This window comes from Podarcis erhardii (genome assembly GCF_964252035.2).
Source record: "Podarcis erhardii genome assembly, chromosome: 7".
Classification (NCBI taxonomy): Eukaryota; Metazoa; Chordata; class Lepidosauria; order Squamata; family Lacertidae; genus Podarcis; species Podarcis erhardii.
In genome coordinates, this window is record NC_138511.1 from 90,011,235 (window position 1) to 90,133,130 (window position 121,896).

General features: G+C 48.3%; 3 protein-coding genes and 1 pseudogene across 10 annotated transcripts; 1 reads left to right on the top strand and 3 right to left on the bottom strand.

Annotated features, from left to right (window-relative positions):
* Window positions 1-40,401: 40,401 nt before the first annotated feature.
* On the bottom strand, window positions 40,402-93,447 carry EML2 (EMAP like 2). 5 transcript variants are annotated; one of them, XM_081868866.1, is made up of 22 exons: window positions 93,329-93,447; window positions 84,980-85,162; window positions 81,884-82,004; window positions 80,081-80,194; window positions 73,599-73,627; window positions 72,207-72,336; window positions 71,902-72,051; window positions 71,602-71,671; window positions 70,518-70,628; window positions 68,421-68,516; window positions 66,888-67,022; window positions 63,540-63,639; window positions 62,643-62,797; window positions 59,094-59,219; window positions 54,368-54,499; window positions 52,429-52,496; window positions 51,370-51,458; window positions 48,682-48,779; window positions 45,310-45,397; window positions 44,991-45,086; window positions 43,386-43,516; window positions 40,402-41,771 (listed from the first exon to the last, which is right to left on the bottom strand). In XM_081868866.1, exons 1-22 carry the CDS (start codon window positions 93,339-93,341, stop codon window positions 41,646-41,648), a joined length of 2,361 nt encoding a protein of 786 aa, XP_081724992.1. In that variant the 5' UTR covers window positions 93,342-93,447; the 3' UTR covers window positions 40,402-41,645. The 5 variants fall into 5 exon arrangements, with proteins under 5 accessions (XP_081724992.1, XP_081724991.1, XP_081724993.1 ...); XM_081868865.1 differs by lacking the exon at window positions 93,329-93,447 and adding an exon at window positions 93,075-93,178; XM_081868867.1 differs by lacking the exon at window positions 93,329-93,447 and adding an exon at window positions 91,150-91,276.
* FBXO27 (F-box protein 27) lies at window positions 54,701-117,651 on the bottom strand. 2 transcript variants are annotated; one of them, XM_081869480.1, is made up of 7 exons: window positions 117,641-117,651; window positions 116,763-117,151; window positions 115,338-115,449; window positions 114,976-115,071; window positions 114,378-114,513; window positions 112,767-112,992; window positions 54,701-54,717 (listed from the first exon to the last, which is right to left on the bottom strand). In XM_081869480.1, exons 2-7 carry the CDS (start codon window positions 117,085-117,087, stop codon window positions 54,707-54,709), a joined length of 906 nt encoding a protein of 301 aa, XP_081725606.1. In that variant the 5' UTR covers window positions 117,088-117,151; window positions 117,641-117,651; the 3' UTR covers window positions 54,701-54,706. The 2 variants fall into 2 exon arrangements, with proteins under 2 accessions (XP_081725606.1, XP_081725605.1); XM_081869479.1 differs by lacking the exon at window positions 117,641-117,651 and having other exon boundaries at window positions 116,763-117,154.
* Window positions 98,101-104,920, bottom strand: LOC309345716 (kelch-like protein 6). Of its 2 annotated transcripts, XM_081869033.1 has the most exons (4): window positions 104,770-104,920; window positions 101,987-102,065; window positions 99,856-100,083; window positions 98,101-99,730 (listed from the first exon to the last, which is right to left on the bottom strand). In XM_081869033.1, the coding sequence occupies exons 1-4, from the start codon at window positions 104,855-104,857 to the stop codon at window positions 98,191-98,193; spliced, it is 1,935 nt and encodes a 644-aa protein (XP_081725159.1). In that variant the 5' UTR covers window positions 104,858-104,920; the 3' UTR covers window positions 98,101-98,190. The 2 variants fall into 2 exon arrangements, with proteins under 2 accessions (XP_081725159.1, XP_081725160.1); XM_081869034.1 differs by lacking the exon at window positions 101,987-102,065 and having other exon boundaries at window positions 104,770-104,901.
* LOC309347517 (mitochondrial ornithine transporter 1 pseudogene) lies at window positions 106,710-108,289 on the top strand (annotated as a pseudogene). Its single transcript has one exon. The product of its transcript is annotated as a mitochondrial ornithine transporter 1 pseudogene (transcript).
* Window positions 117,652-121,896: the final 4,245 nt, after the last annotated feature.

Here is a 121,896-nt window from a genome sequence, read left to right on the forward strand (position 1 = left end):
ATCTGTCTCGAATCTCCCAACTTTCAGCCTCATGGGTTGTACACAAGTTCAAATGAGAGCCTTGCATCATTTTAAAAATGTCACCTCTGCTTATTCGTGTAACGGATGAAAGCAGGAACAGGGACTCGGATCCAGACTGTGTTACAACAAGTGCTCTGTTCGCTAAAACCAGGCAAAGTATAAAGTAAAGGTAAAGGGACCCCTGACCATTAGGTCCAGTCGTGGCCGACTCGGGGGTTGCGGCACTCGTCTCGCGTACAGCTTCCGGGTCACGTGGCCAGCAGGACTGAGCCGCTTCTGGCGAACCAGAGCAACGCACGGAAATGCCGTTTACCTTCCCGCCGGAGTGGTACCTATTTATCTACTTGCACTCTGACGTGCTTTCGAACTGCCAGGTTGGCAGGAGCAGGGACCGAGCAACTGGAGCTCACCCCGTCGCAGGGATTCGAACCGCCGACCTTCCAGTCAGCAAGCCCTAGGCAAGCCCACAGTGTCACCCGCTTCCCCAGGCAAAGTATGTTGTTGTTTAGTCGTTTACTCGTGTCCGACTCTTCGTGACCCCCTGGACCAGAGCACGCCAGGCCCTCCTGTCTTCCACTGCCTCCTGCAGTTTGGTCAGACTCATGTTTGTAGCTTCGAGAACACTGTCCAACCATCTCGTCCTCTGTCGTCCCCTTCTCCTTGTGCCCTCCATCTTTCCCCACATCAGGGTCTTTCCCAGGGAGTCTTCTCTTCTCATGAGGTGGCCAAAGTATTGGAGCCTCAGCTTCAGGATCTGTCCTTCCAGTGAGCACTCAGGGCTGATTTCCTTCAGAATGGATATGTTTGATCAGTGGCGTAGCGTGGGTTGTCAGCACCCGGGGCAAGGCAAGTAATTTGCGCCCCCTAACCCGTGGATTTGCGCCCCCTAACCGGTGGATTTGCGCCCCCTAACCCTAACCCACAGATGTTGCGCCCGGTGCGGCCGGGCCCCCCCTTGCACCCCCCACGCTATGCCACTGCGTTTGATCTTCTTGCAGTCCATGGGACTCTCAAGAGTCTCCTCCAGCACCAGAATTCAAAAGCACCCATTCTTCAGCGATCAGCCTTCTTTATGGTCCAGCTCTCACTTCCACATTTCACTACTGGGAAAACCATAGCTTTAACTATACGGACCTTGCCAACAAAGGCAAAGTATAGATCATGCTAAAAATCTCCCCGTCCATCTCTTCTTCCCCTCTCCCTCTGCAACCACTCCTTGCATAATCCTTGCTTTCGCTAATCTTGAAATCTCAGGTAATTGCATGAGGCTGCTGCTGAGATTACTGGCCTTAAGCCACCCTACTTTTGATTCAGTTTCTTGCCCACCTGTTGACCTCCGGGTGCCCGGGACTACAATTCCCATCAGCCCCCTAGCCGATGGGAGTTGTAGTCTGAAGAGCTGGCAATTCCTGCTGACATCCTCTTGCCTCGAAAGACAATGGAGTGCGCTGTCAGAGGGATGGCGAAGTTGCCTGCCGTGAGTGTCTTCTGTTGTTTTAAATTCCACGTGACTTCCCTGCTGGCTCTGAAAAGAGACTCTCTCAGAGCAGTAAATAAATGCTCAAATAATTGCTTTAATCTGCTAATTCCTGGCTCTGGGGGAGGAGGAAGAGACAGAAGCCTTCCAGCAACTGGGATGACTGCGTGACAGACCGAAACTGAGGTTTCTCCCCTGCCTTCTTCTCCCAAGCATTATTATCTTGGCCAAGAGCTGGTGGCTGCAGGACTGGGCCATTTCGCATCTCACCTCTCCAAAACATTCTCAATAGCTAGAGTGGAATGTGCATGCATGCATATATTGCGTTTATTATTTTGGTGCATTTCTAACTCCCTCTACCCCCTGAAGGAGCTTTTATTATTATTATTATTATTATTATTATTATTATTATTATTATTACCCCACCCATCTGGCTGAGTTTCCCCAACCACTCTGGGCGGCTCCCAATCGAGTGTTAAAAACAATGCAGCATTAAATATTAAAAACTCCCCTGAACAGGGCTGCCTTCAGATGTCTTTTAAAAATAGGATAGCTGCTTATTTCCTTGACATCTGGTGTCAAGGACAGGGCAGGAGCCACTACCAAGAAAGCCCTCTGCCTGGTTCCTTGTAGCTTTGCTTCTCGCAATGAGGGAACCGCCAGAAGGCCCTTGGAGCTGGACCTCAGTGTCTGGGCTGAATGATGGGGGTGGAGATGCTCCTTCAGGAATACTGGGCTGAGACCGTTTAGGGCTTCAAGGTCAGCACCAACACTTTGAATTGTGCTCGGTAACGTCCTGGGAGCCAATGTAGGTCTTTCAAGACCGGTGTTATATGGTCTCGGCAGCCGCTCCCAGTCACCAGTCTAGCTGCCACATTCTGGATTAATTGCAGTTTCTGGGTCACCTTCAAAGGTAGCCCCACGTAGAGCGCATTGCAGTAGTCCAAGTGAGAGATAACCAGAGCATGCACCATTCTGGCCAGGCAGTCTGCGGGCAGGGAGGGCCTTATCCTGCGTACCAGATGGAGCTGGTAGAAAGCTGCCCTGGACACAGAATGGACCTGTGCCTCCATGGACAGCTGTGAGTCCAGAATGACTCCCAGGCTGCGCACCTGGTCCTTCAGGGGCAGAGTTGCCCCATTCAGGACCAGGGAGTCCCCCACACCCGCCCGAACCCTGTCCCCCAAAACAGTACTTCTGTCTTGTCAGGATTCAACCTCAATCTGTTAACCGCCATCCATCCTCCAACCGCCTCCAGACATTCACACAGGACTTTCACTGCCCTCACTGGTTCTGATTTGAAAGGGAGGTAGAGCTGGGTATCATCCGCATATTGATGGACACCCAGCCCAAACCCCCTGATGATCTCTCCCAGCGGCTTCATATAGATAATAATAATAATAATAATAATAATAATAATAATAATAATAATAATATAGGCCAGGTTGCGAGCTCAGTGCAGGAATGTTACAAGAGCTCCACGAGGACAAAGGCAACATCCCTCTTCTTGTTTGCCACTCCCTGTCAAAGCGGTATCCAAAGGTAGACTGTCTCTGAACATGGATGCTCCACTTAGCCGTTGCGGCTAATAGCTGCTGGTAGACGTTTCCTGCTCCTCTTCGTTGCCTCGTCCGCTTTCAGAGTTGGTGACCATCACAATATCTCGGTGCCTGCAAAGTGCATAAATTGATGAGCTGCATGACCAGCCCCTCTGGGAGACCTTTCCTATTATCTGAACTCTTCTCGGCGACCCCAGTTCACACCCCCGGCCCCCACTTTTTTGACCACATCACACCGGCTTTGTTTAAACTGTGCTGGCTCCCAATTTGTTTCTGGGCTCGACTCTAAGTGCTTATTCTTCTTACATATTAAGGCCTCTGTGGCTCGGAACCAGGATGGTTGAGGCCGGTCGGTTTTGCAGGGAGGGTGGCAGGGATGCAGGATGAGGCCTTTTTGGTGTCAGCACTCGGACTGCAGAACTTCCCCCTTACACCTCTGTTGTCCTTTAGGTAGGCGATTAAGGAATTTTTGCACCACCTACCTGGTCTGTGTTTTAATTTTACCCAGCAATGGTTTTCGGTTTTTTGGCTTATTGTGACTTGAATGCTCTTTCTAAGTGCATTTGTTTCTCTTTGCCAAATGCCTTCTGGGCTCTTTTTGGAGACGACAGGCAGTCTCGATGTGCTTCTGTCAAGAAATAAAGACTTATTGAGGGCTGGCTCACTGCTTGGTCGCTCCACACGTGAGAGCCAGTGTGAGCCGCTGAGAGCCAGTGCGGTGCAGTGGTTAGAGCGTCAGACTAAGACCAGGGTTCAAATCACCCCCCGGCCATGAAGCTCACTGGCTGGCCTTGGGATCCGGTCACTGCCAGTCTCAGCCTAACCTACCTCACAGGATTGTTGTGGGGTCTCCTCTCCTGGGTGCAAGCCTGGGAAGTGTGCGTGGAGATCGTGGGCTGCCCAGATGACAAGACTCTCCTCTCAGCCTCAATGATGGGGTCTTGCCGGAAGGAGGCGTATAAGGCATCAGCCAACAACAACAACAACAACAACAATAATAATAATAATAATAATTTTTATTTATATCCCGCTCTCCCCAGCCTAGACTGGGCTCAGGGTGGCTAACACCAGATATAAAACAATTGATTAAAATTTTTTTAAAAACAAGATTAAAATACAACATTAAAATGCAGCCTCATTTCAGCAGAAACTCAAAAACTTTTTTGGGGGGATGAAAACGTCAAGTCTTCACCAAGGCTAACTATCCAGACTGGTCCTACGTGGGCCAGAAAAAAGCCAGGGAAGTCCCCAAGTAGGAGTTCCATCACAGAAGGAAAAAGGGGGAAAGTAGGGATTTGTGTAGCTTTGCTCCAGAGCCTTTTCTTCTCCTGAAGATGTCCTACAAGGCAGCGGAGGTTTAGGACCAGAGCTTTCCTTCTCCAATATGGACTCCCTTCCCAGGTGGCCGAGCCCCACCTGCCCCTCACTTCCCTCTACAGCGCGGGCAGAAACTACCTTCTTGACCGTTGGAGTTGGACCCCCTCTTGGTCTCGTCTGCTCCAGCCGCCAGATCGGCTCCCCAGTCAAAGCCGTTTCCTGGGAATGTGACTGCAGTTGCTGTAGTGGAAATGCGGAAGACAATTGTATTTCGAGGAGTTAGGTGGCATGTCCCTTTCCCTTTAACATCCCCAGTTTGAGAACTGCTGGATTCTTGTGTTTCACACACCTGTCAGGAGTTTCCTGTGTTCTTCTGTGTTACAAGTGCTGGCTGGATGCCCAGCTGCAGGTAGTGGGAGACTCTCAGCCACTCTGTATTAATTCCATCTCAGGGTCCTGGGCTAATCATGGATTACATCAAGGCAAGCTATAAAAACCATAGGTGGGAGAGCTTCTACCCAGGTCAAAGGAGACCAATGGTTGGGGTCTTTCTCCTGCTGCTCCACCTGGGGCTCCGGGCAGCGGAAGGGGAGACTGGGTAGCCCCTGTCGGGTATGTTTTATGCTTTGCATGCCTGCTGTTTATTTGTTAATAAAACTGTTTTGGTTCCCCTTCCACCTTCTCATTCCTTTTGTCCTCATATCCTTGGAAAGAACAGCTGTATTTGGCAGCACAATTACCTGCCGGTAGCTCCAGGAGCCACGGGTGAGAGTTGAGTTCAGGGTGGGGGAGCCAAAGGTGGGCTCAACGTGGGGGTGGGGGAGCCAAAGGTGGGCTCAAAAGGAGCACAACGTGGCCCCCATCATAAGTACTACCCTAAGACCAGAAAAAAGAGAGGGGGAGAGAGAGAGAGAGAGAGAGAAGAGAGAGAGAGAGAGAGAGAGAGAGAGAGAGAGAGAGAGAGAGAGAAAAGGAGAGAGAAAGAGAGAGAGAGAGAGAGAGAGAGAGAGAGAGAGAAAGAAAGAAAGAAAGGGCTGAGTTGGCCACAAGAGGCAAGAGGGGCTGGAGGGTTTTGCAAACCTGCCCCAGTGGCTCGTTTTGCACATGCAAAAGCCATTTGCTTGAACCCGCAGCCGCTAAGTGCGCAATGGGCTGTGGGATCAAACAGTGGGGGCAGCCCAGAACGATCAGTGGCGCAAAGAGCCTTCCTTTTCGCTTCCGGTGATGTTTGCCCTGCAGATACAGCCTTCTTCTGCCAAGTCTGCACAGGAAGAGGCCTGGCTTCCTTTTGCAACTGAGTTCTGCATCCTCCAATCTGCTCCTCCTTCAAGGGGGCAGCCCCACCTCTGCTCGCCAGCTGCCCCTCTCGCCTCCTTCCCAAGACAAGGTGGTTTCCAAGACCCAATTCCTTCCTCCTTTCCTATCCGGCAGCTGAATCAGCCAAGCTCTTCTTAACGCTCTTATGGAACCTCCAGTGCCAGGGGCAGTCTATCCATATTCCTGCATACCAGTTGTTGGAAACTGGAGAAGGGGGGGTGGCTCTTAGGCTCGGATCCTGCAATGCTATTCTTACCTTCTAGTGGGGAAGCCTAGTGGGTGTGAGCGTTGAGCCCAGGACAGGTACCCTGTGATGGCAGAGGCAGCTGCCAGGAGCCGCAGGGTCTGGCAGAAGCCACCAAAGCCGACTCGAAGCTGGGGCCCTAATCCTGTTTGGGTGCTGTGCCTGCTGGACGCTAATATTTTAATAGCACATGAGTGTTGTTGTTCTTGTGGGTTATTTAAAGATGTTATTATGATTCAACTCCCCCATCCCCTCTTAAGCCCTTTGTGAGTCAGTGGCAAAAGGAAAAGGAAAAAAGTCAAATAAATAGGGAGAAAACAAGCAGGCCACATATCTTAGAATCCAGTACAGTGGTACCTCGGGTTACAGGCGCTTCAAGTTACAGTCTCTGCTAACCCAGAAATAGTACCTCAGGTTAAGAACTTTGCTTCAGGGTGAGAACAGAAATCGCAAAGCGGCAGCAGAAGGCCCCATTAGCTAAAGTGGTGCTTCAGGTTAAGAACAGTTTCAAGTTAAGAACGGACCTCCATAACGAATTAAGTACTTAACCCGAGGTACCACTTTATATCTGAAGGAGAATCTCCACCCCCATCGTTCTGCCCGGACACTGAGGTCCAGCTCCGAGGGCCTTCTGGCGGTTCCCTCCCTGCGAGAAGCCAAGTTACAGGGAACCAGGCAGAGGGCCTTCTTGGTGGTGGCACCCGCCCTATGGAACGCCCTCCCACCAGATGTCAAAGAGAAGAACAACTACCAGACTTTCAGAAGACATCTGAAGGCAGCCCTGTGTAGGAAAGCTTTTAATGTTTGATGTATTACGGTATTTTAATATTTTGTTGGAAGATGCCCAGAGTGGCTGGGGAAGCCCAACCAGATGGGCGGGGCATAAATAATAATAATAATAATAATAATAATAATAATAATAATAATTATTATTATTATTATTATTATTATTATTATTATCATCATCATAGGATTGCAAGGATCACCCAGCCCAACCCTCTTCTCACTTCCATTGTTTAAAATAAAAAGGTAAAGGGACCCCTGACTATTAGGTCCAGTCGTAGCAGACTCTGGGGTTGCGGCGCTCATCTCGCTTTACTGGCCGAGGAGCCGGTGTACAGTCATGTGGCCAGCAGGACTAAGTCGCTTCTGGCGAACCAGAGTAGCGCACAGAAACGCCGTTTACCTTCCCGCCGGAATGGTACCTATTTATCTACTTACACTTTGATGTGCTTCTGAACTGCTAGGTTGGCAGAAGCAGGGGCCAAGCAACGGGAGCTCACCCTGTCGCAAGGATTCGAACCGCCAACCTTCTGATCAGCAAGCCCTAGGCTCGGTGGTTTAACCCACAGCGCTACCCCCGTCCCTTCCAGCCAGATGGGCGGGGTATAAATAATAAATTATCATCATCATCATCATCATCATAAGATTGCAGGGTTGGAATAGACCACAAAGGATCGCCCAGCCCAACCCTCTTCTCACTTCCGTTGTTTAAAATATTGCAGTTTTATTACACCAATACCTACAAATTTCCTACAAATAGCTCAAGGTGGTCTATAGGGTCCCCCCCACACACATTTTACCTTCACAACAACCCTGTGGTGTAGATCAGCTTGGGAAGGGATGGCAGGCCCCAAATCAGGACAAGAGAGGCTCTCTCTGCAGGCTGGGAGAGCAGCTTTTACCCTCCACTCACCAAGAGTCGCACAGACTCCGAACAGGGGACCAGAGCGAAAGGTGGACCCAGGGGAAGCCTGCTTTTAACAGGAACAAGGGCTGATCTCCAGGAGGAACACCAGACCCCAGTACAGGATTTAATGTGAAAAGGGCCTCACAAAGTCTCTGCCCCAGAGATCTTCCTATGCTAAATCCTTATGGGGTGGTTGAACTGTTAATCTGTGGAACTCTCTCCCACAGTGATGCTAACCAACTGAGGTGGCTTTAAAAGAGGATCAGACATATTCATGGAAGAGAGGGCCGGGCAAGATCCAGAAGGCTGGCCTGATGTTTTTTTTTTTTTTTAAATAATTTTTATTAATTTTCATAAAACAAAAAAACACACAAATAAACAAACAATACATGACTTCCCCATGCCTCCCCTTCACTGCACCCCTGTTTCAAAAATTTTTAGCAATCCTTCATTCCTTTTCAAAATTTGATTTCCCTCCAAATTTTCTTAACTTGAATATTTACAGCTATAGTTCTCTGTTTCTTAACCCTTAACATTTTATCAGTCCGAGATTTTGCAACAGTTCTTAAGATATAATTTAAATTTTTTCCAGTCCTCTTCCACTGTCTCCCTCCTCTGATCACGGATTCTGCCGGTCATCTCTGCCAGTCCCATGAATTCAGTCACCTTCGTCTGCCATTCTTCCAGAGTAGGTAATTCTTGCATCTTCCAATACTTTGCCAGGAGAATTCTTGCTGCTGTGGTTGCGTACATAAAAAAGGTCTTATCTTTCTTTGGTACCAATTGGCCGACCATGCCCAAGAGAAAAGCCTCCGGTTTCTTTACAAATGTCCACTTAAGGACTTTCTTAATTTCATTATAGATCATTTCCCAGTAGGCTTTAACCTTTGGGCAGGTCCACCAAAGATGATAAAAAGTTCCTTCGCATTCGTTACATTTCCAGCATTTATTACTGGGCAAATGATATATCTTTGCAAGCTTGACTGGAGTCATGTACCATCTATAGATCATTTTCATTATGTTTTCTTTCAAGGCACTACATGCCGTAAATTTAAGGCCTGTGGTCCATAACTGTTCCCAGTCAGCAAACATAATTTCATGACCTAAATCTTGTGCCCATTTAATCATAGCTGATTTAACTGTTTCATCCTGTGTATTCCATTTCAGCAACAAGTTATACATTTTAGACAAGTTCTTAGTATTGGTCTCTAACAATTCTGTTTCCAATTTTGACCTCTCTTTCTGAAATCCTAGTTTCTTGTCCTGCTTAAAAGTCTCATTTATCTGATAGTAATGTAACTGTAGCACCCTGCTTGTGGTTAACGCTTAGCTGGAATGAAATATTCAACGCAGCAATAGAGAAATTAAAATAGTAATTTATTTGTCAGACAAATAAATAAGAGGCTCAGTGGTACGTGGTTACCAAGCTCTGGCCTGGCCTCCTGCCATTCTGGCCAGCACTTATATTCCCTTAATCCAGCCCCCTTTGCTCCTCCTGTGGCTGCCTCTGTCCAATCAGCCTGGTTGAAATTCCTATTGGCTGTTTGCTAGAACCAATCACAAAAGATACACCCACAAAAGATACACCCACTTCCTTGCCCTTATAAGGGAGACAAAGAGCTATATATATGACATATAAGTAATAATATATCTTACATGGAATCTTAATTACCAGCTCACCTCTTGCCCTTCTTGCCCTATTGCCTTCTAAAACAAATGTTTAATCTTACATTTTTATGTTCAACAGATGTCAAGGATCTTGAGTTTCACATCAACATTGAAAGATTTCCTTCATTTAATGTTTCTAAACAAAATGCCTGACAACTATATATCAAGACTGCCCGGATGGCGTCTTCTGTCTGGCAGGGGGGCTAGGCTGGTGGCTGACTTAATTTCAGGATAAATACAACTCTTACAACCATATGAAATAAGAATCTAGCATTCCTTAAATCCTTTGCATAATTACATTTAAGCCAATATATTTAAGCTAATATATTTCATACATTTATCATAGGTAGCCTCTTAAAAGAATAAAGCTTCTCAAAGTGAAAAGGAAGAAACTCAGTAAAACAGCTTTTAAAAGAAGCCTCTTCAGTTTAAGAAAGAATGGCTTTAGAAAAAGACTTCCCCAAAAATGCTCTCTTTCTTCTAGCTAAATGTTTTTCTTTCCATTTGCTCCTGGCCTTTCAACCTTAGAAAGAAGATCTGGCTCATTTTACTGGGAGGCACATTAGTATTATCTTACCCCATTCCTAATGGTGTTTTTTCAGCCTTGGGGCAGCATATGTAATTCTCCCTTTTTATGACTTTGAGAATTGTTTTTCTACTATAAATCAATGGGGCCCTCTTGTCTTAGGAGAATGGCCAAGGTTTTCTCTGCCTGGCATGAAACATTTGAAAATCCTTTTTTTAAGCTCATTTTTAAATACAAGCCTTGATTGAAATATATAGAAGCTTTGATAAAAATGCAGGCTTATGATTAGACGCCTCATTCCCCCCTTTCAAGCTCAAGGACCTTCATCCCAAGTGTCCTTGATAGCTTGACCTTCATCATATTCCTGAGGTAAAGCTCTGTATAGGGCCATGATATGAGGTAGAGTTTCATTTGAAACCATCTTGCTAATTGTACTTCTAAAACATGAAATGATACATGGCATCATACATAAAACCAATACTACTACTGTCAAGAAAAACAAGCAAGACAATAGTATCCCTTTGAGTCCTGTGACATTAGGTAACCAATTGGTGAGCCATCCCATATCCCATCCTTCCCATGTTTGTACTGGGACATGTGCTATATTCTCCATCTTTGTGGCCAACACACGGATTGCCTCACCATTATCAGAAATGTTAAAGCAACAGGCATTCCCTGTCAAGTTCAAGACTCCACATAGGCCTCCCTGCCTGGCAAGTACATAATCCATTCCCATTTTCAGCTGCAAAATGGCGGCTCTACTTTCATCCAACTGTTGTGCAATAAGTCTCAAACTCTGGGCCGTTGCATTGGTTACAAGTTCCACTACTGCTTGCAATCGAATTATTCTGTTTAGATTATAAATAGGATCCCGTGCCCCTTGTATGAGCTCACCAGGATTCCAGGAGGCAGGATCATAATAGGCTATAATGCGCTCTGGCGGCCAATCATCAGTACCGCTCCAACTTTGGGTACTTTCTCCTGCTATATGAGAAATATCAGCATTCCTTCGTGTTCGCCTGGCCGAACTAGTGGGCATAATCCACATTGGTGGTAATACCCAACCCAAGAAACAAGTCCCACTCCATTTGGAAGGGAGTTTCTTGTATGCCCATTCTCCACATATCCACCACAACCATCGGGTCTGAGGTTTTTGGTACGGGGAATACAGAAGGCGAAATACCAAAAGGGGTAGAGAGTTCACAGTGCAGTATGTTAGATTGCCTTCTTCTGTCACAGTTATGTTCCACACCACTTTCCATGCATGAATAAAAGGAGGTGCACAGGGCAAGGTATTCCGAGTTCGATAGGTAGTACCGTGTGCCCAGGTATGACTATTCTTCTTATAATCCCAAGTATAGTGACAATGAGAAGAGCCTATCATGGGAGAATCAGCTGCATCTGATGATTTATGTACACAGAATTCCCCTTGTACAGGTATAACTCGTAATGGTTTAGTTGAGTTCCATCCGGGGAAATTCTGTATTTCAGTTTGGTGTGGCATTTCGCTTACCATACCAATAGCATCTAATGGTATCGGTAATAAGGGCATACCTCCCTCTGAATCATCTGGCCCAAGAGAGCAAACAAGGCAATTGGTCCTATTTGCAACATTAGCTACCATTTCAGCTAAACCTACCCACATATTGTGGTCATGGCTGAATCCATATTTAGCCAATTTGGTCAGATTCAAGGACCCTTCCCCTTCCCAAGGGATCAGGATTAATAAAATCATGTTGATGTCTAGTATATGCATTCCTTCCACAAAAGATTACCTTATTGTGATAGCAAATAATTATTAGCCCCAATATAATTCCCCCAGTGACAGAAATGGGGAACCACCAAGACCAAAACATATATCCCGAGGATCCCCAATGAGTAATATCTCTGATAATTGTTCCACAAGGGGGGGGGCAGTCAATCAATTGTATTAGAGAATCTTTCCGTTCACAGTCGCTGGTTCAGACGCTCCTCAAGCTTCAGGCGTGCGCAGGTCAGCCAGCTTCCAGGTTGTGGCTGCAGCAGGCCGGTCGTCAAATGTTGCCCGTGACCTAGCCCGTTCCCGGTAGGGCTAGATACAGGGGTTTTTGGAGAGAGTTAGTTTTAAAGGATTAGAGGGGTCACCTTTGCACGTCCAACTGCCTTCAGACTTCTTCAAACGAGAGTGATGAATCCAGGGGGTCACCTCAGCTACCTTCACCGCTGTTGGAGTAGAGAGCAAGACGGTGTAAGGTCCACGCCACTTAGGTGCAAGTGGATCGCGTTTCCACTCTTTCACCCATACGCTATCGCCAGCCTGGAACTGATGAATCGGCTCGGCAATGCTGCACGGCGTGCGCTCGAGGGCCCACCTGTTAAGAGAAACAAAAACACGGGAGAGAGATTGCACTTGTCCCTGTGTCACATGATCTCCTATTTGTTTAAGGTCAGCTGGAATATCCTGAACAAAGGAGGGCGGTCTCCCATACAGGAGCTCAAAAGGTGACAACTTAAGTCTTTTTGTGGGTGCACACCGAACACGAAACAGTGTTATGGGTAACACATCTACCCATCCCAATCCCGTTTCCTGGGTTAATTTTGCCAATTGGGTTTTCAGAGTCCGATTCATTCTTTCAGTTTTCCCTGAACTCTGAGGCCTATATGCTGTATGCAGTCTCCATTTTACTTGTAGGACTCGACATACTTCTTGTACTACTTGATCAATGAACGCTGGCCCATTATCACTTCCAATGCATCTAGGTAATCCAAACCTTGGGATCAATTCAGTGAGGAGTCTTTTAGTTACCTCTCGTGCCTTTTCAGTTCGGGTGGGAAAAGCTTCAACCCATCCGGTAAGAGTATCTACAAACACAAGGAGATACTTGAATCCCTTAGAAGGGACCAGCTCTGTGAAGTCCACAATTAGGCTTTCCATGGGGACGTATCCCACATGCTGAATTCCAGGAGGTTGTACCGGTCCCTGCCTGGGATTGTTTTTAGCACAAAGAACACATTTCTGTGAAATGCAAGTTGCTAATTGTGATAGATTAATAATATACAACTTCCGACTGAGACTCTCTCTAGTTGCAGTACCGCCAAGGTGAGTAGATTCATGATAATTTCTTACAATTGTGCCTGCTAGATGATGAGGTACATAAATCCTATTGTCCGGCAGGATCATCCAACCGTCCCTCACAACCGCTCCTTCCTGTTCAGCCCACTTCCTCTCTTCTGGGGTATAGTGAGGTTTAACATCTTCTGGAACTACCTCTGGTATGAGGGCTGCTATAAATCCTCCCACAGGCTTTTGGGCTGCCTCTCGGGCTGCTTTGTCAGCAGCATGATTTCCTCTGGTTATTGGATCCCTTCCTCGTCCATGACCTTTGCAGTGCATTACAGCAATCTGTTCTGGAGCCCATACTGCTTCTAACAGGATTTCTACTTCAGGTCCATATTTCAAGGCCTTCCCGTGGGCTCCGATTAGACCTCTTTCTTTCCATAGAGCTCCATGTGCATGCAGGGTTAAGAAGGCATATTTTGAATCAGTATAGATGTTTGCCTTACATCCGGCTGCCAATTGCAGAGCTCTAGTTAAACCTATAAGTTCAGCCTTTTGTGCTGAGGTGCCAGCAGGCAAAGCCTCAGCTTCCACAACTTCCTCATTGGTGACCACAGCATATCCTGCTCGTCTGGCACCTTCATGCAGGTAACTGCTACCATCCGTATAATATACAACATCTGGATTTTTCAATGGCTCATCTTTCAGATCAGGTCTACTGGAATAAACTTCATCCATTACTTGGAGACAATCATGTGATTCCTCATCATCTACCTCTGGTAGGGGCAGCAAAGTCGCTGGATTGAGCATATTCACTACTCGTAGATGAATCCTGGGATTTTCACACAATAGGCCTTGGTATCTAGCCATCCTTGGGTTCGTTAGCCAATAACTACCCTTATATTCCATGAGTGTCAGAACAGCATGAGGTACATTCACATACATCGTCTGGCCAAATGTAAATTTATCAGCTTCTTTGACAAGGCTCGCAGTGGCCGCTACTGCCCTTAGGCATGGAGGCCATCCTTTTGCTACTGAGTCCAATTGTTTAGACAAATAAGCTACTGGACGGTTCCAACTTCCTAATCTCTGGGTCAGGACTGCCGCTGCAATCCCATTCTGTTCATGTACATACAGCTGAAAGGGTTTTTCCGAATTAGGCAATCCAAGGGCTGGTGCCTCCATAAGTCGTTGTTTGATAACTAAAAAGGCTTGTTTCTGCTTAGGTCCCCATACGAATGGGTCCTTTTCTGCACCTCGAGTGCTTTCATGTAAGGGCTTGGCCAGACTACTGAAATCAGGTATCCATAGTCTACAAAACCCTGCTGTTCCCAGGAATCCCCTAAGTTGTTTTCTTGTGGTAGGTTCCTTGATAAGGCAAATAGCTTCTTTCCTCTCTGGTCTCAATGCTCGTTGTTGGTGTGAGATGTCAAAGCCCAAATATTTGACCTTTTCTAAACATAACTGTGCCTTTTTCTGGGAAACTCGGTAGCCAGCTTCCCAGAGCAAGTGGAGCAGTTCCTCTGTCCCTTCTTTACAGGTATCAAAATCCTTTGCAGCTAGTATAAGATCATCCACATATTGCAGAACCACCTTTTCTCCCGGTGTTGAGGGGTAACTTGTTAGATCCCTCGCCAAGGCAGTGCCAAATAAAGTTGGGGAATTTTTGAATCCTTGGGGCAATCTTGTCCAGGTTAGCTGGCCTTTTGTTCCTGTCAAAGGGTCTTCCCACTGGAAGGCAAATATAGGTTGGCTCTGTGGTGCCAGCCGGCAACAGAAGAATGCATCTTTCAAGTCCAATACAGTAAAAAATGTTGCTTCTGGTGGGATCAAACTCAGCAAGGTATATGGGTTTGGTACATTTGGGTGCAAGGTCTCGATAGCCTGGTTTACGAGCCTCAAGTCCTGCACTGGCCTATATTCATCTGTCCCAGGTTTTCGAACAGGCAAAAGGGGTGTGTTCCATTCTGATTGGCAAGGTTTAAGCAGACCATATTTTAATAGGCGGTCCAAATGTTTCTGGATGCCCTCCGCTGCTCGCCGGGGTAAGGGATATTGCTTTACAGATACAGGGGTAGCCATAGGTTTTAGGGTTACTACAATTGGAGCTATATTCTTAGCCATTCCTGGTGGGCTATTTTCAGCCCATACTCCTGGTGGCACCTGTAGAGTTCGGAGGAGCTTGTTTAATTCTGTATCCAATGTGGGTTGGACTTGCAAGGCTGACATTAGGCGCCATGATTGTTCCTTAGGTACTGAGAGGGTAATTATTCCTGCTGCTTTTGATGGCAGTTTCATTTCTGGACCTCGAGGAGTGAAAGTGATTTGGGCCTGCAATTTGGACAGCATATCTCTGCCTAAGAGAGGTATTGGACACTCAGGTATATACAAAAACTGATGGGTTAAACGATGTCCCCCAATCTGGCATTCCAAAGGTTGGAGGAAAGACCTCTTAGCTGACTGTCCAGTGGCACTTTTAATGACTACACTTTTAGATGCCTTTTTCTGCAATAGTTCTGGGAGTACCGAGTATTCAGCCCCAGTATCAATCATAAAATCTATTAAATGGCTCCCTAATTGAATCGTGACCGTGGGCTCCTGGAAGCCTAACTTTATGGAGTCCGGTCGTTCCTAGTCTTGGGTAAAATCCTCTTCTGCCAGTCCAATGAAATTGTCTCTACTCCGTCCCTGTCCTGGTCTCTGATATCTTCCATCTCGGATCATTCCCCGTCCCCGTCCCTGGTTTCTTGGGCCGGAGCCTGGGCCTGGGCCTGGGCCTGGGCGCACTTCTTCCAACCTCAGGGGTTCAGGACACTCCCGCTTCCAATGACCCTCCTTCTTGCAATTTGCACATTGATTCCTTCCCAGTGGTGGATTCCTTCCTCGCCCTCGCCCTCCATTTAAGGGGCGGTGGTCTTGCTTCACTGCTGTGGCTAGCATTACCATCTTTTCCTTCTGCCACTTCTTCTTCTCTTGTTTCTCAGCCTCATCCCTATTCCGATAAACTCGGCGTGCAATGGCCATAATTTGGCTCATCAGCATCCCTTCCCATCCTTCTGATTTCTGAATTTTCTTACGAATGTCAGAAGCGCACTGGGCCACAAATGTAGCAGTAATCATTCTACTGTTTTCAGGGGCTTCAGGGTCAAAAGGAGTCCATATACGATAGGCTTCTTGCAGCCTCTCTAAAAAGTCTCCCGGACTCTCATTTGGTTTTTGTTCTACTTCTGAAACTTTAGACATATTAGTGGGCTTCTGGCATGCCCTGCGGATACCTTGCACAAGTGTCTGGCGGTAGGTGGTAAGTCTGGCCAGGTGAATTGCATTGTTTGGATCCCAATTAGGATCTTCCAAGGGAAAGTTATCTTGGAGATGACGGTCAATATTATAAATATTTCCCGCTCTGGCCTGCTCACGCAAATATATCTGTGCCTTTTCAATTATGTCTCTCCTTTCCTCAGTGGTGAACAGAGTATTTAGGAGCTGGCGACAATCTGTCCAAGTAGGACTATGAGTATTTACTATTGAAGTCACCAAGTCCATCATAGCCTGAGGTTTTTCTGCAAAAGATGGGGTGTGTGTTTTCCAATTCATCAGATCTGTAGTTGTGAATGGAATATATTGCAGGGTCGAAGTTCGAGGTGGCCGTGGTCCGGGTTGCCCATTAACCAGCGCAGGCTCCTCAAGTGCATCAAATACTCTTCTAAGAGGGGCTACTACGTGACCTTTCTCTTCACTTTGCTCTAGGGGCCTCAAATCATAGGGGATGGTATCTGTCGCAAGGCGTTCTTTTAGCAGCTTTATACGCCTGGCTGTATTGCTTGCTGACCGAGCAAGGTCTCCCTGTAACTTCTGTAACATTTCTCTGGGACTTGGATGTACAGGGGTTTGGGGTGGGCAATCAGTTGTTCCACTAAAGGAGACTGTAGATGGAGGTCTATTAGGAGTCACAGGTGGAATAACCACTTCTGCTTGGGCTTTATTATAGGACTCCAATGCCTCCTGAAGATATTTATCATAATCTATCAAGGAATCAAACTCTGTGACTCCACTCCCATTATTCATTCCAGTTTCTTGCCTTGGGGTTACAACTGGTGGAGTGTTTGGATTAAGCTCCCTTCGATGTGGAGCATAGGGTGGAGGTGGAAGCACCTCTTCCTCTGGCCCCTCAAAAATGGGTTTGAGTTTATTTGGCAAGATTCCTTTCCTAGCTTCGGCTTTTACAGCCAATAATTTGCATCGTTTGACTTTGCATTCCCTTATCCATGGAGGATTTTTATTTAATGTGCTCAGCCAGGAATCTATATATGGAAATTGTTCTGGGCACCCTCCAGTTTCTTTGGCGATATCAGTCCAAAGTTTGCTCACTAAATTTATATCAAAAGTTCCCTGAGATGGCCATCCAGTATTTTGTTTTGGCCATTCTAGTTCACATAACGTTCTCAAGCGCTCTGGCGTCATTTTGACTCCATATGCCCCTGAGAAGGCTTTCTTAAAATTATTTAACATACACTCAAGAGGTGTATTTTCCCCCTTTGAACCCCCAACTCCCATTGTATGGCCCTGTGAAGTATCCACTCAGTCACTCACAGACGCGCTTCGTGGGTTTCCTTGCCTAGTGAAGTCGGCCTTACTAGGAACCGAAGTACTGCCCACTCCACACTCAGGTCAGCTACAGATTGCTCTGTACTTTCTCACACATACAATGCGCTGGATACTTCACCACACTCTACCTCCCAATTTTTCCCTTTCCCTACACCAGATCACCATCTGATGTACCCAACCACCTAGCGTACTCAGTTTCCCCTTACTGAGACGCAGAAGTTTGATCAAGACTTCTCTTCCTCCCAATTAATTGGAGGGCCAAAAATCCCTTTGTGCACTTACCCTTGGTTGGTTCCCTGTTTCCCCCGGTCCGTCGCCGCCAGTGAGCAGGGTATCAGACAGACGAGTCTTCTGCGTTCCCCCTGGAAAAATTTACCAGTGCGCGCTTTGGGTAAGCAGTTGTCCTCTCTCTTGTACCCTGCCCAGTAGGGCGAAGGGGCTGCGTTCCAGCAGACCACTTATCCGAGTCACGGCACCATAAAATGTAGCACCCTGCTTGTGGTTAACGCTTAGCTGGAATGAAATATTCAACGCAGCAATAGAGAAATTAAAATAGTAATTTATTTGTCAGACAAATAAATAAGAGGCTCAGTGGTACGTGGTTACCAAGCTCTGGCCTGGCCTCCTGCCATTCTGGCCAGCACTTATATTCCCTTAATCCAGCCCCCTTTGCTCCTCCTGTGGCTGCCTCTGTCCAATCAGCCTGGTTGAAATTCCTATTGGCTGTTTGCTAGAACCAATCACAAAAGATACACCCACAAAAGATACACCCACTTCCTTGCCCTTATAAGGGAGACAAAGAGCTATATATATGACATATAAGTAATAATATATCTTACATGGAATCTTAATTACCAGCTCACCTCTTGCCCTTCTTGCCCTATTGCCTTCTAAAACAAATGTTTAATCTTACATTTTTATGTTCAACAGATGTCAAGGATCTTGAGTTTCACATCAACATTGAAAGATTTCCTTCATTTAATGTTTCTAAACAAAATGCCTGACAACTATATATCAAGACTGCCCGGATGGCGTCTTCTGTCTGGCAGGGGGGCTAGGCTGGTGGCTGACTTAATTTCAGGATAAATACAACTCTTACAACCATATGAAATAAGAATCTAGCATTCCTTAAATCCTTTGCATAATTACATTTAAGCCAATATATTTAAGCTAATATATTTCATACATTTATCATAGGTAGCCTCTTAAAAGAATAAAGCTTCTCAAAGTGAAAAGGAAGAAACTCAGTAAAACAGCTTTTAAAAGAAGCCTCTTCAGTTTAAGAAAGAATGGCTTTAGAAAAAGACTTCCCCAAAAATGCTCTCTTTCTTCTAGCTAAATGTTTTTCTTTCCATTTGCTCCTGGCCTTTCAACCTTAGAAAGAAGATCTGGCTCATTTTACTGGGAGGCACATTAGTATTATCTTACCCCATTCCTAATGGTGTTTTTTCAGCCTTGGGGCAGCATATGTAATTCTCCCTTTTTATGACTTTGAGAATTGTTTTTCTACTATAAATCAATGGGGCCCTCTTGTCTTAGGAGAATGGCCAAGGTTTTCTCTGCCTGGCATGAAACATTTGAAAATCCTTTTTTTAAGCTCATTTTTAAATACAAGCCTTGATTGAAATATATAGAAGCTTTGATAAAAATGCAGGCTTATGATTAGACGCCTCATAACCAGTCTCGAACTTTGGATTTTAATTTCTCAAAGCTCTGTAATTTAACTTTTTCACCATCATATTCTATAATTTCACTGTATTTTGGCCAATTAGAATCCATGTTAAGTTTTTTTACCACTCTAGCTTCCATTGGTGACAACCATCTGGGTGTTTTATTTTCCAACAAATCCTTATATCGAATCCAAACATTATATAAAGCTTTCCTGACAATATGATTTTTAAAGCCTTTATAGATCTTTGCCTTGTCATACCATAAATATGCATGCCAGCCAAAATTGTTATCATACCCTTCCAAGTCTAAAATATCTGTGTCTTCAAGAAGTAGCCATTGCTTCAACCAGCAAAAAGCTGCTGCTTCATAGTAAAGTCTTAAGTCCGGCAGCGCAAAACCCCCCCTATCTTTTACATCAGTTAAAATCTTAAATTTTATTCTGGGTTTTTTGCCCTGCCAGACAAATTTAGATATATCTTTCTGCCACTTCTTGAAACAATCCATCTTGTCTATAATTTGCAGTGTCTGGAACAAAAACAACAATCTCGGCAATACATTCATCTTAATAACAGCAATTCGGCCTAACAAGGATAATCTCAATCTAGACCATATGTCAAAATCTTTCTTCACTTCCAACCAGCATTTCTCATAATTGTCTTTAAACAGATTCATATTTTTAGATGTTAGATTCACCCCTAGATATTTCACCTTTTTTGTTATCTCCAAACCAGTTTCCCTTTGGAAACTATCTTTTTCCCCCATCGTTAGATTTTTTTCCAATACCTTTGTCTTTTGTTTATTTAATTTAAAACCAGCCACCTGACCAAATATTTCAATTAACTCTAAAACTCTTTTTGTACTGCCTTCTGGCTGTTGTAAAGTCAAAACTAGGTCATCTGCAAATGCTCTTAACTTATATTGTTTAGCTCCGAGGTGTATTCCTTCAACCAGCTGGTCCCTTCTAATCATATTCAACAACACCTCCAGGACCGATATAAACAATAGAGGGGATATTGGGCAACCCTGTCGTGTCCCTTTTTCTATTGGGATTTCATCCATGACTACACCATTCACAATTAATTTAGCTTTTTGCTCTGAATATATTGCACCTATACCGTTTTCAAAGTTTTGGCCTACCCCCATCCCATGGAGATTCCTCTTCATAAAACTCCAAGAGATATTGTCAAAGGCTTTCTCCGCGTCCACGAAAATTAAGACTGCTTTTCTATTTATATCAGTCTCCAGTAGTTCCAAAATATCTATAATATTCCTTACATTATCTGACATATGTCTCCCTGGGAGAAAGCCTGTTTGATCTTTATGAATCTCCTCTAACAACACTTTTTAAAATCTTTTTGCTAAAATGTCTGCAAAAATTTTATAATCCACATTTAAGAGTGATATAGGGCGGTAGTTCTTAACTTGATGTTTCTCAGTTTCTGTCTTCGGTATAAGTGAGATGAATGCTTCTTTCCACGATTCGGGAGCCTTTTTCCCCTCCAAAATTTGGTTACACACTTCTTTCAATGGTTGTGTTAGCCATTCCTTCATTGCTTTATAATATCTCGCCGTCAGTCCATCTGGCCCTGGTGATTTTCCTAATTGCATATTCTGGATGGCACCCTCAATTTCCTGGTTCGTAATTTTTTCATTTAAACTCCTTTTATTTTTTTCCGAGATCTTTGATAGTCCAAATTTTTTAATAAATTCTTCTATCTCTTGTTCATCTTTCGGCCCTTGTGCATATAATTTCTTAAAGAAACTTTGAAAACAATTACTGATTTCATTTGGTTTATTTATAAATTTTCCCTCTACTTCAAGGGACGTCACAGTGTTCAGCTTTTGTCTCTTTTTCAGTTGCCATGACAGCAATTTCCCACATTTGTCAGCTGATTCAAAAGTTTTTTGCCTCATTTGTTTTATTTTCCATTCTATTTCTTGATTCATCAGTTCCATGTATTGGGTCTGGTAGTATTTTATTTCTCTTAAAATCTCCTGGGATTTTGGTTTTGACCTCAGTTTCTTCTCTCCTTCTTTCATCTGATTCCAAATTTTTTCTTTCTTCTCATTCTGTTGTTTCCTTTTTATCGAGTTTTGTTGAATTAGAAAACCACGCATGACAGCCTTACTTGCGTCCCATATTATTCTTCTTTCCAGATCTGTTCCTAGATTTATTTCAAAGTAATCTTTCAAAGTCTTTTGGGCCTTTTTTAAGATTGCTTCATCTCTGAAAAGGGTGTCATTCATTCTCCATCTAAAAGTTCCAGCTGTTGTCAATTTCATTTCCATCTTTACTGCATTATGATCAGAGCAAGTTTTTGGGCAGATTTCTGTATTTTTAACCCTTGGTGCCAGATTGCTAGAAATCCATATTTGGTCAATCCTGGTCCATGTCATTTTTGCTTCAGAGAAGAAGGTCCCCTCTCTTTCCAGAGGGTTCCTTGTTCTCCAAATGTCAATCAGGTCCATTGTGTCAGTCAGTTCAAAAAAAGTCTTTGGTAGTCTCCCATCCTTAGAGATTACTTGTCTTTGAGCTTTATCCATGTTTGTGGAGACGACTCCATTCATATCGCCCATCATTATAATTTTATAGTCCATAAAATCCGTTAATGTCTCATGCAACTTCTTGAAAAACTCAGCCTTCCCCTCATTAGGTGCATAAATACCTACGATCAAAATTTTTTCTCCTTGCATTTGAATTTCCACTGCCAGAAATCTTCCTTGTTCATCCTTGGCCTGATGTTTTTAAGTTATCATAAAGTAATAACATTTTAGAGTTGGAAGGCTCCCCCAAAGTCATCTAGTCCAACCCCCGCAACAGTGCAGGATTCTTTTGCTCAACGTGTCGTTCGAACCCGTGACCATGAGATTCAGAGCCTCCTGCTCTGCTGGCGGTTCTTATGAACTGAAGCACACCCCAGCTGTGACATGGGAGCAAGGGGTGCAGGAAGTTTGCTGAAGCAAAGTAGATCTGGATCCGGCCCGTGTGTCCGCACAGAACCCCGGCTTGCCAGGAAGCCCCGGTGTTATGTACTGAGTTGAATAGGATTCAGAATGCAGCAGCCTGATTGGTCCTAGATCAATAGGATTCAGAATGCAGCAGTCTGATTGGTCCTAGAACAATAGGATCCAGAATGCCGCCGTCTGATTGGTCCTAAAACAATAGGATCCAGAATGCAATAGTCTGATTGGTCCTAGAACAATAGGATCCAGAATGCAGCAGTCTGATTGGTCCTAGAGCAATAGGATTCAGAATGCCGCCGTCTGATTGGTCCTAGACATAGGCGCCGACTCCATGGGGCCTGAGGGGGCCCGAGCCCCCTCAAAAATTTGTTTGGGGGGGCTCTGCCCCCCCAATAATTTAAGAAAATTATTAGTTATATTATGCTTTGTAAAATCACAAAATTATGTTGGTATTTTTTATTTTCCTTGTTTGACGAATTAAAACAAAGCCACTCCCGATCTAGAGAGGGGGTGGGGTTGCGGGCTCTCGACCCATCAACAATCTCGCGGGGCTGGTGTCAGCCCCGCGAGAAGCGGGGATTCCCCCTAGCTCATTAATATTTACCGCCCACGGCGGCAGCCAATTGGCTGCCGCAAAGGGCGGACCCTCACAGGTTCACTTAAGGTCGGGGCAGCCCGGGGCTCGCCCCTTTCGTTCCCCCAGCAGCAGCGGTTTGGAGGTCTTGAGCCCCCCCAATATTTTTTATAAGTCGGTATGGGCCCCCGCCCCCCCAATATTTTTTATAAGTCGGCGCCCCTGGTCCTAGAACAATAGGACCCAGAATGCAGCAGTCTGATTGGTCCTAGAACAATAGGATCCAGAATGCAGCAATTTGGTCATAGAACAATAGGACCCAGAATGCAGCAGTCTGATTGGTCCACAGAAGCCACCCAATCCAGCTCCAGGTGGAAGTGTATCCGTAACCTGATTGGCCTACAGGAGAATCCCGGAATTAGCCAATCACGTGGGGCCCATTGTGTAAATAATGTATATAAAGCAGACATTCTGGGGGAACTTCCATTCCTCCTCACCACTATGAGCTGAATAAAGAGCATGAAATCCACACTCGAATCGTGAGTATATTTCACCCACAGACACCGCCTTTAAGTGGCGCTGAAGAAAGGGGGAGCAGCGAGAGCATCATAAACAAGCAAGCAAAGGAAAAACCGGGCCTGAGAAATTAGAAAAGGATGAGGCTTCTGAACATGCGCAGAGTGCGCAGCCTTCCTCAGGCCCCCGAGCCATTGCTGCTCACCTTAGCTGGGGCCGGAGTCAGATGATGGGCAGTGCATTTGTGTGGGAGAAAAAAAAGGGAGCCAGATTTGGAGCTAAGGACTTCTGTTGCTTTGCTTTCTCCTTGCGGCCTCTTCTAGAAGGAAGCAACATGATATCAACACAGCCAAGTGGAACGGAGCCAGCGTGACTTAAGGACGATGCGCTCAATAAGTAAGAAGGCGGGGGGCACAAGAAGAGGGCAGGCAGGGAGCCGAAAGCTTCCTCAGATCAATTTGGCACCATTGTAGCTGAAGACAACTGGGGACTGGAGGTGGGGTGAGGGAGGCGAGGGAAAGAGGGGTCTCATCCTTTGCCAACCGAGTGCCCTGCCAATGTTTCGGACCACAACTCCTACAAATGGCTGAGCTGCCTGGGAGTTGTAGTCCAGGACAAGGGTCAGCAGGGGGTCGGTCCACTGTCCCTCAGACTTTGTGGAGGGCCGGACAATATTTTGAAAAAAATATATACGAAAAAATTCCTATGCCCCACAAATAACCCAGAGATGCATTTTAAATAAAATGACACATTCTACTCAGGTAAAAACACACTGATTCCCAGACCGTCCGCGGGCCGGATTTAGAAGGCGATTGGGCTGGATCTGGCCCCCAGGCCTTAGTTTGCCTACCCATGGTCCAGGTTGGCAGAGCCTGGAGGAGATGAGCAGCTTCTGAGAGGCCGCCGGGATGCTCAGATGTCCTGAGGCCCCCAAGGCAGGAAAAATTCAGGGGTTCTTCCACGCTTTCCGCTCAGCCATGTGGCTCATTGCAGCCTGTGGGTAGTTCCCCGGCGATGGGACTTCTTCTGGTACCCATGGGACCGCCTCTCCTGGTGTGCCCCGCAGAGGACCTTAAGGTCCACAAATGACAACATTTTGGAGGTCCCAGGTTGCAAGGTGGTTAGATTGGTCTCAACTAGGGCCAGGGCCTTTTCAGTACTGGCCCCGACTTGGTGGAACACTCTGTCACAAGAGACCAGGGCCCTGCGGGACTTGACATCTTTCCGCAGGGCCTGCAAGACAGAGCTGTTCCGCCTGGCCTTTGGTTTCGACTCAGTCTGACCCTTATGCTTCCCTCCCCTTATGGTCTTGATTTATCGGCTACTTTTACAATGAGGCTGCATTTTAAATTGTATTTTAACCTGTATTTTAAATTGGTGTTTTTTTCCCCCTATTATGTTTTTACTGTAATTTTACTGGTGTTAGCCGCCCTGAGCCTGGCTCTGGCCGGGGAGGGCAGGGTATAAATAAAATTTATTATTATTATTTTATTAAATGGACCACCTAGCCCACCATCCTGTTCTTGCACAGGCCAACCAGGTGCCCATATGGAAAACCTGCAAGCAGGATTTGAGCACAAGAGTCCTCTTCTAGAATCATAAGAGTTGGAAGAGACCCCCCAAGGTCATCTAGTCCAACCCCCTTGCAATGCAGGAATCTCAGATGAAGCATCCATGACAGATGCCCATCCAAGCTCTGCTTAAAAACCTCCAAGGAAGGAGAGTCCGCCACCTCCGAGGTTCCACTGTCAAACAGCTCTTACTGTCAGAAAGTTTTTCCATACGTTTAGTCGGAATCTCCTTTCTTGTGACTTGAAGCCATGGGTTCGAGTCCTGCCCTCCAGAGCAGCAGGAAACAAGCTTGCCCCCTCTTCCATGTGACATAGCCCACACAGCCCTATCTCCTCTCAGTCTCCTCTTTTGGTTCCTAGCATCTGGTCCTGCTCTAAGGCCCACTGCCTCTGAATGTGGAGGGTCCATTTTTAGCTGGTAGGGCCAAGTCCTAGCTGTAAAGAACAGATCAGTCTGCCTTATGCAGAGCCAGACCATTGGCCAAGTGGTGTCTACTCTCAGAGCAGCTCTGCAAGGCCTGGATCAGAGATAAGCTGTTCCCACGCCTATTACTAGAGGCCCTGTTCAATGGAGGTGTCAGGGCTGGCTGTTTGCAAAGTGCGCTGTCGTGGCGGCTGAGCTTTGGCCCCAATAAAACGGTCTGCAATGCTCTTTAAAAGCCAAGTCAGCCAGTAGCCGTAAATGATGAATCTTCTAAGTTGTTCCTTTCCCTGCCTTTTAAGCTGTGTCTTTCTCTGCCCTGGTCCTACCGCCAATTACGGCAAGGGTGGATGGCTGGAGAATCCAGATTCAGTGCCCCGGAAGAGGAGGTGATGGCTCTGGCTGTTAGCAAGGAAAGCCACGGAGGAGCAGAGAGAGATTTGGAGGCGGAAGCACAAAAAGCCGCAAAACTCTCCCACGCCTGGATCCTAGAACCAACACATGCCGTCTCAGATAAATGTATGAAGGACTGAAGGCTCCATCTCCTTTAGAGGACCCCACCTCCTGGGTTTCTACAATGGGGCCGTTGATCTGGGGCTGTCTCCCGGTTGCTGGGGCGCAGAGCAGCAACTCATCCAGAGACAGGCAACTCCCTCTGTAGTTCAGCAGAGCTTTATATTGGTTGGTTGGTTTCAGCGCTCACACAGCGTCAGTGCAGTTAACTCTTTATCCCAGGAGGCCAGGCCTATTAAACACAGCAACTCTTCCCCATAGATCCTGCCCCAATGAAGCTGTTGTGGGGGGCTGAAAGTCCCCACCTTCCCATAGCTCCCTAAGTCTCCTCTTCCACTGGGTCGCTCCCTAGCAATCTGAGACTATGCCGATGGGCCTGTCTCTACTCCACCCTCTTCATACCTCCAGTTACTGGGAGTCTAGGGGAAAGTATGGAAGTAAGAGCTGGACCATAAAGAAGGCTGATTGCTGAAGAATGGATGTGTTATGTACTGAGTTGAATAGGATCCAAACTGCAGCAGTCTGATTGGTCCTAGAACAATAGGCTCCAAAAGGCAGCAGTCTGATTGGTCCTAGAACAATAGGATTCAGAATGCAGCAGTCTGATTGGTCCTAGAACAATGCAGCAGTATGATTGGTTAGCAGGAACCACCCAATCATGCTCCAGATAGAAGTGAATCCACAACCTGATTGGCCTACAGTAGAATCCTGGAATTAGCCAATCATGTGCAGCCCATTGTGTAAATAATGTATATAAAGGAGATACTTTGAGGGGACATTTATTCATTCCTCCTCACCACTATGAGCTGAATAAAGAGCATGAAATCACTTTGCGACTCTGAGTATATTTCACTGGCGACGAAGGTGGGATCCCGCTGAGCTGACTGCCACACACAGCACCGCAGCACCGCCACCTGCCGCACCGCTGCCTCGCACCGTGTATCCAGGCTTCAGCTCCGGGACACAAGGAACTCAGAATGGCAACTGACAGCAGCTTCTCGCCATTCAACCCAGCATCTGGAGACTGGGAAGCGTACGCCTCCCGTTTCACCTTCCTCCTAGAAGCCAAAGGGGTCACCGATGAAGAAGACGCCAAGAAGAGGGCAATATTCTTCAGCGTCTGCGGAGAGGAGACATTTGAAATCGCCCGGGCTCTCCTTGCGCCTGAAGACGTCGCTACTGTTCCATACAAAACAATAATGGAACAGCTGAAGGGGCACTTTTCGCCACAGCCCTCAGTGGTGGCTCGTCGAAATGCCTTCTACGCAAAGCGGCAAGCCCCTGGGGAAACCATAACTGGGTTTGTGACCTCTCTCCGCCAAGCTGCCCGGTTCTGCAACTTCTCAGAGCTGGAGAACATGCTTCGTGACCGCCTCGTCGGTGGCCTGAAGGATGAGAAGCTGCAACGACGCCTCTACGCTAAGAAGAACCTAACGTTCCAGGTCGCTCTGGAGGAGGCCCTGGCAACGGAAGCTGCTGAGAGGTCGACGCAAGAGGCACGGCTGAGCCAGCCGTCCCAACCGAGGGTCCACCACGAAGACCTCACCAACGACTCGGGATCCGACAGGGAGGAGGTGCACCGAGTACAGCAGCGCACTCAAGCAGCCCACATACCACAGCTGCCTCGACGAGAAGGAGGGAACTGCGCAAGCTGTGGAGAAAGTCACGAGAGGAGGACCTGCCGTTTCCGCAACGCAGAGTGCAGGCAGTGCAGAAAATTGGGACACATCGCCCGGGTGTGTCGGGCTCGGCCCACCCGAAGCCAGGCATCAGATGACCAATCCAAGAGCCCCAGGTCCCGGGGCCCAACGCACCAAGGCAACTCGACGGAGCTCACAGACTTCCAGGTATACCAGTTGCCCCACCCCAACGTAGAGAAAATTTATGTAGAGGTACAGATAGAGGGGGCCCCATGCCGCATGGAGCTTGACACGGGTTCAACTCTATCCATAATCTCGGCAAGGACCTTAAGGAAACTGTGTCCTACTGGGGGTCCCAAACTCAGGCCGGCCCCATTCACCCTCCGGGACTTCCAGAAACGTAAGGTCCCCACAATGGGGGTGGGGACCTTCAGGGTGCAATACCGAGGGCGGACGCGGCAACTGGACTTGCTTGTGGTCAAGGGCCCCTACATTAGCTTACTGGGGTTGGCATGGTTTGGACCACTGGGACTAGCCATCACCGGGGTGAACCACATGAGCTTACAAGTGGACGTGGACGCCATATGCAAGGAGTTTCCGGGGGTTTTCGATGGGAAATTGGGACAGTATACGGGCCCCCCCATTGCTCTACAGCTTGACCCCGCAGTACGACCAGTCAGGCTCAAGGCCCGCCGGGTCCCATTCGCCCTGAAACCCCGTATAGACGAGGAATTGGACCGACTCGTGGAGCAAGGAGTGCTGGAGCCGGTGCCTAATGCCCCCTGGGAAACCCCAATCGTCACACCCGTCAAGCCTAATGGTTCGGTCCGCATCTGCGCAGACTACAAATGTACCATAAACAAGGCCCTCATGGCCCATGCATACCCAGTGCCAGTGGTCAGCCATGTCCTTGCCACCCTGGCTGGGTCGAAAATTTTTGGCAAGCTGGACTTGGCCCAAGCATATCAACAGCTGCCAGTAGATGAGGCCACAGCAGAGGCACAGACGATTGTGACGCACAGAGGAGCGTTCAGGGTAAAGCGGCTGCAATTCGGGGTCAGCGTGGCACCAGGCATATTCCAGAATCTAATGGACTCTCTCCTTAAAGGGATTCCTGGTGTCACCCCCTTCTTTGATGATGTGTTGATTGCCGGGCCCACACCAGAGGAGTTTGAGGACCGCCTCCGCACTGTTCTGCACCGTTTCCAGATGGCGGGTCTCAAGGTGAAGCGGGAAAAATGTCTACTAGGAGTGCCTCAAGTGGACTTTCTGGGATTTATGGTGGATGCAGAAGGGGTTCACCCGACTGGGGACAAGGTACGGGCCATTTGTGATGCCCCAGCGCCCAAGAACAAGACTGAACTTCAGGCCTTCTTGGGATTATTGAACTTTTACCATTCCTTCCTTCCCCACAAGGCGGCGGTAGCGGAGCCCCTACACAGACTCCTGGACAAGCGGGCCCCTTGGGTGTGGGGCCAGCGCCAGGAGGCCGCATTCCAGGCAGTCAAGGACTTGCTTGTCTCAAACTCGGTCTTGGCACACTTCGACGAGAGGCTGCCGGTGGTGCTAGCATGCGACGCCTCGCCCTATGGCATCGGCGCTGTCCTGGGACACCAACTCCCGGATGGAAGAGAGGTACCGGTAGCATACTTTTCCCAGACACTCAACGAAACCGAGCGGAACTACTCGCAAATCGACAAGGAGGGTCTGGCAATCGTGAAGGGAGTAAAAAAATTCCATGATTTCTTGTACGGGCGGCCCTTCACCGTGGTGACTGACCACAAGCCGTTGCTTGGCTTGTTTGCCCCCGAAAAGCAGACCCCCCAAGTGCTGTCTCCTCGCGTCCTCAGGTGGTCAATTTTCCTTGCCAGCTACCAGTATGCACTGATTCACCGCCCTGGAAAGGCGATGGGCCATGCAGACGCCCTCAGCAGGCTACCACTACCGGAAACAGGCCCCGACCCAGCACCTGCACAAGAGGTTATGAGCCTGGAGCTGCTTCCTGACCGCCCCATTCAGGCACAAGAAGTTGCACACCATTCCAAGAAAGATAGGGTCATCTCCCGGGTCCTGGACTGGGTGTGGAGGGGATGGCCCAGCCGCAGCCCCGGGCCAGAATTCGCCGGCTACACAACCCGCAAACATGAACTGTCAGCCCACAAGGGGTGCCTGTTATGGGGAAGCAGGGTCGTTGTTCCCCAGCCCCTCCGCAAAAGGGTCCTCACAGCCCTACACGAGACACACCCAGGGGTAGTAAGAATGAAGGCCCTTGCCAGGAGTTATGTGTGGTGGCCGGGGATCGACGGAGAGATAGAGGCCTGGGTCAAACACTGCCAGGCCTGCCAGGAATCCTGCCCAGATCCCCCAAGGGCCCCAGTCCAGTCCTGGGAGTCCGCCCGAGCACCATGGTCACGCCTGCATGTGGACTTCGCTGGCCCCTTTCAGGGGAAAACATTCTTCATAGTGGTGGACTCCTACACCAAATGGCTGGAAGTCGCACTGGTACCGTCCACTTCTACGTCCGCAGCCATCCGGGTACTACGCAGGCTGTTTGCAACCCACGGGCTCCCTGACACTCTCGTCTCAGACAACGGGACTGCATTTACATCAGGAGAATTTCAAACCTTCACAGTGCAGAACGCCATCCGCCACATCCGTTCGGCGCCATTCCACCCTGCCACCAATGGCCAAGCAGAACGCATGGTGCGGACCACCAAGGACACCCTTCGCCGCATGACGCAAGGGGATTGGGAGTACCGCCTTGCCACATTCCTTCTAGCACAGCACAGCACCCCCAGCTCAACGACTGGCCGGAGCCCCGCTGAACTACTAATGGGTCGGCGCCTTGCAATCAGATTGGACCGCCTTCACCCCGATAGAGCTCAGGATGAGGTAGTGGTGGGGGAAGGCAGGAACCCCCGGACCTTCGAGGCCCAGGACCCAGTGTACGCAAAGAATTTTGGGGCAGGCCCTGCATGGGTACCTGCCACAGTCACCAGGGTCACGGGCCCCGTGTCGTACGAGGTGCTAACAGATGGGGGGCAATGCTGGCGCCGCCACTGCGACCAGATACGGCGACGATTCCCGGGAGAAAACCAGGAGGAGGAGGACAGGTCAGAGGAGTCCCAAGGGAACAGTGGGGCAGTGAGGCCCATAGAGCAGCAGGGGCAAGCAGGAGAGGCAGAATCAGTAAATACAGAGAGGACCCGCGAGGCCGAAAGGACACCGGAACCAGAACCACGACTGAGCGAGCCGGTTGCGCCAGACCAAACAGCCCCATCCTTGGAACACGAGCCAGAACCTGAACCCCGGACCAGGGAACACCCCAGGCCGCAACGCACACGTAGGCCACCGGCGTACCTTGAGGACTATGAATGCGACCTTCCGGGCAGGACTGGAACTTAGAGGGGAGGGGTGTTATGTACTGAGTTGAATAGGATCCAAACTGCAGCGGTCTGATTGGTCCTAGAACAATAGGCTCCAAAAGGCAGCAGTCTGATTGGTCCTAGAACAATAGGATTCAGAATGCAGCAGTCTGATTGGTCCTAGAACAATGCAGCAGTATGATTGGTTAGCAGGAACCACCCAATCATGCTCCAGATAGAAGTGAATCCACAACCTGATTGGCCTACAGTAGAATCCTGGAATTAGCCAATCATGTGCAGCCCATTGTGTAAATAATGTATATAAAGGAGATACTTTGAGGGGACATTTATTCATTCCTCCTCACCACTATGAGCTGAATAAAGAGCATGAAATCACTTTGCGACTCTGAGTATATTTCAGGATGCTTTTGAATTATGGTGCTGAAGGAGACTCTTGAGAGTCCCATGGACTGCAAGAAGATGCAACCTCTCCATTCTTAAGGAAATCAGCCCTGAGTGCTCACTGGAAGGACGCTCTTAACCACTACACCACACTTGCTTGAAGCTGAGGCTCCAAGACTTTGGCCACCTCATGAGAAGAGAAGACTCCCTGGAAAAGACCCTGATGTTGGGAAAGATGGAGGGCGTAAGGAGAAGGGGACGGCAGAGGACGAGATGGTGGGACAGTGTTCTCGAAGCTACCAGCATGAGTTTGACCAAACTGCGGGAGGCAGTGGAAGACAGGAGTGCCTGGCGTGCTCTGGTCCAGGGGGTCACGAAGAAGCGGACACGACTAAATGACTAAACAACAACAAGGGGAAAGGGGAGCAGGAGGGGGAGACTCCCTGGCTTCTTCCGCAATCTGCCTCCACTCTGCCTCTTGGACCCTCTCCTCTCAAGCCTCCTCTCCTGCCTCTTAGTCTGGACTGCTCTCTGACACAGCCTCTTCCCGCTCACCAAACCCCGTTGCCCCTTCAGCTTCCAGCATCTCCTCTTCCAGTCTGCTCCTCCTTCTCCATCTGGCCACGTTCTGCCACCAATCCCCTGGCTCTGAGCCTTCTTCCCTTGTGGGGTCCCCAATTGGTGACTCCCCCCACTCCTGTACCCAGCCCATCCATGACAGCGCTTGCATGTTTACAGCAGAAATTGCCAATGGTGCTGGCAGACACCTTGACCTGCCTTCCAGGGCCCCGCAGGGTGGCATAAAGACCCCTGAATATTCCCGTGAGCCAACCCCGGTGCCAGGCCGTGGTTACGTAACGGTGCCGAGCAGGGAGGTTGCAGGCAGAGAGGTGGCCAAACTGCAGCGCCAGGCGTCTGCAAGGATTAATGGCAAGAGGGCAGGTGAGGAGAAGGGTGTTCCTGCTGCCTCGGCCAACTCAGCCTGAAGGAGCACCCAGTCAATGCCAGCTGTGAGGGGTCATTTGCAAACATGACGAGAGGCCTGGCAGAACAGTATCAACCTGGGAGCCGGAACACCTGCAGTGTTTGCCCAGAGAAATTAATTTCACATGACTTTGGCTGGTTCAAAAGGCTGCAAGGTGATGAGATATTATACAATGCTCAACAGACTTAGATCCAATCAAACATGGACAAACAAAACCATTTTTTTTTTTAAAGAGCGTCAGGAATCACACTGACAGACAGCTTCCCATGCAGGCCTGCAGGTCTTGCAAAGCTTCCATACAGGACTCAGGTCCAGACTTTCCTGGAGTGGGGCAGTGGGGCTGCCCCCGAGAATGCCCTTTTATCTACAGTGGGGGGGGGGGAAGTATTTGATCCCCTATCAACCAGCCAGCGCCTGCTTCTTGGGAGAAAAGCAATGACAAACCTAGACAGCATCTTAAAAAGCAGAGACATCACCTTGCCAGCAAAGGTCCATATAGTTAAAGCCATGGTTTTCCCAGTAGTGATGTATGGAAGTGAGAGCTGGACCATAAAGAAGGCTGATCGCCAAAGAATGGATGCTTTTGAATTTTGGTGCTGGAGGAGACTCTTGAGAGTCCCATGGACTGCAAGAAGATCAAACCTCTCCATTCTGAAGGAAATCAGCCCTGAGTGCTCACTGGAAGGACAGATCCTGAAGCTGAGGCTCCAAGACTTTGGCCACCTCATGAGAAGAGAAGACTCCCTGGAAAAGACCCTGATGTTGGGAAAGATGGAGGGCACAAGGAGAAGGGGACGATAGAGGACGAGATGGTTGGTCAGTGTTCTCGAAGCTACCAGCATGAGTTTGACCAAACTGCGGGAGGCAGTGGGAGACAGGAGTGCCTGGCGTGCTCTGGTCCAGGGGGTCACGAAGAGGCGGACACGACTAAACGACTAAACAACAACAACAACCAGCCAGATGTCAAGCTACCTGGTTTCTTCACTGTATGTAATGAGCTGAGATTAGAAGCACCTGCTGTAAGGGAGAGGTTTTTCCTGTAATCCCAGCTCGTTACAGTACCTGTACAAAAGACACCTGTCGACAGAAGCAATCAATCCAGTAGATTCCAAACTAGCCACCATGACCAAGACCAAAGAGCTGTCCAAGGATGTCAGGGACAAGACTGTAGACCTGCACAAGGCTGGACTGGGCTACAAGGCTATTGCCAAACAGCTTGGTGAGAAGATGACAACAGTTGGTGCAAGAATTCGCAAATGGAAGAAACACAAAATAACTGCCAATCTCCCTCGGTCTGGGGCTCCATGCAAGATCTCATCTTGTGGAGTTGCAATGATCAGGAGAACGGTGATGAAGCAGCCCAGAACTACATGGGGGGAACTTGTCAATGATCTCAAGGCAGCTGGGACCATAGTCACCATGAAAACAGTTGGTAACACTCTACGCCGTGAAGGACTGAGATCTTGCAGAGCCCGCAAGCTCCCCTTGCTCAAGACAGCACATGTACAGGCCTGCCTGCAGTTTGCCAATGCACATCTGAATGACTCGGAGGAGAACTGGGTGAAAGTGTTGTGGTCAGATGAGACCAAAATCGAGCTCTTTGGCATCAACTCAACTTGCCGTGTTTGGAGGAGGAGGAATGCTGCCTGAACACCATCCCCACCATCAAACATGGAGGGGGACATATTATGCTTTGGGGGTGTTTATCTGCGATGGGGACAGGACACCTTCACCGCATCGAAGGGACGATGGACGGGACCATGTATCATCAAAACTTGGGTGAGCATCTCCTTCCCTCAGCCAGGGCATTGAAAATGGGTATTCCAGCATGACAGTGACCCAAAACACACGGCCAAGGCAACAAAGGAGTGGCTCAAGAAGAAGCACATTAAGGTCCTGGAGTGGCCTAGCCAGTCTCCAGACCTTAATCCCATCGAAAATCTGTGGAGGGAGCTGAAAGTTCAAGTAGCTACACATCAGCCTCGAAATCTTACTGACTTGGAGAGGATCTGCAAAGAGGAGTGGGACAAAACGCCTCCTGAGATGTGTGCAAACCTGGTGGCCACAGAAACGTCTGACCTTTGTAATTGCCAACAAGGGTTTTTCCACTAGTCGTCTTTTGCAAAGGCATCAAATACTTATTTCACTCATTATAATGCACATCAATCTCTGACTTTTGTCTACTGGGTTTCTGGGGGTTTTCCTGTTATTCTGTCTCTTACAACCACAATAAACCTACCATTACAATTATGAACTGGTCATTTCTTCGTCAGAGGGCAAACGGGCAAATTTAGCAGGGGATCATATACTCCCCCCCCTCACTGTATTTCAGTTCATAAAATGAAAGCACGGCTTGATTGAAAAAGAAGAAGTCTCAAAGCGGTTTACAAAGAGAATGGTGCCATAAAAGCTCAAGTAAAGACAACTCTTTAAAACATTCGGAAGATAAAACCAGCAATAAACTAAAGACAGTTTAAAACACACATCCGCATTCTTGGTAACTAGGTAGGCCTGTCTAAACAAAAATGTTTTCAGCAGGCTCCTAAAGGAGTATGCGTCAAGAGGCAGGGAGTTCCGGAGGACAGGCACCGCCACACTAAAAAAATTGATTTCTTACACATGCGGAACCAGTATCATGGGTCACCTGTAGCAGCGCTAACTCTGTGCACATTTTCTGATCATCGAGGGAAGGAGCCCCCATACCTCATGCTCAAGATGTTAAGGGGTGGAGAGGCCAGGGACAGCTGGCGTCATGCGCTTAGCCATGCACCATCCCCCGAAACATTTCGTGATGTCTTCCCTCCTAGATCTTCCAACGTCTTACATTTTTCTTCGCTGACGCTAAGCTGGGTGGCTTACAAGGGAACGCTTGGCTACTTCAAGGCTTTTTGAACTCTAAATCCCATCCTTCAAAATATTTGCAGTTCCTGCCAGTTGTGTGTCGTCTCCACTGTAAAATAAAAAAATCGTGTCCCTCCTTTCCTACCACAAACCCAGAGGCGTCTTCTCGCTCCTCCTGCCCAGCACTCCATCCTCATAAAACAGCGGGGGGGGGGTGTGAGGTGGCTGAATGTGGCCTCAAACCTCTCAATCTGGCCCCTGTGATTCAACCCCCTTCCCCAACCACACCATCGGATTTTCCCCAGCTGGAATGCAACCTTGGTTATTGCCTCTTCCTTCTTTGCACAGAGGTTACTGAGGGCTGTAGAAAGCAGCCTACAGTATGGAGGGAACATGTAAGTTCATTATTCTGCTCACTTTCACCTCTGGCCCTGCCCAGGATGGGCAAGTTGTCCCCCAGACTGAAAAAAGTTCCCTATTTGTATCATAAAGCTCTCCAGAGATTGCGAATGGTCTTTGTCTTTGTCTTTACCTTTATTATTATTGCTATTAAAAAGGTAAAGGGACCCCTGACCATTAGGTCCAGTGACTGACTCTGGGGTTGCAGCGCTCATCTCGCTTTCTTGGCCGAGGGAGCCGGCGTACAGCTTCCGGGTCATGTGGCCAGCAGGACTAAGCCGCTTCTGGCGAACCAGAGCAGCGCACGGAAACGCCGTTTAGCTTCCTGCCGGAGTGGTACCTATTTATCTACTTGCATTTTGACATGCTTACAAACTGCTAGGTTGGCAGGAGCAGGGACCGTTGCGGGGATTTGAACCGCCGACCTTCTGATCGGCAAGTCCTAGGCTCTGTGGTTTAACCCACAGCACCACCTGCGTCCCCATTATTGCTATTAGATTATGCCAATCTTGGCAAATCCGGAGGGTAACGTGCTTGAGGAAACCTATCAGCCCATGTTACTTTTCGTGTTGGCCATAACCATGCAAGGAGTTCCATGGAAACAGCCATTAATTGGCAGCAAATTCTCCACCTTCCACCCTTCCCAGAAGCTGCTGCTGCTGGAAATTAATCATAGAAGGTCAGTAGGGGATAATTGACCCTCCCTTCCCTATCCCTCTAGACTTTTATGCACCTATTCCCCCCCCCCTCCCGGCTCCAATTGCTGGTGAACATAGTTAGCACTCCTGCCAATGAGAGCAAATCTTTTTTACCTAGGGCAACAGAGAAAAGAATGATTTTCTCCTTTTAATAAACCCGCACAATGTACACAGCTGAGCGGACCCAGAAAACTGCAGCAGTGTAAATTGCCTGACATTTGTCAGCAAAGCTTTTATGTTGGATTCCATCTCACTGGGTGGGAGCAGGAGATGAAGTGGGACTGAGAATTCTCCTCCTCCTATTCCTCTTCTTCTTCTGCGATCCCTTGTAGCCGAGTAAGATTGTCTTCCATAAACATGGTTTTAGCAGTGAGTCCATAAGTGACTGTGGAGGCCAATTCTGGATCCACACATCCTTCCACAGTGGGGACACTGGTTTCCGGACAGGAGTTGATTTGCCAAGTGTGCCTTCCTCTCAGCATGTTTCTCCCTTGCATCCTGAGTTCGAGTGTCTTCAAAGCCCATGACACTTTAGTAAAGGCTGTTCTCCAACTGGAGCACTCGCAGGCCAGTGTTTCCCAGTTGTCAGTGTTTATACTGTTTAAGGGGTGCAGGATGGGCAAGGCGTCTGGCTAAGATTGTTTCTACACGACGGCCCTTAAGTGCTGTCAAAGGTTTGCTTTTCCATACCCAAGTGGAAGTCTTCAAGTTATAGGTAACCAGGCAGAGGGCCTTCTCGGTGGTGGCACCCTGTGGAACACCCTCCCAGCAGATGTCAAAGAGAAGAACAACTACCAGACTTTTAGAAGACATCTGAAGGCCGCCCTGTTTGGGGAAGCTTTTAATGTTTAATAGGTTATTGTATTTTAGTGTTTTGTTGCAAGCCGCCCAGAGTGGCTGGGGAAGCCCAGTCAGATGGGAGGGGTATAAATAGTAAAATTATTATTATTATTATTATTATTATTATTATTATTATTATTATTCCAAAAGGAACTACTCTATTTCCAGCTTAACAATGGAAAGCACAATGCTGGTGGACAACAAAAGAGGTTTAAAGACGCTCTCAAGGCAAATCTAGGGGAAAATGTACAGTGGTACCTTGGGTTACAGATGCTTCAGGTTATAGACGCTTGAGGGTACAGACTCTGCTAACCCAGAAATAGTACCTCGGGTTAAGAACTTTCCTTCAGGATGAGAACAGAAATCGTGCAGTGGCGGTGCGGTGGCAGTGGGAGGCCCCATTACCTAAAGTGATATCTCAGGTTAAGAACAGTTTCAGGTTAAGAACGGACCTCCAGAACGAATTAAGTTCTTAACCTGAGGTACCACTGAGCTACCAACTGGGCAACGCTGGCCTGCGAGCGCTCCAGTTAGAGAATAGCCTTTACCAAAGGTGTCATGGATTTTGGTAGTCAGGAAAAGAGAAATGAACTAAGAGGAAGGCATGTTTGGCACATCCTCACTGTGATCCAGAAACCTATGTCCCCACTGTGGAAGGACGTGTGGATCCAGAACTGGCCTCCACAGGCACCTACGGACACAGCACTAAGACTGCGTTCAATCTTACTCGGCCACGAGTTATCGCCAAAATAGAAATTAAAATAGCAGCTCCACCTCTTCCTTGGGATGACCCCGTGTCACCCAGAAATGTCCCTCTCAGAATAGCTCCCTTTCAGCAGACGCCCTTTCCTACGTTGAATTAGTAGCTTCCTCTGGGCAACTTCTGCCCCTTTAATAATGTTTCCTGTCCGGCACGGTGGTGGCAAATATCCTTTAATTTCCTGCCACTTAGTCAGCTCCTGTTCCCCACCAGAATTACTTTTTTCCTCTGTTAAAATAAATCTGCAAAATAGCTTTGCTTCTTTCTGGTCTGTACCAGTTTCTCTTCTAGACTTTGGACAGCTGTTTTATAGAACATCAGGATCAGCTCTCTGTGCTGAAAGGGAGAATAATGATGACACTTTTAATTCTGCATGACGCTTCAAACCTGGCAGCGAAGCCTAGATCTCTTTAACACCAAAATTCAGGCGCTTAGCATTTGCCAGGGGGGATCTCTCTGATTATTTTGAAACTGGCAGGGCCTCAGCAGTCCTGAAAACTCATAAACCGTTGGCTCCAAGAAATGTACATTAACCAAATACTGTATGATAAAATCCTAAATATTATGTTGTATTGTCTGGCAAACATATCATCATATAGCAAATACTCGGGTGTCAACTACTAAAATCATCTGGGGACAACCTCCAGCATTTTGCATTTGGGGGGAACAAACTGATTTCTATAGAGAACATTTGGAAGAACCTTTTTAACTTAGAAATGTGGTAGATTTTTTTTGGGGGGGGAGGCGGTAGAACCCCTGCTGCGGGAGACCTTTTAAGAAAAAATCCTGGTCGGCTTGATTTGGGGCAGGCGTGGGCAACGACCATGGCTCTCCAAATATTGTTGGACCTCCAGGTACCCCTACCCCAGGCAGTCTATGAAGTTGGGAAGAGGATGGGAGCTGAGAGTCCAGCAACACTGAGAAGCCACAGATGCCCTTGCCCAGATTTGGGCACAGAGGAGAGGGCTCTCAATAGCCACTGGTCCCAATGGCTGTGCTCTGCATCAGAGACAACCGTGCTTCTGAATGCAAGATGCTGGAAGCCACAGGAGGGGAGAGTGTTGCATCTTGTTTAACAGACTACAGTGGTACCTCGGGTTACAGACGCTTCAGGTTACAGACTCCGCTAACCCAGAAATAGTGCTTCAGGTTAAGAACTTTGCTTCAGGATGAGAACAGAAATCGTGCTCCGGCGGTGCGCCAGCAGCGGGAGGCCCCATTAGCTAAAGTAGTGCTTCAGGTTAAGAACAGTTTCAGGTTAAGAACGGAACTCCAGAACGAATTAAGTTCTTAACCCGAGGTACTACTGTACTGTATTTTAATATTTTGTTGGAAGCTGCCCAGAGTGGCTAGGGAAACCCAGCGAGATGGGCGGGGTATAAATAATACAGTCATACCTCATGTTACGTCCGCTTCATGTTACGCTCTTTTAGGTTACGTCGCGTGGCGACCCGGAAGTACCGGAAAGGGTTACTTTGGGGTTTTGCCGCTCGCGCAGAAGTGCAAAATGACATGATGTGCAGAAGCAGCAAATTGCAACCCACACATGTGCAGACGTGCTGCTGTGGGTTGCGCTCTTTTCATGTTGCAAACAGGCCTCCAGAACGGATCCTGTTCGCAACCAGAGGTACCACTGTACAGTCATACCTTGGGTTGAAGTAGCTTCAAGTTAAGTATTTTCGGGTTGCACTCCGCGGCGACCCGGAAGTAACGGAGCTTGTTACTTACAGGTTTCGCCTCTCGCACATGTGCAGACGCTCAAAATGACATCATGCGCGGAAGCGGCAAAACGCGACCCATGCACAGTCGCATTTACGTTTACTTCAGGATGCGAACAGGGCTCTGGAACGGATCCCGTTCGTATCCAGAGGTACCACTGTATATTATGATGATGATGATGCTCGGATCCTGCTCGCTTGTATCCCATAATGAGCATCTGGTCAGCCACTGTGAGAACTGGATACCGGACTAGATGGGCCATTGGGCCTGATCCAGCGGGTGCTCTTCTGCTATTGAAAAGAGACCGGTAGTCACATTCCAACTCCAGGTGTCATTTCTTCAGCTGGAATTCCAGCTAGTTTCTGGTCTCATCTTTACAATCATGCAAAAAAAAAAAGTCTGCCGTGTCGTCTGATTGCCAAATTACATAATCCTAGATGAGCTCGCCCCCCCCCTCTCCCTTCCCTGCCTGCTTTCTTAAATCCTCTGTATTTTTTTGAGAGAGAGCAGCAGAGATGAGAGAAACTAATCCAGTAGCAGCAGCTGCAGATCATGATGATGAGAAGGAGCTGGCGAGGGTTCACTGCACCCTGGGACTCATCAGCCAGCAACGCAGGGGAGGGTGGGGGTTTGGCTTTTCTATAAAAGGGCTTTCCAAAATCCCCTGGCCCCAACCCCAGACGATGCTCAAGGGGCTTAGCTCTGGGACTGCTTCTGTTCCTCCGAGCAAAGAGCCCACACGTTAAAAAGCCCCAAGCAGGGGGTGATGGAATCATCGAAGGGGCACCCCGAGGTCATCCAGCCCAACCCGCCCCTGCAAGGCAGGAACATGCCGCTGTCCCATAAAGCGATCCAACTTGCGCCATGCTGTCACCATCTGAGCTACCCCAGGCTCCTTTGGCTCCCGGCAGCATGACATTCATTGGGCAAACAAATTCGCCGCGAGCGCATTCGACCGCATACCTGACCTCGAAAAACGCTGCTTGTTTAGGCTCACCCTGTGAGGTCTGTTTAAGGTTCAGGAGTTGCCCCTGACAATGACATTTACACACAGGAAGGCGTTTGTGTGTGTGTGTGCGTTGTTAGGTCTCTTTTTTTTTATTGTGTCGTATTCTTACTAAACAGCTTTCTAAGCTCTGCCACATTTTCTTTGGAAAATACAGAAGACAGACAGACAGACATGCTTTGCCCCTCCCCTTCTACCTTCCTGCTCCTCGGCGGGGCCTGAAATTGCCAAAAACGCGTGCCCCCCCATCCCCAAACCATCAATATGTCCAGTGCAAAATACCGCCAACCTGGGCTGAAAATGTGACTCTGTTGCGAGTTTTAAAAAAAGGAGATTATGTGGTCCCTGTGCCATCCGATTTAGCTCCCCAGGACGCCTCTCCTTTTCCTCTGATTCAGACAGCGGCAAGGGATTCCTCTGCTGCCAATATTGCTATTCACCCATCTCCAACCTGACGCCCTCCATCAGATTATGAATATACAATTTCCCACCATCCCCAGCCAGTTAGGGAAGCCTGGCCAAGTCCGACGCCGTGGCGCGAAAGGGCAGCCGTCTTAATTCATGGCTGCACGCATAAAGTAGGGGGCAAGGCCCACTTTGCATGAAGATGGACTGGCGGGAAACCCAGGGCAGGCGAGAGAAAGCCCTTCTCCGAAGCACCGATTCGGGGAATGTGATAGAGGGGTACAGGTGGCTTCAAAGGAAGATGAGCAAATTCATGTAGGGGGAGAAGGATGTCCGGAAAAGCGAAAAAAGGGACTCTTGGCTCCCTCACCGAATGCCTCTTTGCAAAGCTCTGGGTGCGATAGGGAATGGGGGAGCAGGAATCAAAAACCTCGCCGGTCAAAGCAGGTCCCAAACTGCTTGACATCCATAGTGCAAATGCCTGGGGAGGAGAGGGAAATCTGCGGGCGGCAGCTTCTTCCTCCGTGATTTCTTAAAGGAGGGGAGCAGGGGCTGCCTCACAATTTGGAAATAAGCCCCCCCCCCCCGCCAACACCGTCACATTCTCAGCCTGTGCAACCTTCAGCCTTTAAATATAGATATATAGAGATAGATCTGGATATATATTATCATTATTCATATAGAGATGTCTGTAAAATATAGCTCCGCCGTATCCTCTCTTTAAATCTTCCTCTTTCCACAATCCCCCCCCCCAACACATTGCTGTCACTCCCAACCTCAAAAAGTGTTTAATAGGATCCAACCCCACCCCCAACCCTACTCGTTGCCCCGTTCCCTCCCCCGGGAGGGGGAAAGCCCCGCTTGCCCCCCGCCCTGCCCTGCCCTGCCCTCCCCCTAGACGAGGTGCCACTGGAGGATGCTGGTGTCGGTCCCACCGGTGGAGAGCAGGAGACTGTCGTCGTGGAGGAAGGCAATGTTGGTGACGTGGCTGCTGTGGCCGTTGTACGTGTGGCTGGGGGCCTGGAGCAAGAGACAGGAAAGGGGTCTCAGGAGAGGGCAGGAGAAACCCCCCACACAAAGGCCGGCCGCCCCACTTGTCAAAGGCCTTCCCGAAATCAAGATGCACTATGTCCCCAGCGTTCCCCTGATCCACCAAGCTTCTAACTCCGAGGATGGCAAGTGGGGCTGGGGGGGGGGGGAGATTCCAAGACAATCAAATACTGCAATTAATCCAGAATGCGGCAGCTAGACTGGTGACTGGGAGCGGCCACCGGGACCACAATAACACCGGTCCTGAGAGATCTGCATTGGCTCCCAGTATGTTTCCAAGCACAATTCAAAGTGTTGGTGTTGATCTTGAAAGTCCTAAACGGCCTCAAAGGCCCAATATACCTGAAGGAGCGTCTCCACCCCCATCGTTCAGCCCGGACGCTGAGGTCCAGCGCCGAGGGCCTTCTGGCTGTTCCCTCATTGCGAGAAGTGAGGTTACAGGGAACCAGGCAGAGGGCCTTCTCGGTGGTGGCGCTCTCCCTCCCTTCAGATGTGAAGGAAATAAGCAACTATCTTCTTTTTAAAAGACATCTGAAGGCAGCCCTGTTTAGGGAAGTTTTTAATATTTAATGCTGTATTGTTTTTAACACTTGATTAGAATCCGCCCAGAGTGGCTGGGGAAACTCAGCCAGATGGGCAGGGTATAAATAATAAATTATTACTATTATTATAAATAAGCATTTGAACATTTCAGTGTAATACAGTATAGTTTCTTTTTCCTCTGCAGAATATGGACAGCTGTCTTTTCAAAACGAGAGCAAGAGCATCGAGTGAGACTGAGGACAATCTCATCCTATAAATGAGATCACCCAGCAAAAGCAAGCTCATACTTCTGGAGTTTGCATACTTAAGGTACATATAGGCTTGTTTATAATTGTATTTGGGGAATGATTCACATTCTTATGTAGCTGCACGCTTCTCTATTTGCTGTGTGTCCCGTGATAACATTATAAAGCAGCCGTGCTCTATGTTATAAATCAACAAGTTGTTTCTTTTTGTCCTCCAACGTATTTCTTATATTAAAAAAATTAGGGTGCTGCGAGCAAATTTTTATACTGAAGGTGTGGGCCCAGATAAATCTTTTTGAGAACCACTGGGCTAGGAAGGGGGGCAACCCATTTTTGCTTGGGTTGAAAGCAAAAATGGAAAGGATTTGCTGAAATTACTAATTGAACTAGAATACAAAAAAGGGAGGTGTGAGGAGGTCAGAGAAACAAGTAAATGAAAGTTATGGTATGGAAAAGATGACGTGTTTTTTTAAAAAAATTGTTTCTATATTTTTTAAAATTGTGTGTATTCTGTATTTTTTGTTTATTTTCTCTTTTACATTTTTGTAACCTCCTTGAAACTTCAATAAATATTATTTTTTATAAAAAAAAGGAAGGGGGGCAACCCAGACACTCAGGCACTGCGGAAACCGGGGGGACGGGGTTAAGTGACAGATGCCGTGAGCGACTGGGAAAGAGACAAGCCAAGAGGGGTTGGTGGGGAAGTCTCGGAACGCCCTTTCAGGCTACTTAGGAGGAGAGCAGAAGGAAAGGATCGGGGAAAGACGAGAGGGCAAGAGACCCTGGGAAAGCTTACCCGCGGCTGGCAGCACGGGTAAGAGAACAAGTGCACTTTGCCGAAGTCGTCGGCAGACGCCAGGAGCTTCCCGTCGTGAGAGCGGCAAACGGCGTTGATGTCGGTGCCGTCCGCACCCTCAGGCCAGATCCCTAACAGGGCAGAGGAAAAAGTCAGCGGCGGAAATAACAGTAATAATAATACAGTCGTGCCTTGGGAGTCCCCTTCATGGATCCCTGCCTTGCCGTGGCGAAGGGACTTGAATAACTCAGAGAAGCTGTGAGATATGCTGTGCAGGCCCACCCAAGATGGACAGGTCATAGTGGAAAGTTTTGACCAAACGTGATCCACCTGGAACAGGAGCCGGCAAGCCACTCCAGTATCCCTGCCAAGGAAACTCCATGGACAAGCTCCCTGGAAAAGACCCTGATGTTGGGAAAGATGGAGGGCACAAGGAGAAGGGGACGACAGAGGACGAGATGGTGGGACAGTGTTCTCGAAGCTGTGAATATGAGTTTGACCAAACTGTGGGAGGCAGTGGAAGACAGGAGTGCCTGGCGTGCTCTGGTCCAGGGGGTCACGAAGAGGTGGACATGACTAAACAACAACAACAACCTTAGAAGTAGAAGCGAATCCATTCCGGAAGTCCGTTTTGACTTCCAAAATGTTCAGAAACCAAATTGTGGCTTCTGATCAGCTGCCGGAAGCTCCTGCAGCCGATCAGAAGCTATAGAAGCCCCGTCGGACGTTCCAAAGAACGTTCGCAAACTGGAACATTCACTTCCGGGTTTGCAGTGTTCAGGAGCCAAAACATCTGAGTCACAAGGTGTTCGACAACCAAGGTACGACTGTAATAATTTTCTTATTTTTACCCGGCCCATCTGACTGGGTTGCCCAGGCCACTCTGGGCGGTTTCCAACATATATAGAAACATAGCGAAACATAAAACATTAAAAAGCTTCCCTATACAGGGGAAAGAAGCTGTAACATCCCATCAACCCATCCTATTTTCCAGTTTTGTGCATCGTACCCTGCAATGCCCAAACGAAAACCCTCTGTTGCTCGCTGGGCCAACCACCAGCATGGCCGAAAGAACTGGCAGGAGTGGAGAGGGGGCGGTCTGTAAGGGGCATTTGCCATATCCTATTCTGCCTGGTTTAGCGGTAACCAGGGGGTTGCTTGCCGATGTTTTCACAGTTTGAAAATAAAAGAAATCATTTATTAAGAAGAGGAAGTGGGGGGGGGGCCCTGACCACCACCCCGGCCAGCCAGATGGCTGGGGCATAAATAATTATTGTTGTTATTATTTCTTTCATTTGTGCTTCTGGGCGGAGCCAAGGGCATCATCCTGGTCTGAGGGGGTTAAAGGATGAAATGTGTGCCTCAGTTTTGGGAGCCCCGCAGAGCCTTTCTGAAGGCAGCCCTGTTTAAGGAAGCTTTTAATGTTTGATGCATTACTGTATTTTAATATTTTGTTGGAAGCCGCCCAGAGTGGCTGGGGAAGCCCAGCCAGATGGGCAGGGTATAAAAAATATATTATTATTATTATTATTATTATTATTATTATTATTATTATTATTATAATATTTCTTGCTCACACCACCCGCCCAGCCAGGAGACACTCACCAAAGACCCCAAAGCCCAGGACGCAGGTGGCCGTGGCCCAGTCCATGTTGCGGACGGCCTCAGCGCTGGTGATCTGGCGGCAGGTGGAAGGGTCCCCTGTAGGGAGGAGGAGGAGGAGGAGGAGGAGGAGGAAGGAGACACAGACAAGAAAATGTAAAGCACGAAATGCCATCAGAACCTGGGCTGTTCCTTCTGCAGAGATCGCAGATTGTGGAAACAGACTCTAAAGGAGAAGATCATCTGATAAGGAGGACTCCTCCTAGTCCCTCTCCCAGCGCAAAGGTGGTGCTAAGAAAAAGAACCCAAACTCTATACTCACAGTACAGGATTTCGTAATCGCCAGAATTGGTGACCAAACAGCTGCTGTCAAAGGCCCAGTCCAGATGGGTGATGAAACTGGAGTGGCCCTAGAGCAAAGGGGAGATTTTAGATTGATTGATTGACAGACACACACACCTGCAAGGGGAACACTTCCTGTTACACACATAACCCAGAGGCTCCTCACGGGGTCCCTGCCATGGGAGCATATTCACCCAGTGCTTTACCAGTTGCACTGGCTCCCGGTGGAGTACAGGGTCAGGTTCAAGGTGCTGGTCTTGACCTTTAAAGCCCTTTGTGGCTTAGGGCCCTCGTATTTACAGGACCGCCTCTCCTGGTCTGCCCCGCAGAGGACCTTAAGGTCCATGAACAACCATAGTTTAGAGGTCCCGGGCCCTAAGGAAGTCAGACTATCCTCCACCAGGGCCAGGGCCTTCTCAGTGATGGCTCCCACCTGGTGGAATGCTTTGTCCCATGAGACTAAGGCCCTGCAGGATTTAACCTTCTTCTGCAGGGCCTGTAAGACAGAGCTATTCTGCCTGGCTTTCAACTTGAACTTAGCCTGATCTTTTATCCCCCTTCCTTCCCTCCTCCTCCCCTTTTATTATAATAATAATAATAATAATAATAATAATAATAATAATAATAATATAATAATAATAATAATAATAATAATAATAATTTATTATTTATACCCCGCCCATCTGGCTGGGCTTCCCCAGCCACTCTGGGCGGCTTCCAAAAAATATATTAAAATACTGTACTACATCAAACATTAAAAGCTTCCCTAAACAGGGCTGCCTTCAGATGTCTTCTAAAAGTCTGGGAGTTGTTTTTCTCTTTGACATCTGGTGGGAGGGCGTTCCACAGGGTGGGCGCCACTACTGAGAAGGCCCTCTGCCTGGTTCCCTGTAACTTGGCTTCTCGCAGTGAGGGAATCGCCAGAAGGCCCTCAGCCCTGGACCTCAGTGTCCAGCATCTTTTATGAAGATTACCTGCTCTGGGATCCCACAGCTAATTCTCCCCTGGCCTCCTCGCTGGCCCAAGTAGGACCAATTCAGCCAGCTAGCCCTGGTGATCATCTAATTGATTTTTGATTTTTGAATTTTATTGTTATTCATGTTTTTATACTGTATTTTCTGCTGCTTTTCTAATTAACTGTTTTAAAGTGTGTTAAATTTGTTGTTAGCCCCCCTGAGCCCGGTTTTTGAACCGGGAAGGGCGGGGTATAAATAAAAAATTATTATTATTATTAATTGTTATTATTAGTGTTGTTTGATGCTCTACAACCCCTTAGAAACCACAGAATTGTCGACTTGGAAGGGATCCCCAAGGATCATCCAGTCCAACCCCCCTGCAATGCAAAATTATGCAGTTGTCCCATCAAGGGATCGAACCTGCGACATTGGCACTATCAGCCCCACGCTCTAACCAACTGAGCCCAGAGCGTTCTATTTTCATTCAAGGCAAAGGACCCTGGCACTCACTGCCACCATGTGCCCTGCTAATCTCCTCCCTGTGCCCAGGTGAGGTGGACACTCTGCACATGGCCAGAGGCTCATGTTGTACAGCATCTTCTGGGGCCAAGTCGAAAAAAGCCCAGAAAATCAGGCTGTTGTGGACAGCCGTACCTGCCCAGAGGAGTGAAAGACATTTTTTAAAAGGATAATTTTTATTTTTATTTTTAAAAAGACATACCCGTCATTCATTTATGCATGGCTGGCTGCACCCCTATATCTGACAAAGCAGCTCCCTCTGCTGCCCACTTGCAATATTACAGTGTTTCGCTACCTTAATATGGCAGCCTTCGTCAAACTGGTGCCCTCGATATGTTTGGAGCTACAATTCCCATCAGCCCCCAAGCCAGCACCATCGCTGGGGCTGATGAGAGTTGCGGTCCAAAACATAATGGAGGGCACCAGGTTGGCGAAGACCGCCTTACAGCCAGAGGTGCCTGAAACAGAAGATGGCCTGCACGGCCGTAAATACTTCATAGCTAATAATAATAATAATAATAATAATAAATTTTATTTATATCCCGCCCTCCCCAGCCGAAGCCGGGCTCAGGGCGGCTAACAACATCAACAATCAAACCATCAGATAATCACACATTCTAAAAAATATTACATTATAAAAATCAATTAAAATCAAATTAATGGCAACTAATTAAGCAAGATTCTAAGCAGGTTGCCAGAGGAGGGAGTCAGGCTGCGCCCTGACCAAAGGCCTGGTGGAACAACTCTGTCTTGCAGGCCCTGCGGAAGGATGTCAGGTCCCGCAGGGCCCTAGTCTCTTGTGACAGAGCGTTCCACCAGATTGGAGCCGCAGCCGAGAAGGCCCTGGCTCTAGTTGAGGCCAGCCTAACCTCTCTGAGGCCTGGGACCTTGAGGATGTTATTATTTGCAGACCGTAGGTTTCTCTGTGGGGCATACCAGGAGAGGCGGTCCCGTAGGTACGAGGGTCCTAGGCCGTATAGGGCTTTAAAGGTTAAAACCAGCACCTTAAACCTGATCCTGTACTCCACCGGGAGCCAGTGCAGCTGGTATAGTACCGGTTGAATGTGATCTCGCAGCGAAGACCCCATAAGGAGTCTCGCCGCGGCATTCTGCACCCGCTGGACATCAAACCCAACTGCTCAAGTGAGGACCAAAGAAATCCCGTTCAGCCATGTTGCCACAGGGACGTTTCTGCTTCTGAAACTAGATTTGGGTGTTTATTTTGCGATACGTAAGTTTTTGCCAGCTGCTTTGGAGAGTCTGGGCTATAGAAAATTTTCGCAACCCGAGTGTCCACTGTGTATCTTTAAGGTAAAGGTAAAGGGACCCCTGACAATTAGGTCCAGTCGTGGCCGACTCTGGGGTTGCGGCGCTCAACTCGCTTTATTGGCCGAGGGAGCCGGCGTACAGCTTCCAGGTCATGTGGCCAGCATGACTAAGCCGCTTCTGGCAAACCAGAGCAGCACACGGAAACGCTGTTTACCTTCCCGCTGGAGTGGTACCTATTTATCTACTTGCGCTTTGTGCTTTCGAACTGCTAGGTTGGCAGGAGCTGGGACTGAGCAACAGCAGCTCACCCCGTCGTGGGGATTCGAACCGCCGACCTTTTGATCGGCAAGTAAGTCCTAGGCTCTGTGGTTTAACCCACAGCGCCACCCGCACCCCTTTTTGTGTATCTTTAGCACCCGCCTTCTATTGTGATTGTAAGTTATTTTTAAACATGGAGTTTTGGATGTTGTAACCTTTGGGTGAACGGAAGTCGAGGGAGGAAGGAAGGAAGGAAGGAAGGAAGGAAGGAAGGAAGGAAGGAAGGAAGGAAGGGAAGGGAATCTTTCTGGGCAGAATGCAATTCTGTCTTTGGTTGTGCCTCCACTCACCGAACACTTGCCGACGCGCCCATACTTCCTGCCACCCTCAGAAACCAGGTAGATGTAGACAAAGTTGTCGTGGGAGCCCAGAGCCAGGTATTTGCCATCTGCAAAGCACAAAAGCAAGAGCCAGGGGATTGGAGGGGTGGGCAGACACTGGAAGGCAAAATGGGGGTCTCAACGCAGCTCAGAATTTTCAGTCTCCAGTGCACACTTAGAATCAGAGAGTGGTAGAGTTGGAAGGGACCCCGAAGGTCATCCAGTCCAACCCCCTGCAAGGCAGGAATCTCAGCTGAAACATCTGTGACAGATGGCCATCCAACCTCTATTTAAAAACCTGTAAGGACGGAGAGTCTGCCACCTTCCGAAGGAGTCAGTTCCAATAGGCTTAGGTTTTTTTTTTTGTAATATTTGAACATTGCTTTCTACTGAAAAGGTCCCGGAGAATATTCCCAACCTGGAATAGTAACAATAACAATAACAATTTATTATTTATACCCCGCCCATCTGGCTGGGTTTCCCCAGCCACTGTAGGCGGCTTCCAACCAAATATTAAAAGCAATACAGCATCAGACATTAAAAACTTCCCTAAACAGGGCTGCCTTCAGTTGTCTTTTAAAAGTAAAATAGTTGTTTATTGCCTTGACACCTGATGGGAGGGCATTCCACAGCGCAGGCGCCACTACCGAGAAGGGCGTCTGCATGGTTCCCAGCAACATCGCTTCTCGCAGGGAGGGAACCGCCAGAAGGCCCTCGGAGCTGGACCTCAGTGTCTGGGCAAAACAATGGGGGTGGAGACACTCCTTCAGGTATACTGGACTGAGGCCATTTAGGGCTTTAAAGGTCAGCACCAACACTTTGAATTGTGCTCGGAAACGTACTGGGAGCCAATGTAGGTCTCTCAGTACTGGTGTTATGTGGTCCTGGTGGCCGCTCCCAGTCACCAGTCTAGCTACTGCATTCTGGATTAGTTGTAGTTTCTGGGTCACCTTCAAAGGTAGCCCCACATAGAGTGCATTGCAGTAGTCCAAGCGGGAGATAACCAGAGCATGCACCACTCTGGCGAGACAGTCTGCGGGCAGGGAGGGTCTCATCCTGCATACCAGATGGAGCTGGTAAACAGCTGCCCTGGATACAGATTTGACCTGTGCCTCTATGGACAGCTGTGATTCCAAAATGACTCCCAGGCTGCGCACCTGGTCCTTCAGGGGCACAGTTACCCCATTCAGGACCAGGGAGTCCTCCACACCCGCCCGCCTCCTGTCCCCCCAAAACAGTACTTCTGTCTTGTCAGGATTCTGTTAGCCGTCATCCAAAAGAAAAGAAAATCGCATAAGCGTTGTTAAAAACAAATTGAACAGTGCAACAACATATCTCTGGGATTCAGTGTCCCTACAAATCCCATCGTATTATAAGTAGGGCTTCCTCGGAAGACGGTTCGGAAACTACAGCTGGTGCAGAATTCAGCGGCCAGGTTGCTCACAGGAGCAAGACGGTTTGAACATATTACACTGATCCTGGTCTGACTGCACTGGCTACCAGTTAGCTTCTGGGCCCAATTCAAAGGGCTGGTTTCGACCTATAAAGCCTTAAACGGCTCAGGACCGCAATACTTCAAGGACCGCCTCATTCCATATGAACCTACCTGGACCCTGAGATCATCTTCCGAGGCCCTCCTTCGTGTGCCGCCTCTGTGAGAGGTCCGGAGGGTGGCAACACACGAACAGGGCCTTCTCTGCAGTTGCTCCACATCTGTGGAATGCTCTCCCCATGGAAGTTCGCCTGGCGCCTTCATTATACACCTTTAGGCACCAGGCAAAAACATTCCTTTTTAACCAGGCCTTTGGTTGATCTGATTGACATCTTATGCCCTTTTAAAATGTGTTTTTTTGGGGGGCGGGTGTATTGCATTATTTTTATTTCTATTAGGTATTTTGTGGTTTTATATCTTGATTTTATTCTGTGAACCACCCTGAGACACCCGGGTATAGGGTGGAATAATAATAATAATAATAATAATAATAATAATAATAATAATACAGTGGATTAGCGCTATTAGCGGTTTAGCGGCTTTTAGCGGATCAGCTGATAAGCGGCTTAGCGGCTTAGGAAAAGGGGGAAAAAAGGGGGAAAAAACCCGCAGGAACTCGCAAGACATTTCGTCTTGCGAAGAAAGCCCATAGGGAAATTCGTTTTGCGAAGTGCCTCCAAAACGGAAAACCCTTTCGTCTAGCGGGTTTTCCGTCTTGCGAGGCGTTCGTCTTGCGGGGCACCACTGTAAAATAATAATAATAATAATAATAATTTGCTGGGAATCGCAGGAGGGAGAGAGCGCAATTGCATTCATGTTCTGCTTGTGGGCTCCCATAGGCATTTGGCTGGTCACTGGGAGACAGGACACCCTCTCCCCCCGGCCAACTAGCCGAATCTTTGGTCTGACCCAAAGCTCTTTACGCTCCGTCCGTTAAGAACGAAGGAACGAACCTAGAGGACAAGCCCTCCTATCTTAACAACGAATGCTCTTCTTGCCTTTCCCAGGCGGAAGAAAGCTACTTGCAGATGTCACAACTCAACAGCAGCAGCTAAAGGCAAAGACAAACCAACAGATCACGGTAGGATTCTGCCGCAACCTTCCTTCCAAACCCACCTCTTGGCTCCTCCCTCCGTACCCCTCCCTTCGCCCCCCCCATCTCCTACCTGGGGAGAAGCTGACCACAGAAATGGGCTCCCCTCCATCCGTGTGGATGGTCACCAGATCTCGGGTCTCCGTGTCCAGCACAAGCCACCTGAATTGAAGCAGAGAGGGGAGGGGAAAGTTTTCCAGGAGGTCAGAGCAGCTGAGGATGCCTGGATCAAAGCAGAAAAGAACGCCGCAAGCTGGATTTCTGCATGTTAAAGTTTGTGGGTCGCAAATCCTTTGACCCACTGAGTCTTGCTGCAACGGCACTGCAATAAATCTGATTTGTCGGCACTCCGACAAACTTCAATGGCGCCCACATGCACACTGCCTCTCTTCTCAGTTGTCGGATAGTAGCAGAGTTCACACGCAGCGTAAAATGGCTTGTCTGTGTCAACGTGGTGTGTCCAATAACTCAGATCGACACCAGTGCTTCTAATCTATCACTCTTTATTTAGAAGCATACAAAAAACAGAAAAGAAAAAGCTACAGGTTATGTATCTCCAGGCGCCAGGAGAAAATGTTTCTCTTTAGGGCTTTTGGCTGGTTAACATTCTACAGCCTTTTAAATGTGCTTTGTTTTATTATAAATTTTGTGTTCTTGTTTTGTGTTTCTAATACAGTGGTACCTCTGCTTATGTACTTAATTCGTTCTGGAGGTCCGTTCTTAACCTGAAACTGTTTTTAACCTGAAGCACCACTTTAGCTAATGGGGCCTCCTGCTGCTGCCGCGCCGCTGGAGTACAATTTCTGTTCTCATCCTGAAGCAAAGTTCTTAACCCGAGGTACTATTTCTGGGTTAGCGGAGTCTGTAACCTGAAGTGTCTGTAACCCGAGGTACCACTGTACAGTCATACCTCGGGGTTGAGCGCATTCGAGTTGCACTCCGTGGCAACCTGGAAGTAACGGAGCGCGATACCCTTTCAAAATGTGAATGGGGAGGGCGAGTTACTGGGTTGTTCTTGTTTTCATTTTCAATATGTATTTTGTGTTTTTATATTGTGATTTTATCCTGTGAACCACCTTTGAAACCCGTGGGTATAAGGCCATTTGCAAATCTAATAAATAATAATAATTACCTGCCAGTTACGGTGCCCACCACTAGCACAGAGCCGCTGGGATGGAATCCAGCCGAGCGAGCTGCGTCCTGCAGGAGACAGAGAAAGGAAGTGCAATTATGGGATGTGTAGCACTAAGCGTGGGAACCATTTTATGGAAACTGGGGAGGGAGGGATCCCACAGAACTGCGTTATCACCCAAGTGACTCCCCACAGGGCGCAAGCCTGGGCAGTGTGTCTGGAGGTCCTGGGTCTTACGATATTCCGTTCCACCTTAAGAGGAACAGACGTGTGGATTTGTTGTACAGTGGTGCCTCGCAAGACGAAAATAATTTGTTCCGCGAGTCTCTTCGTCTTGCGGTTTTTTTGTCTTGTGAAGCAACCCTATTAGCGGCTTAGCGGCTTAGCGCTATTAGCGGCTATTGACGGCTTAGAAAAAGGGGGGGAGTGGAAAAACTCGCTTTCGTCTTGCGAAGCAAGCCCATAGGGAAATTCTTCTTGCGAAGCACCTTGAAAAACGGAAAACCCTTTCGTCTAGCGAGGCATTCGTCTTGCGTGGCACCACTGTATGTCACATGTCTGTTTACATTCCAGCACAGCTTGCTGGGAACTTCCGTTGTGTGTATAGCTTTTGCTTATGCTGTTTGCTTGGACACGAAGGAGGGAAGACATGTTTTCCCCTTTGTCCTGATGCTGAATAAAATGCCTGTAAATACCCTTTACACAGCCTCTATCTGCCCTTCTGTTGCAAAGGGGTTTCCTCTCTGCTGGCTTGCGCGCTCAGCTTCTGAAGCTCGAGTCGCAGGTACCGTAGATTCCCGCGTATTAGGCGACTGGGCGTATAAGACGACCCCCAACTTTTACTGTTCAGTTTTAGAGTTTTAGAGTTTTAGAGTTTGAGTGGCGCCAGGGACAGAGCGCACACCCCTCCGCTGCCTCTGCCGTAGCAGCAGCAGCAGCAGCCCGAGGCGAGGCGTTTGGCGGGTGAGGCGTTTGGCCACATCCCCTTCTGTGGGGAGGGAGGAGGAGCAACAGCAGAAGGGGCACCTCTGGTCACTGGCTCCCCCTCCTCCTTCCCAATGCGTATACCCGGCGTATAAGACGACCCCCAACTTTAAGGGGTGATTTTCCAGGGATAAAAAGTCGTCTTGTACGCCGGAACATACGGTACATGCTGATCCAAGGACCGGAGATTGTTTGGCTGCTGGCCGGTAGGCTGGAGCCAGCTGGGGGCCTGCCAGTTGCCCCCGTTTCCTTGGAGGCATCCCAAAACTGGGCTGCCCAGAGGACAAGACCCCCACACCCTCAGCCTCACCAAAGGAAAGCAGAACAAGACTTTTGGCACCAGCTTGGCTCCAGGAATTGCTGGAAGGAAGCGTACAAGGCGCCATCCAACTGACTTAGGGACGCCCCTCCAAATTTGTGTAGGGTTTCCTCCTGAACCCTTTCTCGGACACTGAGGTCCAGCTCCGAGGGCCTTCTGGCGGTTCCCTCACTGCGAGAAGCCAAGTTACAGGGAACAAGGCAGAGGGCCTTCTCAGTGGTGGCGCCCGCCCTGTGGAACACCCTCCCACCAGATGTGAAGGAAATAAGCAGCTATCTTATCTTTAGAAGACATCTGAAGGCAGCCCTGTTCAGGGAAGTTTTTAATATTTAATGCTGTATTGTTTTTAACACTCGATTGGAAGCCACCCAGAATGGCTGGGGAAACTCAGCCAGATTGGTGGGGTATGAATAAATTATTATTATTATTATTATTATTATTATTATTATTATTATTATTATTATTTATTTCTTCTCCTGAAGATATCCCACAAGGCAGCGGAGGTTTGGGGTCAGAGTTCTCCTAGAAGGGCTCCCTTCCCAGGTGGGCGAGCCCGACCTGGCCCTCACATAGAACCCCCCACAGAATGCCCAACCCAGTCCTCGCCTCTGCCCCCCACCCGTCACAAGAACTCACCTCAATCCCCTTGCTCCACAGGGGCTGATGGGTGGCCACGCTCCACAGGTGAACCTGCTTGTCTTGCCCGCAGGTCAGGAACTGGTCCAAAGCAGGGTGGGTGGCCAGGCCCCAGAGTTCTTCCGTGTGTCCCTGGGGGAAAGGGAGAGAGAGGAAGAACTACAGTCACCCAGGTCTCCCACTGCAAGCAAAACTATCAAGGGTCATCCTTTGAAGGAAGGCTACAGCATTTAGGGACTTTTTTAAATAGTTTGGAGTAAGAGGCAACAATATGTAAGTTCGTACAATTATTCACGGCATGGCGAAAGTGTAGAGAGAAAAACTTTTCTCCCTCTCTCATCACTCTAGAACTGGCATGTCCAACAGGTCGGTCACGATCTACTGGTAGAAGAAGAAGAAGAGTTTGGATTTGATATCCCGCCTTTCACTCCCCCTCAGGAGTCTCAAAGCGGCTAACATTCTCCTTTCCCTTCCTCCCCCACAACAAACACTCTGTGAGGTGAGTGGGGCTGGGAGACTTCAGAGAAGTGGGACTGGCCCAAGGTCACCCAGCAGCTGCAGGTGGAGGAGCAGAGATGCGAACCCGGTTCCCCAGATTAGGAGTCCACCGCTCTTAACCACTACATCACACTGGCTCTCGGTAGATCCCTGCGAGGTTTTGGTAGATCACGGTCGATCTCTGGCTCCCTTTCCTTGGCGTCTCTAAAACTGACTCCTGCCCTCCATTGTTGTATGATCTCTGGAAGGGAAGACGGAGATTTCTCTGTGCTGCTGTTTTGATCCATAGTGATCTTTTTATGAGTGACTTTACCCCCTTTTCCCTTGCCTTTAAAGGTAAAGGGACCCCTGACCATTAGGTCCAGTCGTGGCCGACTCTGGGGTTGCGGCGCTCATCTCGCTTTACTGGCCAAGGGAGCCGGCGTACAGCTTCTGGGTCATGTGGCCAGCAGGACAAAGCCGCTTCTGGAGAACCAGAGCAGCGCACGGAAACGCCGTTTACGTTCCCGCTGGAGCGGTACCTATTCATCTACTTGCACTTTGACGTGCTTTCGAACTGCTAGGTTGGCAGGAGCAGGGACCGAGCAACGGGAGCTCACCCCGTCGTGGGGATTCGAACCGCCGACCTTCTGATCGGCAAGCCCTAGGTGCTGTGGTTTAGACCACAGTGCCACCCATGTCCCTTGCCTTTAACCCCCCCAATGGAAACCCTCCCCCCCGAAAGCTTATTTTTAACCCTCCCCAAAATGGGGCTCTTCTCCCTATAAAATCTCAGCAACTTTGAGCTGAACCCCCCCCCCCAAAATGGGGGTAGATCACTGCCAGTTTATAATTCTGAAAGTAGATTGCAGTCTCTTGAGAGTTGGCCACCTCTGCTGTAGAACTAGTTGGTGCTTGATGATACTGTTGGAGGATTCAGGGCAGGGAAAAGAAAGCCCTTTTCCACGCAGCGCATGGTTAGCTTATGGTATTAGAGGTTACCACCCACGCACTTGGGCTGCGTTTTCTGCTTGCGTGGTGGCACCTCGGCAAAACCACTTCTCACTGTTTATAGCGGAGTATTTCCCCGGAGGCAGGCGGCAAGAACAGGAGTCCTGGTCAAATTCCTCAGAAGGAGAAGAGGAGGAGTTTGGATTTGATATCCCGCCTTTCACTCCCCTTCAGGAGTCTCAAAGCGGCTAACCATCTCCTTTCCCTTCCTCCCCCACAACAAGCACTCTGTGAGGTGAGTGGGGCTGAGAGACTTCAGAGAAGTAGGACTGGCCCAAGGTCACCCAGCAGCTGCAGGTGGAGGAGCAGAGACTCGAACCCGGTTCCCCAGATTACGAGTCTACCACTCTTAACCACCACACCACACTGGCTCTCAGTCAAGAGCTTCTTTATTGGTTGACTGGTTGCACAACCATTTATTACAAATATATACAAACCATTTACATGCCTTCTATATTCTGGACTCACAGCTGTCCATGGAGGTGCAGGTCAGTTCTGTGTCCAGGGCAGCTGTCTACCAGCTCCATCTGGTACGCAGGATGAGACCCTCCCTGCCCGCAGACTGTCTCGCCAGAGTGGTGCATGCTCTGGTTATCTCCCGCTTGGACTACTGCAATGCGCTCTACGTGGGGCTACCTTTGAAGGTGACCCGGAAACTACAACTAATCCAGAATGCAGCAGCTAGACTGGGGACTGGGAGCAGCCGCCGAGACCCCATAACACTGGTCCTGAAAAACGTATATTGGGTCCCAGTATGTTTCTGAGCACAATTCAAAGTGTTGGTGCTGACCTTTAAAGCCCTAAATGGCCTCGGCCCTGTATACCTGAAGGAGTGTCTCCACCCCCATCGTTCAGCCTGGACACTGAAGTCCAGCTCCAAGGGCCTTCTGGCGGTTCCCTCGCTGCAAGAAGTGAGGTTACAGGGAACCAGGCAGAGGGCCTTCTCGGTGGTGGCACCTGCCCTGTGGAACGCCCTCCCAGGAGATGTCAAGGCAATAAACAAATATTTTACTTTTAAAAGACATCTGAAGGCAGCCCTGTTTAGGGAAGTTTTTAATGTCTGACACTGTATTGTTTTTGATATTCTGTCGGAAGCCGCCCAGAGTGGCTGGGGAGACCCAAAACAAAAAATTCCTTCCAGTAGCACCTTAAAGACCAACTAAGTTAGTTCTAGGTATGAGCTTTCGTGTGCATGCACACTTCTTCAGATACACTGAAACAGAAGTCACCAGACCCCTCCCCACCTTCTCACTATATAGAAGGGTCTGGTGACTTCTGTTTCAGTGTATCTGAAGAAGTGTGCATGCACACGAAAGCTCATACCTAGAACTAACTTAGTTGGTCTTTAAGGTGCTACTGGAAGGAATTTTTTGTTTTGACTATGGCAGACCAACACGGCTACCTATCTCTAACTGGAACTGGGGAGACCCAGTGAGATGGGCGGGGTATAAATTAATATAATAAATTATATTAAATTAAAAAATTACATATATCTCTCCAGCACAGTATAAACTCATTGTGCGTTTGTGTGTTTTCCTCGTGCTGAAACTGCAGCCTGCAACTTCCTTTATCCGCACCTCCAGCTGACACCCATCAAGCCATGAGTACCACTAAAGAAAATTCTGGAACTCTCTTTAAAACTTAAAGGAACTTTTATCTGTTTCTTGAAGAATGAACTTAAAGGAACTTTTATCTGTTTCTTGAAGAATGTTTTCCTATGGAACTCCCTGCCACAGGAGGCAGCAATGGCCACCAACTTAGATGGCTTTAAATGAAGATTTGATAAATTCATGGAGGAGGAGAGGGCTATTGGTGGTAACTAGCCGTGATGAAGGCTCCATGATAAAGGCCTCCACAGTTGGAGGGAGCAACGCCAGTTGATGGACAGCACAGCAGAGGAGACCTGCTCTCGCACTCGGGTCCGGCTTGTGGGTTTCTCCTTGGGGCACCTGGTTGGCCACTGTGAGAACAGGACGCTGGTTCAGAAGGGCCTGATCCAGCAGAGCTCTTTTGTGGTCCTTATCAGTCAACCCCAGTGATACGTCAGTGATCCCAGTCACCGAACCTCTTCGAATCCAGGCGTAAACCTGCGCAGTAACTGCTCTCCTCCTTACCTGTATACCTGAAGGAGCGTCTCCACCCCCATTGTTCTGCCCGGACACTGAGGTCCAGCTCCGAGGGCCTTCTGGTGGTTCCCTCCCTGCGAGAAGCCAAGTTACAGAGAACCAGGCAGAGGGCCTTCTCGGTAGTGGCACCCGCCCTGTGGAATGCCCTCCCTTCAGATGTGAAGGAAATAAGCAGCTATCTTATCTTTAAAAGACATCTGAAGGCAGCCCTGTTCAGGGACGTTTTTAATATTTAATGCTGTGTTGTTTTTAACATTTGATTGGGAGCTGCCCAGAGTGGCTGGGGAAACTCAGCCAGATGGGCGGGGTATAAATAACAGGGAGAAATGTAAAGTATTGCACTTGGGCCAAAAAAATGAGAGGCACAAATACAAGATGGGTGACACCTGGCTTGAGAGCAGTACATGTGAAAAGGATCTAGGAGTCTTGGTTGGCCACAAACTTGACATGAGCCAACAGTGTGACGCGGCAGCTAAAAAAGCCAATGCAATTCTGGGCTGCATCAATAGGAGTATAGCATCTAGATCAAGGGAAGTAATAGTGCCACTGTATTCTGCTCTGGTCAGACCTCACCTGGAGTACTGTGTCCAGTTCTGGGCACCACAGTTCAAGAAGGACACTGACAAACTGGAACGGGTCCAGAGGAGGGCAACCAAAATGGTCAAAGGCCTGGAAACAATGCCTTATGAGGAACGGCTAAGGGAGCTGGGCATGTTTAGCCTGGAGAAGAGGAGGTTAAGGGGTGATATGATAGCCATGTTCAAATATATAAAAGGATGTCACATAGAGGAGGGAGAAAGGTTGTTTTCTGCTGCTCCAGAGAAGCGGACACGGAGCAATGGATCCAAACTACAAGAAAGAAGATTCCACCTAAACATTAGGAAGAACTTCCTGACAGTAAGAGCTGTTTGACAGTGGAATTGGCTGCCAAGGAGTGTGGTGGAGTCTCCTTCTTTGGAGGTCTTTAAGCAGAGGCTTGACAACCATATGTCAGGAGTGCTCTGATGGTGTTTCCTGCTTGGCAGGGGGTTGGACTTGATGGCCCTTGTGGTCTCTTCCAACTCTAGGATTCTATGATTCCATGAAATAATAAATTATTCTTATTATATTACCTGCACTAGGAGGGAGAAGCCAGTTGCCAACGATCCGTGGAGCACTGAGTTGCGGGTGGTGCCCACAAAGAGGGAGTCACCCTTTCCCTCTGCTATGGTGCGCACTGGCCCAAATCCCTCGGGCACCTGTAGGGAGAGGAAAACAGAGACCCCCTCAGGGAAAGCAGAAGATGCCCAGACAGGGCTAGCAGAGAAACAGTTTGCAAGTGGTGATTTGCTTTTTATTATGTGATGTTTTTATTAGCTTATTAATTTCCTCCTGTATCACATTCTAATATTTCTTAATTTGACCACCACATATGCTATAAGGTTCCAATCATTCTATTACACCTCCAACACTTATTATCACCCGATTTTTTTAATTTTTCCAACCTGTCTGGCGACATATACCATCTATGATGCATCTTCATGAAATTTTCTTTCAATCGATAAGAAGCTGTAAAATTTATAATTTTTTGTCCAAAATTTAACCCGATCTTTGTATTCAGTTTCATAACCTAAATCCTGCCCCCACCTTAACATATTCTTACATTTGATTTCTTGGTCTATTTGTATATTATTTAATAATTTACACATTTTTGTAAGTATTTTTTTGTTTGTAAGACTTCTTTATCTAACCGAACAAACAAAAAATACTTACAAATAGGTACCGGAAAAATGCAACGCTGAGGTTAAACATGAGCAAATGAGCCTATTGAATCAAAGCATTATATATTTTTTTAAAAAAAAGATTTCAGCTGTAGGCAGATCTGACCACTGTGACAGCTCTCTGTTCAGAGACAATTCACTACCAACTAGCAGGTGCTGTGGGGGGGGGGTTAACAACGGAAGATGCCATCCTGCGCCATTTGTAAACCTCTCAAACCAGGCAGAGGAGCTTCTCGGTGATGGCGCCCACCCTGTGGAACGCTCTCCCCTCAGATGTCAAGGAAATAAACAACTATCTGACTTTTAGAAGACATCTGAAGGCAGACCTGTACAGGGAAGTTTTTAATGTTTGATCTTTTATTGTATTTCTAATATCCTGTCATGGATCACTGCCTTGTCGTGGTGAAGGGGCTTGAATAACTCAGAGAAGCGATGAGCTATGCTGTGCAGGGCCACCCACGACGGACAAGTCATAGCCGAGAGTTTAGACTAAATGTGATCCACCTGGAAAAGGAACAGGCAAGCCACTCCACCATTTTGCCAAGAAAACTCCATGGAGAAGCTTTGAGAAGAAAATGAGTGTTTCCAAGGCATGCTCTGGTTCATGGTGTCACAGAGGGTCGAATCCTGTTGGGAGCCACCCAGAGTGGCTGGGGAGGCCTGGCCAGATGGGTGGGGTATAAGTAATAAATTTGCAGCTGGCTGTTAGCTGCCAGAAGGTCAGGTGCTGAACTAGACCAGTGTTTCCCAACCTTGGGCCTCCAGCTGTTTTTGAACTACAATTCCCATCATCCCTGACCACTGGTCTTGCTAGCTAGGGATGATGGGAGTTGTAGTCCAAAAACAGCTGGAGGCCCAAGGTTGGGAAACACTGAACTAGAGGATCTCTGTAACATGAACCAGCAAGGAAGGAAGTTCTTGTGCCTCTGTTCCCCCTGATGGAGTTGTGCCAAGAAGCTAGAAGTTCCACCTCGCAGGCTTGGCGTGTGGTTTCTGCATCAGCAATATCTAGGCAACACAATGACCATGTACATACGCAATAGACAATCTTTATATTGTATTATATTTATATTGTATTATATATTACAGCATTACTGTCTTTTAATATTTGGTTGGAAGCAGCCCAGTGTGGCTGGGGAAGCCCAGCCAAATGGGTGGGGTATAAATAATAAATTATTATTATTATTATTATTATTATTATTATTATTATTATAGAATTCCTTCAAACCATAACAAGTACAAAACGAAATCTTCAGTCTCAAAGTCTCTGAAAATCTTTAAATGAAGCGAGGTAACAGACAGTGAGAGATTTTACTTTCTTGGGCTCTAGGATCACTGCAGATGGGGACAGCAATCACGAAATTAAAAGACGCCTGATCCTTGGGAGAAAGGCGATGGAAAAAGCTAGACAGCATCTTAAAAAGCAGAGACATCACCTTGCCAACAAAGGTCCGTACAGTTAAAGCTATGGTTTTCCCAGTAATGATGTATGGATGTGAGAGCTGGACCATAAAGAAGGCTGATCGCCGAAGAATGGATGCTTTTGAATTCTGGTGCTGGAGGAGACTCTTGAGAGTCCCATGGACTGCCCATGGACTGCAAGAAGATCAAACCTCTCCATTCTGAAGGAAATCAGCCCTGAGTGGTCACTGGAAGGACAGATCCTGAAGCTGAGGCTCCAAGACTTTGGCCACTCATGAGAAGAGAAGACTCCCTGGAAAAGACCCTGATGTTGGGAAAGATGGAGGGCACAAGGAGAAGGGACAACAGAGGACGAGATGGTGGGACAGTGTTCTCGAAGCCACAAACATAAGTCTGACCAAACTGCGGGAGGCAGTGGAAGACAGGAGTGCCTGACGTACTCTGGTCCATGGGGTCACGAAGAGTCGGACACGACTAAACGACTAAACAACAACACCAGACTTTGTACGATGGAAGACAAGCCGTGAAGCTTTGTCTACTGTTTCGTAGAATTCTTCGTCAAATATCGAATGCTGTGACTACATTATTACAGGAACACTGTTCCACAGCATTTGATATTTTCATTTACATACATTCATTCGAAATAAGGTGGGTTTATGAAGCAATTCTATATCCTCCCACCACGCTGACGAAGAATTCTACAAAACAGTAGTCAATATCCGGAATCACTGTTCAGTGTTGGACGTCATATTTGCTGAATACACAAAGCTTCACAGCTTGTCTTTCATTGTACAAAGTCTGGTACCTCACTTCATTTAAAGATTTCCAGAGACTATGAGACTGAAGATTTCATTTTGTACTTGTTATGGTTTGAAGGAATATTATGGTGCTGGAGGAGACTCTTGAGAGTCCCATGGACTGCAAGAAGATCAAACCTCTCCATTCTGAAGGAAATCAGCCCTGAGTGCTCACTGGAAGGACAGATCCTGAAGCTGAGGCTCCAAGACTTTGGCCACCTCATGAGAAGAGAAGACTCCCTGGAAAAGACCCTGATGTTGGGAAAGATGGAGGGCACAAGGAGAAGGGGACGACAGAGGACGAGATGGTGGGACAGTGTTCTCGAAGCCACAAACATGAGTCTGACCAAACTGTGGAAGACAGGAGTGCCTGGCGTGCTCTGGTCCAGGGGGTCACGAAGAGGCAGACACGACTAAACAACAACATTGCATATGTACATGGTCATCATGTTGCCTAGACATTGCTGATGTTCTTTGCAACACAGGGGTTTGTTTGGTTACATGTTGTTTCTGCATGGCAGGGGGTTTTAACAGATGGCCTTTGTGGCCCCTTCCAACTCTACAGTTCTGCAATTCTATGATCCCTCGCTCCACAGCACCTCTGGCCATGTCTGGGTCCAAGCAAGGCATGAACTGCTGCCACCCTAAGGACAGCAGGACTCCACCCAGCCGGCCGCAATACCTCATTCTCCTGCAGCTTCTGGTAATCCCGTCCCCAGAGCACGACTCTGCGGTCCCGGCCGCCTCCCGTGACGATAGTCCCGTTCCGCAGCACGCACAAGCCGAAGATGCCCCCTTCATGGGCTCCTGGCACTGCGTGGCAAATCCTGTTCCCCCCTGCCAGGCGAAGGACAACGCTGTTAGATGGGACAACCTTCCCCCCAGCCCAGGACAGAACCTGGAAAGGATTTCTCTCCTCTTTAGTGAACCTATGCTTCTTGTTCCAAGAACATCATGCAAGCGGAATATTAGGTAAAGGGACCCCTGACCGTTAGGTCCAGTCGTGGCCGGCTCTGGGGTTGCGGCGCTCATCTCGCTTTACTGGCTGAGGGAGCCGGCGTACAGCTTCTGGGTCATGTGGCCAGCAGGACTGAGCCACTTCTGGCAAACCAGAGCAGCGCACAGAAACACTGTTTACCTTCCCGCCGGAGCAGTACCTATTTATCTACTTGCACTTTGACATGCTTTTGAACTGCTAGGTTGGCAGGAGCAGGGACCGAGCAACGGAAGCTCACCCCGTTGCGGGGATTCAAACCGCCGACCTTCTGATCGGCAAGTCCTAGGCTCTGTGGTTTAACCCACAGCGCCACCCGCGTCCCTTTTCAAGTGCTTAATAAAATGCTAACACGGTTATGTGACTGGTCAGTACGAGATTGGGAACGAACCGTGCGTGAGAAAAGGCGACTGAGGGATTCAGCAAGGGTAAAATAATTATTTGTCCCTGCAGCAACTCACAAATTTAGCTGTGTAGAAACACTCAGAGCACCCAGCTAGACTGATTCAGCCCAACCAGACAGAGCTGCTATTCAGGAGCACCTCAACCCAATCCCATCTCTCCCCGCCCCATTCCCAAACTGACCTTTCCCCCAAATGTAGAGGTTCCCCCCAGAATCTCCGGTCACAGTGTCCCCGTTCTCTGTGAAAGCCACACACAGGACATATTTGGGCTTCTCGTGTTTCTGTGGAAGTAAAACAGGTGAGCCTCAAAAACAGGGAGGAGAGGGGGCAGGAAAACCACCCCAAATCCAACCTGCAGCTCCCACTTCACCCCACTTCTAAGGAGAGGTGGACAGCAGGACAACAGCACCTTTCCCGCCCCGACCTGGCCACAGTGATCCACGTGACGGTCACCTCCAGGCTTGACTACTGTAATTCGCTCTACGTGGGGCTGCCCTTGAAGCTGTCCCAGAAACTCCAGCGGGTGCAGAATGCTGCAGCGAGGCTCCTCACAGGGTCCCTGCTATTGGAGCATAGTGCTCTACCAGTTGCACTGGCTGCCGGTGGAGTACAGGGTCAGGTTCAAGGTGCTGGCCTTGACCTTTAAAGCCCTTCACGGTTTAGGATCCTCGTACCTATGCGACCACCTCTCCCGGTCTGCCCCACGGAGGACCTTAAGGTCCATAAATAGCAACACCCTAGTGGTCCCGGGCCCTAAGGAAGTCAGATTAGCCTCAACCAGAGCCAGGGTCTTTTCAGTGATGGCTCCGGCCTGGTGGAACGCTCTGTCTCATGAGACCAGGGCCCTGCGGGATCTGATTTCTTTCCGCAGGGCCTGTAAGACAGAGTTGTTCTGCCTGGCCTTCAGCTTGGAATCAACTTGATTCCCTTCCCCTCTTTCTTTTTTTCCTTTCTCCTTCTGTGATAGAACTCCTATTTGGGGACTTCCCTAGCTTTTTTCTGGCCAACGTAGGACCAGTCTGGAAAGTTGGCCTTGGTGAAGGCTTGAAGCTTTCATCCCCCCCCCAAATTTTTTGATTTGAGTTTCCATTGAAATGAGGCTGTATTTTAATGTTTTAATGTTGTGTTTTAATCTTGTTTTTAAGTTGCATTTCAATCAATTTGTTTTTATATCAGGTGTTAGCCTCCCTGAGCCCGGTCTTGGCTGGGGAGGGCGGGGTATAAATAAAATTTATTAATATTATTATTGAAACCTGGGCATGAAAGCTCACTGCGCAAGAAAGTGTTGAGAGTCAACCCCTTTAGCAAACAGATCCGAAACGGCTTTCCAGGACCGTGCGCACACACACAGCAGTTGGTTCAACTGGTTTGGCTGGGTGGGGTTGGGAAAATGCCCCCCCCCCGTCTCAAAGAGCAAATGAAGCAGAAATCCCCATCTTGTCTGCAATTCGAGAGCTAGCGACTTGCTATGGACTGGGAGGGAAGAGGGTTCAAATCCCGGCTTGGCCCTGAAGCTCACTAGGTGATTTTGGGGGCCGGCCACTCCCTCTCAGCCTAACCTGCCTCACAAGGTTGTTGTGGGGATTAAATGAGGAGGAATGGAACCATGAACGTCACCGCTCCTTGGGAGGAAAAGGCAGGGTAGACATGCAATAAAGAGGACATAGCCCAATTGGGTCCAATTGGGTCATATGTTGGCTGGTTGGCATACGTTTGTCTCGAAAGGCAATGGAGTGCGCTTCCAGGGGTGAAGCCAAACCGCAGCATTAGCAGCGCCCAAATTACCTTAGGCGCGCAAGACTGAGCAGTGCATATGGAGGAATACAAAAAGGGAGGTGAGGAGGAGGTCGATGAAACAAGGGTATGAAAGATAGACTACTGAAATGGTACAATGTATGTTTTTTTAAATTGTTTTTGTTTTGTTCTGTTTAGGTTAATGTTGTGTTTTGTATTGTTTATATATTGTATTGTATTGTTTTTACCTTTTCTTGTTTTTTTTTCTTTTTTCTTTTCTTTTCTTTTTGTAAGTTTTAAAAGTAATAAATATTATTATTTTTTTAAAAAGCAGTGCGTCTGGAGGTCCTGGGCTGACCAGACAACAAGACCCCCTCTTGGCCTCGCAGTTAGTTATCACTGAAGCAATACAGTGTACCTTGGTTCTCAAACGCCAAAAACCTGGAGTAAGTGTTCCAGTTTTTGAACGTTTTTCGGAAGCTGAACATCCGATGCGGCTGTCGGCTATTGTTTCCGGGGCGCCTGCACCAATCAGAAGCTGCGCCTTGGTTTTCAAACATTTCAGAAGTCAAACGGACTTCCGGAACGGATTAAGTTTGGCGCTTTTGTTTTTGCTATTTATTTTGCACTTTCGTTTTTGAGGCTTCTTCGGTTAATTCGTTTTTGTGACTCTGTGGAAACCAGGTCAGCTACTGACTGATTGATTGTGCGTGTGACTGCGTAAATGGGGAAAAAAGCCTCCCATCCAAACAATGACTATCATCAGTGCAGGTAACGAAAAAAAATAATTTTAATTTTTATCATCTACAATACAATACTGTCTTATTTATTTAATAGTACAGTGCATTGATTATTGCTTTCATTTTATGGATCAATGGTCTTGTTAGTTAGTAAAATTCATGTTAAATTGCTGTTTTAGGGGTTGTTTTTAAAAGTCCTTGGTTTTAAAAATAATAATAATTTATTATTTATACCCCGCCCATCTGGCTGAGTTTCCCCAGCCACTCTGGGCGGCTGCCAATCAAGTGTTAAAAACAATACAGCATTAAATATTAAAAGCTTCCCTAAACAGGACTGCCATCAGATGTCTTTTAAAAATAGGATAGTTGCTTATTTCCTTGACATCTGATGGGAGGGCGTTCCACAGGGCGGGCGCCACCACCGAGAAGGCCCTATGTCTGGTTCCCTGTAATCTGACGTCTTGCAATGAGGGAACCACCAGAAGGCCCTTGGAGCTGGACCTCAGTGTCCAGGCTGAACGATGGGGGTGGAGACGCTCCTTTTGGATGCGTTTTGGAACGCTTTGGTTTTGGAATGGACTTCCAGAACAGATTAAGTTTGAGAACCAAGGTAGCACTGTATTACTGAAGCAATACATGTGACGTGCATTTTTCAAATCTTTAGAATGCTCTGTAAAACCTGTATTTTAACAGGTGTCATTTCGCAGAGTCGCACAAGGCTTCTCTGTGGTTTTACCCCGTCTGGAGAAAGGAGGCTGACCAAGAAAACCAGGGGAACAGCCCCCTTGCCCCCACATGGCCATGCAAAGTGCTTTGTGGAAGAGAGGGGAACCGGTCCCTGTACTTCTCAGGAAACAGTTTGTAACCCACCGAACTGAAGAGGGGTCCGGGCAAGATTTCTGTGCAGAATCCGCCAGGAAGCCCTTGTGTGGAAGCCTGCTGATGTGACCAGGAGATAGATTGGGGGGCGGGGAGCCCGCCCGCCAACCACCCCAATCCTGCCCTACCCACAAACCTCTGCAGCTTCTCCCTCTCCCTTCCGACCCTGCTCTCACCTCGAAAATGCCCTGTCTCTTGCTGAGGCTGCCTGCCTCCAGCGTCCAGAAGTGGATGTGAGATTTCCCGCAGGTAATGAGCAGTGTCGGCTCCGTAGGGTGGAAGGTTGCGGCCAGCACAGACTCATTGGAGCACTGCGGAGCAAGAGAAACAGGAAGGAGAGAGGGGTCAATACAGTGATGCAACAGGATGCAGGGGCCGTGACAGACTGTGGCAGCCTGGGCACAATCTGGTGTCTTTCACAATTCTAGTCCAAAATGTACAGTGGTGCCCCGCAAGACGAACGCCTCCAAGACGGAAAATCCGCTAGACAAAAGGGTTTTCCGCTTTGGAGGCGCTTTGCAAAACGAATTTCCCTATGGGCTTGCTTCGCAAGACGAAAATGTCTTGTGAGTTCCTGTGGGGTTTTTTCCCTTTCCCCCCCCTTTTCCTAAGCCCTAAGCCACTTATCAGCTGATCCGCTGATAAGCCGCTTAACAGCTGATCGCTAAAAGCCGCTAAACCGCTAATAGCGCTAATCCGCTAAGCCGTCAATGGGCTTGCTTCGCAAGACGAAAAAACCACTATACGAAGAGCCTCACGGAACGGATTAATTTCGTCTTGCGAGGCACCACTGTATAAACACCATTTCCAACTCCTTGGAAGACTCCATCAACGGTGTCTCCGGAAAATTTTTACATATCACTTGGGAAGACGGGCGTTCTAATGCCAGTGTACTGGAAGAACCAAAGATCACCAGTGTCAAAGCAATGATTCTTCAGCATCAACTTTGTTGGACTGGTCATGTTGTGCGGATGCCCGATTATCGTCTTCCAAAGCAACTAGTCTACAGTGATACCTCGGGTTACATACGCTTCAGGTTACAGACTCTGCTAACCCAGAAATAATGCTTCAGGTTAAGAACTTTGCTTCAGGATGAGAACAGAAATCGGGCTCCGGCAGTGCGGCAGCAGCAGGAGGCCCCATTAGCTAAAGTGGTGCTTCAGGTTAAGAACAGTTTCAGGTTAAGAACGGATCTCCGGAACGAATTAAGTACTTAACCCGAGGTACCACTGTATTCCATACTTAAAACGAGGAAGCGTAATGCTGGTGGTCAACAAAAGAGGCTTAAAGACTCTCTTCAAGGCAAATCTAAAAAAAAATGAAGTATAAACACCAACAATTGGGAAACACTGGCCTGCGAGCGCTCCAGTTGGAGAACAGCCTTTGCCAAAGGTGTCATGGGCTTTGAAGACGCTCGAACTCAGGACACAAGGGAGAAACGTGCTAAGAGGAAGGCACGCTGGGCAAATCCACACCCTGATCAACTCCTGCCCGGAAACCAATGTCCCCACTGTGGAAGGACGTGTGGGTCCAGAATTGGCCTCCACAGTCACTTGCAGATTCACTGTTAAAACTGTGTCTATGGAAGACAATCTTACTCGGCTACGAGGGATCGCCAAAGAAGAAGAGTCCAGAATGTCTGGAGTGCCAACCACAGGTTAGGGAGGGCTAGATTTTGGCCAAAGGAACAGGGCGGAACACAAAGTTACCTTCACGTCTGCCAGCTTCTGCTCCTTTTGCCAGTCCCACACGGAGAGTACGTGGTCATTAGAGTCATCGACAGCACATAAGAGTCCTCCGCCGTTCTGGTGAGAGAAAAGAGACATGGATAATAATAATAATAATTTATTATTTATACCCCACCCATCTGGCTGGGTCCCCCCAGCCACTCTGGGCGGCTTGCAACAAAACACTAAAATACAATAACCTATTAAACATTAAAAGCTTCCCTAAACAGGGCTGCCTTCAGCTGTCTTCTAAAAGCTTGGTAGTTATTTTTCTCTTTGACATCTGATGGGAGGGCATTCCACAGGGTGGGCGCCACCACCGAGAAGGCCCTCTGCCTGGTTCCCTGTAACTTGGCTTCTTGTAGCAAGGGAACCGCCAGAAGGCCCTCGGAGCTGGACCTCAGCGTCCGGGCAGAACGATGGGGGTGGAGACGCTCCTTCAGGTATACTGGGCCGAGGCTGTTTAGGGCTTTCAAGGTCAGCACCAACACTTTGAATTGTGCTCGGAAACGTACTGGGAGCCAGTGTACTGGGATAGAGGGAGCGCCCCTCACAACTGCCGTCCAATGCCTTGGATTCACCATGGCAAGCCATTTCTAGCAACGAAACCTAATTAGAAATCGCATGCCAGTTCCCTCTTTAAAAAACAGACCAACCAGTGCTCTCTGAAAAAGCATGAATATGCTCTGCAAAACTAAGGTTTAGGCGGTCTTGATAGCAGAACTGACATCCCCCTGGCTACAGAATTGGGGTCTGGGCAGGGGGAGGGTGTGCCTTGGCAGAATATGAAGGCAGGTGGGTGGAGGCTGGGCCTCCTTGAATTTGCAAACTCCTCTTCCTTCCACATACACCCCCCCCCCCAAGATCACAACCTCACTAGCAGTCAACAGGCCGGGCCGCAGCTCAGGGCTAGAGCATCTGCCTTGCAAACAGATTCAGTCCTAGTTGGAAGAAGTTCCTGCCTCGATTCCTGGCTATCTGCTGCCAGTCAGTGTAGGTAATTCTGAGCCTGATGCACCAATGGTCTGAGTAGGTTCCAATTGCTTTCTGTGGGGCAAGACGACATCAGGGGCCTTTTCTGCTGTGGCTCCGTTTGTGGAACTGATCTCCCCAGGGAAGCCTTTGTTACATATCTTTAAAGGTAAAGGGACCCCTGACCATTAGGTCCAGTCGTGGCTGATTCTGGGGTTGCGGCGCTCATCTCGCTTTATTGGCCGAGGGTGCCGGCGTACAGCTTCCGGGTCATGTGGCCAGCATGACTAAGCCGCTTCTGGTGAACCAGAGCAGCGCACGGAAATGCTGTTTACCTTCCCACCAGAGCGGTACCTATTTATCTACTTGCACTTGGCGTGCTTTCAAACTGCTAGGTTGGCAGGAGCAGGGACCGAGCAACGGGAGCTCACCCCGTCACGGGGATTCGAACCGCCGGCCTTCTGATCGTCAAGTCCTAGGCTCTGTGGTTTAACCCACAGCGCCACCCACGTCCCTTTACATATCTTTAGGCGCCAGGCAAAACTGTCCCTCTTCTCCCAGGTCTTTGGCTGATGAATCAACGGCCTTTTAAATGTGTCTGTGGGAGGCGGGGTTATTGGTTTGTTTTGGTTTTTCCTATGTATTTTGTGTTCTTGTTTTGTATTTTTATGTTATGAACCGCCCTGCGATCTTCGGAGGAAGGGCAGAAAACAAATTTAATACATTGTTGGCCTCTGTCTGTCTCAGGAGACAATAGAGGAGTGCGGTTTCAGGGATGAAGTCAAACCACTGGAGAGTTTCAGCGCCTGCTGTGGCTGTAGAGACCGATACGGGAGAGACATGTTTTGTCGCAGCTGGGGCAGAGGAAGGCGTCCTGTTGTGCTTCTGCAGATGCACTGTGGCGTTTTTCTTTCTAAACTCATCCCCTTATCTTCTATTATTATTATTTTTTATTATTATTATTATTATTATTATTATTATTATTATTATTACCATCATCATCATCGTTATGTACCTAATCCAAGCTTGTGGGGTGAACAGTGGGCTCCGGGTACCCCCTTTTTGGCGGAAGGAAGGAAGGGAGGGAGGGAGGGAAGCATCACTCACAGACTTTGAGAATCCCACGCAGCTCACAGCTCGGTCGAAGGACCCAGGGCCCAGGACGTGGAGTGTATTCAGACTCACAGAGTCCCAGACCCGAACATGGGGAGGCAGCGGCTGCCGGAAGGAAGAATACCGCTTCAGGATACACAAAAGGAAGCAACTCTTCACACAACACAGAAACAACTCGTGGAACCTGGGGGTTCTGGAAAAGGCACTGGCCACAAGGTTTGTTTTAAAAGCCGAACAGAGGAAGGCAGGGTTGCAGTCGGCTATTAGCTGCAACAGAACATTGGTGCAACCGCATTTACCGTATTTTTCGCCCTATAGGACGCACTTTTTCCCCTCCAAAAATGAAGGGGAAATGCGTGTGCGTCCTATGGGGCGAATGCAGGCTTTCGCTGAAGCCTGGAGAGCGAGAGGGGTCGGTGCGCACCAACCCCTCTCGCTCTCCAGTCTTCAGGAGAGCCGCAGCGCCAGTCCCACAAGGTCGGGGGACAGCGGGGAGGCGGAACGCCGCCATCCCGCTGTCTCCCGATGTGGTTTGGAGGCTGATGGCGGGGAGACGCGTGCTTCTCCCGGCCGCCAGCCCCGCAAGCTCTGGGGACAGCGGGGAGGCGCAGCGCGTCCTCCCGCTGTCCCCGGACCTGGTCTGCAGGCGGGGGGCGGGGAGAAGAGCGCTTCTCCCTGCTGCCGGCCCCACAAGCACCTGGGGGGGGGAATAAATTTTTTTTTTCTTTATTTCCCCCCCAAAAAACTTGGTGCGTCCTATGGGCCAGTGCATCCTATGGGGCGAAAAATACGGTAGGCGTTGCAGACACTTCTGTCTACAAGATACTGGGGAGAAACAGCAGCAGCAGGCCAGGATCTCCATGCTTTGGCTGAGACGGGGAAGGGATGCTAAAGTAAAGAGACATAAAGGGCAGCTCCTAAGTACACAAATGTTCAGCTGCCCCATTATTCCAGAAGGGGGATTTTTCCCGTTGGCTTTAAATGTATGCCATCTGTTCCCGTTTCTCCTTTCCTCCTCTCTCTTCCCGCCACCTCCCAATCTCTGGCGCCTCCGCCTCTATAGCCAGCTGCCCCTCACCTTGCCATCTTTTGAAGTCCCGGCCACCTGCCCAGTTGCTATGGTGACCATGTCAGGATGCACAGCCAGGCTGAGTGAGACAGGAGAGGACAGAAGTCACACACTCATATGCTCTGAAAGGCCACCCACCCACCCACACCTTGCAATGACTCCTCCTATTTTTACAAGTGGCACCACTTGCAAACTGGCAATGCATCTTGCCACCCCCCACCCCCCAGTGCTCCTCTGCCGTTCCAGCTGGAAAGGAAAGAAACAGGGAGCGCCTCACACACACACACAAACACCCCCCGCCCAGCTCACCACTTGATGTCATCATTGTGGCCCAGGTAGTGGCGTTGGCGCTGTTCTTCCACGTTGTAGAGGACAGCCACAGCAGCCACGAAATACACAATCTCCCCCGTGGGCAGCAGGAAAAGGTTGGCACGGCAGTCGCGGCCCCGATACCCATAGCTGGAGCAGGTCAAGGACAAGAATAGAGAATGGGCTTTGCGGTTCTGGCCACCAGCTCTGGGAGCCAAGGAAGGGAAGATTCAGAACTCGCTTCAAGCACCCCACTTCTTTTTCTCCTCTCCCGCCCCCCAGGGAGACTGTTTTGAGTAGGATACACCCAGTCCAGCTTCAGCTTCTTATGGGGCAGCTCCAGCTTGGCATCGAGGCTGTAGGTGGCGACAACAGCATCGGGGACAAACATGGGGATGGGCCGCCCCCGCAGGAACATCTTCACATAACCATCCTCTGCATATGGATCGCCGGGAGAGAGAAAGCGTCACGATCGCCCAGCACCCGTAACCGCGCTTGCAAGACCTCCAGCTGCCCAGAGGGATCGGGTCTGCCTCTACACAAGAGAGCATCTTGATTTCCCCTAAAACCAGATGCTCTCCTCCGTCTCCCACCTCACCCGCCCTGAAGCAAAACTTGTAGAATAATAATAATAAATAAATAATAAAATTTTATTTATATCCCGCCCTCCCCAGCCGAAGCCGGGCTCAGAGCAGCTAACAACAGTAAAATGATACAACATTCTAAAATCATTTCAAATCAGATTAATGGCAACCATTGGGCTAGAGTTCTGTGAGGATTGCCAAAGGAGGGGGTCAGGCTGTGCCCTGGCCAAAGGCCTGGTGGAACAGCTCTGTCTTGCAGGCCCTGCGGAAAGACATCAAGTCCCGCAGGGCCCTAGTCTCTTGGGACAGAGCGTTCCACCAGATTGGAGCCACAGCCAAAAAAGCCCTGGCTCTGGTTGAGGCCAGCCCTGTGGCCCGGGACCTCCAAGATGTTTTTGTTTGAAGACCGTAAGGTCCTCTGTGGGACATACCAGGAGAGGCGGTCCTGTAGGTACGACGGTCTTAGGCCGTATAGGGCTTTAAAGGTTAAAACCAGCACCTTGAACCTGATCCTGTACTCCACCGGGAGCCAGTGCAGCTGGTATAGCACCGGGTGAATGTGATCCCGCAGCGAGGACCCCATAAGGAGTCTCGCCGCGGCATTCTGCACCCGCTGGAGTTTCTGGGTCAGTCTCAAGGGCAGCCCCACATAGAGCGAGTTACAATAATCCAGTCTGGAGGTGACCGTCGCGTGGATCATAGTGGCTAGGTCAGGGCGAGAGAGGTAAGGAGCCAACTGCTTAGCTTGGCGGAGATGAAAAGCTTGGTGGAGAAAGCCAATCACTTGGGGCGAGCAAGGTCCCTCCCTCCTGGCGACCACAAAGGGACAATTTGCAGAAGGCAACCTTATCAGAAGTTTCCCTCTTTGACCGGTCTACTCCCCCGCTATTCTAAGAACTCTTGCTGTGTTAAAAGGACACACACACACACACACACACACACACACACCGTCTCTCAAGACTTTTGTACAACCTGGAGCATGCAAGCGCACACCATTCAGCCACTCCGTATGACCTCCAGGCCTCTAAGGCCATGCCCAGCTCCCAGCCTCGGACTAGATTCCTGGGTGTTTTCCCCCACCACAAACTGCAAAGTGTGGCAGCATCTACTCACCAGCGCTGAAGGTGGATTCTTTAGGTTTGCTGCGAGGGAAAGAGAGAAGACAATTAGGATGAAAAGGGAAGACTGTGGTGGAGGATGAAAGGAAGGCGGATCTCTGCTGCAACAATCCAACTACAGAGTTATTCCCCCTCTCTCATCTTCAGCCTCCCGTTGGCAGCAAACAGCTTTCAGCTGACCCTCGCATCTCTTCCTGCCTTTCTGCCAAAATACACCCTCTGCTATCCTTGGATTCTGCATGCGGTTCGCTCTTCCACCTCCCTCTGCCGGGCTTGTACTCCCCTCGCGGCGGCTGCACCTGCGTCAAACAAATCCTCGCATCCTGGCAGGCAGAATGTTGCTGCTCATTCCGTGACGTCAAAGCAGATCAGTCTATAGCAAGAGAGGCACCACCGGAGGGGAAGACAGCTTGCAGCCCATTAGAGACGTTTGCTTCAGCAGGAAAAGCCATGCCAAGCATTGCCAACGCATCAGAGAAGAAGAACAGGCCTCTGTAGTCGTGCTGCTCGCGGGCTTGTGAATGCATAGGGAGCGGGGGACTTTGCAAAAGCGCATTACCCACCAAGCAAGTGCCCAGACTCCAAAACTGCATGTGGCAAAGTTTTATAGGCCGAACCGTATTCTCTGAAGACTCTTAATAGCTCTGGACATTTAAAAAGGTAAAGGGACCCCTGACCATTAGGTCCAGTCGTGGCCGACTCTGGGGTTGCGGCGCTCATCTCGCTTTATTGGCTGAGGGAGCCGGCGTACAGCTTCCGGGTCATGTGGCCAGCATGACTAAGCTACTTCTGGCAAACCAAAGCAGCGCTCGGAAACGCCGTTTACCTTCCCACCAGAGTGGTACCTATTTATCTACTTGCACTTTGATGTGCTTTTGAACTGCTAGGTTGGCAGGAGCAGGGACCAAGCAATGGGTGCTCACCCTGTCGTGGGGATTCGAACCGTCCGCCTTCTGATCGGCAAGTCCTAGGCTCTGTGGTTTAACCCAAAGCGCCACCCATGTCCATTTAGTCCAGTACAATTATTAACGATGTTCCGCTGCCTGCTATCAGGGATGCTCTCAGCTTTCAGGGTAAGGTAGGATGCAAGAAGCCAGATGGAGGAACAGAGAAGAACAGAAGAAGAGCCTGGCTGGATCAGGCCAAAGGGGGCCCATCCAGTCCAGCATCGTGACCTCACAGGGGCCAACCAGATTCCTGTGGGAAACCCACAAGCAAGATCTGATCGCAAGAGCCCTCTCCCCTCTTGTGGTTCCAGCAACTGGGATTCAGAAACGTTTGATGCTTCCGATGTAAGAAATGCAAGTAAGAACGCGGAGAGCAGAACTATCTTGCTAAATAGGTCCTAAAGGTCCGTTGAAATCAGCCTGCCCACTGCAAAGGGGCAGATAAATGTCTCCGATGCAGAGCGCAGTGTGGAAACATGTGGGGTCACCTCAAGATATGTGGGTCAGGGGTAGCTCAGCTGGTTAGAGCGTGGTGCTGATAACGCCAAGGTTGCAGGTTCGATACCCAAACAGGGCAGCTGCATATTCCTGCATTGCAGGGCGTTGAACTGGACCTTTAAAGCCCTAAACGGCCTCAAAGGCCCAGTAGACCTGAAGGAGCGTCTCCACCTCCATCGTTCTACCCAAATGCTGAGGTCCAGCTCCGAGGGCCTTCTGGCAGTTACCTCGCTGTGAAAAGCAAAGCTACAGGGAACCAGGCAGAGGGCCTTCTTTGTGGTGGCGCCCACCCTGTGGAATGCCCTCCCATCAGATGTCAAAGAGATAAACAACTACCTGACATTCAGAAGACATTCAGGGAAGTTTTTAATGTGTGACATTTTAGTGTGACATTTTGTTGGAAGCAGCCCAGAGTGGCTGGGGAAACCCAGCCAGATGGGCGGGGTACAAATAAATTATTATTATTATTATTATTATTATTATTATTATTATTATTATTATTACACCAGGGGTCCCTTCCAACTCTACAATCCACCTCTCTCTCTTTCCAAGGCTTTTTTTCGTGCTCATAACACCCACCAGTAAAACCTCTGCAAACTCCATACTAGCCCGTTGATTAAAGGTAAAGGGACCCCTGACCATTAGGTCCAGTCGTGACCGACTCTGGGGTTGCGGCGCTCATCTCGCTTTACTGGCCAAGGGAGCTGGCGTACAGCTTCCGGGTCACGTGGCCAGCATGACTAAGCCGCTTCTGGCGAACCAGAGCAGCGCACGGAAACGCCGTTTACCTTCCCGCCAGAACGGTGCCTATTTATCTACTTGCACTTTGAGGTGCTTTTGAAGTGCTAGGTTGACAGGAGCAGCGACCGAGCAACGGGAGCTCACCCCGATGCGGGGATTCGAATCTCCGACCTTTTGATCGGCAAGCCCTAGGCTCAGTGGTTTAACCGCATCCCTCTAGCCAGTTGATTAGCATCAATTAAACTTGCTCCCGCCTTCTAGTTTTCCGACCAATGAGTGCCAGGTTTGATCTCAGCATCTCTGCCGAAGAGGCTGCCCTGGGGACCCCGGAATGCATTTTATCCCCGCTTGATTTTGTTCCAGGAAACATTTAAACCACCAGCCTCTCCCCCACCACTCAGCGACCAAGGAGTTAAATAACTCCCTTTCTCTCTCTCTCTCTCTTTTGGAGAAGGGCGGGGCGACCTCCCTGTCAGTCTTCCGAGGCTCTTTTATCTCCCTCCATCTAGAGTAACAGTTGGCAGGGCGTTCCCCACCCTTTTCCATGCCCTGCCCAGGGGATTCTGCTGCCACCGCCTCCTCCCTGTTTGTTCTCTCTCACCATCTCTCTCTCTCTCTCTGGGGGGATCCTGCTCGGATCTTGCATCAGCCAAGGCAGTGGGCCTCCTCTCCCACCCCCTCCCTCGAGGGCACCACTGCAAGACCCCCCTGTCTGCACCAAGGAACAGGCTGTGGGACCGCCCAGGGTGCCTCCCTTGGGCTCTAGTTTCCTGAGGCTGTGGAGCAAGGAGGATTGGGGGCAGGAGAGGCCTCAGATTGAGCCCCCCTCCCCTTGGGCACAATGCCAGGAAACCGAACAGGTGGCCTTAGGCAAGTTCGAGGCAGTAAAATGGGGCTGCAGGTGAAATAATAGCCCTGCATCATCCTAAAAAGCAGAGACATCACCTTGCCAACAAAGGTCCATATAGTTCAAGCTCTGGTTTTCCCAGTAGTGATGTATGGAAGCGAGAGCTGGACCACAAAGAAGGCTGATCGCCAAAGAATGGATGCTTTTGAATTCTGGTGCTGGAGGAGACTCTTGAGAGTCCCATGGACTGCAAGAAGATCCAACCTCTCCATTCTGAAGGAAATCAGCCCTGAGTGCTCACTGGAAGGACAGATCCTGAAGCTGAGGCTCCAAGACTTTGGCCTCCTCATGAGAAGAGAAGACGGAGGGCACAAGGAGAAGGGGACAGAAGAGGACGAGATGGTGGGACAGTGTTCTCGAAGCTACCAGCATGAGTTTGACCAAACTGCGGGAGGCAGTGGAAGACAGGAGTGCCTGGCGTGCTCTGGTCCAGGGGGTCACGAAGAGGCGGACACGACTAAATGACTAAACAACAACATCCAATTGGCTTGGAGCATCCCACCCTCTGCTTCAGGGGTCAGCAAACCTTTTCAGCAGGGTGCCAGTCCACTGTCCCTCAGGCCTCGTGGGGGGCCGGATTATATTTTTTTTGGGGGGGGGGATGAACAAATTCCTATGCCCCACAAATAACCCAGAGATGCATTTTACATAAAAGCACACATTCTACTCATGTAAAAACACACTGATTCCCGGACCGTCTGTGGGCTGGATTTAGAAGGCGGTTGGGCCGGATCCGACCCCCGGGGCCTTAGTTTGCTTACCCTTGCTCTGCTTCTTGCAGGCTGCACCCTCCAGGACTAGGCCAAACCATTTTGCAATGGCGGGGGTGGAAGGGGGGGCAGAAAACCCGAAAGGTATTCTTCATATAGTACTTTTAAAACCAGCTGGTCGCCTGCAACTCAGTGGCACCCCAAGCCGCCACCCCACAGCAACACCAGTTGGGATGCCAACAGCCAGCCCCCCCCCCAGCTTACGGCAGTGCAATATTAGCACTGTTGCCCCTTTTTGTGGGATCCCTAAGACCTTCACCGATAAGGGTCCCCCACCCTATACCCGATTCGTTTCTGAAACCCTGAGTTCCTGCAGGGCTGGCCTTATTTCGCAGCTAGCTCCCCATCCTTTGATCCCTGCATTGCACGGGGTTGGGCTGGATGACCCTTGAGGGTCCCTTCAACTCCACAATTCTGCTGTTTCTTGATTCTTTGCATAGAAGGCCCAGCAAAGCCCAGCAAACCAAGTCACCTGTCTTAAGGAACAATTCTGCACCCTGGGTAGAACTCCCTTCCCTGCTCTCTCTCCCCCCCCCCCACTTTAACATAGAGAAACTCATATCCAAACTTAGCAACCGTATCCCAGGTGCCCCACCCGGAAAGAAGATGGCAAAGCAGATCAGCCAAACGCATTGCTCACCCCCCCCCCCCGTTTAAAACAAAAAGGCCTAAAGAGTAGGATGCAATTCCTTGAGATGGGCGGTCAGCGCTCAATCCACTCTGCACGTGCTCAGAGGCACTCTTCTTCTGTATGATCCACCTGGCGTTGAAAATAGGGGCTGGAGAAGAAATAAGGCGCAAAGCGGCCCCCTCCATCAACGCAAACGCCGCCTTACCTGGGGCTGAGGCTCCCTGCCGCCTTCTTCATGGTGGATGCCCCTGGCTTTGCTCTTAGGCTGGGGGAAAGGGCTCTTTATATTTGATATTCCGCAGGCGGAGAGGGAGGCTTCTTCCGAGCAGCGATGGGGAGGATTCCTGCCCGGGCTGCTTTTTGCCCCACCCGCCGGCAGCTGGAAATGCGAGGCAACTAACTGCAAGGCGCGTCCCGGGGGATGCGGCGGAGCAATGGGGCCCGGGAGGGAAACTTTCCAACTTTCCCCTCCTTCCTGGCTTTCACTTTCCCTCCCCCGGGCCGGGGCCTTTCTTTAACCCTCTACGTGCTGTTGACCGGCGCTGGAAGAGGCGGCGGGGAAAAGAGCCGCGCTGTTTCAGACGCCTGGGAAAAAACCCCACGTTTTTCCCACGGAGCGCAAGCGAGAAGCAGGCGCCGTTTCGCCCCGGCTCAACTAGCGGACCGAGGGCCGTTGCTCTCCGAGGGATGGCTTAAGATGCGTGATGGCCGTGCACGTGTGAATCCGGCAGTGCGCGTGTAGACGCGCTAGTAGGGCACCTGTGGCTTTAAGAGTGACAGGGAGGGGAGGAAACTCCCCACCCGCTATGGCAGGGACGGAGGAAAGTTGCTGCGCGCCTCAAGAAGGAGATATCCGGTTTTGGGGAGGGAGGCATCGCTTCCTCCCGGCTCGGGCTTTGAAATCCGATCTCGCAACTCTCCGCCTTTCGGCTGGCGCCTTTTGCTTCCGGTTTACGCTCCCGAGGGTGGTTTAGGTAGGCGAAGCAAGGCTCACTTTGCAAGACCTCAGCTGCTCCGCGAAGCCGATGCAACGGGTCTTGCAGAACCTGAGCTGCTAAAAGCGAAGGCGCGTCCCTAGCAAATAAACTCCGCTGCTTGGGCTAGCGCAAGTCAAATGAGCTTTGCTGAAGCAGAGCTGCGAGAGAGGAGCTTATTTTCCTGCCTAGAATAGCATTATGTTAAAGGTAAAGGGACCCCTGACCATTAGGTCCAGTCGTGGCTGACTCTGGGGTTGCGGCGCTCATCTCGCTTTGTTGGCCGAGGGAGCCGGCGTACAGCTTCCAGGTCATGTGGCCAGCATGACTAAGCTGCTTCTAGCGAACCAGAGCAGCACATGGAAACGCCGCTTACCTTCCCACCAGAGCGGTACCTATTTATCTACTTGCACTGGCGTGCTTTCAAACTGCTAGGTTGGCAGGAGCAGGGACTGAGCAACGGGAGCTCACCCCATCGCGGGGATTCGAACCTCCAACCTTCTGATCGGCAAGTCCTAGGCTCTGTGGTTTAACCCACAGCGCCACCTGCATCCCATAGCATTAGGTTAGGTAAAGGTAAAGGGACACCTGACCATTAGGTCCAATCGTGACCGACTCTGGGGTTGTGGCGCTCATCTCGCTTTATTGGCCGAGGGAGCTGGCGTACAGCTTCCGGGTCATGTGGCCAGCATGACTAAGCCTCTTCTGGCGAACCAGAGCAGCGCACGGAAACGCCGTTTACCTTCCCGCCGGAGTGGTACCTATTGATCTACTTGCACTTTGACTTGCTTTCAAACTGCTGGGTGGGCAGGAGCAGGGACCGAGCAATGGGAGCTCACCCCGTCGCGGGGATTCGGACCGCCGACCTTCTGATCGGCAAGTCCTAGGCTCTGTGGTTTAACCCACAGTGCCACCCGCGTCCCGTAGCATTGTGTTATGTTAGTGTAAATTGTCACAAAGATCATGCAGCCTCTGTAGATGGATTTGCGGGCCTGGCTTTCACACGTACCCGTCGTGTTTCCCGCTGCAGGAGCTGCTGGAGGAAGTGGTGCGGCTTCTCTGGTCCTTGATCCCCTCTCGCTTGAGTGAGGCTGGGCGCTCTGGAGAAGCCCAGCTTCGCCCGCTGTGGGAGACAGAGCCTCAGCAATCTAGGCAGAGACAAGGGCAAGGGGCAGGCAGGTGGGAGGGTGAGCCGGCCAAAGAAAAAGAGGGATGCAGGGAAGGAAAGCAGCGTGATGCGCGCCTAGCAGAAGCGAGCAAGGAGCGAGAGCCGGCTGCGTGAAAAGCTAAGCACTTTGCAAGACCGCTTCTCTTATGTACTGAGTTGAATAAGATCCAGAATGTAGTAGTCTGATTGGTCCTAGAACAATAGGATTCAGAATGCAGCAGTCTGATTGATCCTAGAACAATAGGATTCAGAATGCAGCAGTCTGATTGGTCCTAGAACAATAGGGTCCAGAATGCAGCAGTCTGATTGGTCCTAGAACAATAGGATCCAGAATGCAGCAGTCTGATTGGTCTGCAGGAGCCACCCAATCCAGCTCCAGGTGGAAGTGAATCCGCAACCTGATTGGCCTACAGGAGAATCCCGGAATTAGCCAATCACGTGGGGCCCATTGTGTGAATAATGTATATAAGGCAGACATTCTGGGGGAACTTCCATTCCTCCTCACCACTATGAGCTGAATAAAGAGCATGAAATCCAGTCTTGACTGAGTAGATTTCAGCTTCTCTGCAAGATGGCTTTTCGAAAGACTTGAGGCCCTGCGCCAAAGAGACCCTCCTTGCAAGACCTGGGCTGCTGTGTCCTTGTAACCCCTATTCAAAGACAAGATGGATGCAGAACGACAGTGGCTCACTGGCAGTGAATTTGCCAGCAAAGGCATATTGGACGCATCTTTGGCCTTCCCCTTGTGGACTCTCTGTATTCAGAGAAACTGGAAGCCGGCCTTTAAGCAGCTGACTAACAGCTACTGGGAACAAGAAGCCGATGGATCTTGGGTCCGATTCAATACATGGCGGCCCCCCCACCGGGTAGTCATTCAAGCAGATTCTTAAAGTTAGCGTTTTAATTTTTGTTCTTGTGCTGTTCTATGCACACCTGCCAGTCTCCATTCAACCTTAATCATCTTTCAGCTCAGCAGATATTCTGGAAGGAAACCCTGCCCCATCACAACCAGGCCTTTCAAAAGAGGGGGAGAAGAAACTAAATTCTGATTCGTGCCAAATGAAAACAAAAGCATCTAAGCCTTCCCTCTCTCCCTGAATCGGTCTGCAGAGAGAGAAAGGGAAACGAGGAAAGTTACAGCCAGTTTTGACAAGTAGCCAACCTGCCCAGTGGAAAAATTTATCCGCCTTCTGTGGCTTTGAAGCGCCTCATTCAAGCCTCTTCTAATCTCCCCTGGTTGTTGAGTATCTCTTCAAATTGGAAAAAATGAGGGTTTTTCCCTTACTGCAGGTAAATATTTGTAGAACTATTAAAAAATTAAAGTGCTCTAAAAACTGAGCTTTAGAAGAACCATCAATCACTTCAGAATTTGAAATTTGGATTTGTGTACATTTCCTTTCCACTTCTCTTCTGTTCATCACCTACATTTTTTGGATCAAACTGGCCCTCAAGGTTGGCTTCTAGTCACGAACCATGCTAAAAAAAATGCATTTTAAACACAGCCAGCCAATACAAAACGTTTCTGAGTAATCCTGCAGCCTCCCCCAGTTAAATAATTGTGATAAGAAGAGATTTAGCAGCAGGAGGAGGAGGAGGAGAGAGGAATATGAGGCCATTGTTCAAGGCGCTCTTGGGACCCCTCACCTTTTCCCAGGAAGCAGCTCTCTCTTGGGGGACGACGGGGAGGTCGAGTAGCCCCTCCTCTGGGGGATGATCCCATTGCTCAAGCCAGGCCTGGAAGGCAGACCCCTCAACAGCTGGTAAACTGCAAGGGAGACAATGTGTTAATTCCAGACGGGGCCACAATCGCAGAATCGCAGAATTGTAGGGTACACAACCACAGAGTGTAGGGTACCCAGAGAGTCATGACCCAGAAACTCCAGCGGGTGCAGAATGCCATAGCGAGACTCCTTACGGGGTCCTCGCTGCGGGATCACATTCACCCAGTGCTATACCAGCTGCACTGGCTCCTGGTGGAGTACAGGGTCAAGTTTAAGGTGCTGCTTTTGACCTTTAAAGCCCTATACGGCCTAGGACCCTCGTACCTACGGGACCGCCTCTCCTAGTATGCCCCACAGAGGCACTTACGGTCTGCAAATAATAACACCCTGAGAATCCCCGGCCCCAGGGAGATTAGACTGGCCTCGACCAGAGCCAGGGCCTTTTCAGCCGTGGCCCCGATTTGGTGGAACGCTCTGTCACAAGAGACTAGGGCGCTGCGGGACTTGACATCTTTCCGCAAGGTCTGCAAGACAGAGCTGTTCCACCAGGCCTTTGGCCAAGGCACAGTCTGACCCCCTCCTTTGGTCATCCTCACAGAACTCTAGCCCAATGGTTGCCATTAATTTGATTTTGAATTGATTTTAGAATGAATTGATTTTAGAATGCTGTGTTACATTTATTGTTGTTAGCCGCTCTGAGCACAGCTTCGGCTGGGGAGGGCGGGATAGAAATAAAATTTATTATTATTATTATTATTATTATTATTATTATTATTATTATCTAGTCCAACCCCCTGCAATGTGCTTTCGAACTGCTAGGTTGGCAGGAGCAGGGACCGAGCAACGGGAGCTCACCCCATCGCGGGGATTCAAACCGCCGACCTTCTGATCGGCAAGCCCTAGGCCCTGTGGTTTATCCCACAACGCCACCTCCGTCCCTTGTGTTGAATTATACAGAGCGTTAATTCTTAACAGTCATTGCACCCACTTATTGTCGGACACAAAAGTGTCCGTATCAGCAAATTAACTTCTTTTTGCAGCCAATAACCAAAGCTTGCTCACAGAAATGAAGGGGGGGAAACCTTGCTTGTAGTAAATATCCAACTTACTATGGACAGAGATTCCGAAATATATACTGCCCACAAGAAATGATGGATGCGTACAATAGCAAACGTGACACCGCCTAAATTTAGGTGAACCAGAGCGTAGCACCAGACGCTGCTGTTGTCTGAAGGAAGGTGGGGGGGGGGCAAGGCCTTTGTAGTCGTGGCAGCCAGACTCTCGAACTCGCTTCCCCAGGGGACCCGCCCAGCTCCTTTCCTGTCAGTGGGAGACGGTCTTGTTTTGACAGGCCTTCAGAATGGGATTCTTCATTCGCCATATTCGATAGATTTATCTCCCATGTTAGCTGCCAGTCTCTTATGTATTTACAAAAATAAAAATAAATCACAAATAAACAGTAAATTAAATTACTTTTTATTTGGTTTATTGGAGGGGGCAGTATTTGGTTTACTGCTCCTCCCCCTAAAACGAATTATTCTATTGCAGTACAGTGATACCTTGGTTGACGAACGCCTTGGCTCCTGAACAAATCGGCTCCCGAACGCCGCAAACCTGGAAGTAATGTTTTTCCGAACGATTTCCGGAAGCCGAACGTCCGGCGAGGCTTTTGCTAAAGTGCAGGAAGCTCCTGCAGCCAATCGGAAGCCGTGCCTTGGTTTTCAAACGGTTTCAGGAGTTGAACAGACTTCCAGAACGGATTAAGTTTGACAACCAAGGTACCACTGCACTGTTGCTTGCTGATTTGTAGGCCTATTTGGGCTGAAAAACAGCACATTCAGTTTTAATAAGGAACAATAAGGTGTTTTTTTTTTAAAAAAAGAATTAATATTACCGGTATGTCCCAGTTTGGTTAAGTTCTCTACCTCTCTTTTAAATCAGAACCAGTGAAGGCAGTGAAGGTCCTGTGTGAGTGTCTGGAGGCGGTTGGAGGATGGATGGCAGCTAACGGATTGAGGTTGAATCCTGACAAGACAGAAGTACTGTTTTGGGGGGACAGGGGGTGGGCGGGCGTGGCGGACTCCCTGGTCCTGAATGGGGCAACTCTGCCCCTGAAGGACCAGGTGCGCAGCCTGGGAGTCATTTTGGACTCACAGCTGTCCATGGAGGCGCAGGTCAATTCTGTGTCCAGGGCAGCTGTCTACCACCTCCATCTGGTATGCAGGATGAGACCCTCCCTGCCAACGGACTGTCTTGCCAAAGTGGTGCATGCTCTGGTTATCTCCTGCTTGGACTACTGCAATGTGCTCTACCTTTGAAGGTGACTCGGAAACTGCAACTAATCCAGAATGTGGCAGCTAGACTGGTGACTGGGAGCAGCCGCCGAGACCACATAACACCGGTCCTGAAAGACCTACATTGGCTCCCAGTACATTTCCGAGCACAATTCAAAGTGTTGGTGCTGACCTTTAAAACCCTAAGCAGCCTCAGACCTGGATACCTGAAGGAGCGTCTCCACCCCCATCGTTCTGCCCAGACACTGAGGTCCAGCTCCAAGGGCCTTCTGGCGGTTCCCTCCCTGTGAGAAGCCAAGTTACAGGGAACCAGGCAGAGGGCCTTCTTGGTAGTGGCGCCCGCCCTGTGGAACGCCCTCCCACCAGATGTCAAAGAGAGAAATAACTACCCAACTTTTAGAAGACATCTGAAGGCAGCCCTATTTAGGGAAGCTTTTAATGTTTGATGCATTACTGTATTTTAATATTTGGTTGGAAGCCCTGTTTAGGGAAGTTTTTAATGTCTGATACTGTATTGTTTTTAATATTCGGTTGGAAGCCGCCCAGAGTGGCTGGGGAAACCCAGCCAGATGGGCGGGGTATAAATATATTATTATTATTATTAAGTCAAGGACCCAGACAACTGGCTAAGGGGCATAGCTGACCCAGAGACAAGGGAGCTGCAGGACAGACGGACGGACGGACGGACACCCACACCCAGCGCCTCCCCACCAACTCCCTGATACCTTTGCTGGGTCCCTTTTTCTGCAGGCTGAGCCCGTTCTCCTCGCAGGTGCTGAGACGCCGCAGGACATCGGCCAGAGCGGCCTTCAGCACCTGGATCTCATCTTCCTGCAGCTGCAATCGCTGCTCCAGGTAGGAGATGCGGTCGTCCACCTCCATCCCGCTGATGCCTGACAAGTTATCATCTGGGGAACAGAAGGGGTACAGTGAGAAAGAAGAGGCGAGCCATTTCCTAAGACAACAGGCGCTACACGGCATTTGTCAAAACAAAACAATAAGGTGGGTTTGGCTAGGAAACTCAGGCTTTTCACCCACGGTTGTTGGGTGTGTTTCAATCCTGGCAAGAGATTTTATTTCAGATTTCTGACATCCAAGTTCAGGATTCTACAAGACTGCACCACACTCGCCCTCCAATACTGAATACCTTGCCTGGGGGGTGTTGCTTTTAATATACAGCGGTTCCTTGGTTCTCAAACATAGTCCGTTCCCAAAGTTCATTCCAAAACCGAAGCGTTCCAAAACCAAGGTGTGCTTTCCCATAGGAAGTAATGCAAAATGGATTGATCAGTTCCAGACTTTTAAAAACAAACCCTGAAGCAGCGATTTGACATGAATTTTACTATCTAACGAGACCATTGATCCGTAAAATGAAAGCAGTAAACAATGTACTGCAGTCACACAATCAATCAATCAATCAATCAATCAGTAGCTGAACCAGGTTCCACACAGTTACAAAAGAAAACGAGCCGCAAAAACACAAACACAAAATAAATAGCAAAAACAGACAGACCTCATCGTAACACTCCAACTGGAAGCATAACACTCAAATCAGAGCACGTTTGGCTTCCAAAAAATGTTTGCAAACCAGAACACTTACTTCCGGGTTTGCAGTATTTGGGTTCCAAGTTGTTTGAGTACCAAGGTGTTTGAGAACCAAGGTACCACTGTAAACAGGTTTCTAGACCTCATGGCTGGAGAGGGGAACTTGAAAAATGCACAGGCAGTGTCAAGGGGGGGGGGATGCAATGTTAAGGTGGAAACAAAGCTCTGCTAATTATTTTTGCGTGCATCCACATAGGCACATTAGTAAAGGTAAAGGGACCCCTGAGCATTAGGTCCATGACCGACTCTGGGGTTGTGGCGCTCATCTCGCTTTATTGGCTGAGGGAGCTGGCGTACAGCTTCCGGGTCATGTGGCCAGCATGACTAAGCCACTTCTGGTGAACCAGAGCAGCGCACGGAAATGCTGTTTACCTTCCCGCCGGAGTGGTACCTATTTATCTACTTGCACTTGACGTGCTTTTGAACTGCTAGGTTGGCAGGAGCAGGGACCGAGCAACGGGAGCTCACCCCATCGCGGGGATTCGAACCGCCAACCTTCCAATCGGCTAGTCCTACGCTCTGTGGTTTAACTCACAGTGCCACCCACGTCCCATTATAGGCACATTAACCTGTGCCAATTGGAGAGGAATGTTTTATATAAAACATGCCAAAATTAGTGAAAGCCGGAATTTGTGAGCGTATGAGCTGGTGGTGGTTGTTGTTTTTAAGTAGGCTCATCTACTTGCATGTTCTTCTGTATGAAAGGCAGAGCCTGTCAAGAGCCTATAAGAGGAGATGTTGTTTGCCAAGTAAATTACAACAGGTCATGAGTATTAGATGATGGAGCTGACAGTTTTATGGCCTTTTAACATCGCTGCGCAGCTTATACCAATATCAACCTATTTGAAATACCCCTTGATTTTTTAAAAAATGCACATTTACAAATATATATCAAAGATTCAATTCCCCAAAATAGAAATTATTGGATAATGTGACCACAGCAGCATGCATTATATATGTGAATTATCAGAAGCAAAAGGAAACTCATCAATTTAGGAAATGGTTTATGAGACCATTGAACAGAATAACTTGTGCTGTTTCAGTGAAATGAGGGGAGTATCAAACTAATAGATTAGGACAAGAATGGGAGCTCTTTAGAGAATATAAAGTGAAGTGAAAGAGGAACACAAATTGTGGTATGTGTTTCATTCCTCTTTCTGCCTCTGAAGGCGGTTTGGAAACTTTGGTTGGTGCAGAATTCGGCAGCCAGGCTGCTCACCGGAACAAGACGGTTTGAGCATGTTACTCTCTTCCTGGCTGCCAGTTAGTTTCCAGTCCCAAATCAACATACAGTGGTCCCTTGGTTCTCAAACGCCTTGGTACGCAAACAACTTGGAACCCAAACACTGCAAAAGTAAGTGTTCCGGTTTGTGAACTTTTTTCGGAAACCAAACATGCTCCATTTTGGGTGTTACGCTTCCGATTTGAGTGCCTCACTTCCGTTTTGAGTGTTATGCTGAGGCCTGTCTGTTTTTGCTATTTATTTTGTGTTTTTGTTTTTGCGGCTTTTTTTGTGACTGTGTGGAACCCAGTTCAGCTACTGTACTGATTGATTGATTGATTGATTGATTGTGTGACTGCAGTACATTGTTTATTGCTTTCATTTTATGGATCAATGGTCTCGTTAGATAGTAAAATTCATGTTACGTAGCTTTTTTAGGGGTTGTTTTTAAAAGTCTGGAACCAATCAATCCATTTTGCATTACTTTCTATGGGAAAGCACTCCTTGCTTTTGGAACGCTTTGGTTTTAGAATGGATTAAGTTTGAGACCCAAGGTACCACTGTACTGTTTCTGACCTATAAAACCTTATGGCTCAGGACCACAATATTTCAAGGACCTTCTCTGCCCATATGAACCAACCCAGACCCTGTGGTCAACATATGAGCCCCTTATTTCTGTGCCGCCTCCTCAAGAGGTCCAGAGGGTGGCCACACAAGAACGGGGCCTTCTCTGCTGTGGCTCCTGGTTTGTCAATGCTCTCCACAGGCAGGCTCGCCTGGCGTCTTCACTACATATCTATAGGCACCAGGCAAACACATTCCTCTTCTCCCAGGCCTTTTGCTAACACTGGGGAACATTATTTTTTTTTTTCATTTTCTGTTGCACGAGAGTTTTCAACTGTTCTTATATGTTCTTTCAATGCTGATTTCAAATCTGAAATCGATTTTCGTGTACATGCTACAGTTATCTTTCAATTTTCGACTTTTGCCGATATGTCATATTTCCACTGGGGATGAATGGACACTGACACATTGATCTACCCTAACCACATGGTAATTTTTCTTTATTTTTATATTTTGTACTACTTTGGCTATGTGTTTAATAAAATGTTGAATTCTTGCATTGTGAAAAACAAAGATTATTGTGAAAAGTGAAAAACATGAATTGCCAAAAAAAAAAAAAACCTGGAGCTTACAGAACAAAACCAACTTTAGATATGAAATCAGCATGTCAAAATTAGGTTAGAACAACTGCAGGTGTCAATGCAACAAAAAATTTGTTTCCCAGTGTAATTAAACAGATTCTATTGCCTTTTAGGAACAGGTGGGATATTTTTTAAAGTATTTTTCTTTCCTCTTGGTTTCAATGTATCTATGTGGGGTTTATTGCCTGCTTACTTGTTTGGTTGGAAGTCACTCTGGGTTGCCCTGGGCAAGAGAACAGCTTTAATAAATAATAATAATAATAATAATATCATATTAGAATTACTTCTCTATAACTAGCCTAATTTTATGAGAATGCGATCATCGGTCACAAGCTTATGATGTTATTATTAAATTACCAATATGGGAAACATAATTTTATATTGCAATGAGATTTTATATGTAGCTATGTTGCATTTGTAATAAATCTGTATATTTGTTAAATAAGTAGATAATAAATTAAATAAATTATTTATTTGTATGTATATGTGTATATGTGTGTGTGTGTGTGTGTGTGTGTGTGTGTATTATATATATATATATAAAACACATTACCAAAATATATACTGTACAAATAAACTGCTGAAACAGTGATCCCGTCCTGGTCAAATCTGAGCCTCTATCCACATGAATGTGGCATTCAAGAAGTGCATAATTTTTTTCAAGGGATGCATAAATTTTACGAAATAAATGAATAAATTTGGGTGATGGCAGTGTCACAGACATTGTGAAAAGAACAAAATCATGACATCCAGGAAGGTTGCAGGCAGTGCATAGTGTATTGATTATTATTTGTTACATTTTTTAGTTGTTTTTCTTGCAAATGCAACCCAAAGCGACTTACAATAATAAACAAGTAAACAAGATGCACTTAAAACCTACGTAAAACGAAGCACAGAAAAATCTAAGAAGCGTTCATATTTTTTAAAGGGGGGATTAAAACATCCCACCCACTAAAGGAAGCCACAGATAATGAAAAAGCAAAAAGCATTTAATTATAATTTTATATATGATATAACCCCCTGGGCTGAAGCCCTGCCTGCTTCTACATATGGAGGACTGAGATAAAAACATTGAAATAGATGTTTGAGGAGCTCTTGAATTTTGTGGATCAGTAAGGTCCAGTTTCTTGCAGACACTGCCCACTAGTGGCAAATTAGTGATACTTCCAGCTGCTTTTAGTAAATTGGTTTCTCTCTGCCACACCTGTCCCCCAGGTACGTGGGCATCGGATTATATCGTTCGCATATTTGGAAAGGGATTAGGATTTTCTTGGGGCAAGGGCATAAACCACATACCAAAAGCAACTGGTGTCAGTTAACGTGGAATAAATACCACCACTATGCCCCATAGTTGAAATAGGCAGGTTTCAAGTATGCATTGAAAACACGAGGGATAACACCATTGTTTGAAATCATGCTTTTGCCACCCTGGTGCCATATCCAAGACTCTTGTAATAATCTGGAATAACTACCACCCCAAAATTGTGTAATCATGGTCAATATTAAAATCCCCAAAACAAAATAAAAAAATTCCTTCCAGTAGCACCTTAAAGACCAACTAAGTTAGTTCTAGGTATGAGCTTCTGAAGTGTGCTTGCACACGAAAGCTCATACCTAGAACTAACTTAGTTGGTCTTTAAGGTGCTACTGGAAGGAATTTTTTTATTTTGTTTTGACTATGGCAGACCAACACGGCTACCTATCTGTAATTAAAATCCCCAGTTCACTTATATATTGGAAGAGTGGGGAGGGCAGAATACTTATTTTTACCAGTCTTTAAACAGCTGACCAATGCTATCTCTGAATCCGATCCACACTTACTTAGAAGTAAGCCCCACTGAAACATGCATAGGATCCTCCAAGGATGCTGTGCCTTTGAAGGCTAAGGTGTATTATGGGCTAGCTAATGGTTCTTTTAAATGGCTGTGAATACATTGATCTGGCCTCCCTGAAAATGTTTCAAGGGCTGTTCCAGACAGAGGTTCTTGTTTACGGTTTTGTTTTTCCACCCTGGTTTTCTCTTGCCCCCTTCCTGACCAGCAGGTGCCCTGTGCTGTCTGTCTCAGGAGCGACACAGGTGTTCTGCCAGGAGAGCTTCCTTTCTGAGGCTGACCAGGGCAAGGGTCTGGGGCCTGCTGGTCGCAGAACTTCCCCTGCGCAAATAAACAGTGCATTTCCCCTCCTGCTAACTTCTCAAAACAGGGGTGCTGGGATAGCCAGAAGCCTGATTCTCTGACATAAAAGCCTTGCTAGTCCTTCACTGCTGGTGTGCACGCTAAACCTGGGCAGGCACTCTGTGCATTCTCAGAGGCATGCATTCTCCTTTATGTAAATCCCACGCCTTTCATAGCAGCTAAAAAGAAGTCCCAGGGCTGGGGGATTAAGTTTTGCTCTCCTGTGGTCAGTAAGTTTTGCTCTCCTGAGTTTTCGGTGAAGTCGGCTGGTTTCCCCTGCTTTTCTTCTAGGCTCGGAGGTTGGTGGTGGATGGTATGTTTTGAGAGAGCGCTCTGCGCAGGGACGTCAGTTCCCTTTTTCCCACCGTCCTTGCCAAGCTTTTCCTTCTGGCACCTCTTAGAAATGGCACTGGAACAGCTCCCCCACCCCAGCCTTTCCCGAACAACATTGCCATCCTTCCTCCGACCTTACACGACGAAGACACGGCTCAGGCGCCTCGAGATTTGGCGTGTGCGTCGCGCGCACTCACACATGCACAACCCGCGTGTGTTGCTTCTTTTCCTCCCGCGTTCCTCGAATTCCCACAGCTCCCTCTCCGGAGGGGCTGCGGCTGCATGCAGAACTGGGCTGGGCGCAGGCAAAGTGGGGCAAAGGCGAAGCGAGGGGCGCAGGACCAGCAGCCACCCACCTGTCATGCTGGGGTTTGCCCTGGGCCCGGTGCCCTCGCTGCCACGCTGCCCCTGCCTGCCCTTTTCACGACCTCTGCCGCAGTGCCAGGGGCTCGCTCCCTGCCCTACCCGGGTGCTTTCCTCCTCTCGGGTTCTCCTCCTCTGCAATCGTATTTCTTAGCTCGCTTCTCCCTCCTCCCTCTTTGCAGCATCTCCCAGGCGCCGTCCAATCGCGAGCGGCGGGCGGGCGCTGCATCCAGGCAGAGTACCAGGCGAGAGAGGCCAGAGAGATGGACGCACGGGGAGTCTGTTCCCCAGGACGCGGCTGATGCTGTCCGGCGACCTTGGACAGGGCAGGAGGGCGCTGGACAATCAGAAGTGACGTGGAAACAGACGGAGCCCCAGCCCCTTGGGTTCAGAAGCAGAGGGGCGCAAGAGATTTTTGGGTGGGGTGGGGAGTGTTCCTGCCGTAGGGAAGATGTGCAAAATAAGGCTGCGCCAAAAAGAGAGAAACGGGTATGCCTTGTAGATGAAGGAGGTGTAAGGATGGCTTCCAATACCTGCTCAGCTCTGGCCTTGGCGCGCTCGCAATTTCTTAGCCCGACCTACCCAGCAAGGTTGTTGTGGGAATAAATCGGAATAGCCGTCGTCGTGGGCATCGCTCTTGAGAACCGTGGAGATACAAAAAAATAAAGTAATACGCAGCCCTGAGAATGAGACCCAGAACCTGTTCGAAATGCTAGGGCTCAGCTCTTGTATTATCATAAAACACTGCATCTGAATATATAAAGAGTGCAAGCTGGAAATCCGAACAAAATAAAAAAATTCCTTCCAGTAGCACCTTAAAGACCAACTGAGTTAGTTCTAGGTATGAGCTTTCGTGTGCATGCACACTTCTTCATGCACACGAAAGCTCATACCTAGAACTAACTCAGTTGGTCTTTAAGGTGCTACTGGAAGGAATTTTTTTATTTTGTTTTGACCATGGCAGACCAACACGGCTACCTATCTGTAACTGGAAATCCGAGACAGGGTTCAGCCTCAGAACCTGTTGCATGCTAGGGCTCAGCCCTGGATCCAGCATAGTTTTACTCGCACAAACAGTATATGGAGCATGTGCAGAGTTCCCTCGTGGAACCCTTGACGTGGATTAGTTTATCCGCAGCACGCACGCACTTTAACCCTCTTTACTCACCATCGGAGTGGTCAATTTGTGGCAGAAGGCAGGCTGGCTGGCTAGCTGGACCCCACGCCGCGCCCCCGCCAAATCTTTCCGTGCGCGCTTATTATAGGCGATGCGAGTGGTTTAATTCCGAAATTAGTGGTTTCGAACGGAAGGTGGCAGTTATTCCAGAGCAATTCTTCCTGAGTAGTTAAAGCGCCCACCTGACCCAGCCGCCCACGGATGGAGGTGGATGATGGGCTTGGTTGCGAATTTCCCAGTTTGCATCGGGCGGGCGAGCGCGGGTGGAGGGCGGCCAGCTAAGCTGCGCGATGACCCATTTGGGCGCGGGGTGTGGCATCGCGGCAAGGCCGGGCGAGCGCGCGGGGGGCTCGCTCAGAAAAGAGGGCAGCAGGTCAGCCGAGCGGCCCCCCTTGCGCTCCCCACCCTCCCCTGCCCCAGTGCCCCCTTGGAGCCGCACCAGCCCTGCGCGACCATCCCTGGGCATGGAAAGGCACCCGCCCCGCCCTGCGCCCATCCCTTGGAGTTCTTGCAGAGCATCCTCGGAGCGCCCAGCGGGCACCTCCCTTGCTCTGGGCGTGCGCGCGCGCATGCAAGCGATGAAGCCAGGTCTGCAGCATCTTGCAAAGCGGGGGGCATTTCCCCCCCCCCCCCCAGGCCATGCGATGGATGGATGGATGGAGCGCGCGCGGGGCTGGGGCGCCTCCGGAAAAACCCCGGCGGTGGTCCAGCGGGGCGCGCGCGGGCGCTGCAGGGACTCACCATTGCAGAACTGCAGCAGCAAGGAGGTGTCGTACAGGATCCCACAGCTGGGCATCCTCTCGGCCATGCCCGCCCCCTGCGCCCCTACCGCCCCCCACCCACAAGGACCGACTCCCCACCCACCCCGTCCCCCCACCTCCCTCCCTCCTGCCTGCCCTCCTTCGCTCACACCTTGGCGCCTTCTGCCTCTCCACCCGCCTCTCCCTCCCGCCTGGTCCCCTGCATGCCTGCCTCCCGTTACCATAGCAACCCACCTCTTTCCTGCATCCTCTTGGCTAAGCACCCCAGTGGCTCCGCTAAGGGCCCCCTCGCTGGGCTGCCCTCTCTTCAAGTCCCCACTTTAAGCAAATCAAATTACACACCCGCACACACACACACTCGACCCTACCTTCAGCTCAACATGGAGCCCCACCCACAACCCCCCCAGCCCCACCCACACAGCTCGTCCTTGCTAAATCTCTCTCTCTCTCTCTCTCTCTCTCTCCCTCAGATCTTCACCCTTTTTTGCTTTTTTTCTAGGGGGGGATGGAGTTGGTGTTTGCTAGGGATGCTTGGTTTTTAAATAATATCCGGAAGATCAGGTTGTGCTCAGAGTAGTGCTCAGTTGTGCCAAGTTGTGCTCAGAGTAGACCCGTTGCAACTAATGAGCCTAGATTAGTCCTCACCCATTAATTTCAATGGGTCTACTCTGAGTAGGACTGACCTTGGCTGCAACTCAAGATCTGTAAACTTTCCCACCTCGGTTTCATCCACTGCTACCTTATGGTCTTTCCTGTTTTCTGAATGCAGACAATTCAAAACTAAATCATAGGAATACCCTCCCCCAATATCATAGAGTCATAGAATTTCAGAGTTGGAAGGGACCATCAAGGGTCATCTAGTCCAACCCCCTGCAATGCAGGAATTTCAGCAACAGCATCCATGACAGATGGCCATCCAACCTCTGCTTTAATACCTCCTAGGAAGGAGAGTCCACCACCTTCCATCCCACTGTCGGAACAGCTCTTACAGTCAGAAAGTCCCCCCCCCCCCGATCTTTAATATAATTGGTCTTTGGCACTCACTGCTGCAGGATATGGCTGCATCTCTTGTTATCAGTAGCTTGCTGCTGCATCTGCTTGCAATAGTGAATTGGCTGGGACAAGGGAGCCAGCAATACAGACTTAATGTGCCTCACAAGCTGCAATAAACCTCTGTAGACTACCTTGAGCATCTTGGAGGAAATACCAGGCCTATCAATAAAACTGGCACAGGTAGGCTGTCTCCAAACACGGCTGGAGGACACACTTGTGACTCTCTCCTACACTGCTTGGTTGCTGCTGCCTGTTTTTAACAAGATCTGTTGTGCCGTTTAAACAGCTCTAGTCCGCCAAAGCTTAGTAAAGGTAAAGGGACCCCTGACCATTAGGTCCAGTCGTGGCCGACTCTGGGGTTGCGGCGCTCATCTTGCTTTATTGGCCGAGGGAGCTGGCATACAGCTTCCGGGTCATGTGGCCAGCAGGACTAAGCTGCTTCTGGCGAACCAGAGCAGCGCACGGAAATGCTGTTTACCTTCCCGCCGGAGCGGTACCTATTTATCTACTTGCACTTTGAGGTGCTTTTGAATTGCTAGGTTGGCAGGAGCTAGGACCGAGCAACTGGAGCTCACCCCATCACAGGGATTCGAACCACCGACCTTCTGAACAGCAAGTCCTAGGCTCTGTGGTTTAAGCCACAGCATCACCCGCGTCCTTATGCCCCAGAAAATCTGTTAGTTTTCCAGGTGCCACAAGATTCTTTGTTGCTTCTAACCATCAGGACTCTATTTCTAACTAGCTATTGCTGACGATTGACAGCCATGGGTTTGGAGCTCTCCTTCTCCATGAATCAGTCTAATCCCTTGAAAGCCACTTCAGCAAATTGCTAACCCAGCCTCCCAGTGGCAATGAATTCCATAAGTTAATTATGCCTTGCTTACAGAAGTACTGTACTTCATTCAAACCTTCCCACTTTATATTCATGGGTCTTTTGTGACATCTAGTGGCACAGTAAGGGAATATAACTCCAGCCCACTCAGTTTAAACAAATTGGCTCCTTCTGTCCACTTTACCCATGAAAGATAAATCTCTCTATGCCTTCTCTCACTCTTTCTCATGCACACCTCTTTTAGAAGACATCTGAAGGCAGCCCTGTTTAGGGAAGCTCTTAATGTTTAACAGACCACTGTATTTTAATACTTTGTTGGAAACCGCCCAGAGTGGCTGGGGAAACCCACCCAGATGGACGGGGTATAAATAATAAATTATTATTATGTTATTATTATTATTTTCCTTCTAACAATAGACATTTTATACAAAACGCAAAGTGCTCTCCCACTTCCACCGAATATTACCTTGTCCTCTTTTCTCCTAACCTCCAGGTCTTCTTAATTCCATCCCTGTTAAAGAGGAGCATGTGAGCTCTGCAGGAGTTAACTCCAAGGCAGGGAGATAAAAGTGGGGGTTGGAGAGAGAGAGAAAAGAGGGAAGATGGCGACATGGAGCAGGAGCAATCAAGGCCAACTAAGGCATCAGCAAGCTGTTGTTTAGTCGTTTAGTTGTGTCTGCCTCTTTGTGACCCCCTGGACCAGAGCACGCCAGGCCCTCCTGTCTTCCACTGCCTCCCGCAGTTTGGTCAGACTCATGTTGGTAGCTTTGAGAACACTGTCCCACCATCTTGTCCTCTGCCGTCCCCTTCTCCTTGTGCCCTCCATCTTTCCCAACATCAGGGTCTTTTCCAGGGAGTCTTCTCTTCTCATGAGGTGGCCAAAGTATTGGAGCCTCAGCTTCAGGATCCGTCCTTCCAGTGAGCACTCAGGGCTGATTTCCTTCAGAATGGAGAGGTTTGATCTTCTTGCAGTCCATGGGACTCTCAAGAGTCTCCTCCAGCACCAGAATTCAAAAGCATCCATTCTTTGGCGATCAGCCTTCTTTATGGTCCACCTCTCACTTCCATACATCACTACTGGGAAAATCATAGCTTTAACTATACAGACCTTTGTTGGCAAGGTGATGTCTTTTTTAAAAAAAGCAGTGACATTAGCAAGCTATTGTTTATTTATTTAGTACCTGCCCTTTACCCGAATGCCCCAGGGCAGGTTCCAGCATTAAATCATAATATTTAAAAAATTGAAACAACTTGCAACCATAAAATAAGTGGGTCCTTAAAACATGTGCCTCAAGTGTCAGAGATGTGACTTCGGCTGCATCCTGACAGTGGCAGACTTTGAGCTCTCAAGTTTCTGAATTGGTCGCACTGCCCTAAAACCACCTCTGCGCCAGAAGCTGTCTAATGAAGGTGCCAGACACACCTCTGTGGGGAGGGAGGTCTACAGCTTAGTGGCCACCACAGAGAAGGTCTCATAGGCCACCCCCCCAAGCCTCTGAAGGAGAAACTATGGCGAGGGACCCCTCTGCCAATCTCAGCACCCAAGTGGGTCTGTGGGTGAGAAGGTCTTTCTGATAAAGCTAGTTGAAGGAAGATTGGAGGGGCTGCAGATTGTGCAAATATGGTTTCCACCCACTCAACTTATCAGGTTCTTGGTTTTAGACCCTCCCTTCTCTTTCTCCATTCCATTTGGGCTTGTTCCACTGACCTGCCAATGGAGAAAGCAAAAATGTTTGCACTTAGGGAACTAACTAGCTGGAATCTGGACTAAACCTTAAACACAGCAGAGAATGCTTTCAATCAAGATTCAAAGCCTGCTCTTAAGCCTTTACACAATATAATGTTTTTTGGATCCTTTAACTTGGAATATACATTTCTAGGAATATATCTGTAATGAATGCAAAAGTTAAATGGCCACTTCCAGGTAGGGTTGCCATGCCTCCTGAATTTCCTGGATATAGCCGGTATTCAGCCCTCATAAACAGCGTCCAGGCAGAAATTGCTGAAATGTCCAGGAAAATCTGGACGTATGGCAGCCCATGTTGGTAGTGTAGACTTTGGCAAATTTCATTAAAAATAGCTTAAAACCTTTCTTTCTTTCTTTCTTTGAGATTTTGCAAAATTTCAACAGCTTTTGTCTCATGATCTCCACTTTTTGAAATATGACAGCCCTACTTCCAGGTCCAGCTTGGCCAACCAGGTGCCTCTTCTCTCAGCGCTGGCTGGGGCTGATGGGAGTTTGGCCAAAACATCTGGAGGGCCCCAGGGGAAGGCTGCCCTCCATTTCTTGATGTGAAGGCCAGCACGGGTCAAGGCAGGGCCTTATGAATGTTGGATCTTATTTCGTTAAGGGCAGGGCTTTTCAACCAGTGTGAGGTTCTCTTAACATTTCAGTATGTTAGTATGGATTGCTGTTAGGGCAGATATGCAAGGAGGGAGCCCAGGGATGATTCTGTCATGCTTTTCTCTCTGCGCTTGTGTCAGAGGCAGAGGGGATGAATATTTAACAGCCATGAATGATTAAAGACAATTTCCATCTTAAAAACTCTGCTCTTTGCTGGCGCAACAGAGGTTTAGTCAATGCTTTCTTCAGTCAGCAAACTATAATCTTCATTCTTCTGTCAAATGCCTTAAGTCAAAAGACTGAAGCTGGGTGAGGAGCCAGACTGCCCCAGACACTTGTCACCTATCCTGTAGACATATTGCTTGCAGTGTCTGCTGGCAGGTGACCTCATCCCAGCCACCATGCTTTATTGACATATACTGTGCTGTTACGATTATTTTAATCTGCAAGGGCTGAGATTGCTTTCCAGCTGAAACCGGTGGCCTGCATGTTTGCTTCCATGTCCTCACAATAGCTGCTCAACCTGTACATTTGTTAACAAAAAGATTACTACAGAGACACTACGTTTCCAGTGCTTTTTCCTCCACAGGAAACTCCTTCTGCCCTGAACTCCCTATAGCTTGGGGGGGGGGAGGAATTGCTGAAGGTTGGGCCCTGAACCTGTGCAAAATGCTTACATGTTGGCCCAGAATGTTTAGTGCCCACCTTGATACAGGAAAGTGAGAAAGAAGCTGACAGAGAGAGAGAGAGAGAGAGAGAGAGAGAGAGAGAGAGAGAGAGAGAGAGATGTCCTAGGTTTTTAATGGGCTAAATACTGGAGGAGTCCGGATGAAAATATCTCTTCCCTTTGGGGAAATTCTTCAGCTCTTACGGTGTGCCAGCTTCCAAAGATGTCAAGGGATCTGGAGGACAACTGGGGGCGTTATCCTCCCTCCTCTCTTTGAAGGGGACTTTGCTGTCTGCAAGCCCAATAGCCACCCGGCTTGCAGAATCATCTTGGACAAGAGCCTTCAAGTTTGGCTTCAGCACCTTCAGGGTCACGCATTTCAGCACCCTCCGCACCACCGTTCCTTGGCCCGTGAGGCTCTCTGGATACTGAGTCCAGGAACTTTCTCCAGGCTCCCAGTGGTAGATGGCATCGTGAGTCCTGGAGGTGCATACCCCTCCCATCACATAAATTTTCCCCTGGAAGTAAGCGGCGCCTGCAAAGGCAAGGGGCAGCGGCAGCGGAGGGATGGCCACCTCGTTGCTCATGACGCCATCCTCGCGCATGAAAAAGCATTTCGAGGTACACGGAAGAAGCTGGCTGAACCTGCTGTTTGGGTACGCCTGGGTGTTTTTTTTGGCAAAGAAGCCCCCTAGGACGCAGATCCCGGTCTCCATGGTGACAGCAGCTGCACCGTGGAGACAGAATTCCAGAGGCACCTGTACCCAGGTATCCAAGAGGATGTCATAGAGGAGGATGCCCTGGTAAACCACTTCGTCAGAATCGGCATCTCCTCCGATCAGGTAGAGCTTGTTCTTGTACGAGGCCGAGGCGGAGAAGCGCAGGATGACGGGCAGGCTGGCGATGGGTGACCACGTCTGCTTAACCACGTCAAAACTCTCCGCCGAGGCGAGGGGGCCTGTGTCATTCCAGCCACTCAGGGCAAACAGCTTGTGCTTGCAAGTCAAAAGTATGTGGACGGACCGGGGCGTTGACATGGCGGGGAGCTGGAGCCAGTGGTTGGCTACCGAGTTGTACTCGTGCAGCGCCTGGGAGTAGGAGCCATCAGGGTGTTTGCCCCCTGAGATGTAGAGCTTGTGATCCAGAGCTGAGCATCCAGGGAGCGCCACGAGCTCTAAAGGTGGCAGTTTGGTCCTGGACCCCGTAGCTGGATCCAAGCACTCCATGTAGCAATCCATATCTTCGTTGACGGAGAGGATGTCCCTCAAGCGAGGCACTTTGATGCAGATGATCCTTTCCTGGTACATGCCCTGCCGGAGACCCCCACTTGCCTGCAGCCTCCCTGCCCCATCTAGGTCTCCCCACTGCAATTCCACTTGCTGGTCGAGCGTCGCCACGTCTTCCTGAACTTGTGCAATTTCCCTGGGCGTCAGGAGAGGGAAGCGGACATGTTGCAGGAGCGTCTTGAGTACCGGAAGGCGCTCAGCGGGTGCGGCCGCCACCCACCGCTGCACAGCCCAGAAGACGTACATTTCGGAAGTGATGACTAAGTGGCCCGAGGAGATGAGGCAGATCAAAGCTCCGAGGTCGAGATTCGGGAAATCCTTGTGTTCCAAGAGGGTTTCAAAGTTGAGGCCCAGGTAGTGCATTGTGCTTCGCAGCAAGGTGGGGTTGTTGTGATCGTAGGCCAGCATGTACAAGTGGAAGCAATTCTCCTTGGAGATCCTCTCTGATAGATATCTGCCAGGGAGCAATGGAAAGAAAGAACGTCACTGGAAATCCTGTGGGTGGGAGCCGCTTATTCCTTTGGCTTTCGAAACAGGTGTTGGGGAGAAATGTAAGAGGAGCCAGACCTCTTGCGCTACCTGCTGATGTGTTCAAGGGCTGGTGTGACCTGGAGCCGGCTGGCTGCTGTGAACAGATCTTCAGCGTTCTCTGAAGTGAGGGCCAGTTCCCCCGAGTAGAGATAGGCTAGCAGATTCTGGAGGAGCGAAGGATCCATGTCTTTCAGCAAAACCTCCCCGTCTCTGGATTCCTTAAAGTCGCTCGTAAACACAGCCTGGAAGTAAGGGCTGACGGAAGCTAACAGGGCCCTGTGTGGGAAATGGAGACCGTCAGATTAGCCATGGAGCAGCTGGGTACCCTCAAGTACCAACTATCCTTTTACCCTCAGTTGCCCCATCTGAAAAATGGGATAAATCATATCTCTTCTCTTGGAGGTATGTTGTGAAGAAGAAGAAGAGTTTGGATTTGATATCCCGCCTTTCACTCCCTTTAAGGAGTCTCAAAGCGGCTAACAGTCTCCTTTCCCTTCCTCCCCCACAACAAGCACCCTGTGAGGTGAGTGGGGCTGAGAGACTTCAGAGAAGTGGGACTGGCCCAAGGTCACCCAGCAGCTGCATGTGGAGGAGCGGAGATGCGAACCCAGTTCACCAGATTACGAGTCCACCGCTCTTAACCACTACACCACACTGTGCTTATGCAAAGGAGAGGGTCTTTTCTGCGGTGGTGCTTCTGAGTATTAGCTCAGACCACAGGAGGGGAGAGGAGTTGCTCTTGTGCTCAAATCCTGCTTGCAGATTTCCCGCAGGCCTCTGCTTGGCCGCTGTGAGAACAGGAGGCGGGACTAGGTAGGCCATTGTCCTAATCCAGCAGGATTTTCTTGTGTTTTTATGCTCTAACTCTGAACTCCCCCTTCTAAAGAGTCACGCCAAGTGCTGACATTAAAAGCTGTTCAGCACCTGGTTAAGAGCTTCCTATTTGTCCATGAGTTTTAGACTGTAGATGGTTTGGGAAATTGTGTTTTATTCTGTTGTTGTTTTTTTTTTAAAAAAAAAAATATTGAATGATTTTATGTTACAAAAAACATTACAACCATATTACCACAAAATATAATTGAGAAATAAAAATTACATACATCAGCATTTTGTTTGTTATTTGTTATTTACCGTCTTATTTCCTCCCAAACATTCCATACCCAACACACACACGCACACATACAGAAAAAAAGAAGAAGAAAAAAATAATAATAGTGATAATAATGAAAATAAATATTTTCCCCCTTTTATCTTACAAAATCTTTTCTTCAATTTTCACTTCCTGTCAAATCCCTTCGCATATGTTTTATCTTACAATTGAATGTACACAAAACAATGAACCTTTCTATATAAATTTTTCAATACATTCAGAAAACAAAATAAATCCTTAATTGTTATCCACCTCCTTTTACTTCCTTTGTCACTCGAATGCTAGCATGGAGTCAAAACTATTATTGTATTTTTGAACATATCTTCTATAACCATCCCATTTCCCCGCAATTTTTTGCTTTGAGTTTGCTAGTCAGTTGAGCCATCTCCACAAATTCCTGTAATTTGATTTGCCAGTCTATTATTTTTGGAGCCTACTGATCTTTCCATCCCTTGGCCACGAGTATTCGAGCCGCCACAGTTGCATACAAGAATAACTCTCTTGAATTTTTTTGGGAAATTGTGTTTTATTCTGTTGGCGGGGTTTTCAGGCTTTTATTTTGTCTTCTCCTGTTTTGTTACTGTTTCCTGTTGGTTTTCAAATTGTATTTAGTCAGACTTTCGTATGCCACCCTGCGAATAAGACCTGAAATGAATAAATTCCCATATCTGACAGCACTGCCTACACATTCCCACCCAGTGGGATATTAGGGAGGCTCCCAAACTTCCAAATTCCTGGGATTTCTTGGCATGGATGTAAGAGGTTTTTATTTTTTCCCCACCACTTTCTCTGGGAAAACACACTGTTTACCGCTGAATTGGAATAAACGTCAATCGGTTTTTCTACAGATTGTTCTGATTCAGTAACAAACATCAGGGAATGAGGAAGGAGAAAAGGAAAATGTCTTGGATCTGTGCCTGGGAATCACAGGAGAAGCAGAAATGTGGAGGAACTCTAAGAAGGAGCAGGCTGCTTGGCTCCATTTGCTAAAAGGGCATTTCTGGCCCTCCTGTCCGGCATGGGACCCACCTGTTGCACGGAAACCGCTTCCCTCCAGCTACCAAGGTGGCATTGCAGAGTTCCTGGGTCTTATGCAGCTGCTTCAGACCTGAGGGAGAGGGAGGAAGATGAAAGCCGTCTAGGTCATTATAGCTGGTCACCTGAGGGGAAAGGGCAGCCCCCTAGAGAGGGGAGGTTAGAATCATAGAATCCTAGAGTTGGAAGAGACCACAAGGGCCATCGAGTCCAACCCCCTGCCAAGCAGGAAACACCATCAGAGCACTCCTGACATATGGTTGTCAAGCCTCTGCTTAAAGACCTCCAAAGGAGACTCCACCACACTCCTTGGCAGCAAATTCCACTGTCCAACAGCTCTCACTGTCAGGAAGTTCTTCCTAATGTTGAGGTGGAATCTTCTTTCTTGTAGTTTGGATCCATTGCTCCGTGTCCGCTTCTCTGGAGCAGCAGAAAACAACCTTTCTCCCTCCTCTATGTGACATCCTTTTATATATTTGAACATGGCTATCATATCACCCCTTAACCTCCTCTTCTCCAGGCAAACATGCCCAGCTCCCTTAGCCGTTCCTCATAAGGCATCGTTTAATCTACAACATAACACAACCCCCCACCCCCATACAGAAACCCACCCTCATTAAACATGAACATAACATAGACCATAACATACGACAATACGAACAACCAAATAAAAGACTTCCTTTATCCTGTATCTGGCCTTCTTATTTACTTCTTATAAACTGTTTCCTTTATGAATAATTATTAAGATTTTTCTAATTATAACAAATATCCACAAAGTCTCCCGCAGACATTAATTGAAACAAGTCCAGGTATGTATTTTAGGGCACTGTTTTGTGCAGTATTCTCTGCATCTTCCCCATGCTTTTTGAAACTCTTGTCTAGTGTGATCTCTAATTGCCTCTCTTAATCTAGCCAGTTCAACATACTCTAACAGTTTATCTTGCCATTCCTTTTTTGTTGGCACAGTTTCTCCCCCCCCCCCCAGTTTTTAGCAATTAGGATCCTTGCTGCTCAAGGAGAATGAAAGTTTGGTGCAACTGGATTGTGCTCTATCACTGGGAGGGGAGAGATGTCACTCAGGATAACTGTGGGGCAGATCACCAAAAAGAACCCCCCCCCCAAACACCAAAAACCCCTCTAGCCATTTGTGTTTTATTCTTTTATCTTTTATCTTTTGTTAGCCACACACTGAATGTATGCGCCTTACACGGGGCTCCCTTTGAAGGTGACCCAGAAACTACAACTAATCCAGAATGCGGCAACTAGACTGGGGACTAGGAGTGGCCACAGAGACCACATAACACACCGAGACCACATAACACCAGTCCTGAAAGACCTACATTGGCTCCCAGTATGTTTCCGAGCACAATTCAAAGTGTTGGTTACAGATAGGTAGCCGTGTTGGTCTGCCATAGTCAAAACAAAAAATTCCTTCCAGTAGCACCTTAAAGACCAACTAAGTTAGTTCTAGGTATGAGCTTTCGTGTGCATGCACACTTCTTCAGATACCAAAGTGTTGGTGTTGACCTTTAAAGCCCTAAACAGCCTCAAAGGCCCATTATACCCAAAGGAGCGTCTCCACCCCTATCGTTCTGCCCGGACACTGAGGTCCAGCGCTGGGGGCCTTCTGGCGGTTCCCTTCCTGCAAGAAGCCAAGTTACAGGGAACCAGGCAGAGGGCCTTCTCGGTGGTGGCGCCCGCCCTGTGGAACGCCCTCCCATCAGATGTCAAAGAGATAAACAACTACCTGACATTTAGAAGACATCTGAAGTCAGCCCTGTTCAGGGAAGTTTTTAATGTGTGACATTTTAATGTATTTTTAATCTTTGTTGGAAGCCTCCCAGAGTGGCTGGGGAAGCCCAGCCAGATGGGCGGGATACAAACAATAAATTTATTATTATTATTGGCCAGACCTTTGAACACCTGGACCCAGCAAGTGTTAAAACATAAGCCAGGCTAGCTTCCTGATGAGCCATTAAGAGAACCAAGGATAGGGGCTCTGTGCCAGAGGACAAATGGGTGGGCCACCTCCTCCCTCTCTTAGACAGTTAGTAGGACAAAGCAGGAGATTGAGGGCAGAATTTGATGTGATGTGACCTAGAGGGGAAAAGGTTGCAGGCTGCAAAAGGCAGAGAGCAAGAGTGCGCCTGGCTGAATTCTGTTTGACTCCAAGGCTGTGGCTATGGGAGAAACAAGACCCTTTTGGGGTGTTGATGCTGTGATCCGCTCCATCACAGGCTCGGGTTGTATATGTGTGTAAATAAACCCTATATCCTGATGACACCACAGTCTCTGCTGTGTCTCATTTCCAAAAGGAAACACAAACCCTGGGTGAGCGCCTGGAAACCCTGGAATCTTGCACTGATCAGAGTTTGGGGTGACATGTGGCAGTATATTATCGGGCAGCCTATATAAAAACTGTTAATGATAGCAGCGGCCAGAATAATATGTTGCTCTTATCCTGTCACGCAGAAAATGCTGCAATAATTTGCTGCTGCCGGGGTTTCAAGACCAGGAAAAAAAAGGCTTTGCTCAGGTGGCCAAGCGAGATCAGAAGGCTGGGCTCCCTGTATTTATTCCAGGACTGGAGACTTTCCACATCCCCTCCTACCCCCAAAGAGGCTTTGGCCTCAAGGACAATGAGGCTGCCGGCTACTATAGAATCATAGAGTTGAAAGGGACCAGGGGGGTCATCTAGTCTGACCCCCTGCAATGCAGGAAGATTTTGCCCAATGTGGTCAAATGTGGTCCGAGTTTGAGGTCAGCCTCGGACTCACCCTGGCTGAAACAAGCTTTCAGTGAAGATGTCTCTGGCTCATGCTCCTCCTCCTTTCTGCCGACTTCTGCCATGTCTGCTGGATCCATGCCTCCTGCCGCCAAGTCCCGAGGGGCTGCCACTCTCTCTGGGACTCCGACCTGCCTCCCACTTGCCCCCTCAAAGCCTCTCTTAAAAGCAGCCTACAGCTCAGGCCCCAGTGTCCCTGGGGCAGCCATTACCACCACAATGGTCGCCGTGGCACCTTGGGCCTCCTCAGGGTGCCCTAGGAATTTAGTGGCTTGCCCTGGCTCAACTTGCTGCCAGGGGTGCTGCAGAAACCGTTGTGAAGATGGTGCCTTTGGGAACCCTGTGGGCCCTTGCTCTGCTCCCTGAATGTGGGAAGAAGTGCTGCAGCACCTGGGATAGATCCCTGCCTCGCAGCAGAGCCATGTGGCACCCTCTCTGCTGGATGAAAACTCAGTTTCTGATCACAACCCAATCGCTTAGTGCGTTTTCTTGTGCGGAAAGCTGGTTTTCTTTTTATCTTGCAGATTGTGCAGGGGTAATCGTAGTACAGTTGTACCTCGGGTTAAGTACTTAATTCGTTCCGGAGGTCCATTCTTAACCTGAAACTGTTCTTAACCTGAAGCACCACTTTAGCTAATGGGGCCTCCTGCTGCTGCCACGCTGCCGGAGCACGATTTCTGTTCTCATCCTGAAGCAAAGTTCTTTACCTGAGGTACTATTTCCGGGTTAGCGGAGTCTGTAACCTGAAGCGTATGTAACCTGAAGCGTATGTAACCCGAGGTACCACTGTATGTGTTTCGATAAAGACAGCTTACATAGAAGAGATGAAAACTGTGACAAACAGAGGTCACTAGGAGAACCTGCTTATTTTAAGAATGGGCCAAGAATCATCATTTTATTTATTAAATTTGTATACCGCCCTATACCCCCAGGAATGTTTGTGCAGGAAAACTCAGCCTTGAGCTAAATAGAGAGAAAACAGGCACCCTGTCTAGGGCTGGGCAATATATCAATATTTCATCCAACAATGGTTCGAAGCCCATATCGTCATAGCGATTTCATAATTTTTGACCTGGCAATATATCGCGAATCATGACGTACATTAGGGGCTGGGCGATATATCGCCCAAAACTGGTTTGAAGTTCATATCGTGATCTCGGATTCATAATTTGTGGCCCGGCAATATATCGTGAATCATTATGTGTTTGTGCTATGCAAAAACCACAATGCAGGGGGAAAATGTGAAGACAGCCAATGCCTCTACATAGCTCCATCCTGACTTTAGACATTGTGACATATCCATATATCGCAATGTTTAGCTTGTAATATATCGTGATGTCGAAAACCAGATACCACCTTACTGTCACCTTCTTGCTGAATTAAGCATTCGGCTTTGATAACGCAGGCATGCTTTTCCTCTGAGAAAGTGGCTTAATTTTTACACATGTGTAAATGTAAGCTATAGTATAATCCGTATAGTTCAAGCTATGGTTTTCCCAGTAGTGATGTATGGAAGTGAGAGCTGGACCATAAAGAAGGCTGATCGCCGAAGAATGGATGCTTTTGAATTCTGGTGCTGGAGGAGACTCTTGAGAGTCCCATGGACTGCAAGAAGATCCAACCTCTCCATTCTGAAGGAAATCAGCCCTGAGTGCTCCCTGGAAGGACAGATCCTGAAGCTGAGGCTCCAAGACTTTGGCCACCTCATGAGAAGAGAAGACTCCCTGGAAAAGACCCTGATGTTGGGAAAGATGGAGGGCACAAGGAGAAGGGGACAACAGAGGACGAGATGGTGGGACAGTGTTCTTGAAGCTACAAACATGAGTTTGACCAAACTGCAGGAGGCAGTGGAAGACAGGAGTGCCTGGCGTGCTCTGGTCTGGGGGGGTCACGAAGAGTCGGACACGACTAAACAACAAAACAAAATGTAAGCCTGCATTTCTCTAAGGCTTTGTACTTTATATGCTTGTGGACACCACTTTCCCCCACCGGCCGGCAGTTGTTCTGACCAAGTAAAGCTGCCTCAAACATCACAATGGGGCATTTGTGGGGGGGGGGACACCCACTGCACAATTGCTTATAGTTTATTATGTGAGCCACCATAAGTACTCTAAAGGAAGGACTGAAATAAAGTAATTGTGGTAGAGGAAGATAATAATAATAACAACAAATAAGAATAAGGGGGTCCCGGGCAGGGGATGAGGGTGAGTCGCTGGCGAGTTGTAGCTGGAGAGAGCTACCCATCACATCTCTTCGTGGGCTGCAGCCAACCTGGTGATTTAGAGCCGCCACAAAACCAGTGGGAAACATGAAAACCAACCCTGTCATCCAAGCTGCCATTGACCTCACGGCCGGGGCTGCAGGAGGCACTGCCCGTGTGATTACTGGCCAGCCATTTGATACCGCCAAGGTGAAAATGCAGACGTTCCCTGCCATGTACCGAGGGTTTGTGGACTGTTTCGTGAAGATTTACAAGCAAGTGGGGCTTCGAGGCTTCTACGAGGGCACCACCCCGGCTCTGGTCGCCAACATTGCCGAAAACGCCGTGCTCTTCATGTGCTACGGCTTCTGCCAAAGCGTTGTCAGGAGCATCGTGGGGCTGGAGAAGAAAGCAACGCTGAGCGACCTTCAAAACGCCGTCGCCGGCTCCTTTGCCTCTGCCTTTGCCACCTTGGTCCTCTGCCCCACCGAACTTGTGAAGTGTCGCCTGCAGGCCATGCACGAAATGCGCTTATCCGGGGAGGTCGTGCGAGGACGCAGCACAGTTGGGTCGGTAGTGAAAGGTGTCCTGAAAAAGGACGGTCCCCTTGGATTCTACCGCGGCTTCTCCAGCACTTTGCTGCGCGAAATCCCGGGATATTTTTTGTTCTTTGGAGGCTATGAGCTGAGCCGGACGTTTTTGGCATTTGGAAGGCCAAAAGAGGAATTAGGCCCTGTGGCGCTGATGGTCAGCGGCGGTTTTGGTGGCGTGTGTCTCTGGATCGCTGTCTATCCCATTGACTGCATCAAAACTAGAATTCAGGTCCTTTCCATGCATGGAAAGCAGGCAGGCTTCATGGTAACGTTTGCAAGCGTGCTCCGGAAAGAAGGTATTTTTGCCTTGTACTCAGGACTGAAACCTACGATGATCCGAGCTTTCCCAGCCAACGGCGCCTTGTTCCTTGCCTACGAGTATAGTCGGAAACTGATGATGAACCAGTTTGAGATGTAATATTTTTTCTTGTAGACTTACAATCATTGGAAACCTTTACAGGTCGTGAGAGCTGCCGCAAGAACAAGCAAAAAAATCAAGTTTTAAAGATTCTAGTTTTATTTTTTAAAGTATCTGGTGTTTTAAATAAATATGTTGGGGTTTTTTTTCCTAAAACAAACACAAATCAAAGAAGAAGAAGAATATAATACTTGAACAGAAGGATTTGCATTTACCCCAGGGTCAATTTAAAAAGCTCCTGTTCCCTAAGCTACTTCATTAGACTGAATGAAACGTCATTATTAAAAACCCTTCCAACTCTTCCCCGACTTTTATTAAAGTACCTTTGGCTATAGGTGTGCAATACCTGTGCCAATAATGGAAAAATACGATAATCCACCCTTCTTTTGAAGGATTTTCTCTCCCCCATTAAAGAAATATTGCACAATTATCTCAACCCCTCTGAAGTGCATCACCTAAGGTGAACAGTATTTGCTGTAATAAAAGGATAACGAATATAATCTATATTTAACACTTCTGGAACCTCCAGGTATCTGAACATGTCTCTGAGGGCATGATCCAATTTAGCCTTAAACCCATTATCTCCAGAGTACATTTTCAATAGTGTCTATGTCCATGAGGACGACCTCGGAGGTTGTGGCCTCTCCTTCTCTGCAGGTTTTTAAGCAGAAGTTGGATGGCCATCTGCCATGTTTGATATCCTCCCGCCTCACGTTCCAGCAAAAGGGTTTAGGTCTGTGCATTTGGGTCACGAAACCACTGCAGAGTGTCGATTTTTCACCAAAAAAACCCTTTAATTTGGGCCTCGTTTTTGCGGACGGGCGTAGCCTACTCTCTGCACTGGGTCCATAAGCTTGTGCATTTTTCTTTTCTGAACATCCCTCTGTTTGGAGGGCGTTGCAAAGCGATTCCCTCAAAAACGTTGGGATTTTCTGTGTCCGCTCCTTCCTTCCTTCCTCAGAGACCTAATAAGGAGCTGAAGGGGGTGAGGTAATCTGGTGAAGAATATAATACTACTTCTACTAATGATAATCATTTTAATTTTTGCTCCAGTTTGAGCCAAGGGGGCAGAGACCCTCCAGCTTTTTTCTCCCCAGCTGGAGCCAAGCTCAAAATGGTTCCCTTTACGGAGCTGCCTTCGTCTCTCTCCTCAAGGCCTGGAGGGGAACCTTTCCAAGGCAACGATTTCTAGAAGATGGCAGCCAAATAACATGTTTAAACACTCGGCAGTTGCAACTGATGGACTATATGGAATTGGCAGAGATGACTGGCAGAATCCGAGACCTGGGAGAAGAATTGGTGGAGGAGGATTGGAAGAAATTTAAGGACTATTTACAAAAATACTGTAAATTGTATGAATGTTAAGAAAGATGTAAGATCTGCAATAAGATGGTTCCAACAATTTAGTAACAAAGAATATAAATTTAAACGTGATTGAAAGAAAAGACAAATTTTGGATGAACAATATGCTAGAATTAGGTTTTTTGTTTTTTTGTTTTTTAAAAAAAGAGTGATTTAAATTCTAAGATTTGAGATTCAATATTGGATAATTACATGATATAAACTGAACTAAGTGAATAATTTGCTAGAAAAATCTATGTGTTTAGAAAGCAGGAACAAGAGAGGTGAGGAAGTCCAAAGATGAGAATGAAACGTGGTGAATGAGAAAGATCATGTTGTTATGTATGTTGATTTCTGTTTTATAAAATTAATAAATATTATTATAAAAACAAAACAAAACACTCTTTCCCTCAGGAATTTGTTCATGAGAAGGTTCTCCCTCCTCCATTTCATTCATATATATATTTATATATATACACACACACACACACACACACACACACACACACACACCCACACCGTATTTTTCGCTCTATAAGACGCACCACACCCCAAGACGCACCTAGTTTTTGGAGGAGGAAAACAAGAAAAAAAATATCCTGAATCTCAGAAGCCAGAACAGCAAGAGGGATCGCTGCGCAGCGAAAGCAGCGATCCCTCTTGCTGTTCTGGCTTCTGGGATAGCTGCGCAGCCTGCATTCGCTCCATAAGACGCACACACATTTCCCCTTACTTTTTAGGAGGGAAAAAGTGAGTCTTATAGAGCAGAAAATACGGTATACACACACACACACATATATATATACATACATACATATACATACACCCCCATATTTTTCAGTGTATAAGATGCCCCCCATGTATGACGCTCCCCCCATTTTTGGGGACTCCAAATTAAGAAAACACCCCTCAGCACTACCCGTGTATAAGATGAGCCCCAATTTTAAACCTAATTTTTTGGTAAAAAAAAAACCCTGGTCTTATACATGGAAAAATATGGTGTGTATGTGTATAGATAATTTTATTTATTTATTTTCCATTTAATAATATACATTCACATCATTATTATCCACTTTGCCTCCCTGGCTCTTTATACTGTAATAATAATAATTTAATAATAATAATTTATTATTTATACCCTGTCCTTCTGGCTGGGCTTCCCCAGCTACTCTGGGCGGCTTCCAACAAAATATTAAAATACAGCTTTAGAGCTTATCGACTTCCTTCCCTCCCGCCTCAGGGCTTTCAAAATTAACCTTTATATCATTGCATTTTGTACGTTTTCCAATTCCAATTGCACTCATTACAAAATAGCTCAAAATTTAAATAAATATAGAAAGGTAGAAAACTTCCCATTACAAGTCAAGAAAACTTCTCATTACAAGTCATCGGACAGCCCTGCTAGTGATGTTAATTTGCTTACGATAATCTGTCAGATATCGTATAAATTTACTCCAGTCCTTTTGGAATACTTGATCATGCTGGTTTCAGATTTTGTCCGTCAGCTTCACCAGTTCTGCAAAGTCCAACATCTTCATCTGCCACTCTTCTTTTGTTGGTACTTTACCTCTTTACAAGTCCACATTATGTGGTAGAAGATACCTTCCCTTCATTTTGAGCACTCATTGGTTCTTGTTTTGCACATTTTAGCAAGTTTAGCTGGTGTTAGGTACCATCTGTGCATCATTTTCATAACATTTTCTTTAAGTGCACTGCATGCAGCAAAATTAATACCTCCCTTCCACAACCTTTTCCAGGATTCTAACTGAATATTATATCCAATATCTTTAACCCATCTCCTTCCTCCATTGCACCCCCTAGGGTTGTTCATATTTTATTTTGAAACTGAGGAATCCCACCCCATCCTTAGGAGATCTTACTCTCTGCCACATCCTGTTCAATGAACGTCCTCTGGTCCACTCTGGCAAAAGTGGAAATTAGGAGGAATGTCATGGTCCGGTTTACGGGCAGTCAAAGTCTTGGCTGAGGACGTCGGGACCGGGGGCAAGATGGCGGGGTGGGAGCAGAAACGGGGGTCCAGAAGCCAGGAAGCCAGGGGTCCGAGGGTCAGGAAGCAGGGAGTCACGAAGTTAAGGGTCCAAGGATCAGGAAGCAAGGAGTCACGATGTCAAGGGTCCGAGGGTTGAGAAGCAGGGAGTCACGAAATCAAGGGTCCAAGGATCAAGAAGCAAGGAGTCACGAAGTGAAGGGTCCGAGGATCAGGAAGGAAGGAGTCACGAAGTCAAGGGTCCAAGGATCAGGAAGCAGGGAGTCAAGGAGCCAAACGCAGAAAGGCAGGGAACATGTTGCTGTGGCAAAGAGCCAAAGGGAAATGCTGACCTTAAATCCCTTCCCGGCTCTTGCCACCAGGTGCAGCGAGTTACCAATCGGCCTCACCTGTGCGGCCGCGTCTTGCCTCTCCGAAACAAACTTAGGAAGGCCCCAGTCCTGCAAAGTCCTACTGGCCACAGGGCCTGGCTCCTGCATGCACTCCTGACAAGGAATTTCTGTGGGCTGGAGGCTGTACGGTTGCCATATTGTCCTGTGTTTCCAAGGCACGCCCTCTTTTTCATGAGCAGCCTCGTAATAGCGATCCACAGTTAAAACTAGAAGTTGGCAAGTGTGTCCTAATTTTCTGCTCTTTGAGATATGGGAACCCCTAGCCAAGGACGTTCGCCATCTTCTTTCCTCCCCTCTGCATTCTCTCATGTCTTACAGGGTGTGGATTCATGGATTTTGGTTGTCCTGGTGGTCTGTTGTGGTTTACTGTAATTTTTTTGTGTTATTGGGTATGGTCACCCTGGCCTTTTTTTGTCTCAGGCATGGTTCCTAGTTAGATCTTGGATGGATCCTGCCCCAGAAGTGGAGGCAGAAGACTTTGAAAGGCCCATCTGGTCTGGTGGGGGAGAAGATATCCCATGTGCAGTGTCCTCCAGCCATCTCTTCCTACAGAAGTTTGCGGTCAACGAGCAATTTCCACTTTTCTTCCATTAGTGATCTGCTTGGCTGGGTGCCCAAAGAACAAACATTTTAATATTTTAAGACTAGCATGGTTGTCTTAAGAGAGAGAGCGGTTGGGCCAAGGACCAGGAAGATGCTGGTTGCTGCAAGCGGAATATTCACAGAGTTTCAAGGAACCAGCCAAATCTTTTAAATATTTATTTATTGAGTGAGTGAGACTATTATAGTAAATTGAAGAAATAGAAAACAAAAAAAATAGAATATAAAACATTTTTAAAAACAGCCTTTTCTCAAGGTGTCTTGTGAACTTAAGTTATTTTCAGAGTGCAAAAAAAACCCCAGAACATTAGTTAAACAAAGATTATTTAATTTCACAGTAAAGGGTTTCTTTAATTCTATATATATATCTATCTATCTATATATATAATGTTTAGGTTCCTGTGTCTCAAAACTCCTCCTTGCAAGCCATCAACGACTTTTTCTCCACCTGGAAGAACGTGACCTGGGTGGAATATGTTTTGGCGGCAGCGAGAAAAACACCCTGGTGGGAGACCGCGGGGGCTCCGGTGAGAGTTTTACCAGCACCGTAGAGTTTGTGATGCGAGCCCCGTAATGCCCTGCCCAGAATTGTGTGTCCACCCCTTTGTGCCAGAGCTGGACGTAGCGAACGCCGGGGCCGTAACTCCTGAACACGTAGGACACCTACAGAGGCAGAAAAGAGGAGCAAAAAGTCAAGGAGAAGCACCCTTGGGAAGCAGATCACCTTAGAAAGCTTGCCACGCGTTTCTTGTGTCCTGCATCTTTTTTTGCTTTAATTAAAGCCTTGCAGCGCTTCCTCCCAAGGCAACGTTGGCCAATGTTGCTCTACGTACAGCCGGTCTTCCTCTTATGTTAAGAGATTTTTTCTTTTTTTTTAATATAATATTTTATTAATTTTCACAACAAAGAAATTATAAAACAATAGAAAAAAGCATGAGGAGAAAATTCAAAAATACAAAAACACTACAATACAAAAATACAAACAATTATCATAGAATAGAAAAAATAGAAAAGAAAAAGAAAAACATAAAAACCCCTCTTTTTTCTTTTATCCACTTTAATCAACTTATTGTCCTGACTTCCTCACGTCTCCCTTTTTTGTATTCCACTTAAAAATTAATTCAGCAAATTCATATCTTATTGGTTAAACCTTACTTATTTTTCCTCATATATTTTAACTTCGAACTTTCATCTCTGTTAAGAGATTTTTCATGGCGATACATGCATGGTCACACCAGTGTGTGGGCTGTTTAACAGGTAGTTTGGATGAAGCCTTGGATTTCAAACAGTTTTGCAAGAGCAGGATTAAACAGTAAAAACTATTGTTGGTGTCTTTGCAGATAAGAGTTCATCACGATACAGAAGGCTACCTTTGGAGTACATGATCGCCCTTATGTTTTGACGTAGTAATTTACTTGTCCATTTTACTTGTGTTCAGCATCCATGTACACTATGTACGAGCAATCTGAGTGCTAAGGTTTAGTGTTAAAACTAAGGGTACGTGGACACTCTTGAGGCGTTTTATCGCCTTGCAGATGGTTATAGCGTTTAACAGACCACACGAGGCTGCAATCAGTGGAGGCTCCCGTTCCTGAAAGGGATGTGAATTCGCCCGTTCTGTCCCCTTCAATGCTCCCATTTAAAATTACAAGATAATAATGCCAAGATCATGGGTTTGTTCCCTGTGCCCTATATAGCAGCCACACTTCGGGGAGAGTGGTAAATCTGGCAACAAATGGAGCAAGAATTCAGAATAAGTCTGTTTTAAGGAGCAATTGTTGGATCACCCAGTTTTAACTGAATGCTCTGACTTTATTATAATTAGCTCCAAAGTAATCTTACCTGACACTTGTATTTAGACTTTTGCTGTTTTGACAAATGAGACTGCTATGCCTCTTTAGAGCACAATTAACTCCTCCCCTCCCCCCCCCCCCCGGTTTTGGCTTTGCATCTGCATTTGGATCAATACTATTCCCGTGCAGCCTTTTGGCACCTACAATCTTTAATCCCAAAAGGAAGGAAAATAGGCCTCGGATAGCAAAGAACACCTTTTGATACTGGGCGTCGTTCCACTGCGGAATGGGATCCGGATTAGCGTTGAATTCGGCAATTACTGACCAATCCGCTGCCAGGAGCGCCACACGGATTTTGTATCTGCAGCCGCAGTCTTCCCGGGCACCCCACCTGAAAGGGATGGCGGAGAGGATGGGGTATAGCCAAGGCAGCGAAAGGAATGGAGCATACCTGAAGGAGCGTCTCCACCACCATAGTTCTACGCGGACTCTGAGGTCCAGCACTGAGGGCCTTCTGGCGGTTCCCTCCCTGCGAGAAGCCAAGTTACAGGGAACCAGGCAGAGGGCCTTCTCGGTGGTGGCGCCCGCCCTGTGGAACACCCTCCCACCAGATGTCAAAGAGAACAACAACTACCAAACTTTTAGAAGATATCTGAAGGCAGCCCTGTTTAGGGAAGCTTTTAATGTTTGATGTATTGCTGAATTTTAATATTTGGTTGGAAGCCGCCCAGAGTGGCTGGGGAAGCCCAGCCAGATGGGTGGGGTATAAATAAATTAATAATAATAATAATAATAATAATAATAATAATAAGTAGGCTAATTCTCAGGAGATCAAAAGAAGAGTAGAGCTCACCAGTCACAGATAATAACATCAGGTTGGCAGGTGTCCATGAGTTCCTCCGGAAAACCTTCTTTCAGCAAATCAATCATCTGTGATTTTACACACCACCTGGGCAGGGTGGGGGACAACAAAGACATTAATGCTATGTTTACAGCCCTTTGGGGTCCTTGCGTCTTCCAGAAAGACAGCATAATTACAGAAACACAAAGCAGCTGAGACTTTGTGACCCATAAGGGAATAGGCAAGGAAAAGTGGCAACTCAGAGAGGAGAAACTGGCTGTGGGGCCAGCTGCAGTTAAAAAGGATGTCCCAGGCCACAGGGAAATGGAGCTGCCCAAAAAACTGGGATTGTGACGTCTCCCACATTGACTCACACGTATGATGAGGCAAAGCAAGTCTGGGCCTCTGCGCCTTCCACATGCTGTCTGTTCTCTTCCACTCTCCACCCATTCCCTCCATGCTGGATCACCCAGTGTTGAAACTGTTCTGTGGGCACAATAACGGATATCAGTGGGGATGTCGTTTTCACATGCAAAGTGCGAGGGCTCATCCACACTAATTTCCACTGCACTTTCTAGGTCCATTCTTTCTTGGATGCTGTCCGTTTTTGTTTCCGCCCCCTGCTGCTTTCCCCACAAAGAAACACTCTTGGCAATCCGTGGAAGACCTGAATTGCTGTTTGTTCCGATTCAGCATTAAAGAGCGGACCTTCCTGGGGAACGTAGCAGTGCAAAACAAACAAACAGAACGGCTTGGAAACAAACCGGGGAAACGCAGAATTGTGCCTAGAAAGCTTGGAGTAAAAAGTAAATGTGAATGAGCCCCAAGTTGAGATAGGAATGTAAGAATGGGTGTCATAGGAATGCAGACTGGATTATTGTAACTCGCTCTACGTGGGGCTGCCCTCGAGACTGACCCAGAAACTCCAGCGGGTGCAGAATGCCGTGGCGAGACTCCTTACAGGGACCTTGCCACGGGATCACATTCACTCGGTGCTATACCAGCTGCACTGGCTCCCAGTGGAGTACAGGATCAGGTTCAAGGTGCTGGTTTTAACCTTTAAAGCCCTATAAGGCCTAAGACCCTCGTACCTACAGGACCGCCTCTCCTGGTATGCCCCACAGAGGACCTTACGGTCTTCAAACAAAAACATCCTGAAGGTCCCGGGCCACAGAGAGGTTGGGCTGGCCTCAACTAGAGCCAGGGCTTTTTCGGCTGTGGCTCTGACCTGGTGGAACGCTCTGTCCCAAGACACTAGGGCCCTGGGGGACTTGACATCTTTCCGCAGGGCCTGCAAGACAGAGCTGTTCCACCAGGCCTTTGGCCAGGGCGCAGCCTGACTCCCTCCTTTGGCAATCTTCACAGAACTTTAGCCTAATGGTTGCCATCAATTTGAGTTGAATTATTTTTAATGAAATGATTTTAGAATGTTGTATTATTATTTTATTGTTGTGAGCCGCCCTGAGCCTGGCTTCGGCTGGGGAGGGCGGGATATAAATAAAATTTATTATTATTATTATTATTATTATTATTATTATTATTATTATTATTAAGAGCCTGGCCGCTGGATCAGGCCCAAGGCCCATCTAATCCAGCATCCATGAGTACAATGCACCACCAGTACTCAGAGCCATAATGCTTTGGAAAGCGTTGCGAATTGCCTCTGGGAATGTGCAGAGTACGTTTCCTCCCACCACAGTCCCAACAGTGTCTCTGATTAGAGTGCAAGCATTGGAAGCAACAAGTTCTGGACTTTAGACTCCCTGGGACCCACCTGCCTGACCCATCAGCTCCCTCACCTGTCCCACAGGGATTCTTGATCAGGTTCCTCCCAAAGGGCCGCAGGACCCCGACTCGGCGGCAGTCCATTCGGGGGCACCGTTGGGCAGCTTCAACGGCATCGTGCATGCGCGGGTCCCTCTCCCACTGAAGTTTCCAGACGGTGGGCCTGTCAATTAGGTCCCTCCACCTGCAGCACACCAGGCGGCAGCGGGTCACCAGGGTCCGGGCAGGCACCCAGCTCAGGATCAGCTCCAGCAGTTCCTCGGGCAACGGGTTCAAATCCACCAGGCACTGGATTTCCGTTCCGTCGGTGGAAGTGCTCTTGCTTTTAACAAGTCCCATGTCTGGTCTCTCCCTGCGGTCAAGTTTCGGAAATAAAAGTTGAAGAGGTTTTAAACTAAAATACCTTGGGACATCACCTTGCCAACAAAGGTCCGTATAGTCAAAGCTATGGTTTTCCCAGTAGTGATGTATGGAAGTGAGAGCTGGACCATCAAGAAGGCTGATTGCCGAAGAATTGATGCTTTTGAATTCTGGTGCTGGAGGAGACTCTTGAGAGTCCCATGGACTGCAAGAAGATCAAACCTCTCCATTCGGAAGGAAATCAGCCCTGAGTGCTCACTGGAAGGACAGATCCTGAAGCTGAGGCTCCAAGACTTTGGCCATCTCAGGAGAAGAGAAGACTCCCTGGAAAAGACCCTGATGCTGGGAAAGATGGAGGGCGCAAGGAGAAGGGGACGACAGAGGACGGGATGGTGGGACAGTGTTCTCGAAGATACAAACATGAGTTTGACCAAACTGCGGGAGGCAGTGGAAGATAGGAGTGCCTGGTGTGTTCTGGTCCAGGGGGTCACGAAGAGGCGGACATGACCAAACGACTAAACACCACCACCACCTTGGGACGGAGGCCTGGGAGTAGCGCTACCCTGGAAAGGAAAAAAACCCCGAGGCTGCTTTCTTGCTGTGACAATTAAGAATTAAGAGTACAGAAAACAAATTCAAGCTTGGTTCTGCCACCCGCCCAGAAGCAAAGTGATGCCTGCTTGTTTGTTTTCTTGCAGAAACCAGGTTTCTCTACCTTTTCCATGGCAGGGATAATCCTGGCTCTTTGCACCCCGAGGAGCAGGCAGCCCTCTCCCGTCTGCGTGCCCAGGGACCACTCCTTCCGCAAAAACAAACCGCGCCTGGAGGAAGAGCAGTGGAAAGGAAGCGAAGCCGGCCCGACCTGGTTCCCGTGTAGACAGGATAAGCCAATCAGCTGCCGGGGAAGAGAAAGGGGCGGACCTTCGAGCGCAAGAGCAGAGCTGGCGGGGATTGGCGAAAGGGAGGTTGATTGGCGTTCGCCGCGCCCGTCATTTCCGATCACGGGCCTTGGAACGCCAAGCGGCAGGCAGGAATTCAACAGGTGCAGCTTCCTCCTGCGCCACGCGCTGGGGAAAGAGCGGGGGACGGGGGGGGGGAGAATGCAAACTTTGGAAGCTGCCCGCACCATTAAAATAACCATTGTTCTTTCTTTTTCTTTTTTGATTGTAATTGTATTTTTTTTTCTGTAACCTTTAAAAAAAATCCTAATAAAAATCTATTATAAAAAAACAAACCAACCAAGGAGAGCATTAAAACAAGGCAGTGTTGTTGCTTAGTCGCTTAGTCGTGTCCGACTCTTCGTGACCCCCTTTTATATTTCAAAAAAGGAAAAGGTCTGTTAAGCCTATTGAGTTGCGCAGCAATAGGCTACCCAGTTCAGTCTACCTTACAGGGTGAATTCCAGGATATATACACCATACATATCTTCCAGTTACAGATAGGTAGCCGTGTTGGTCTGCCATAGTCAAAACAAAAAATTCCTTCCAGTAGCACCTTAAAGACCAACTAAGTTAGTTCTAGGTATGAGCTTTCGTGTGCATGCACACTTCTTCAGATGCACACTTCTGCATGCACACGAAAGCTCATACCTAGAACTAACTTAGTTGGTCTTTCAGGTGCTACTGGAAGGAATTTTTTGTTCATACATATCTTGTTTGGAAAGACCTGGTAACTGAGGGATAACCCAGGTGGCAGCTTGTGTCTGTGTAAACTGGGACCCTAAAACGGAAAAAAGCATAGTCTTAATCGGCGGTCAGCAAACTTTTTCAGCAGGGGGCCGGTCCACTGTCCCTCAGACCTTGTGGGGGGCCGGACTATATTTGGGGGGGGGGATGAATGAATTCCCATGCCCCACAAATAACCCAGAGATGCATTTTAAATAAAAAGACACATTCTACTCATGTAAACACATGCTAATTCCCGGACTGTCCGCGGGCCAGATTTAAAAGGCGATTGGGCTGGATCTGGCCCCCGGGCCTTAGTTTGCCTACCCATGGTCTTAATCAAGCCAGTTAGTTTCCCGGCCCAATTCAAAATGCTGTTTTTGACCTATAAAGCCTTAAAGGACTCACAATTCCTCAAGGATCGCTTCTCTCCATACCCAGACCCCAAGATCATCTTCTGTTGCCCTCGGAGGGTGGCAACACAAGAACAGGGCCTCCTCTGCAGTGGCTCCCTGTCTTTGGAACGCTCTCCCCGGGGAGGTTTGCCTGGCGCCTTCATTCCATTCCTTTAGGCTCCAGATGAAAACATGCCTCTTCAACCAGGCCTTGGGGGGTGCATATAGTGTGGTGCTTTATAGTGCCTCGGCCTGTTTCTTCCTTAGCCCAATGCGGCATGCTCAGACCAGCAGCAGCTCCTCTGGAGCCCAGGCAGATACCCTGCTCAGTCGCTCCCAGATCCTTTTGACTTGGCTTGGGCATCTTCTGTATGCAACGCAGGTGTCCTGATACAGACCTCTGGAAACTTCTCCTAGACTGCCAGTACTGGGAGAACTCTTGTGCTTAGAAATGAGTGTCTCTGAACATGTGCAGATTGACAGAGAGTAGCCACAAGCTGGGACTCCTCTCCTGCACACCCTCTTCGTCCTGCACATGACCGGTATTGAAGGCCTTGGCTGTGCTTCCTGCACTGCAGGGGGTCAGACTAGATGAGCGTCGGTGTCCCTTTCAACTCTGCCACTCTATTTCCCCCCCCCCCATGCAAGTCGCCTCTTCGTTTTTTGAAAACTAAGTGCCTGAAGGGAGAGAGCATCTGAGGCACTGCCCCCTCACCTCATAGGGCAGCGACTTGGGGGAGGGCTGCATAAAGCATAATGCAGGCAAGCCGATATTCAACAGGGGCAGCTTCCCCAAATATATGAAGGGATGGGGAAAGGCTGCCAAAATCCTGCCTGTTGCCCCCTCCCACTGGTACAGAAACAAGGGCAATTAAAAGAACAAATATACTTTCACAGGCCTTGGAGATAGTTGCAGTCATGGGTGCTGTAGCTGAGATTCCTGCATTGCAGGGCTTCGGACTACATGACCCCTGGGTTACTTTCCAACTCTACAATTCTATGATTTTATGGTTCAATTAAGCCCAAATGTGGAGGAGACTGTCAGGTCTCCAGAATATCGTGGGTGTTTTCCATCTTGACGGCTGAATCACTTTCTCTTCTGCTTCTATTTACACCTCCGGGCTCTATAAAAAGAAAATGAAGGGATGCTATCGCTTTGAATGTTATTTTCCTTGTAAGCTGAAAAGCGGCAATTGTACCCAGACATGGCTTGGTTCGAGAACAGATTATAACATGTCCGTTAAAAAGAATGGTGGGGAGTTTAGCTCAACCCACCTGTTAGTGTGATCAGAGCAATCCTATCAAAAAGACCCTTTCCTGGCTGGGTGGCCGGCCCCTGCTGTGTGACCCATCCATAAATGTTTATTGCTGTATTATTTGCCCATTTGATTAATTCAGCCCCCAAAAGCAACTGTCAACGCATTCTGTGAAGCAAAGAATACTGTAATTGAATGTATCCGTTCTTAGTTATTTTTAATGTTTTAATGTTATAATAACACCCCCCCCCCAATGATGAACCTAATAGCTTTTACAATAGGAGGGTGGGATACAAATACTCATATATATGATTATGTCGAAATTAAACAAAATGATATAAGGGATTAAGTTATAAAGAATATGTAAAAAATGGATTTAAAAGGAAAGGAAAAATCGAAGACATAATAGGTGGAAATGTATAATATTGAATAAGATTTGAAAGAGGGTAAGGATTTGCTGAATTTGATTGTGTAAAGGGGAACACAGAAAAGGGAGATGTGAGGAAGTCAGGAAAGAGGGTTATGAAGATAATAAGCAAAAAACTAGAGTTTCTTTGTTTTCTGTTTTTTCTTATTTTCTATTTCTTATGTTTTATATTGTGCTTTTTAGTCTTGCTGGATTGTGTTGGTTTTTTTATTGTCTTTCTCTTTTGTTTTGTTTGATGGTGATACTTGTTTTATTATATAAAATCTTAATAAATATCTTTTAAAAAACCCCAAATACTCATATGTGTGTGTGTGTGTGTGTACCTAAGCCAGTGACCTTCGCCTGGCCACATCTTGTGGCAGGGAGTTCCACACATCTATTCCTAGCCCTGGGGAGAAATGCTAAATGTGCCTGTTCCTGGACCCAGCAGATGCACTGGATGACCCAGAACTATAATAATAATAATAGGAATAATTATTATTATTTATTATTTATACCCCGCCCATCTGGCTGGGTTTCCCCAACCATTCTGGGCGGCTTCCAACAAAACACTAAAATACAATAATAGAGATTGGTACATTTTCCCTTCTACTTTGGAGCGAAGGAGAAAAAGGAAGTCCAGCCCCCCAGGCAGAGAAGAAGCCATCCCGGAGCTAAACCGAAGCCGGGAGGCCGGAGGATGGAAGAGGCGCAGGGACAGAGAGGGTCCTAAAAAGACTAGGAAGGAAGATGGCCCCGGCCCCTGTTGGTCTTTGGCCGGGAGGCATGGGGGCTCCAATCTGACCCCCACCACCTCGACCGGACGAAGGAACTCCTGCATTGCAGGGGGTTGGACTAGATGACCCATGGAGCCCTTTCTTCCCACTCTACAATCTGATGGGTCTGCGGAAAGAGGGTGGCAGGGCTCCTGCGCGCCTTCTACAGTTCTGCTAAGGAGGATTTTAGCAGGGATCAGAAGGCTCTCTGCGCCCCCTCCCCGATATCTTTTTTTTAAAAAGGGGAGATTGTTGGGATACTGCCAGGGAGACAAAGGCCATCATGCCCCC

Excerpts from the sequence above, each read along its gene's own strand:
- FBXO27 (XM_081869480.1), bottom strand. The coding sequence starts at position 117,087 with ATGGGACTTGTTAAAAGCAAGAGCACTTCCACCGACGGAACGGAAATC. Across the intron at positions 115,072-115,337 it reads TGCTTTGCCTCATCATACGT|GTGGTGTGTAAAATCACAGA; the intron begins GTGAGTCAATGT and ends CACCCTGCCCAG. Across the intron at positions 114,514-114,975 it reads GATGTTATTATCTGTGACTG|GTGGGGTGCCCGGGAAGACT; the intron begins GTGAGCTCTACT and ends CATCCCTTTCAG.
- EML2 (XM_081868865.1), bottom strand. The coding sequence starts at position 93,141 with ATGGCCGAGAGGATGCCCAGCTGTGGGATCCTGTACGACACCTCCTTG. Across the intron at positions 72,337-73,598 it reads AGAATCCACCTTCAGCGCTG|AGGATGGTTATGTGAAGATG; the intron begins GTGAGTAGATGC and ends ATCCATATGCAG. Across the intron at positions 51,459-52,428 it reads GTGGGCACCGTAACTGGCAG|GTGGCTTGTGCTGGACACGG; the intron begins GTAATTATTATT and ends GCTTCAATTCAG.
- LOC309345716 (XM_081869033.1), bottom strand. The coding sequence starts at position 104,857 with ATGGATCCAGCAGACATGGCAGAAGTCGGCAGAAAGGAGGAGGAGCAT. Across the intron at positions 102,066-104,769 it reads GAAAGCTTGTTTCAGCCAGG|GTCTGAAGCAGCTGCATAAG; the intron begins GTGAGTCCGAGG and ends CCTCTCCCTCAG. Across the intron at positions 99,731-99,855 it reads GCCCTTGAACACATCAGCAG|ATATCTATCAGAGAGGATCT; the intron begins GTAGCGCAAGAG and ends GCTCCCTGGCAG.